A 129,815-nucleotide genomic window follows, 5' to 3' on the forward strand; every position below is an offset into this window, starting at 1 on the left:
TTAAAAAAAAGAAACAACAAATGTTCTGTATAGACTTAGTTCCCCGGCTGGTAATGATTATTGGATGGGGCGGGGAGGGAGAAGAGTGGCTGCATAGTAGTGTGGTTGTGGCAGGACACAGGGCGAGGGAGGAATGGTGTTCGTATGAGTCAGCTGTGGGTATATTCAAGCCGATTAAATCAGTGTCCCTGGCATGCTATAGGAAGTGATGCGCTATGCCAAAGACAAAGATGGGGGCGGGGAGGAAGAATGAGGAAAGGGAGGAACAGCAAAAAAAACCAACCCCCCCAAAACCCCACCGCATTCTGCAATGCTGACCAATGACATTTCCCCCCCTAACATTTGATAATGCCACTGGTAGGTTTGGGATAGTCCCCCTCTCTGAATTCCTGCAATCTAAGACGTCCATTTTCTCAAATTGTCCCCCCGCCCCCTCCATCCGCCGTCGAAAAGCAGAGTTTACTTGAAGCTTTCTCCCTCTCTCCTCCCGCCCACCCCGCATATCACTTATGAAACGTGTTGTCTGTATCCCCGCGGTATTCCTAAAAGCAGGGGGAATGTTCTCCATGTTGTAGGCACCCAGATGCCAGGGAAACCTAACTGCACAAATAGGGCAGAGTTCATTAGATCAGGTCTAAGACTCCACGAACCGTATAACAGCTACTCGAGTCCAGTTTTTCTATAGCTGGCTACAGTTACTTGCAATCATAGTAAGAAATCCTGTTTTGAACTTTGGATTTTAGAAACATGTCATGACCTTTTAAAGTACACCACCCTGATTATCCATATCAGGTGATAGATAAAACTTTTCAAAGCCCATTCAAACCTAATTAGAAGGTATAATAACTTTTTTAGACTATTGCAACAATGTAAGAAATGTATATCAAATTGTACTTTAAACCTAATACCTAATATAAATCTTAATGTTTAAAATTATCTGGGTGTTTATTTTTTTCTACTAAAATACAGCAGCAAATTATGTTGGATGACTTTAAAATACCTGGTTCTTTATTCTGAAAGAAAACTTGTGCCAGTCAAGTGCCCCCCCCTCAAATTTACAATTTTAAGATAAAGGAACATACAAGGGTTATTGGCATATGCTGTTCAAAACCACCACACTCACAAGTACTTTTAACCATCATAAAGATAAACCGTTGCCTTTTAAGCAAAAGTTACTAGTTTGCTTATAAAATACTCAGGTGGAAAAGCAATAATTCCTAACTAGCAAAACATATTACTCAGTGAGCATATTATTCAATGAACACTTCATCTTTAAATTTAATATCTGGTAATCCAAAAATACACTAATTTCCTTACAGAGAGAATGATAAGTTTCCTCTGAAACGGAAAATACTTTTTATATTCCTTATTAGAGATTAGCTACTTTAGTTAGTTTAAACAAAAGCCTGATGTTTCCATATGTAAATGAATTCATTGTTTTCTTAAAACAATTGTTTCTATTTTAACAAAAGAGATTGACAGTATTGTATATAACTTTTTGGTAACAAATGTTAATTATAATTAATTCAACAGGACTATAAATAAGTATATTTAGGACTCCAACCCTAGGTTTTTTTGTACCATTACCTGAATATTTTTAAAACCTGAATTTCAGTTTTGTCGTTTTTTTTAAAGTAAAGTGACCATCAAAAATTTAAGTTAACATACAAAATTGCTATTGTAACAAAACATTTAAAGGGATACATTAAGCTTTGCTCATGCCCCACATTCAGAAACACACATGCAAATTATTTTGTAAACTAACTGCAGACCAAAAGTACAAACTTAATTATTGGTAAAACCACTAAGAGAAGAACCCACATTTTAACTATTAACTTAAAGGCCTGCCTACTTTCTTATTCACAATAATTTGTAGAGGACTACAAAAATGCAAAAGACTGTAAATTAGTGAAATATTTTTCCTTTCAAATTAGAGTTTAGCTTTGTTCCATAACATAAAAATCAAGGGTTTTGACTCATCTAATTTGCCAAAGAAAGTTCATGAAATACTTTTTGTAAAATTACACATTACTAATCTGCTAACAATCTACCGAACGATCTTGTGCAGTTATACCTTTCTAAATCCATTGACTTCAATGGATTTGGAAGGGTGTGACTCTTTTAGGACTGCACTGCTGGACACAGAGGATTTTGTTTTGCTCTTAAATAACTTTTTGTATCCTATCATTCTCTTACAAGTACTGTCCTGTTTTCTTTTTTGTAAAGCATGCATTACATACTGCAGTACTTGATAATTTCCTTTGACAAAAATACAGCTAACAAAGACATTCACTGAAATTCATTCAGAATACTTTTGTAGAGCAAAATTGCATAGTTTACTTGATCATTATAAAACTGAAGGTAGTAAGTGATGAAACAAAACCCTACTTCGTATATTTTCAGAAAAAAATATAGTATATGTGGAAATGCAGCTATTAAGTGCTTGACCGTCTCTCTATCTCTTTTATAATAGATCCCTCCCCTCCCCACCTACAGCAGAATAAATGAAGCCTTTCACTAAAGTGAATGCTTAAATAAAACCTACTGGATTCCTATATATTAAATACAGCGCAGGCTTTCATTTCTGTATCCTTTCTTCATCTTCAGGCAACATTTTGTTTGCACTGGAACCAGACTCCACACACTCTGACCCCTCCCCCCACAAACCCACCATTGTGCTCTTTACAAATGTTGAAAATTATGAATGGTTCCTTGAACCGAATGGGGGCGGGGAGGCGAATGGGGGTCGGTAGGTGGGTGGACTCATTCTCTCTGCCTGCTATGGAAATCCGAGGGCTGTGCTGTCTCACCGTTCCTATTTTTCCTGTGCTAGAAACCAACATTAAGTAGATTTTAAAGAAAAGGGGGAATAATTCTCTTTGACGGGAGGGGTGGGGAGAGCAGATGTCTGGAGGAGCACGTTCTTCCCTGCCCGTGAGCACTCCCACTTTTTAATCACCCTCCAACCGGCCTCCACCCCCTTTGTCCTTCGATTCATAACGTTGCGCGGCAGAGTCGCTGCAACCAACGCTCATCAAACCGCCAGAAATATTACTATGCAGGAAGGAAGGGGGTGGGCAGGAGCCGTTTCAAGGAGACCCTCGTTTCTCTCCTCCTCCCCCTCCCCGAGACCCCTCGGCCTTTCTCTGGGTGCAGCCAATTGTGAACAAGAAAGCAAACAGGAGCCACCGAACACGAAACCCCAGACAAAAGTGTTGGCGGCGCACATGGGTGTCTTGCGGAGGGGTTGTGGCTGGTGTGGATTGGGGGGGGGGCAGGAGAGCATCGCCCCCGCCAACCCACCCACTTCCCCGAAAGAGCTATAATTGCCACCCACCCACCCGGGAGCGCCGAAGACACTTTGCCAAAAAAAAAAAAAAACCCCGGTTGTGGAGCGAGGTTGCACAAGCGACCCTTATGAGTCACCCCAACCCTCGCCTTCGGTGGCCATTATATTGCACTCGGCCGCCTCTCCCCCGCCCCGCTGCCTTTTGGCGGTGCAAATATCGCCTCTGCTCGCGTTTATTTGGGAGGGTTTGGGGCAGCCCCCCATCCATCCGGGAGAGGCACGCAGCGAGCTCTCCGGGCGTGTGGAGCAACCGAACCCGCCGCAGAAAGTAGTAAACAGGGGGAGGGGAGAGAGACCACGCGGTCCGGGCTCCGCGCCCATCCTGCGTCCCCTTTCTTAAAAACTTGTCCGGGAACAACCCCGGGGCAGCTTCTCCTCTCCTCCTCCTTTGTGAGCGGAATCTGCAGCTATCTCATTGAGGCGTTGGGATTCCTCACGTGAGAACTTGATTTGTAGTTGGAACACGTGGCTCATTCAAAAAGCCGGAATATTCAAGCGATTTCCCCCCCTCTCTCTTTCCCCTCCCTTCCTCCCACGCTAAGGGTTTTTTTTTTTTTTTTTTAAGAGGCGGTGCCTACATTCACGTATTGTAACATTTTTATACTCCGCCTGCTGCTGCCAAAGAGGCTTGGGGACAAGACCAAAAAAAAAAAAGTAGTTTCTTCCCCTCCCCGGTTTTTTTGTTTTTGTTTTGTAACCCGCCATCGTAGTTCCAAAAGCGACGTGATTTCCCCTATCGCTTAGGATAACGTCGCAAACGCTCAGTATTGAGATTTGGTCGCTGGCTCTTTTTTTTTTTAAACTCCGGAGAGAGGAGGAGGAGGAGGAGGGGGTAGCTGGGTGGGGGAGGGACCGACGGATACAAGCTGCAGTTGTGATTTTTGTGTGTGCGTTTTTTTTTCTCTCTCTCTCCCGGTGGCTTTGCATTTTATTTTTATTCCCTGGATCCTTGGAAGGTGTTGTGTTTTTTTTTGCTTGTTTCGTTGCAAGACGTGCGTGTGTATATATATATATATATCTATTTTAAAAAGAAGCTCTATTTTTTAATTAAGAAGATGAATAAGCTGTACATCGGGAACCTGGGCGAAAACGTGAGCCCCCAGGACCTGGAAAGTCTCTTTAAAGAGTCCAAGATCCCCTTCACCGGCCAGTTTCTGGTGAAGACGGGATACGCGTTCGTAGATTGCCCCGATGAGAACTGGGCGATGAAGGCTATCGAGGCACTTTCAGGTGGGTGGTGTTTTTTTATTTCCCCCCTCCGGCGTCTCAGCCCCTCACCCCGATCTTTGTGGGCGCCATCCTCTCTCCTTTCTGCCCAAACCACCATCCCCGCCCCCCACCTCCCCACCCACCCCCCGTTGGTGTCTTTTGCATCTGAAGGGCCCGCATGCCTGGAGACCTTCCTCGGGGGCAGTTTCCCCCTCCCGGGCCGGACATACTTATTTCGGATGGCTTCACCTGCGAGATGTGGGGCCTTGGGGGGGGGGTTTGCCCCGGCGATGGCTTGAGCGACCTGGGTGGCTTGCTTTCCCCCCATCTCTTCCCCCCCCCACACACACACTTGCAGCTTGCAGACACGTTGTCAGGTCACACGCAAAGTGTCGGCGCAGAGCCTTTCCCCCGTTTCGAAACAAGGGAGCGGAGGCGCCACGAGGCCGACACGCTCGGAGGAGCCCGTGCTCTCGCCCCCCCCCCTCTTTTAAAAAACAACCACCACCGGGGTGGGGTGAGAAGAAGCCGGCTTTTGCGGCATGGAGGAAGGGAAACAGCCCTCGGCCCCAGCCCGGGAAGGGGGGAGCCCGCTCGCCGCCGCCCCCCCGCCCGGGGCCCAGCTCGCCCGCGACGGCATTGCGCAGGGGAGCAGCTCGCAGCCCCCTCCGCGCGGGAAATCGCGGCCTTCGAAGCCGGGGTGGGGGTGCGCAGCCAAACAGGGGCGAGCGGCGGTTCGAAGCGGGAGGTGGTGGCCGAGGGGGCCACCGTAGGGGCGAGCCTGGGCCTGGGCCACCAGCGCGCCGCGCCTGAGGCAAAGCCGCGAAAGCTCGTGAGGGAGGAGGAGGGGAGGGGGCGGGGAGGCTCTCCCGCTTTCGCCTCAGACTTGCGCGCCCTCCTCGCTTCTAGCCTGGCGTGCCGTCTCCGAGGCTTAAGCCTACAATAAGGAGCCCAACGTCGGACGCTTGTTTTGTTTCTTTTTGTGTGTGTGTGTGTGGGGGGGGGGGGAAGCAAACGAAAACAAAACCCCGCCGCCCTTTGCCCTTTCAGGAGAGAGAGGTCGAGGCCCGAAGGCCCCTGGTTTCCCCGGGCGTCGTTTATTGCGCTTTGCCTCCCTCGCGCAGCCAAGCCAGCATGTCGTCGTCCTCCTCCTCCGTTTCTACATCCTGTTGTTGTGCGGAATGAAAATTGGCGGGCTGCGGGTGGTGGTGGGGAGGCTCGTTAGGTCGGGTGATTTCGTTGTGGGTCCTTGCCTCGTTCTCCGGTCTGACGTTGGGGCAGGATGGGGTGTGTGTGTGGGGGGGTCTCTTTGGCCCAGTGCAGGAATGGCTGCGTGAGGGGAAGGCTTCAAGGGGGGAAACCCTCGCCCTTCGCTGCAAGCAGCAGTTCCTGTTTCCTCCCGACGAGAGATTAGAGGCCTGTTAATCTCCTCGGGGAGGCATGTGTGTGTGTACCTATTTCTAGGTGCAGCCACCGTTTTTACATGTCACTTTGGAAAGGAATAAAAGGTTGAAGCAGCCAGACTTTCTCCTTAAGAGCGTTTCCTGCTTCCCGTTTCCAGCTTTGCTCTTGGAACTGGCCTAAATGAAAACCAGCCACTTGACTTGTGGTTGCCATTCCTACCATGTTTCTTTCTGTCACTGCGGTGTAACTTTTGTTGAATGGTCTAACATGTCACATTTCTGTTTCCTGTGTGGGTTCACTCCGTCATCAGTTTTAGTTTGGGAGGGGCCATAGTAAGGCAAGGGGGGAGCAAAACAAATGTCGTTCTAAAAGCGTTGTGTTCTTTTTTACAGGTAAAGTTGAACTGCATGGTAAACTCATAGAAGTTGAGCATTCAGTTCCCAAAAGACAAAGGTAATTTTTTTCAAATTTTTGCATTGAAAAGGGATGGGTGAAGGCGTTTAATGTGAGGTGTAATTGATTGGCATTTTACCATGAGTCACCTTAAAGTCACGTGTTACTTTGTAGTACTCAATAATGTGTTTTATATAATAAATAATAACACGTGGCTATGGAGGAAGGTGACCCTCTTAGAAGATAGGGCCAAATTGAAGTTTAAAATGGTTTAAAGGTTTCATAGTGAGATTAATCCTTGGATAATACTTTAGCAGGGTCAGCCCTGGTTAGTATTTGGATGGGAGACCACCAAGGAATACCAGGGTTGCTGTGCAGAGGAAGGCACTGGCAAACCACCTCTGTTAGTCTCTTGCCATGAAAACCCCAAAAAAAGGGGTTGCCATAAGTCGGCTGCGACTTGACGGCACTTTACACACGCACACAATATTTTTTTGGAAAGGAGTGGGATAGTAAGAATAAGATTTTTGCAGTTTAAAATAGAGAAGTTGTAAGCTTCTAGCATATCTGTTTGGTGTTGAATTTTATGTGAAATTGAAGGATATGGTACTTAGAGAGTTTTATTTAACGAAATATGTGACCCTGTGCATATTTACTTGAGAATTAGCCACAGTGAATGCAGTGGGACTGCTTTTTTGAATATATATGGATAGGATGGTCCAATTTCATATATAGGAGTATCTGCTGATACGGGAGCCTGGTTTTTTTCTCAAGACAAGAGTTTATGGACAGCTATTTTTTGTGTGTGCTTTGTGACGTGACTATAGAATTGAGTAGCATTGTTTTTTATGGGCCTCAGTGTATAGATAGGAACATTTTTTAATGTATGCCCCAAAGCAATTAAAGATATTTTAATGTCATAGATGGTCAGGTTATAAAGCCAACTCCTGTTGTCTGGTACAGTGCAAACAAATTTCATAAATGCTTGATTTTGAACATTTTTTTGTATGTATAGGCATGAATACTATCAATGAAATAGCCTTTTCTTGAGGTCTGCAACATTAGTGTTTGGAAGAGTTTACTGCTGATTATCGGGTATCTGATTTGGACAATTAAACTCTACAAGGCTTATTCCATGTTGTATGGGAGCTGCAGTTTGAAAAGAGTGATTATAGAAGTACCTTCTAGTATCTATTGTATCAATAGCACTTGAGTGACAAACTGAAGTTAATTTCAAGAACATTAAAAAGTGCCTTTACTGGAAATAATGTTAATGTCTAAGTATAAATTATTTAACTGTAATTCAGAAACTTGTTATAGTGTAGCATTATGTTGTTCTGATTTCCTTGTACAGTAATGAAAATGCAAAGATCCTAAAACATTAAAGTTCTCACTGGTGAATTTTCAATTTTCCCCTTACTCTTTATTACTGTGAACTTTTATGAGGTTTATTTGAAGGGATGCTAAATTAGGCATCTAGTTAAGAACCATCACGTTTAAAGCGATTTTATAATATGACTGACATTCAAAGAAACATAATTTTTCTTGTGGAGATCAGATATAGATGTTCAATAGGGTACAAAAATGATATCTCTAAATTTAAAGTTTCCTGATATAGAGGCAAGTTTCAGTGTAAGGTTGCAGTGGCCCCTTTAATTCTTCGAGTTGCTTTCTTCAAAATCCTATATATTATTAGCCTGCAAATAATTGCCAGGAATATGGCTTTTCATACTTATGATTTAAAAAAATTATAGCTCTTCAATTTTTTTCTTTGTATGTGAAGAATTGTCTTTATGTACATAGGACTATCCTGTATTGTTTTGTTTACCAATGGATTACTATCTATAACTGCTGGGTATAATTTTAAAATAAAGCTTTTTATAGAGAGGTGCATAAATTATTAAAAGTTATTTAGAGTTCAGGTAAGTACATCAAGATCATATCTGTACATCAGAAGATATGTGGAGTAAGTAGTTGTGCTGGAATTCTAGGTTAACTTTCCCTTCTCTCTCAAAGGAGAGGGTGTGTGCAGTTGGCATAAGTGGTTCTGGGCTTGGCTTTGTGAGATAAATACTACAGTTAGATTTTAAAAGTAGTTGGACAGCTTGGTTTGACAAAATCAATTAACAGGAAAAGCAGCAAAATTTAATAAGCTGTATTTATTTAAATGTGTGGACTTTACTTTCATCCACTTTTGAACTTTTTAAAGAAAATAACTGTGTAAAGATGAAAGTTTTGATCCATTTTATAAATCTTCCATGGAATATTCTCGATTACTCTCTCGTTTTCTACTTCTGACATTCACTGAGGTTTTATGAGATCAAGCGTTGGGGTAGAGATGGAAGAGTTTACCCATTTCTTAGTCATGTACTGGTATTGAGAACTCTATTAAACCTAAATTTAATTCAAAAGGCCAGTCTTTAAAAACCAGCTTGATTTGTTATACAGAAGGGAAATTTCAACTCCCAGCAGTCACTGATTTCCAGCAGTTTGGACTTTGAAGGGGCTCACACCCACATTTGCAAAAGCAACCTTTATACCTGCTGTGAGAGGCAATTCAGAACTATAGTACTCGAGAATGCTAATTGATATTCTGCGACAGGCAAACTGGGTATATTTTGATTTGGCTTAGATATAATATGTCTAGATGTTCCAGATAAGATACTGAATGAAAGAATACTGAAGAGAGTGGGGAGGGAAGAGGAGCAAATCATTTATAAAATGCCTTTAGCCAGAAGCTGATTCCTGGCTTACTAGAGAGATCTCAAGGGAGCACAAAAGGAATGTACAGTTTTTGCATTCATAACCTCATGGTTCATAAAGAATTACTGAATACTTCACAGAAGCTTAGAGCACTTCATTCAAAACTTAGAAATGGTATTGAAACAATGCTGGCTGCTTGTCATACTTTCCAAAAGAATGTGAAGTATTAGTTGTGATCATCAGTTCCATACATGGGGGTGGGGGAAGTGTGCAAAACAAGATAGTGCATGCATATTGGAAAACTTGTGTCCAATCCTTTTAGATACTTCCCAGCTTCTTACAAGAGCAGCTATTATGCATACTGCACACTGATTATTCAAATAGCACTGATGTCATTTGTTGTGTAATAGTTTAGCTTGGTAAGGGGAGCAGACACTGGCCAGCCTGCATGTTGAATCAGCCCTTGAGGATGTCATTGAGTATTCTTTAATCCTTGCACAGTTCATGCTTCTGACAAACTTTGAGGATAGGTACTAATATATCTTTGTTTCTTACATTGGGTTTCAAAATGAAATGTCATCTTTCCTGAACCGCATGGGAGTATTAGTTTCTTTAGACACTAAATGAAAACAAGCACAACATACTACTTGGGATATATTATACTCAGGGCAATATATATATCCTGTATGTTCACCATACAATAGAGCAGGGTTCCCCAAACCTTTTTAAAGGCATTTACCTTTGAAATTCTGACATAGTGCAGTGGGTGCAGCCACAAAATGGCTGCCTCATGAGGCAGAGCCAGCTACAAAGTGCCTTCAGTCACACAGTGAAGATCTTTGTGCTGTGGTAGCAGCAGCTGCCATTTAAAAAACAACAGTCTGCACAATCAGATCTCCAATGGCCAGTCAGAAGCCTTGCTGGGCAAGGGCCCTGTCCATTTTCTAAAAAGACTTGGCCGGAGCCATAGTGCCTACGGGTGTCACGTTGAGGACCCCCTGCAATAGAGAATCTGACAAACTGTTCCCTCAGAAAATGAACAAAAAATGCAGTTCAGGCCTCATTATGGATAAGGTTCTGAAAAAATGAGAGAAGGGTCTAAGGAAGGAGGATTAACATTCAGTGGCTATCTGGGCATGGAAAGTAGAACTCCGCCAGGTATTCCACTGGGGGGAAGGGTGAGAGGGTTTGTCTGCTGTGTAGCTCTTTGTGTTCACCCTGTAGCATCAGATTCCTTGCTTTTTATCCTTTATGCTACATGCACCTTCCTGTCCCAGACTAATCCAATCCTTGCTAAATTCTGTTGAAGATCTATTGGAGGCAGGTAGACTGCAATGGTGATTTTAAATCAAACCAAAATCCCTGTTGGTTTCCATCTGTGAATATAAGGCATTGGTACTAGAAGTGCTGAGTAGCATAACCTAGAGATGGTACTGTTTTTTCAAGTGTCGATTTCCATGCTTGGATCTTTACGTCAAAGAAAAAGCCTCAACTGTGTGTGCGGGAGGGGGGATCATAATTTTTAGTTTATTTTGGCAGGGTTTCAAGGAACACTTATTTACAAATAATGGCTAACTAGACATCGGCTGCGACTTGACGGCACTTTACACACACACAGACCTTTTTAAAGCAGTGAAATGTCTCTTCCTTTTGTGTTATTTGTGAACAGTGTTAGAAAGGAATACTCTTCCCAAAAGGAATGCCAAGATACAGTATAACTAGAAAATGACTTCTTGTAGAGGATGTAAATGCTAGTGTTGAAGTTTAAGGATGGACCCAGCCAATATTATGAAAAAGAATAGGCTAATCTGTTGGATCATAATGAGATTGACCATAGTACTAATCAACTGTAAGATTGGCTGCACTCTAAGTCAATAGTTTCTTAACATTTAGTCCCCTCTTTTGTAATGGATTGGAGAATAATGGTTCGAAGCTTTGCTGCTTTTATACATATTTGAAGAAGAGTTGATGGGTGGGAATAGTGGCTCAGTGGAAGACACCCTGTGAGGTAGGTGAGGCTGAGAGAGCTCTTAAGAGAGCTGTGACTAGCTCAAGGTCTCCCAGCTGACTTCATGTGTAGGAGTGGGGAAACCAACCCGGTTCTCCAGATTAGAGTCCACCGCTGCAAACCACCACTCTTTACTACTACACCACTCTGGCTCTCTAGTGTTTATCCTTTTATAACACTTTGTTTACATCTTTGCGTCATTCACTTTTGCTAGTTTTCTGAAAACAGGGTGTCCCAAACTGAACCCATTCCTAACATTTGTCCAGATTAGAAGAATGCTCTTGTGAAGTTAATACAAAATGTCATTGTGTTCTGAGTGGAATAGAAACGATACCCATGGTAAAATTGTCAAATGTCTTAACTCAGTCTTGCCAGTTATAATTCAGGAGGTGGTTGTTGTGCCCTGCTTCACTTTGTTCAAAGCCAGGAGACAGGTTGTGCACAAGGACAGGCAGCTGCTTAGATACCAGCTCTTTTAACTATAAAGTCTGATGGTAGGGAGGAAATCGGAGTAAGTTCAGATGTGTGACAAACTTATGTGCTATTTTTGCTAGGGAAACCCTGAGCTTGCCCATGGACTTAACCACACTCTGGGGGAGGGGTCTGAGGAAGACAGCACAGAAATGGCAGCCATTGTATGGAGTTTCTTTTTACCAGCTGGGTTTACCCAGCAGAGCACCATGCATGCTGTTGAAAATAGAGCCAGGCTTAGTTACTTGCAAGTGATTTTTATTCATTCACGGGGAACTAAATGAGCTGTAATTACCCAGGAAAGAGATTCTGGGGTCCTGTTAGAGAGTACCATACAGCGCTAAGTGAAAAACTGCAGATATTCAGTCCCAGGTCTGGAAATAGCAACTACCTGTGGCAAAATTTTACAGAAGGGAGAAGGACACGGTGAAACAGTGGAAATGTTTCCCCTCCTTTTCCCCTCTTCTAATTGTCACTCGACCTTCCCAGCTTCATGCCACTGGTTCCCATGACAGCTGCTGCCTCAGCTGTTACTGTGCCTGAGCAGAGGATCTGCAGTGGGGCTGTTCAGCCCACAAAGCAGTTGTGGGGACATAAGTGTGTGTGTGTGTTCCAGAGTGAGAGAGAGATTGCAATCACTTCCTTCCCCTTTTTAGCCTTGAAGCCATTACAAGAGCTTGTCATGCTCAGAGAGCAAGTAAAGCAAGGCTCATTTATTGCCCTCTGTCACCCAGATCTCAAAGTGTTCAAACCGCCACAGGAGTGAGTTTGTACCCTATCCCTGTTGGCACCTGCAGCCATGCTCTGGGGTGAATTTGGTTGCAACAGCTGTTCTCATGGTGTCTCCTCTGAAGACCAAACACTCGGTTCTCAAAATACTTGAAACTGTGAGGGAAACTTCCACACCTTGAGGAAGCCTGCTGAGGAGGTCACATTGAGGTTCTGTCCCCCAGCCACGATTCATCATCCTCCCTTTCCCCTCTTTAGCATTCTGTGTTAGCACTGCCATTAAAAGTGCAGATATGTTTCTTGCCTCTGCAGGAAATGCAGTAGCATCTTTCCAGGAGAGGGGCCTGGGAAGAGGCCAGTTTTCTTCATACCTTGAAAACCATGTGGTTTAAGAGATTGTATTGGGGGAGGGGTAGAAATCAGCCTTTGGAGACATGTGCCCCGTGATGGTTGATTCTGTCTCCCCTTGAGATCCTGCAAGTGACCCCCCCCCTTTGCACTATGAAGGATTTTGTGGATGGAAAAAATGAGCTCAGGGCCATGTATCTGTAGGTACCCCTCCCCTCAGACCATCTCTCCCTGCCCTGTCGAGCAAATGGCAGATGACCTGCTTCCTTTCACCCTGTCAGTAGCAGCTGACTGATGGCTTTATGCCACAACAGTGGCAGCGTAAGGTCAGCAGCAGTTGTCAAGTCTCCGTGGCTTTGGGGACAAGATTTTTTTTAAGAATCTGAAATTTTCTTGCATATCTGAAGCTCTCTCCAGTCTGCTCCCCTCCTGACTTTTTCATTTGCTGGCTCTGGTGCCCATCCAGTCCCCCCCCCTTTACTAATACTGGGTGTGATACTGTGGAATTTGGAATGTTGTGTGTTGTTTTGCTGTCCCCATCACAAAAAGAATACTGTATATATGGGAAAGACATGAAAAAGGCAACCTCTTCTCTTAAAAGGAAGTTTAAATTGTTGGGACTGCCTAGTGTAGGGGGAAAAGAACTTGGTACAGTAGAGACAACTGAAGAGAGTGAATAATTATTGTCGAAATGTTATAATTTCAGATTGTTCTATAGAATAGGTTGGTGATCAATTAAAGGCATTGCTAAAGAACTCATTTTTACAGATTGGCTACTAGCAGCATCAGAAATATTTAGAAAAACCCTATGCTTGCAAATCTGTTGGCGGTGATTACTTCTATTATAGGAAGAAAAAAGAATCGCCATCTTCAGGGGTTATACCTCAGTTTATCAGATAGTGTGTGTGAACCAACAAAGGGTTATAAGCAAATAACATATTTTAGCCATGCATTTCAGACAAATATTGGATCCTAAAGGCTTACAGCAATTAAATACAAATATGGTTATCAATTAAAGTACCAAGATATTCATGGCGAGAGTTCTCAGTAAAGGTCTGTTTCTAAGAATGATGGAAGCAGGTAAAAACAGTGGTAGGTAGGGGGCAAAACTATCCACTGAAACTAGATCCAGGGATGGTGGAGCAGTACCTGACTGTTGCCTCCATTCGCTTCTCTAGATACTTGTCAGCCCAATTCAGTATAATCCCTTTCAGCCTTCACTTTTAATGTTAAAGTTAGAATTGTTGAACTATGTGATACCTGTGCAAGGATCTATGATGCGTGGTTTTTGCCTGTCTGCCCTGCCAAATCTGCAAGTAGCCATAAATAAAAACAGATAATCACAACACACATCATACCAAGATGGTCAGATGAGAAATTGTTTGTTAATTTCAAGATGTTTATTTGAGTTACTCTGAGACTCAATTACTTACGAATAGGCTGGCTTTGGGGTATGTTTGTGGTCTTCTAAATAAAGACAGAAGCTTCTGCAGTACGGTGTCTGAACTGATTAGCACACCATGTAGAAGTTGAATATTAGTGTTATTTGCAAAGGTCCTGTGTGTGTTTTTTGTAGCTTTTCTCTGTAGACATGCCGAATTGTAGCGGGCATGTTATCCACTAGAAATGTCAAGGGAGATAACATAGGTGAGCATTTCAGACAATTCTGTATTTGCTGGCAGAGCTAACTCATTAGATGGCCTAGTGGGACTGCCAACTTGAGCTTACTACTATGTATGCCTTATTTTACTTTACTTAACACTTACAGGAAATTCGTGAAGAGTTTTATAGCCCAGTAACTGATAAGGTGTTTTTCTCTGTGTTGGTGAGGTACAACTAAGGTGGTATTAGCTCCGTTGAGCCAGTTGTGTACTTCTTGCTATCAAACTTGCCTGCTTAGCTTCTGTTGTATGCAACTCCTACATCTGTGAAAGTAAACTGCTGTTTGGTTCTTGTGGGTTATCTGGGCTGTGTAACCGTGGTCTTGGTATTTTCTTTCCTGACGTTTCGCCAGCAGCTGTGGCAGGCATCTTCAGAGGAGTAACACTGAAGGACAGTGTCTGTCAGTGTCAAGTGTGTATGAAGAGTAATATATAGTCAGAAAGAGGTTGGGTTGAGCTGAATCATTGTCCTGCAAAAAGTATCAAAGGTAATTTGCTAATCGTTGTCCTGTAAGTATCAAGATAATGTGCTAATGAGGGTGTGGTATGTTAATATGGAACCATTGTATCCTGGAGTGATCTGTTAACTTGTGGAATCCAAAGCTAATCTGCATGGCTATTGTTGACTGTAGTCTTTGTTAGTCTGGAGGTTTTCAGGACAGGAAGCCAAGCCTTATTCATTCTTAAACTCTCTTCTGTTAAAGTTGTGCTGATGTTTATGAATTTTAATGGCTTCTCTGTGCAATCTGACAAAATAGTTGGTAGAATTGTCCAGTCTTTCAGTGTCTTGGAATAAGACCCTGTGTCCTGTTTGTGTCAGTCCATGTTCAGCCGCTGCTGATTTCTCAGGTTGGCCAAGTCTGCAGTATCTTTCATGTTCTTTTATCCTTGTTTGTATGCTGCGTTTTGTTGTCCCGATGTAAACTTGTCCACAGCTGCAAGGTATAGGATATACTCCTGCAGAGGTGAGGGGGTCTCTTTTGTCTTTTGCTGATCGTAGCATTTGTTGTATTTTCTTGGTGGGTTTAAACACTGTTTGTAGGTTATGTTATGTCACTGATAGGATGGAGAAACGTTTGAAAAAACATAACCCACAAACAGTGTTTAAACCCACAAACAGTGTTTAAACCCACAAGAACCAATGAACTCTGACCTTCGACAATATTTTTAAACTGCTGTTTTCTGTAAGAAAACAGAACTTGTTTTAGTGAAACCTTTCAAATTGGACTAATGCTAAGAGAACACTATGGTGTTTTATTTTACTATAAAAAAATTGGCAGATATAATGAGTATGTATGTGAAGAGTAATGGGCCGAGCAGCCGTAGCAGTAAGAATCAGCTTTGGGATTTGGCTAGCACTTCACATGCTATAGTATGCGACTTAACGTGCTATAGTATGAGATGGTGTTGTCTCTAGAGAATAAATTATTGCTTTTGGAGTAAAATAAAATTAGAAAGTCAACCTATTGCTGTGCTATTACTCCACACCTGCCACTCCAGCTCTGATTTTAGTGCTTGGGAAAAATGTTTCACAGTTCCATTCAGTTGATTGGACAAGTGTTTTGCCAATAGGAATGGTTTATATGGGAATACTGGATATCAGCTCTATATGTATTTATTTACACACACACACACACACACACACACATATAAGGCAAACTTGTATTTTCAAGAAATGAATGATATTTTGATATGTGGCAGGGGAGATATAAAATGGGTAGGGGGCACAGTTCAACGAAGACCTTCTTGAGTTCCTTACATGTTTTCTGCTTCAATAAGTGAGGCTTAAAAGTATCTAACTTTTGCCATTATCCTGTCAAACTATGTTTATTCATGCTTTTTTGTCTGTTAAAAAATGGAAGAGGAAAACATAAAAAATAGCATAGTATTAAGATTCAAGATAAACAGTCTTTGGATTTATAGATGAAGTTCTGACATTACAATGGCTGAAATACTTATATTCAAACAGAAAATGTGAGTTTATATATGAACTTCCTTCCCTGATCTGGTTGGCCCAGGCTAGCCTGATCTCGTCAAGTTAAGCAGGGTCAGCCCTATTTAGTATTTGGATGAGAGACCACCAAGGAAGTCCAGGGTTGCTATGCAGAGGGAGGCAATGGCAAACCACCTCTGTTTGTCTCTTGACTTGAAAACCTTGTGGGGTCGCCATACGTTGGTTGCGACTTGACGGAACTCTCCACCTGGCAACCCCGTAGGGCAGGGGTGTCAAACATAAGGCCCGAGGGTCAGATCCGGCCCCTTGAGAGCTTTTATCTGGTCCACAAGCCAGCTGAGGCAGCCACGTTCCCACTCTGTTTGGGCTGGCATGGCCTGTCCCAACCATGTGACATTTATGTCATATCTGGCCCTCGTAACAAATGAGTTCGACACCCCTGCCATAGGGTTCCCGTTCTGAGGAGGAGGGCTTCTTGATCATCGGGTGATTCCTACTGGCTGTTCAGGAGGCAGGATTAAACTTCCTCTTCCTGTCTTCTCAGTTGAAATTGCTTGTTGCTCAGTTTTCCTCCTGGCTCAATAGGGAGCAGCAGCAGTAGAGGTAGCTCTCTACAGCAGCTACTGATTAGAGACCAGATAGGGAAACTACTACTTTTTCTTTTACCTTTCTTTTACTTCTACCTGTTTTGATTTGTCTATTCTGAGTGTGCCCATTTTACTTACCTTTCTGTGTCTGTAAAAAAAAAAAAAGTTGCCTCATCCCTCCCCCCTTCTTGCTTCACTGGATCTCGACAATGGTGTCTGGCGATAACCATGGAGAAGATGACTTTTTATCTGAGGAAGACCGTGTAACAGCTCTCCTCACAGCCAAGGATAAACTGAAGAAAAAGACATCTAGCAGCTGCCCTCACAGTCTCTAGGAGACATGGAGCAAAAAGGAGACCCATCACGCATAAGCACAAAAGGCCCAACCCTCCCTCTCAAAAGGGTGCAAAAATTCCACTTATGACGGAGGCAGCCCTTGTAGCTCCGCAAACGCCAGAGGACCTGGGAGCCAATTTGTCCTGGGAGGACCTGGGAGCCAATTTGTCCTGGGAGGACCTGGGAGCCAATTCGTCCTCCTTGCCACCCCAAAAGCAGCCATCTACGAGCAGGAATGTAATGAGCGCCCCCCAGCTCAGGTTTGTGGTGACGGACAGCCCTCAAGCACAGAACTCTCCGAACTTAGACAGATCCTGGCCCTATGGGAGGAGCTGCACACTCTGCAGAACCCCTCCATAGCCTCATCGTACAGGGGCTGTCCACCTCCCTTGCCATATAGGCATGATTACTACAGTCAGGCAATGTTCCCCTGCAGCAAGCACTTGGTCTGTAGTATCCTCCCAGGTGGTGAGAGAATGTTATCTTTTAGAAATCCAGAGAGGAAAAGTATTGGAAAAGTTCTCATGTAATCTGACAGGATGTTGTTAATAATGTGATCATTATGTGACCTGGGTTACCCCCAGGCACACAGTTGTTCATGTAATCATTTGGTAAATTAACTCTTGGTAAATTGTCTTTCTGTATTTACATAATATTTAAATAGTATTAATACACACAAATAGAAGCTTGTCAAGCTAGAAATAGTCTTCAGCTTTGGAGTAAAACCTTGAAATAGAAACCAGGGTTGAACTCTTCTATAAGGGGAGGGGTGCTCTTACCCTCTCAGATCAGCTATATTTTCTGCGCAGGGGTAGGGGTATTTTGGAGTTTCCCTGAGCTCCAGTTTCTGACTTCATAGTCACCTCCCTTTTTCCTCTTGCCTTGCCTTATTTCTTTAAGTAGAGACTGAGGACTCTGAGCCAAAGGGGGTTGGGGAAGGGAAAGAAGAAAAAAAAGTTTTCCCTTCCTTTAGAAAAGCCCTTTAAATTCTCGTGAGGTTGCATAGACACATGAAACTGCCTTATACCAAGTCAAACCACCGGCTTATCAAGGTCGGTATTGTCTACTCTGATTGACAGTGGCTCTCCAGGGTCTTGGCAGTCTTTCTTGTACCCTACCGGGTGACCCTTTTAACTGGAGATGCTGGGGACTGAACCTAGGAGCTTCTGCAAAATAAATGTTCTACTGCTGAGCCATAACCTTTCTCCAGGCCTGTCTTTGCTTTGCCTAAACTGGACCCTCTCACCTTCAACTACTGTCTTCTCCTCATGGATGATGGGAAAGAACTTGATATTGTTTGTCCAGACATAAAAGTAACAGCAAATCTTGTAAATCCAAGGATAAACATGCAACTCAAGTCACCAGCAGCCACAGCAAAGAGGGAGAGCAACACAAGGCAGCACTCATGCCATTTCCCAGCACATCATAGATGCAATTCCTCTTAAATCCTTTGCCATCCCCACTTCCCTAGACATAGAAAGCTGCCATGCCAAACTTGAGTTCTTGGGGTGGGTGGAACAGTTACTAGGGAGATCAATGGCTCATCGCCTTCAGAGTTCGCAAGAGACTCCCTAGATAAATGCAGACATTTGTTCAAACAGTATGACACACCCAGCCAATTCTAGGTTCAGAAGCCACTCATGAGGTGCTTGTGTAAAAGTGCAGAGGGCACATTCCATTGACCACATCCAGTTCATCCATCTGCTACAAAGGAAGAATGAAGCAGTGGTGAGCTTGACATGGTTCTTCAGTGTCTGCTACCGAACATAAAAGGAAATCTCCAGCAATGTAGATGCTGATGTGCTGCGTCCACTTCAGACACATAAGAACTGAAGATAGGCAGGGGGATATGCTATAAAGTGTCAGGCTTCCTGGGAACAGTTTTACCTATGCTGCTTGGTCCAGGGATCTGGACAAGTGCTAGACAATTCAGAAAGCATCTACTAGAAATCTGTACAGTAGAGCTCTTTCCCAGAGAAATTTGGGTGTGTGTTTGATTTTCTTTTACATTATCAATAGTAATGGACATGTGGGGGGATGCTGTAAACCTAAAGAGAGATGTTCCTAAAGAAAACATATATGGTTATTCTGTGGGCCATTATAGCAGTGATTTAGAAGCAGGACTCCTTTGGCCTCTAAAGCATATGTATGCATTCTCATCAGGATGAGATGTAGGAAGTTTCTCTGCTTTACTGGCAACCAAAGAACTTTCAGTACCAAGTTTGTCAGCTTCCAGAACAGCAGGATTTGAGACAGTATGGTCTTGCCATCATCAGGTGCGTTGGATGGGCCTTTCATAGCTGCTGAGAACCTGATTTTATGTCGAAATGTAACCCACTCAAGTGTATGTGATTCAAAAGAGGGGTACACACCATTGCTTCCTCTCTGTAAGGAAACCCCAAGTGTTAGGCAGAGACTCACCTGGTTTACATTGGAGTAGAGAACATGACCTCATTTGCTTTGTGTTAGTAAGTTGGTGTGTTAGGCAGAGACTCACCTAGTTTACATTGGAGTAGAGGACAGGACTGCCGGTGTTGAGGGCCCCCCAGCCATTTGGCCGAGATTAGTCGGGCCTGGAACAGTCATAGAGGTGCCGAGCCAATTTAACGGAGGCTGAATCGGACAGGTAAGTGGGAGAGCGCATTGGGATTGATTTCGCTGACGCGGGTCGTGAGCCTGCGGTAGAAGCCGTGGCCTTTAAAGCTTTCTCCCAGAGGGTGGCTTTGAGGTGAAGGTCCCTGTCTGTCTGGGCTGTGTTAGTAAAGTTCATGCAGATCGGGCAGGCCTGCACGTTATGCTCCTCCCCTAGAGGAGGCAGGATTCATGCTCATCTATGTGTGGAATTTTAGTAGAGCACTTCACACACTCTTTAAAGAGCGGCTTCAAGGCCATAACGCCGGATTTCAAGCGGCTCATTAATTTGCGCTGTGCGCAAGACGATCTAGGTTAGTGTGAGCTACCTCAAGTTGAAATCCAATAAAGAATGAAGTTCGCAAACTCAGGAGATAAAGCAAACACTTCCACACCGAATGGTGGCAGAAAAAGAACTGAGGGGTGAGGGGGTGCCCCCCCTCGGGTCACGTGGTGGTTTGAGCAGGAAGGAACCACCTCTATCTTCCTGAGGGGAGGGGCACCCCCTCTGTATCCAGGAGGCTACAAAAATCTTCCACCGGAGGCTGGCCTGTGCAGTCCCATATGTGTGTCTGCACGAAGACTTCAATGAACAACAGTTACTGGTAAGTGCAACTCTGTTTTGGTGTGTTAGGCAGAAACTCACCTGGTTTACATTGGAGTAGAGGACATGACTGTGGTATATTAAACATGAGTGGATTGGCTCAGCCATTACAGTTCTGCAATCTGTAATAGATAACAGCATTCCCAGATTTTCCAGCAGCTCTTAAAAAGTGACAGAAGAGTGGTGGCCTTTTGCAAATCCAGAAAAATCACCAAATGGAAACATCATGGCACTGGTATCATTTGGCAAGTAGAAGCCAGAGGAACTTCTTTATATCTGTCTTCAGATTCCCCTGCAAGCATATAGTCTATAGACATGAGTCCGTCAAGCTAAAAAAAAATTCTGGCAGCTCCCTCCTGGCCCAGAAGACTTGGATTCTCTTATCCACTCCTTTTGCTAATGAAGTCTATGGCAGAATGTACAAAACTTTCACCGACTGGTACCAAAGAAAACATGTACACTTATAAAGTGCAGGTTAAGGATGGCCTGGAATTTTTCAGGATTCCTGCTTTTGTACATTCCACTTATACAAAAAATGCCCTTTGAATCCCTAGGGAGTGAAAACTTAACTTACTGTAATATTTTATTCTTGCAGTAATTTTATTCTGGCAGTAATATTTTATTCTTACAGTAGACAGCCAGCATGATGTAGTGGTTAAGAGCGGTGGTTTGGAGCAGTGGACTCATCTGGAGAACTGGGTTCAATTCCCCACTCCTCCACATGAGCGGCGGACTCTAATCTGGAGAACCGAGTTGGTTTCCCCACTCCTACACATGAAGCCAGCTGGGTGACCTTGGGCTAGTCACAGTTCTATTAAGAGCTCTCTCAGCCCCACCTGTCTCAGTGTGTTGTGAGAGGGGAAGGGAAGGTGATTGTAAACCAGTTTGATTCTGCCTTAAGTGGTAGATATATATATATGTATATATATATATAATCAATCAACGACAACAGTACAGAATACAATCTATTCATTTAGTACTGAATGTTTGTTTTTGTTTTTTTTGAATGGTGCCCATTCATGGGGAGTGGGGGATGAGTAGAAGACCTCTTTTTTGTTAATTATTGATGCTTTTTCAGTTGTGTTAAGTTTGTAAATATTTCTGGAGGTGGGGTGAGGTTTCCCTGCTCTTCTATTGCTGATGTGGTAGGCGGGAGCCCCTCTTCCCCAGTGACTTTGGGAAAATGGCACATGCAATCACTGGAAAAGACAAAGGAGAGCAAGGTAGATAATTTATTTAGCTCTTCTAGATCCTCACACATTTCACAGTTTGTTTCGTCAGGGGATCTATAGAGATTTCTCACCTCCCACCATGAATAGTTGTAGAGATCTAGAAAAGCTAAATAAACTATCTTGCACCTTGTCCTCCTTTGTTTTTTCCCGTCCACTGGTGCATCCTTATTTTCTCCTATATGTGAACATACACTCATGAAGCTGCCTTATGCTGAATCAGACACTTGGTCCACCAAGGTCAGTATACTCTCCTCAGACTGGTAGCAGCTCTCCAGCATCCAGGCTGAGGTATTCCACATCACCTACTGCCTGATCCCTTGCTGGAGATACCAAGGATTGAACCTGGGAACTTCTGAATGCAAAGCAGAAGCTCTCTTCCACTGAGCCACCCATTTTTTGGCTTCATTTAGTACAATCTATTTCTCTGGGATATTTCTCACGGGTGCTTCTGGGTTGGTCGTAAGGTGTTTTCTAGGGTTTCTACCCTGTCACTTAGTTATTGCTCTAGGACTGTGCAGGAAAGCTACCTTCTCAGTGGGTCAGTCTAGGTGTTCTCAGGAGGTCCTGAGAGGTGGTAGCTGGTTACGAGGGTACTTTCCAGGGAACCCTTGGTCTCAGGGAGTTTTCTAGCAATGAAAGGCACCATTTCCTCCTTCCTACCATAACAGTTTCCTGATAAAGGGAAGCATTCTCCCTGTTGTAAAGATGATTAAAGGTCCCCTGTGCAAGCACCGGGTCATTCCTGACCCATGAGGTGATGTCACATTCCGATGTTTACTAGGCAGACTTTGTTTACGGGCTGGTTTGCCAGTTCCTTCCCCAGTCATCTTCCCTTTACCCCCAGCAAGCTGGGTCCTCATTTTACCGACCTCGGAAGGATGGAAGGCTGAGTCAACCTTGAGCCGGCTACCTGAAACCAACTTCCGTCGGGATCAAACTCAGGTCGTGAGCAGAGCTTGGACTGTAGTACTGCAGCTTACCACTCTGCGCCACGGGGTTCCTGAAAGATGATTATAAGTTCATTATTTTTTTCTGAGTTATCCATCTTTGAAGTGCCACATGAAATGGAGCTTTGGGAATCTTGAAGAACACAATTCACACTTCAGGTTTAAAAACATTTACTTGGGGAGCCCTTCTGGGTTTAATGAGAGTTTGCATAATGTGTTCAGGATCATGGTACATATATCAATTGTCATTAGGATTCCACTGAAAATGGCTCTCGAGGAGGGGGACACTCTGATACACTTGGGTTCCTCTTCCCACAGGCCCTGGAGGCAGAAAATTGGTTGTACTTAATACTTGCGGAAAAGACAAACCAAGGCCTCTCATCCACCTCTCCCCTCCTTCTCTAGCCAAACTCTTGCTCAGGGGCAACCCTTTTCAAGTGACCACTGACCTACAGGTCACAAGGGATGGCAGCCTGATGGGTTGGGGAACCTATTGCACACTGGGCCACATACAGGAGACTTGGTCCCATCAAGAAGCTTCCCTTAGTATCAATCTTTTGGATCTACGTGCAATTTGTCTGCTTCTTTATTTCCAAGACCATCTTCTCAAACATATACATACGGGCAAACTACACCATGCCCAAGGCACACGTGAACCATCAGGGAGGCACCAAAGTTTGGAAGCTATAACAGGAAACAACCATCCTCATGTCCTGAGCAGAGCAGCATCTATCTTTCTCAGAGCAGAACACATCAGAGGCATAGCAAATGTTCAAGCAGGTTGGCTGAGTCACACCAGGCTTGGCCAAGGGGAGTGGTCCCACAGCCAGGAAACATTCTAGTCCCGAGTTCTGCATTTCAGCCTACCTTGTGTAAATCTCTTTGCCTCACCAACCAATGCTGAGACACCCAGATTCTTCTCAAGACACCAGTGTCAACAAGCAGAGCAAGTAGATGCTCTGATTTCCCCATGGCCATCAGGCCTCCTATATGCCTTTCCCCCAAAACCTTTGATTCTAAATGTTCTGTACAAAATGAAACAGGAGAAGGCACAGTTAATTTGCCTGATCCTATGTTGGCCCAGCCCTGACCTGGATGGCCCAGGCTAGCCTGAGCTCATCTGATCTCAGAAGCTAAGCAGGGTCGGCCCTGGTTAGTATTTGGATGGGAGACCACCAAGGAATACCAGGGTTGCTAAGCAGAGGAAGGCACTGGCAAACCACCTCTGTTAGTCTCTTGCCATGAAAACCCCAAAAAGGGGTCGCCGTAAGTCGGCTATGACTTGACAGCACTTTACACACACACACATATTGGCCCAAGAGTCCTTGATTTTCCAACCGGCTGAAATCATCAGTTCAACCTCCATGGGAACTTCGTGTCACCTAGTATTCTAACCCAGGGTGCCATTTGGCATGCAGACCCAGCTTGGTGTCATCTGACAGGATGGAGATTGGGCAGCATGTGCTGATTGCATAAGGGTTTTTCTGATCAGGTCATTCAGACCATGATGGTGGCCCAGAGAAGTTCAACTTCCAGAATTTACAACAGTTCTTGGAAGGCCTTTGTCAGGTGGTGCAAGAGGAAACACCTGCAACCATACACCATATATCTTCTTCAGGTATTTCCTACAGGGTGGAGTTTCCCTGGGTCTAAAAGCAAGTACTCTTTGTTGCCAGGTAGCTGCCCTGAGCACCATACTCTCATCAGTTTGCAATGCACTATTTTCCCCGCACCCAGCAGTGGCAAGATTTCTGAAGGGAGTCCCTTTGTCTCAGCTCCCTATAGTGCACAGGTTTCCATCTTGGAGACTTCATGTCGTTCTTCAGGCTCTGACCAATTTTCCTTTGAGTCATGAGGGAGGTTTCCCTGAAGTTTCTTACCCTGAAGGTACTTTTCCTGGTAGCCATTACATCAGCAAGGCAGGTCTCAGATAGCTGCTCATTCCATCAGAAAGGGTTTATGAATCTTCCACAAGGACATGGTGGCCCTTGGCACAGATCCCACCTTCATACCTAAAGTCAACACACCTTTTCACATCTCACAGGGGATACATTTGCCATCCTTCTGGCCAAAACATTCTCACCCCGGGGAGATGAATTGGCACTTGCTAGATCTTTGTTGAGCACTACTTATTTATATCAGAAGAATCAAGCCATTTAGGAAGTCAGATTCCCTTTTGGTGGCTTTTCAACCAACAGTCAACAGAAAAAAGGTTTCTAAGGCTACACTAAACAGGTGGCTAAAGGACTGGATCTCCTTGGCATATGAATTTCAGGGCCTTCAAGCCCCAGAGGAGATCACAGCTCATTCAATGAGAAGTGCTTCCACGTCAGCAGCGTTTGACACAAATGCATCTGTTGCAGATATATGCAAGGCCTCAGTGTCAACATTTATCAAGCAGTACAAGATGGACTCTATCACCGTGGCTGCGGCAGCATTTGGGCAGAGAGTCCTACAGCAAGTGGTTTAGTCCTACTGTTCTCTGTGTTTGGCAGTCACTCTTCCTTACCTGAATCAAAATGAGTTTTGTAACATCCCAAGCATATCAGAATGTCCTCAAAGCTTCCTCTTCTTAAGGGTGAGGAGAACAATCTGGACCCACTGTAGTTGGAGGGTCCCTTTTCAGTCTATTATGCTTTCTGAAGGATGACTGACTTCCAGTCTCCATGTTCATTGTTTTCTCTGTTTTAACAGTTACCTTTACCTATATGGTTTGTTTCATAGGGTTCTGTAATCCTTGTTCTCTGTTTGTTTGTTTGTTTGATTGATTGATTGGCACACGTTGTGGACTCTACTCAGCTGCAGAAGCCTCCAGACTGAGGGGTGGGCTCTTCCCCCACCGAGACAGAAAGTGCAATCAATTTCCTACCTCCAGGGATTGTGGAAAGGGGAACCCAAGCCTATCAGAGTGTCCTTCTCACCCCTGTGAAGGAACCTTCACATTACGTCCAATGTTCCTTTCTATTCCAATTCCTCCCCTTCTGTGATTTAACCCATAAGATCCCCCAAAATAATTTCCTTTCTGCGTATCTGAATAAGTGAACTCTGACTCACAAAAGCTCATGTTGAAATAAACGTTACTAGTCTTTAAGGTGCCGCTGGGCTTGTGTTTCATAATGTTCTTAGCCAACAGGTTATGATAGCCTTGTGGCTATCATAAGTATGTTGAGACTTGCTACACGATGGCTAAGCCCCACTTTGTATGTATGTCTACATGTTATGAACTAGGCATATATCAGTTGCCACAGGGAAGTCACTGATGGTGTCCCTGTGAGATCACTAACGTATGTTGTAGACCCTTATCACATGTTCAGTGAAATCTTATACCTCTGGGCCTTCCTAGTTGCTTAAGTTTACTAAACATTCATTTACAAAGACTGTGTGAATGCATTCCATGTCCCCGAAACAGTCTCTGTATGTCAACTTTTTTTGTATTGGGTGTGCTAAAGATTGCTTTGTGGAGAAAAACCAACTGTTTACGAATCTGATTTTCAGAGAACCATTCATGGGATTTTCTATGGCTCCAGTGATAACCTCTAGACCAGCTGAAACAATTTTAGTTTCTCAATACATAAAGCAAGAAATCTGTTTATTGGTCATCCATGATCTTTTTGGATAAAGTGATTCTACAGATTTTGTATGGAGCTGAAATTATGGCGGCTTTTGTTTTTTACTATAGTTAGTATATTTCCTTTAAAGTACACTGAGGGGCCATTTCAGCTTATGATTTATTTATTTAGTCTTCTATTCTGCCCTCCCCAGCTGGTAAGATAGTAGTAGGATTTATGTCCCATCAAAATATAGTTGCTACAAAATTTATAATGTATGTATGAATGACTGTTTAGAGAACACCAGTTTCTGATAATCCTAATAATCATTTTTGGAATGTATGAACTTTAAACAAACAGCTGGTGCAGAAAGTTTTGGATTGCAGGGCAAATTGGATCCGAGCCTTTATTTTTACCTTCCCACATTGCTTGTTTCTCCACAAAGTGGTAATTTATGCAGCAGAAACATTTTACACATTTCCTTTTTGGAGATGTACAGAGAACAGGAGTCTTTCAAAAGGATTTGTCACAAGAATGTTTTTATCTTATGCCAACAACAAGAGATTAATTGTCTCATGTTAAACCTCAAACTAACCTGTAAAAAGCTTACACATATTGCACCTGGTATATTTCTATCTCAAGCCAAATTCCCCATGTATGTAGCAGCAAAAAATTATCCTAGGAATTTTCTGTTTATGGTGTTGGAAGTCATTGGGTTCCACAACAGTAAAACATCCAGAGCTTGAAAACACACATTGACCTGAGGCAGAATGTTTCTTCTAACACATGGGGGGGGGGGGGCGGGAATAGGCGATGAAACTGAAAAATCAGAATTAAGAGTGGAGGAAAGATAGCACAGCAAGGATGCATTACAGAATTTATCATAAACACATTAAAGCATTCAATCAATTCTTTAAAGATTTGCTCTCAGCTGCATGTGGTTATGAAAACCAATAGGACAAAGCAAATATGTACTTGTTATAAGATGTGTACAAATTGTGATTTTATTATTAAATCCCATTGCTAACTCACACTTGGGAATTGTCAAGTGAAAGTTACAAATTGCCCCTCAACCATTGTTCCTTCTGGCCGATGACAGCCTGTTAATAAGAGGTTGGTCTGCAGGGTAATCCTGCTTCCCTGAAGGAGTTGATGGTCTGGCTACTTCTAAAAAAACCTCCTCTTTAGATCCTGCAGTCCATTCTTGGTTAGTGGTGCTTGTTGAATTCCTCCACTGAGTTTTGAATGAAATTGATAATATAACATCTCTTCAGAGAAGATTTAGGCCTGGTTTTGAGGAGGAGACATACTTTATCTGTGCCATTCATTGGAGGGGGTGGTGGTAACCCTTTGCTCCAGGACTTCTTAGCTCCTTTTGAGACAATCAACATGGGGTTATTCTGGACTGCTTGGAGTGGGAATTGGAGACGAAAACCAAGGTACCCATTCCCTCTGAAGATCTCTGTAAAGGAGATTATTTAATAAGCAAGACCTTAAACTATTATTTTAGATCTCCTTTTTCCCTTCAAAATGCTTCATAATAACTATGACAATCTTATGTTGTATTCCAATTCCTGCATATTGTAGACATTTGATCATGTCGTATTCAGAATCTTCCATCTTCTGCAGCATGTGAAAGAGGCAAGCTAACATACAAAAGAATTTCATTCCATGCAAGTTTTCAAGTGACCCTCAAGATAAAAAATATAGTTCAGAATCATAAGCTGTTGATCTTTCTGAAACTGATGAGGCAAGAGATTATAGTGTTTTCAAGGATTTGTGTAAATATCCAGACTGAGTCCTGCAAACTTTTAGTCTGAAGGCAGGCACCTCTTTTTTTAAAGAGGTGGAAGAAATTTGAAAAGGGATTGTTGCTTGTGGTATGTGCACTAATCCCATTGTAGTGTCTAGTTCAAGCAGGTTTTGTGTTGTCTTCTGTTCCTGAATAATGTTAGCTATGTGGAAAGGAAACTTTTCTAAATTCAGCCAGTTTATTCCTTTTATTTGCTCCAGTGTTAAAAAATGGAAACCAATAACTCCTTTTCCTTTTTCCCCATCAAAAGCTACATTAGGGTGCAGTTGCTCTCTGCTCTGTCTCTGGGAATGTTTTTACTTACTGCTTGATTTAGACCTTAGTATTTGTACTTGTAACTTTTAATACATATAGTAATTGGTACAATTTGTGTGGTAATTAAATTCTACAATTCATTTTATGTTAAAGTAAGCTTACGTTTGGTAAGAAAATAAGCGTTGCATGTAGCCTTGGGTCCAGACTAGCATTCCTGCAGGTGTGCGGGGGGTGGGTGGCACTTCACGTGCAGTAACAGGGTGCCATTTCTGCCTGCTGCAGGATGTGGGAGGCAGGAGAATTTCATTGGGCAGTTGGAAATGCTTGTGCTCATGAAAATGCTAGTGTGGAACCAAATGATATTTCAGTATAACTTCCAAATTTCTGTTTCCCCTGAGGAAGAGTGGGCTAATGTGGGAACTGTCTTTTCCCCTTGTCTTCAAACATGCATGGACATTTTACATTTCTGATTTGGAGACACTGCACTGCTTTCTTAGAGGGCAAGTTCCAGGAGATTATTCTGGGGGTGGGGCTGCTGTTCCTCTCCATGCAAATTGTCCTAGAGAACATTACAAGTTATAATTTCAGAGGGCAAAAAAGTGAGATACATGTTTTAAGGTAGAATAAGGTACAGCAATTTTCAACTGTCTCAAGTACTAGGGTATTTTCTTATAAAAAGAATTTACACTTTTAAAATCTACAAATATGCCAAATAGTACAATTTATATTGCTATAAATAATGCATTTTATGTGGTTAAATCAGGAAAACAAATTTAGGTTTCATAAAAAATTAAAAATTGCAATATATTTCAATTTTCCCCTCCCCCTCCCCTAAAGAAAACCTCCCAGGGGAAAAAAAACATTTTTTCCTGTGACTTCAGCATTTCCAAAAATGTTATCACGAATTGAGTGTGGTCAGATGAATCATATGCCCTAGATACAGGTCGGTGTGAATGTGGCCCACTCTAAAGTCTTACCTGTATCCACATTAAATAGCCTAAGGAAGAAAACCTCCTTCTACTGCCTTTCACTCCTAAGCTTTTAAAAAAATGTTGGCATACAACTCAGGGACTAGAATGCTCTAGTTAGCCAAGGGGAGGGTTGAGCTGGGGTCTCTCCTGTCAAGCACTGTAGATACTAGGTGTTGTGTATCTTTTCCATTTCCCCCAGTTGGAGGAAGGACAACATAAAAATAGATATCTGATCCCCATCCCCATAACTGTCACTGGCATAAAAAGGGACAGAATGTCTGGTCCCATCCTTCATGCAAAGCCCGCCTTCTCCCAAAGTTGTTGCTAAAGCCAAATTATCACCTCTGTATGCAGTTACTCTGGGGAGGCGAGCGACTAGAGCATGAGTTTAGTCTGCCAGCATCTTAGGCTCTCCTTTCCTCCTATTCCTTTCCCACCTCATGAGTTGCAGTCAGATGCACATGGGCTTGCTTGACTTGCCGCTAGCCAGCTGTAGCATGAGGCAGCTGCTTCGCCACACCAAACTCCCCGTCTCCCAGCTGAGGTGTTGCGCTTACCACAACATCCTTGCCAGATACAGTGGGATGCTTGGGTATCTTGTCAGAGAAGCTGTCCTCCTGGAAGACATTGGAGCTTCTTACTGTAGCTGGCCAGCAAGCAGTGGTGGGAATGGCAATCATAGTGTCTTGGTTTCTCTGAAAGGGAGTGGTTTCTCCCAAGCGGGCTGAAAGCCACAGGACCTGGTGAGATGCACTGAACAGGGCCTCTGGGCCATGAGGCTGCTTGTCCAACATCAATGTCTGCACTCCAGCTCGGGGTGAGGAGTGAGTGACGGCAGAGAGCTGTGTCTTACATACCCTATAGGATCCAAGGCATTGTTTTACAGTTGCTTACTTCTTGAAGTACAAAACCTCATTGAGAACATTGTGTTAAGAATTGGAAGTTCTTTACAGTAGCCTTCCTAGTTATAGCCACCCGGCGGGTCACTGGGCTTGTGCTTCTCAAACAGCAGCCCTGCATGGCACCTAGCAAACTACTTGTGAAAACAAGAGGAGTCCCTTGTGAAAACAAGAGGAGTTTATTGCAGCATTCTAACTGGGAAAGGTGAAAAACCCTACAGGGCACATGTCAAGTGTAACAATGTGACCTTGCGTGGAGTCACTCCAGTCTAAACCCATTTAAATCAGTGCATTTAGACAGGATTGACAGCATTGGATTGCACAGTAAAGCCTGGAATAGCTGTTTGAATCTAACCCATGATGCAGCAAGAAAATGTCCTGCATGTGCTGGGCATGACTTCCATCTTTCCAAATAATTGCCTAAGTACTCAAATGGGATGGAGAAGGCAATGCTTCTATCTAAAGCCAACCTTCTAGCTTCACTATTGAGGACCGCTTAACACAGGATGGAGATTTTGAAAACTGTTGTATGATGTTTGTCCTGGTTGTTTTAATAACAGAACTGCAGGTTTGGGAGGTTTTTCATTGAAGAAAGCTGCTGTAGTGGGTGTGTGGGTGTTTTTGAAAGGACATTTAAGTGCTACTTGTATTGAGATGCTGCCTCTTATTACTGAGCAATATAATTGATCTTGATCTTCAGAGACAATCAGTATAAATGCTAAAGAACTCTCCTGATACCAAATTAAGTTGTTCAACTAATTCTTTGTTCTAAGTAAAATGTACCAGGCAGGGTTGCCAACAGGCCTGATAGAAAAATGTCCTGTCCTTTTTACAGAGGCTTAATGTATGGAAATGGCCTGCTTACGTTTTTCATGGCATTGAGATAAATCCCATCATATGGTAACTAACATCCTTAAGCCTCTGTTAAAGGGACAGTTTGTTTTTTTCTCCAGGCAGGTGGCAACCGTAGTACTAGGCGATCTCTTAGTACATGTAGATGTGTTCACTCAATTCTGTTTTTTTTTCTTTCTGTTGTTGTATACTAACTGTCCTTGACAATGGCCTTAATTTATTGGAATTCTACTGCAGTGATGTAAACTGTTGACTCTTGACTTCTTGCACTGTTGATTAGGTGATAATTAATACAGTTATGATTAAAACTACTGAAGGTTCATTAAACTTGCATATATGTTTGCATAATTTGCCTTTCAGATCTATTTGCCTTCAGTAGAACATTTTTTTAAGTGATATTTGTCAAACAGCATTTTAGTATACCAAACAGTAAAGCTCATCTTCATTTTAGTGGTATGTGGCAGCTATTATATACTAAAAATAATTGACTTTTTAATCATCATATTTTAAAAGTGATGTATTAGTTCCCATGGAGTATTAAATAGTGAAATTAAGAGAATCTTTAAAGATCCAAATGCATTCATTAACTATATCTTTCAGGATGCTTTACTGCACAATCCTAAGGGGAACAGTTAAGAAGCTCTCGGGATGGCGCAGCCATTGTTTCATGGGCTACATCTGCCTTTTTGCAGGCATAACCTGGCATCTGCAAAAAAGGGTTTTCCCATGCCAAAAGGGCTTAGGAAGCTGATTAGCAGCAGCTCAGCCCCTGGTAACGCTTGTGTAAGTGGTCCTGTGCCAGCGTTAGTATCAGTTTAGCTGGTGCAAGTGGCACTAACGCTGGCGCTGGGGTCACGCTGGCTCCTATCCCTTCCTCTGTTATAGTCATAAGGCAAATCAAAAGTAGCCAATATAACAAACAACGTTCCAGAATTGTAAACTTCTGGTCCCTTCTTGAACACAACACATTTTAAATGCCTGACATTGTAATGTTGAAGGAAGACAAAAAAGAATAATTAAAATCACAAAGATACTGTAGTCTGAATCCATTAAAAATCAAACAGTATAGATGGCACTTGGCCTCTCTTATGACAGTGATCAATGTTTAATTGCTTGTAGTAATATTAGAAGTGAGATGTTTAAAGGAAAGTTGACCAGTCATATATGGAAGGGTAGGCGTGCATACTCTCATTCTGGAAGGCAGAATTTTTCAGTACTATGTAAGATATGTGTTGGATACCATAGGTTTGAATGATTCCTAGTGTGAGGTGAACCTGTTGATGGGGTTGCCCCCAAGAGATAGCCTTGTGGAAAATGGCAATAGATATTTCAGGGAGAGTGATCTTGTCTGTATGATCTTGGCAATAAGGTTTAATTTTGCCACACAAGATTTCAAATAGTTGTATTGATTTTGGAGAGAATGTGAAGTGACTTCCAACAATTGGGCTCTGTGACTTTTGCCTGAGAATTTATATAAGGAAAGCCTGCATAGAGATATGTTAAGAGAGAAATGAATAAAAATTTCGGCTGTTCCCCCAATTGTGCTACAATTTAGATGTTTTTGTTAATACCGTCCGTTTATTCCCCTGTCTTTGTAGTGCAGGGTTGTGTTGCTTTCTGAGTTGGAACAGTGTAAGGGAGTAAACCCAGATCAGCTTTATGATAACCACAAATATTGAATCTTCGTATACTTAATTGTAAAATCTTCACTGCAGAGCTCGCTTTTTATCTCTTACTAACTGGAATTCCTTTAAGGTAAATGAATATTCTTGTTCTGGGAAAAATGAATTGATTTCATTGAGCATTAAATACCGATGTGTAGAAAAATCCATATTCATGTAACTGACAGAATTTATCTTCAGAATTATTGATATGTCCGTTTTAAGAGACCTTGAGTTTTTGATCAGCTGTAATTAGACAAGAGATTATAGTAATTCTGATCCTTTTTTAAAAACTATAACTAAAGAATGCTTTCAAAGCTAATGTTTCCCAGAGCATATCTAGAGTTTTTCATTGGAATTCCCCCTTTCAGCAGGGTTCGCCTAAGAGAAATTCCTGGTGTTCTGAGCTTAAATTACAAGGTGTCATTTTATTGTACAGAACAGAAATTCCTGAATCTTAGATATATCTAATCAGATTTCAACACAACTACTTCTTTGAGTGTTGGACTAGCATCAAGGATGCCCAGGTTCACGGAGAAAAGTGGGATATAAATGGAATTAAAAAAAAAAATTTAAACCAGAGTAGTACATGGATGATCCAGCTTCCATCTAATGTGCTCAAGTCCTTCTACTGTCTGTGGATCATAATGACATATAATGTATTTTATATTGGTGCAATTGCATTTCCCAAGAATAGTCTTTACTTTGTTTGCTGAGATCTTTTAAGAATAACCTTCCAGCCCTGAGAAAATGCACACACTACCTGTGTGGTGTGTGGTGATGTAATTAATACATTCTTGAAGATTCCACAGGTTGTGTAACATCTTTGGTGTCTTATTTGTTCTGCTTTAGGTAGAATGGGGGTAGGGTTAAGAGTCGAGGAAGCAAACTACTTATCTGTTAATCAGTTTAGGATGCTGTTAGCCTTTGTTGTAGTATCTGCCAAACAAATCCTTGTTTACCAGCTAAATTATTGAAATGTTAGGAGCTGAAGTATTAATTAAACTGAATACCTTTTACATGAGTTAACATAATCACATATGCAGAAGACATTTTGTGAGGATAAAAAAACATGGTGATAGCTTTTTCAGGTTAAAAAGCAATTAATACAGTGCTTAAGCATTTATGAGGTAAGAACTGGTAATCTTGAAGTAAAAGCTTTTGCATGTTCTTCCACGACTCAAGAAAATATTGTGAAGAGCTTTGAAGTATCTGTTCAGTTAACTTGAAAAAAAATCACAGCTTGAAATAGGACATTCATTATTTGTACTGTTGCTTTTCCTTTATAGGACTGATTTTGTTCAGTTGTTGTTTTCTGTCTTAAAGCTTGTGTACACCATGTAAATTTTTGTGTTTTAAGATTCTCTTTCTCTCTTGTTCTCTCCATCTCTAGAAGTCGAAAACTTCAGATCAGAAATATCCCGCCACACTTGCAGTGGGAGGTAAGTACTCATGTTTAAATTTTAAAGGTACTATTCTGAGAAGATAAATTAGTGGTATTTTTTAACCATTTGCCCTTTACCCCTTGTTCCCTCCCTCTTCCTCCTCCCAAGCAGTTAACACATAGACATCCTTAACAAAGCGGTTGGGGAGATATTTTGCATGTTTGAATAAAAGGTCCTTCCAAATAACTCTTGTAACCAATTAATGCTGGACATTTGGGTATAAATGGAGGGGTGGTGGTGAATGTGTTCCAACAATAAGTTCTTAGACACATTGCAACCTCTTGGTTCTGTCTGACTGAAGGCTCATGTGTGATTTTCTTCCTTGTAAACATTAGCACTGTGGCAACTTTTATAAATAGAAACTCTGTATCCTTTTAATATAATCATTCTTCTCACTACTTATTTCCGCAGCATCATGCCGTACTCTCACATGAACACATGAAGCTGCCTTATACTGAAGCAGACCCTTGGTCCATCCAAGTCAGTATTGTCTACTCAGACTGGCAGCAGCTCTCCAGGGTCTCAGGCAGGGGTCTTTCACCTCACCTACTTGCCTAGTCCCTTTAACTGGAGATGCCGGGGATTGAACCTGGGACCTTCTGCATGCCAAGCAGATGCTCTACCACCGAGCCACGGCCCCTCCCCTCTCAGAAACAAATTTCGGTAGATTCATAATAATGAGGTAGTAATGTACAGACTATCATGAGAATATGACTTTTTTTCTTTTGCCTTTGATACATACTGTAGTTAGAAACAGGAAAGGCCTTCTCGATGTAATTGAGACAAAACAAACATTAATTTTATAAAATTGTTCACAATGGATCACATAGAAGTGGTATAGAAGGAAAGTCCAAGGCTTGGTAATTCTTTTAGTCAAAGCTAATAAGTGCCATTTGAATATTTAGTAAAATGGAAGACGGTAGAACCCTTAATATGAAATGTTTGCATATTTGGTTTGTTTGAAGTCCCAGCCTATTAAATCTCAGATCAGAAATAGTCACAAAGCATGAAAAGGCAGTCTGATTCAATAGTCAGTCGCAGCTGCTTCATTAACCTTGTAGGTTATGGTTGTTAATAACATTTTGTTTTGAAAAAGGACAATTAATAGCTTCTGATATAAGAAGGGTTTCATTTCCAAACTTGGTGGTCCTGTCTGGAAAATAACAGGAATTGGGACAATTTCTCATAAACCAATAAAAATAAACTTGTAATTTAATTTGCTGTTAGGAATTTCTAGAATTGCTTTAGCATTTGGGATATATTTTGGGAATTTGACTCCACACCGTGTTTATCAGCATTTTTAGAGAATGGCCTGCAGAGGCCCAAGTAAAAAATTACAACTAAATATTCCTAGGTTACTACATGAACCTCATATATTACCATTAACAAGTTTCACTGGCCTCTTGGTACTGTAGCATACTTTTTGTTGTTCAAGAATTGCCTTTTGTTTGAAGCTAACCATACGATACAATTATATATTCAGATATAAGGGCTTAATGTAGGCCACCAATATAGCTTTCAGTCTCAGAAGTACTTCACCTAATTATGCACCTTGGCCACATTTTGTTGTAGGAGTCAACACCCAGGCAAAAGGACCTTTAATCTCCAGTCACTGAACAGCAAGAGAGAGGCCTGCCAAAAGTTCGTCTTTTAGATCACGGAGCTTCTTTTGGCTTGCCCACGGGAGTGGATAGCTGTGTTATATGAGGGATCCTTTCATTTGTAGAAATCCTTTCATTTGTATTTCAGCTTATATGGCAGTGAGTCAGTGGGTGGAGCCAGTGTTGCTGTCCTTTGAGTCCTTGCTCTGTTTGAAATATGGCACCTACTAAAAATTAGTTAACAACCAAAGCCTCACCCCCTACTGCTCTCCAGTTTGAAAATCAGCTCCTGATACTTTGACCTCTTTTATATAATTTATTTTAGAACAGAGAATGTCTTGCTCTAGAGACCTTACAATCTAATGTTTATATGAAAAATGTCAATTACTGATAAATTGTGAGTTGTAAAGCGTTTTTATCATAGAATCAGTGGGCAAAATAGGCCGACTATTCTAACCCCCCTGCTCAATACAGGGTCAGCGTAAAGCATTCCTGACAAGTGTACGCATCCAGTGCAGCCTGGTGCCTCTCAACAACCTCTGTCCATGTCAACCAGCAGCCTGGACACCGTGCATTGCCTGCTACCATCTCTAGATGAGCCTGTTCTCTTCTTTAGGGAAAAACCTGAGGCAAAATAGGCATTGATCTTTTCTGCTTTCTTTCTGTCCTCTGTCAGAGTTTCTCCATTTCACCCAATAGTGGGCCTATTGCCTCTATTACTTTGTGTTTGTTTCTCACATATCTGAAGAAGCTTTTCTTGTTGTGGTGAGCCTCCCTGGCCAGCCTCAGGTCACTCTGAGCTTTGGCCTCTCTGCTGGCTAACCTACAGTGCCTAGCAATTTAATTTTTGTTGCAGCTCAGTAGTTGCTGATCCTTTTTTAAAAGGATAACTATAATATGTGCAAGCATTTGATGTGGGTAGCATGACATACTTATTTGCTTATTTGTATCCTGATTTGTTCCCACAGCAGTTTACAACATTCTCCCCTCTTCCATTTTATCCTCCCAGAAACCCAGTGATGTAGGTCAGACGCTGAGAATGACTGACCCAAGGTTAACCAGCAATATTCCATGGCAATGTGAGGATTTGACTGAGGGTCTGTCAGATCCTAGATAAAAACTCTAACCACTGTGCCATGCTGAATTTCAGTTTCAATCATGGGTTGCCTCAGTGAAGGGATGCCCTGAAAGTTGGCATTTGCCAGCACTGTCAGTTCTTGGTGGTATAAAGAGCATGTTATTTAAAGGCCTTAGTCTTCGCAAATAAAAGCAATGATGAAAATAGAGATTTTATTTAGAAAGTGTCACAGGTTTTTGGTCTTAATTTAATCAGCTCTATAAATACCACACTGTACTTTAGTTTCGCCACTGCTTTCTTCCGCCTTGGTTATAGTTCATACTTACGTTTCTTCAGTCCCTTTACTTTATTCATTCCTGTGAGCTATGCCTATCCCCTCTCTCACCCAGTACTATGTCGTTCTGACATTTTGCTATGGGTGTTCTTGTTTTCCTTCTGCCTCTGAACTCCTGCTGCCTCCTACACAAGGCCACAGAAGGAAATTTATATATGCCTCTTTCTCCCTAATAACAGCAAGGGGCAGTTATTGGAGTCGACTCTGTAATAATAATAGCAAATCACAATGAAAATAACAGATGCAGAAGTCAAGCTTGGTAAGCTTTTAAGATTTTGTTTTTAGTCCATTTTATATCCAGAAAAGACAGCAGAGATCCAGAACAGAGGAAGTGCCATCTGGAAGTTACGTACAGGAATAGGAGTACATAGGTCTGCAAAAATCAGAATTGGAAAAAAGATTTTTCAGGAAGGCATCAAAGAAAACAATGATAGCACTAGTGACCTGCACTGTTTTGAATATCTCTTGAATACTGCAACAGAATGGGTTTTGGCTTGAACTTCAGGATAGGGAAAAATATGAGATGGAGCCTCAATTTTCTTACCCAAGTCAATTCAGAAATTGTATGTGTTGGATGCATTGCATATACACAGTACTCAAAACATGACAGGAGTTCCTTTTGGTAATGTAAGTTTGCATGGTACTAGGGAAACAGGGCTGCTCTGACAATATCAAGGCTGATGGTGCAACAGTCCACTCGTATCTCATAGGGATTTCTGGAGCACTAACAGTTGCATCCATCCAGGCTTGGGTAGTACAATATAGTAGTCTCTCATCACTGGCACTGGATGGATTGTCTCTGTGCAACCATACTTAGGATTGTGTGTGTGTAAAGTGCCGTCAAGTCACAGCCGACTTATGGCGACCCCTTTTGGGGTTTTCCTGGCAAGAGACTAACAGAGGTGGTTTGGCAGTGCCTTCCTCTGCACAGCAACCCTGGTATTCCTTGGTGGTCTCCCATCCAAATACTAACCAGGGCTGATCCTGCTTAGCTTCTGAGATCTGACGAGATCAGGTTAGCCTGGGCCATCCAGATTAGAGGTGTAAAATTTCCAGAAGCTTTGAAGCCAGGGGGAGATGGTCCCCTTTTCCGAGGAACAAAATGTAGATTTGGTGTGGGGGGGAGAGGGAATCTGTGTAATACTTAATGTATTGCATATTCTCAAAGCAGTAGCTTCTGTATAACTGTTAACATGTAAAATAGTACTGCTTGATGTATTTATGAAATGTATAAGTATCTTAGTTTTGTTCAAACAATTACAAATACATCCAGTGCTACAGCAAGGGAGCAGCAAAGTCCCCAACATGCCTAAACATATCTTAGTTTTTGATCATAGAGAATTTTTCCTTTAGTAGTTTCTACTTTTAACTTTTTAATATTGTAAACAAACATTTTTATTATTTGGTCTTAGAAAAATGTTCCACTTCACACATTTAGTGTTGTACAGAAACTGAAGACACACATAAAATGTGCTAGATTTGTTTAGAGGTAAAAGTGGGATTGTTGCAAACAACAATCTCTCTTTCACACTGCTTCCAGCTCCTTGAAAGAAGTGGTATCTTTCTCTAATAGTTCACAGTACTAACTCTCAATCAGTTTGGTTATTTATACACTGCCGAATATGTCAGTGTTAGAATCATCACATAGTCTCGTCGTAACTGTAGATAGAGCCATCCTTCTTCCTGAAAGTAATGTCTGCTTTTCACAGGTCAAAAAGAGTTAATTCTAAATTTTTGACCCAAACCATCTAATCCTAAAGAACATAAATGCCGCCAAGCTGTATGCTAGGAAACCACTTGAAAATGTTAGTCAAGCAGCATCCATACAGCAGTTGGAATTCTTTTGTCTCTTATAAGCTAGGAGCCCTGAATTTAAAGGCAGCTAGGTTTACCATCCCCAAACAGCTCAGAAAATGCATTGTTATGGCCTACAGATCATTGGGCCATCCTCTCCCTGTGGAAATGATCTGCTGATCATTCTTTAGCGCCTCTGCTGGTCTTTTCACTGGTACTCCCATGGAGAACATTTGTAGAGCAGCAACTTGGGCATCACTATCTGCATCTATTAGGCATTACAAACTTGTGATGGCTTTGTTTTACAACCTTGGGCAGGTAAGTTTAGTAATAGGTCATTCAAAGCTCTGTGATGTGGTGGGAGGCCTCTCACTTCCCCTCTGAGGTGCCGAAGAGTTATGGAACGTTCATTTTCTGGGGCTAACCAAGAAAGGGAAGTTGGACATGCCATGAAACCACCTTCTATTTAATAATATGGCAGATGCACATGTATACAAACTCCAACTAAGGGTGGAGAACAAAGCTTGTTTTTGCAATAGACCTATAGCATAGAGCAGGGATTTCTGGGGTGTACTCTGTATGTTGTCTTTTTCACAGCAGTCCTCAGGCCTTACAGACCTCTTCAGCACAGCACTATAGTTGGAAGTCTGTCAGTTGTATGTTTTTTAGATTTGAAGTTCAGGGTATCATGTTTATTGTGATGGGCTTCTGAAAGTTTGAATGAAGTAAGCTTCTCTACTTTTTCATGTGCTGTGATATGCTGAGTACAGTCAGCACTTTTTGTGGAAATGTCTTTTTGATAGTCAGAATTCCTGTATTTGCCTAGTGAACCATTTCACCAACTGTAGAGGCTCATTGTTGCTGCAGTCACCTCTTCCTGTGAACACTAACTTTCCTCCAGTTTGCCAGCACGCGCTAAAAACTAGGCTCTACTTTTTAAAGTTGTTAAACAGACCCCTTTGATCTAATACTGAATTGTAAGAGTTCCAGTGTAAAAATATGAAATGAACCAACTAGAAAGGACTGTTAGAAAATTACCACTATTATCTTATGGTCACTGACCAGTACAGTCTATCTTATGGCTTTCATATATTAAAAGAAAGTTGATATTACTGTGTGCACGGTGCTTAAGGCAGAACTCATACAAGGGAGACTTTCTGGATGTGGTTTTTGAATTGGACTTCTTAAGAGTATAAATGTGTGGCTGTCTTAAGAGTTCCTCTTGTTGGAGGGAGATGTGATGTAGTTCTTGACTGGTGTTAGTTGGTGTAGGGTAACACTATTTATAACACAGTCATAGTTGGCTTTTAGAGTCTGATGAATGAAAGTCCACTGTGTAAGACTGCAGCTTTTTGTGTGCAAGAAAGAGGCATCTGTGTTATAACAAGAGGGAGAAGACCAATTTAGACACATGCTGGAGATACTACACTGAAAAGGAATGACTTATTTTCTAGTTTGAGTAAATATTTATACAAATAAACTTTTCTTTTCAGTAGCTCATCAGGATTGCTATCACACTACCAACTTGGCTGGGAATTCTGTTTCCTTGCCCAGCGAGGCTGCACGTGGAGACAGGGAAGCAGTTGAGCAGTTCATACAAAACCTGTTTGTCTTAAAAGCAGAGCTAGAGGATTAAGAATAAAAAATAAAAGACGTAGCAGAGGGGAATCATTGCAAAGCCAAGCAGAAATTCAAGTAAGGAGCTGTTAGTATGAAAACCATAAAGGAAATCAAATATAAAAGTAATTAGAAGCAAGCAACAGCTTTTATTACTGCTATTTTTCTTTAATCAGCTTGAATATTAATTCATTGAGATGTGGCTTGTTCTGTGCTAACCTTTTGCTTGAGGCTGGCATGGTGAAAAAGAAAGAAAGGTCTAATCTTAGTTAATCTTTTTTACCCTCCTCCCCTGTGCTTCATGTAATAGGGGTGAAATTCAGCTTTCCCCTTCCCTACTTGTCCAGGATGAGTAGACTTATAATTATCCTTTGTGTAATGTACAAATGCACACAGGCAAACTATACTAAATATTTAGTGGCATTTCTGTCACTTCTTTTTGGAAGCATTTACATCTCAGTGTAATTTTATGCCATCATCTTTCATTTTGCTATTTTAAATGAATCAGAATTTTATTGCAAATTTCTTCAGTTTAAAACATGAAGAACAGCACAGATTAAACTTTTTCTAATTTTAAAATAAATTATTACCAGCACCATCATTTAGAAAACGTGGCTGATCTTGAAAAAGTACAACTAAACAGATCATATGTGCCTTTTTGTTGTTATTGCCAAAATATATATACCGGTATAAAATATTTACTTAGCTGTCCCCGTTAACACTGATGTTAAAGGGTAATTATTTTGTATTGTATACAGGAATAAAATGGTTTAACGTTTTTTAAAAAACAAGATCTACCAGTATGCCTAAGAAATAAATTAAAGCCAGTTGATTTTCAGGTAGCTATATGTTTATCCTCATGTATCCAAAAAGGTATTTTAGCTAGCAGTTCTAATGGTGGTGGTGGTATATAAAAATAGTAGGTATGTGTACAGAAGTTGCAAATTAATTGCAGAGCTACAACCCTTATTATGGTAGATACATCTCACAATCTGTTCATTAATAAGGCTGTAATGTTCATCTGCACAAATTATTACTGCTGTTCTGATTTGTTTTAGTATGAATGAGGCATTGTGCTTGTGACAGGTAGTTGTTGTAAGCAAGGCCTTTCCTCTTCAAGGGGGCCCACAGTTCACATCAGAATGCCACTTCTGCCCTTCATTTGTTTTTTCCCCCTCTGTATTTTTATATATTGGAGGCATTTATAAAAATTAGAATGGAGGGGAAACTCATTGCAAAGTGATCCTACCTCTGGGTTCCAAAAGACAGTTTTGCCCAACCAGTAGAGTAGGACCCAAAAGTGGGTCGGAGGCCCTCCCTCCTTAATGGCTGCTCCTGCCCTTTGCATGCTCCTGCCCCTCATCATCCTTGCCAACTTCTCACATTCTCATCGCCTGACTCCGTTTGTGAGAAAGAGGAAAAAAACATTATCCGGTGACTAGTAATTTTATGGTGGTAGCTTGGGGTGGGGAGGCTGAAGAGTTGGCAAGAGCTGTTCAGTGTTTGGAAAAGTGCGAGGAGGAAAGAAGCATGTGTGCACGTGGGCTCAATCTTGGTACTTCTCCTTCAGGAGCTTAACCTTTTGCCCAGCCCCACTCACTGCCCTCTACATACTATGGGAGATGTGCCGCACCAAGACTCACCGCCAGCCCCTTTGCCACTATCTGCACACATCTCCTCAACCTGGTGCCGCCTGAGCATGCCTCCTCAAACTCCAGCTTTGGCCTGGGTGGCAGAGGAAAAAACAGAGGCCACCTCTCTCAGGTACTTGACCTTATGGGGGAGTCTTGTGAAGCCTCAACTCTGTTATAATTCGTTCTCCTCCACATGTGTCATGTTTCATGGATGGACTTGATTGCTGTATTGGGAGATCTCATCATTTCCACACTCAGAAAATTAGTGATGTGTAGGTTAAATTTTTGCTCTTATTGCAGCACAGACACTGATGAAAAGTGTATAATTCAACCACTCCGAAGATGATGTAATGCTCTGCATTTAGCACCTTTGAGCAAACAGCTGTTAAGGAGCATCTGCCTTCCCATGAATGGTGGTGGTTACCCAGTTGTAAAAGAACCACATCTGTCTTCTAAACTTTATGGAGTCTAAGGGTGCTTTCATAGCTTTTACTGCACTAACCACCTTGCACTGTACTGAGGTTGAAAACTAGGCCATTTCTTATGTGATTTACCTCCACTGATATTTGTGTTTTGTAGAGAAACAGGTAGGAGCCCCGTGGCGCAGAGTGGTAAACTGCAATACTGCAGTCCAAGCTCTGCTCACAACCTGAGTTCGATCCCAACGGAAGTTGGTTTCAGGTAGCCGGCTCAAGGTTGACTCAGCCTTCCATCTTTCCGAGGTCGGTAAAATGAGTACCCAGCTTGCTGGGGGTAAAGGGAAGATGACTGACATCACCCCATGGGTCAGGAATGACCCAGTGCTTGCACAGGGGACCTTTACCTTTTTAGAGAAACGAACATATACTATTATGTGTGATGAATGCACCCTGTTGAGCTATCTCATTAAGCATAACGTGACTACATTTGACTACAAACAATAGGTATACCACATTTTCCTATGTAGAATAATATTCATGTAGAAAAATTGTCAAGTGTTAAAGTGGCTCCTAGAAGAACTAATTTCAGTACTTAATTTAAGGCCTTGACCTTTATTTTGGAAACCAAGAGCCAGTCCTGGAAGCAGTATTTGCCATGTCATATATTAGTATTTTTTCTTCACTGCATAGGTATATTGATTAATAAAGAATTGAGTAAAGCATGTCCTGATAGTTACTAGAGCAAGTTTCTTAAAATCTTAGAGGGGATTGAAGGGAGTAATGGAGGAGGAGTGTGTGGGCAACGGCTGGAATGTAACACCCATATGCAAAGGCTATGTACTTAGGAATACCACTTTCTAGGGGACATCTGCACCCTCCCTGCAGTGTTTGTTGGTTTCTTGAAAACTTCTTGTTGGCCACTGTAGAAAATGAAATGCTGGACTGAATGGGCATCAAGGTCATGGTTTACCTCAGACATCAAAAAAGCTAGGGCTGGCCCTGGATGAAGTAAATTTGGACTTGGGGTTCACTATACCCAAAGGGCTGGGAACCACTGCTTATCACCAACCCCTAATTTCCTGTAATAGTTAGCCTCAGAGCTGTCTACCACTTGTGGAACGGAACACTATTGCCACACACAAGCCATATCTTATGCTATGAAAGCAACCTTATAGGAGTTCAGAGGGATGAAGTATTACAACAGGAAGATGAAAAAACAAATGTTCAGTTTAAAGCATGCCATAATCTAGGCAGGCAAACTAGCAAGTTTCAGCAGGAAGTTTCCAAAGCAGGCCATGCAGCCCTTAGTTCCCCCCCCCCCCATCTCTTCAAGGTTTAATATGTTTTAACAGAGGTGTGATTTATTTTTTCATTCATTTAAAATATTTTAATACCACCTTGCAGCATAAGATTCTCCAGGCAGTATACAACAGGTTCTCTACCAGTGACAGTGGATCCTTCACTCCACCATTATTAGAATGGAACATTTGGATTCAGTCCTACACAATTAAAGTCATTGCACAACCATAAAACATCAAATAAAGAAAAATACAGCCCCAGTGATTAAAAACAAAATAATAAAAATACCTGCATCGGTGATAAAATAGTTATATGGAGCCATAAAAACATTTTGGCAAAAGAATAATACAGACTAAGACAAAATTTAAAATCAGCCAAATATAATGCCTGAAAGAATAAGAACATTTTTATCTGCTGCCTAAAATATATAGAACTGCATAAGAATTTGTCACATTTGCACCAAACTTTTCAACCAAGGAATTAAGGACTGTATATGGGCGTTGGTACTTTTTATCCTCTCAACTATTCTATGAAGTGGATTATAATGAGAAATAGTTTCTAGAAAGCCACCTTGTGATCTTCAAGGTGGACTAAGAATTTAAAATCTGGTCTCTATTTTGGTGTTTTCTCTACTGTATTTCACTGGCTCACATGTTTTTGTTAACCATGAATCCTAAAACTGTATGTTAAGAACTATGAATCCTAAGACCATTCAGGAAGGGAGCCTGGTGTTCTCAATAAAATAAAGGTTTAACTAGCAGTTAAGGTGGAAATCTTAGTCCAGGTGGCAAAAAAATGGTTCACTGATCTCTGCTGTTCCACCTCTAGTTGTTGCAGATACCTTTCCCATAGTTACAGCTTAGAGGTATGTAAAACGTAGGACAAGAAGATACTGCCTACACTCACTTCAGTGTGGTAGCTATGGGTTAAGACTCTGAATGGAAGCACAGACAGTGTTTGGGACCATGTCTTTTATGAATGACTTACATTTTCCTTTCACAGTATTTTCTAGTGATTCCCTTTGTGCAAACTATTTTGCTTCTAGCCTGCTTATTCAAGTTATGTTTAATGTATGTGGGGGTTGCTTATAGAAGAGAACGGATCATGGAAAATACTGTTGTTTTAACTTGACTTCATGAATAAGCACATGTTACTAAAAGTTTATCTGGAACCATTTTGGACGCATCCTATTCAATAATAGAAAATAGTTCTATTATGTCATTGTAACCTACATAGGAGCCCCGTGGTGCAGAGTGTTAAGCTGCAGTACTGCAGTCAAAAGCTCTGCTCATGACCAGAGTTCGATCCCGACGGAAGTCGGTTTCAGGTAGCCAGCTCAAGGTTGACTCAGCCTTCCATCCTTCCGAGGTCGGTAAAATGAGCACCCGGCTTGCTGGGGGTAAAGGGAAGATGACTGGGGAAGGCACTGGCAAACCACCCCGCAAACAAAGTCTGCCTTGGAAACGTCGGAATGTGACGTCACCCCATGGGTCAGGAATGACCTGGTGCTTGCACAGGGGACCTTTACCTTTTACTAACCTGCATAGGTTAGTTGCTATAACACAAGTAACCTTTGTGGTGCTAAAAATGGAAGATGTGTTTGGAAATGCTTCCATGTTCTTTGTACCTACGAAGGCTTAATATAAATTTCTTACAACTCATTCTGAGTGTGTCTGATGATTGTGCTGTCTATGACTTGAAAAGCTGCATTCCAGAGACTTCCAAGTCTGTAGGGTACAATTCTGAGGATACTTACTGGAAAGCAAGTTCTGTTGAACTTAGTGAAGCTCACTTTGAAGTAAACGTGTTTAAAATGGGATTGTTGGTTAGCAAGTGTTGTTGTGATTGAGTTCAATTTTAAATTTATCGTGTGGGTGGGGGTGTCAGTAAAGTATCAGAACCGAAACTTTGCTCCAAAGTGTGCATTCATCAACCTCAAATAATTATGTTTTTTAATTTATTAACATTGTCACCAGCATATTTAGCTTTAAATACATATCAAGAAATTGTCATATGCGATCCATCAGTTTGTGTGTTTGCAAGTTTTTATCCAACTCTGGTTGTTTCAATCCCCTCCCTCCCCTCCGTTCTCTTCTTTTCACATATGTATGCTGTATGAGTTCATTTAGTTACAACCATTAAGCTGAACATAGAGATTCAAATTCAGAACACAAGGTGGAAAAGTTTAAGAGTGTTTTTGAAGAAAGCCACACCGGTCATTTTATAGGACATGTACATAATTAGGATTCGTACATGCTACTGAAGTGTACATGCTCTCATATATAACTTACTAAAGAAATCTTAAATGTTAACCTGTGTTCCTTTTCCATAGGTGCTGGACAGTTTGCTAGCACAGTACGGTACAGTGGAGAATTGTGAGCAAGGTAACACTCAACATTAAAATGGGTTTAGTTTTTAAGTGAACAGAGAGCAAAGAGTAATTTTCTTTTTCTCTTTCAGTGAATACTGACACAGAGACTGCAGTAGTAAATGTAACATATGCCAATAAGGACCAGGCCAGGCAGTAAGTACTTATCAAGCGTAATTTTAGCATTTGCTTCAAAATACTATGTTCTTCATAATGGTTTTGTTAAAACTAGATTTACTTGCCACAGGAAGTAATCTCCTGCTGTTCAGCTCAATCTGCTGTGCCATTTGTGTATTGCCGTCTTTTTCTGCTGGTAAAACAATACTTGAAACACTAGAAAGTATAAATTCAAAATTGTGAGCCAAGGAGTCTTGTCTAGATGGAATTACTCAGCTACATGCACTATCTAGCTACAGATTGGCCAGGGATCCTGAAGGATTTGCGGGTGGGGGTGCTACTCTGGGCATGGAGTAGGAGTCTCGGGGGGGTGGGAGCGAGGTAGTTGTGAATTTCCTGCATTGTGCAGGGGGTTGGACTAGACGACCCTGGTGGTCCCTTCCAAATCTATGATTCTTCGGCTGGCTGTGTACCAAGCAAGCATCAGGTGAAGAAAAAAGATGGAGAGAGGTAATTGTCGTTAGGTTATGATTCAATCAAACCGAGGGAAGAAGTCCTCCAACCAAGTAAAAAAGAAACAAATAAAGACTTCTAAACAGAAGGCAGGCAACCACAGTATGGGCAATTATGTAGATAAATTATATATTCATCAAAGGTTTGTACCATAAATGTCACAATAATGAATGTGTGCAAAACAAAGCCATACAAATGTAGTTACAAAATAAATAATAAAACAAACAACAAATAAAACATAAATATCAACACTGCGAAAAAGTACACACATTTAAAAACAGTAATTGCTTGTGCAGGCCTGGAAGTAGCCATATTTGCCAGGCATAGATTAATGGGTGCATAAAGTATGGCACGTGGTATTAATGGACAAAATTACAGTATATAAGAAGATCTGCAAAGGTAAAATCGATTCTCAGGAGTATTTAGTTGAGACATGGCTTCCATTTATCAGATATTATAATGGACAGAAACCAAAGGAGCAGAAGAGATTTTAAGATATATTTGAATATCTGATCATAACACATGTACATGTAAACTAAGATGTATCATAACTAGCAGCTTAGATAGGAGGTTCTGGTTCTTTATTTCATCTCTTTTTCAGTGGTTGAAGTGCATTAGATGAATGATAAACCATGGATTGAGTTTGTGCATATTCTATTTTATGTATGGTTTATGTTGAAGCCTTACTAGGTGGTATTTCTTCTTTTGTATAATTGTTATTGAGGATGTTAATACAATGTTAAAAAAACACCAAAAAATTGTTCAAAGAAGATGTTTCAAATACCTCTCTTCCTCCCAATTTTAACATATATATAGAAGATGTAACTTTTCAGGACCTGAAAGGGAGTGTCTTGGGAAAGGAATGTGTTAAAGCTATCTCCATCTTTGAGACCTTCACACTGGCTGCAAACAAGACTGCTCAAGAATTACTTGCAGGGTCCCTAAGTCATTTTGCTGACACCTTATGATCAGCTGTTATCAAAATCCATAGATAGGTAGGGTGCAGTTTGAGCCTACTGATCTCATGTCCGTGTACAAACTGAAAGCCAGACTGACAAGGGACTGAATGTAGACGTGCCTGAAGTTGAAGGACAGGTATTTATCCCTCAGCCTTTTTCTCAAAAGAGAAGGTTGGAAGTAGGACAGTAGTTGGCTTGGTTTGATCACGTAACTTGGGTGTTGGGTAGTAGGTTTGGAAAATGTCTTTGCCTAGATCCTTGTGGAGGTAGTGGCACTGGTCAGCATTAAACTAAGCCAACCACTGATTTGACTTGTCATAAATAGGCAACTACCGTATTTTTCGCTCCATAAGACGCACTTTTTTCCTCCTCAAAAGTGAGGGGAATGTCTGTGCGTCTTATGGAGCAAATGTGTGTGAATCCGGCCCCTGGGGAGAAGGGCAAAGCTGCCGAGAGGCCCTGGGAGCCACGGCTGGCCCCCGGGAGCCCTCCCAGCAGCCGGCCAGCTCAGCGGGAGCCCGGCGCAGAGCCCAGGCACCCCGGGAGCCGGCTTTAAAGCCGCCAGCCAGCTGGGGGGCGGGAGGCCCCTCCCAGCCACCCAGCGGCAGCAGGGCGCGGAGCCGGGCCGCTCCGGGAGCCGGCTGAGATGCCGCCAGCCAGCTGGGGGGTGGGAGGCCCCTCCCAGCTGTGTAGTGGCAGCGGGGTGCGGATCCCATGCGCCCCAGGAGCCGGCTTTAAAGCCGCCAGCCAGCTGGGGGGCGGGAGGCCCCTCCCAGCAGCCGCCGAGCACAGCGGGAGCCGGGAGGGGAGCCCACGTGCCCCGGGAGCCAGCTAGGAAGCTGCCAGCCAGCTGGGGGGCGGGAGGCCCCTCCCAGCGGCAGCGGAGCACGGAGCGCCGTCCGCGTGCTCGGGGATTCAGGGCGCTTCCCCAGGCGTAACGTCCCCCCCCTCGTGCAGACGGGGCATTCAGGCAGCAGCTGCCGCACAAGTCCCCAGGGCTGGTCTCCGCCGGTGACCCTCTTGGGGGGCAGGGAGTCCGGCCAACCCCTTTCAGACCCCTGGGTCCCAAGCTGCTTCCCAGGGCAGAGATGCAGGGGCAGTACACCATTTGATTCAGAATATATTTTTTCTTGTTTTCATTCTCTAAAAACTAGGTGCGTCTTATGGTCAGTTGCATCTTATGGAGCCAAAAATACAGTACTTTGGTCATTCTGTGTTTGTTTTTAATGCACACAAAAGTTCTGGAAATTGCTGGTAGTTCTTCAGTTACCCTATCGCTTGTTATCCACTAACTTATTAGGTATTATAAACTTTTCACCCAGTCACAAAGCCTTGGTCCTTAACATTTAATCCCTTGCATTAAAACTTGGATTTGGGAATCCGTGCTTAATAGTGTTTACTCCACTCAGGTTGTAATATTTGAGACACCTTGTTCACCAATTTCACTAACATTGGTAAAATATTCAAGGGCTGCCATAAGAATTAGTTTGTTTTTCTAACTTGGAAGTTTCTGCCACCTTGTGGCTAACGGACATTATCAAAAATTTTGGGTTTTTTTGCTTTAAATAACTATTCATTCCTGAATTTTAAATAAGGCTGCATCTATAGTACATGAGTAACTAATATTTGAGGCATCAGATGTTGCTGAAGAATCTCTGGCAATCCCTTAATGCTGTTCTTAAGATTTTCTGCTGCTGTGGTAGGCCAGTATAAACTTGACATGCAAGCAAGTCCATTTCCATGTAAAACAATTCAACCTGCAACACTGAAAAAGGGTTAAAAACGGTGGATTTGATTTAAATAAAATCGATTTAAATCATTAGTAAGACCCGATTTAAATAATGGTTTTCTACATAGACTCATTCTTGCTGGTACAGGTAGAGTATCCCTTATCCAGACAGATCCAAAAACCAGACCCTTCCAGCCAGCATGCAGGAAGATCCATGCTGCCTGCTTTCAATGTTTCCTCTCACCTAAAAAAATAAAATACAATGTACACTGCATCGTAGGTAGATACTGAAAGCATGTTAGTTTGTTGTTGTTCTTGTTTTACAGCTGTTACAGGTATTCTGGTGAGATAGTTTGCCTTCTGATAGTTCAGTGTACACAAAAATATTTTAAATATAGTTCAAAGTTACATTCGGGCTATGCACCGTATATACTTGCGTATAAGCCAAGTTTTTCAGCCCCAAAAAAGGGCTGAAAAAACCCAACCCGGCTTATACGCAGGTCAATACGGTAGGGGGGGAGGGGGAACTTACCACCACCGGCGGCGGCTTGCGCGCCTTCTCTGTGGCCTGGGAGCGGCCAGCAGGGCCTTCCTGCGCGCAGGCAGGGCCCCGCCGCCGCCCCTGCCGCCGGCCCACGCACCTTCCCTGCGGCCTGGGAGCGGCCAGCGGGGCCTTCCTGCATGCAGGCAGGGCCCCGCCGCCAGCTGATCAGCGGACCTCGTCCTCCTGCCTCTCCCGGTGAGTAGGGGGTTCAGGGGCTCTTCCCCCTCCCCCCCTAGGGTGGCGCTGGTGTCGGGGTGGGTCTGGAGGGCCCGAGCAGGAGGGCGACCCGGGGCAGGGGTGTTGTATAAGCCGACCCTCGGCTTATACACGGGTGCCTAATTTTTCCCCATTTTGGGGGTGAAATTAGGCACCTCGGCTTATACGCGGGTCGGCTTATACACGAGTATATACGGTATATAAAGTGTATATAAAACATAAATGAATGTGGGTCCCATCCCCAAGATATCTCATTATGCAAAAATTTCAAAATATTCCAATATACAGAAAGCTCCAAAATACAGACCATTTCTGTTGTTTTAAAATAAGCTGCTCTAAATACTTAAATATTCACCAATTGCTAAATCTATAAGTCCATGTGTATCCATAGAACGGAAGCTTCAATAAGATGGAGGCAGAAAATGAGTAGAACACAAAAACTGATAAAAATAAGAACCCAGAAGCCCCTGAAAGAATAAAATATACATATAGGAACTGTTTGTTAGCATATCAGGTGAAGTTACAGTTGGGCCTAGTTATGTGTGGAAAATCATTCCATCCACCATGAGCTATAATCTGCATCATATGCCATGCTTATGAGCTTTTTCAGTGCCACCTATCTTACTATTAATGCAGTAACTGACAGCTTAATTTGCCTTTATGCAGTATTGTAATTAGGTACTTGCCAGGTTGCTTATGGGGAGCAACAGTTGCCTCCAGGCAACCAGGTGCAATCCCCACTGCAGCTGCTGTATGAGTACCAGAAAAGGAAGAAGCATGCTTGCCAGAACTATCTGGCTGCTTACCCTGCCTGGAGAAACAGAGTAAGGGCACTGTTGCTGCTACATCTGCACTCTTGCTCTGTTTTGGGCTGGGCTGGGCTGAGCTGAAAGGGGGGTGGGGGGGTGGGGATCCAGGATGGGAAAATACCTCATATCATGAAAAAGTGGTATTGTGAATAAGGTACTTTTTATCTCTGTTAATTTGAAACTCTGATAATTGAGAAACCACACTCTGATGCATTTGAAAGTGCAAATAATTGGGGCCTGCCTTTTCATTTAAGTGGATGCTTTTCAGAGGAGCACCAAATTTCATAGAGAAACCAGAGTGTGAAGCATGTTGGATTGGACTTCTGAACATTTGTTAAATTTCCTAAGCTGTGTGCAGTAGATAAGAATACAACTTAATGTATCCACTTTTAAGTACTGTTGATTTCAGTGGGAGTAATTTTAAGTATGTGCTTAACTCTCTCACTGAAATTAAAGGTTTAAATTTGTCATGGATAAGCAAGAAGTCTATCTGTATTAAAAAGGTAAAGGTAGTCCCCTCTGCAAGCACAGGGTCATTATTGGCCCATGGGGTGATGTCACATACCAACGTTTACTAGGCAGACTATGTTTACGGGGTGGTTTGCCATTGCCTTCCCCAGTCATCTACACTTTACCCCCAGCAAGCTGGGTACTCATTTTACCAGCCTCGGAAGGATGGAAGGCTGAGTCAACCTTCAGCTGGTTACCTGAAACTGACTTCTGTCGGGATTGAACTCAGGTTGTGAGCAGAGCATTTGAACTGCAGTACTGCAGCTTACCACTCTGCGCCAGAGGACTTTCAGTATTTCTGTATTAGCATTCCAGTGTCTGGGTGTTTCAACCTGTTTAGTACTAGCAAGTTATATGTAAGGCAACAGCATCAAAAAGAAGAAAATGTAATGAATTCTGGTCAATGCTCAGCATGTTCCTCATGCCCCTCCCTGCAGGGGCTGGGCGTGGAGGTGGACTCTGCCGCCAGCCCATGGAGGTCAGAAACGGTGGGTGGCCTTTTTCTGAGTGGGCTGATGGGGGGCAGCTTACAAGGGGGCTGTAGTGGAGTGGGATGAAGCCAGTTGGCTTTTGGGGTCAAGGAGGGGTGGTGGTTGTTTTTTTAACTTTTTGAATCAGACTGGTTTCTATTCTCCCTGTCCACTCTCTCCAAACCATGCATAATTTTATAAAACTCTATCATGTCTCCCCTCAGCCGCCTTCTTTCTAAGCTAAACAGCCCCAAGCGTTTTAACAACTCCTCAAAGGGCAGTTGCTCTAATTTCTGTTAGGAACATCTGAATCTAAAAATGGTGTTATTACTTTAAAGGCACAAAGGACAATTATTTGGTGGCCTGAGATTGGTAGTTCTTTCATTTAATTAGAGGTTAATTTTTAATAGATTTAACTTCTGTATTGCTTGATTATAAAATGTCCCTATGTGCCTGAATTTCTTTAAAAACAACAGACAGAAGTCTAAACAAAGTCTACTGTTCATGAATTCTTGGCTTTAGGATGAAGTAAAATATATATATATATTTCATCTCACTTAGATTTTAACATGAACAACTATAAACAGAAGCAGCTCAGTTTCCATGGAAACTTAAAATTCATCTTCCGTCTTCTGTGCAGTCCCATATTGGGGACTGCGCATGTGCAGGCTGACCGACCTTGGACAGAAGTTTCTAGCTCTAAAAAACCCGAGGGGGCGCCCCTTCCCCTTCAGAACGAATGCAACAGCTTTTTCTTGCCTAAAATGTCACTTGTTCTGCAGGAGTGGTGCCCCTTCCCTCAGTTCCTTCTTTGCTGCCGCTTGGATAGAAGCCTCCTAGCCTTTCTCTCTCTTTAACCAAGTGTGTTTGTCTTTCATGGGCAGGTTTTTTTTGTGCTTGGGTGGAGCTTGATCTTCTCTTTAGTACTGTTGTTAGCCTGTGATCTGTTCTTTTTTAAAACAGAAGGAAAAGACAAATCAGAAGTGGACGGTGGTGAGGTAAAACAATCAACTTTATTTTCAGGCCTTGCTTGCTTCTGCGTTCCCTGATGGATGTTCCTGCCTATTTTGATCCCCTGCTGGGTCTCTCCCTCATGTGGTGAGGGACAATATTTGTAAAAGCCCTGTTCCAAAAGTGTGGCACAAAAATGGCACACACAGACAAGCATGAGCTGTATCTACTGTGTCTCAGAGAAGGCCCTAATGTGACTGCTTGCCGAATGTGCCAGCAATTCACCCCAAAAGCAAGAAGCGACAGGGCATCTAGACTAAAAGCTGCCCTTTGGAAAAAGGCGCTTTCATCCATTGAGTTGTTGAAGCTGTCGGGCAGTTTTGAGCACCATTCGAGACCAGCATCAGTTATCTCAGTTTCATCGGTTCTGGCATTGGACTCCCAAGATGATGCTCCCAGTCACCTACTCCAGCAAAAAAAGTCTAAGACAAAGACTGAACACAAGGAGTGAGGGGATAAGTATATACACTTCCCACATGTATGATATCTCCTTGCCAAGAGACCCCTTCTGCACTACAATATATCCCTTGCTACACTGGATGGCATAGAGAATCCAGCCGCACTCTTAGCCTTTTCTGCATAGGTACAGGAGGTACTGACCCAGTCTAGAAGATCTATATGCTCCTCATATTCCAATAAATGGAAGTGTTTTCCCTCATGATCCATTTCTAGGGGACTATCTCCCATCTCCTGCCCCCTTCCAAAGGTTCTGGACCATCTTCTGTCCCTGAGTTCATCTGGATTAGCCTTCTCGGTTAAGGTCCATCTAGCAGCTATATCTGTCCATCATGTTCCAGTAGAGGGCTCTACTGTTCTCTCCCACAGGGCTTCCTGTCTGTTTTTTAAAGGATTACTTAATATGTGTCCACCAAGGCCTACAAGGGTTCTCCAGTGGTCACTGTCTGTAGTACTCCCTCAACTAATGTGAAACTTTTCTAGCCAATGGTTACCTGCCTGTTATCATTGCTTTCCTTTAAAGTTGCATTTCTGGGTTGCTGTTACCTTCACAAGGAGGGTCAGTGAGTTGACTGCTTTGAGGATAGCTCCTTCCTTCCTTAAATTTTATAATGAAAAGCCTGTGCAATACCCTAGTTTACAGTTTGTACTAAAAGTTTCTCTTAGCCCAAGAGATAGTTCTCCTAGTGTTTTTCCTTAACCCTGCATTCCAGGCTGAACAGACTCTACACTCGCTTGACTTGAGGAGAGCTTTATTGTTCTACCTGAAGTGGACCGAACAATTCAGAAAGGACCCTAGTCTCTTTGTTTGTTATTCTGGCCCTAGGAAGGGCAAATCTGCAACTTCTCAATCTTTATCCAGATGGATTGTGTCTGTAATAAATTTATGTTACGGAAATGCTGGTTTGCCTTGCTCTGTCGAGGTACGTGCTCATTCCACCACAGCACAGAGTTCCTCTCTAGCTTTTCATTGCAAAGTGCCTTTGCTGGATATTTGCAGGTTGTCAACAGGTCATCAGGAGACATTTTCGTGAGACACTGTGCCCTGGACCTGCAGGTAAGAAAAGATGAAGAGGTTGGTAGAACTGTTCTCCAGAAATTGTTGCAGTGAGAGCTTCACCCCACCTCCTTTTGCTAAGTAGCTTGCTAGAATTCCAATCAGTGTGGGACTGCACAGAAGTTGGAAGATAAATCAGGGTTGCACTTAACTGTAACTGTTGCTCATTGACATATCTTCCGTGTAGGCACACAATTTCTCCCTTCTGCCCCACATTGAGTTCTCTTTAGTTTTTTGCACTGTTAGTGGAGGGTTTGTGGTGGACAAGCAGGAACTGAGGGAAGGAGGCGCTGCTCCTTCAGAGCACATGACTTTTTAGGTGGGAAAAAGCCATTGTGTTCACCCTGAAGGGGGAGGGGTGCCCCCTTGGGTTCTTTAGAGCTAGAAACTTCTGTCTGCGCTCGGCTTGCATATACACAGTCCCCAATGTGTGCCTTCACAGAAGATATGTCAATGAACACCAGTTATAGGTAAGAGCAACCCTGCTTTTTTTAGTTTCCTGAAACTGACACTCTCAGTTATTTGTATGCCTGAAAATAGTTTATTCGTTTTTACTTTCTGGTACTCAGTTGTACTTTAAAATAACTAAATACAGTTGACCAGAAACAAAATAACCAAATCCTTCCTTTGTATGCATGTACAACTGTTATAAAAAAATCTTTAGTAGGTTGTAGAGGGAGAAAAAAATATCACTTGCGCAGTGTACCCAGCAAAACAAACATTTGAGCTATGCTTTGAGCTGTACCTTTTTCTTATATGGAAATTACCTTGATATAGAAAATGCGTAGTATGTGAAGCAGCCCTGAACTGTCATGATGTAGAAAGTGTAAGCTGTAGCAGTTGCTCTACAACTCTGAATGACAGAGTTTCAGTGACAGAAGAGCTTAACGTTGTTCATTGGTCTCCAGACCTGAGCAGTACATTGTGAGAGAAGTTTATTAATCAGTGCAGCCACAAAAATAATTTCTAAATTCTTCACATTTTTTGGTAATTTTATTGACACCATGACAAAATGTTGTAGTATATGAATAAACATAGTAGTAACATTGGTTGTCACCACTTTAACAAAAGAAAATTAACCACTAATCTTAACCTAAACTCTCCAATTTCTCATAATTTCATTATTGATTTACAAAGCTCCATTTAATCAATTATTGGAGCCAATATAGAAAGTAACTGTTGAAGATATGAATTCATTTACCACCATTTTGTGGTGCAAAGTAAACATAAACAAGCAATGATAAGAATTTAATTCAAATGCATTTTTATATCATACAACAAAACATATTTTGCTGTAAAAGGATAAGCTTTGGACATCTGCTAAGGATTGATGAAAATACTAGACTCCACAATGAAATTTCTTGGTGACCCGGCAGTTGAGATTCGTCAAGTTTTGCTGTATGGGAGGTTTTAGGGGAGGTGCTTAGCTCTCGCACGCTCCAGAATACTAGAAACTTGTTAAGGGTTCAAGCAGGTCAGTTTCCTTAATTTTAAGGAATCACCAATGTTTTGAGCCTCTAGAAGGCAATATGGGCTCTTCATCATCCTCAATCCGTGTTGTTGTTGTTTTTTGGAAGTACGCATTTTTACAGATATCCAATGCATCCTCCAAGTACTCAGAAACCACCTGCTCTCTCTCTCTGTGTGTGTGTGTGTGTGTTAAGTGCTATCAAGTCACTTCCAACTCATGGCGACCCTATGAATTAATTACCTCCAAAGCATCCTGTTGTTAACAGCCTTGCTCAGGTCTTGCAAACTGAGGGCCATGGTTTTCTTTATAGAGTTGATCCATCTCATGTTGGGTCTTCCTTTTTTCCTGCTGCCTTCAACTTTTCCTAAAGTTGTCTTTTCCAGTGACCCTTATCTTTTCATAATGTGACCAAAGTATGATAGCCTCAGTTTAGTCATTCTAGCTTCTAGGGAGAGTCTTGATTTGATCTAGAACCTATTTGTCTTTTTGGTGGTCCACGGTATCTGTAAAACTGCTCCATCACCACCTTTCAAAGGAATCTACTTTCTTCCTGTCAGCTTTCTTGTCCAACCTTCATATCCATACACAGTAATAGGGGATATTATGGCATGAATTAACATGAACTGCTTTCTGAGTGGCCCTGTTTTGTTATCATGCTGATGAGCACTTTACCATTAACCTCAAAATTGGAGGGATTGATAATGCTGGGGAGAGATTTTCAAGACTGGTAACTTTCTTTATGAGCTTAAAAAATGTTTCCTTTATTATAATTAAAAACTAACAGATCTTAATATACTATTATTTCTGTGGCATATAGCTGTGTATGTGAATATTACAAAATAAAACCCCAAAAGTGTGTATGTGTGCATAGTAAATATGTAGTTCTTGCTTTTGAAACAGCCTTGATCTGATGTTGGGCTTCTTAGGTTACTGTTTAATAGGATTTAGGGGGGGATTAAACACTTCTTGTATGCGTGAAAAGAAGCATCTCCAACTTGTCACAGGTACAAATGCGAGGGAGTTTAGCAGAGGTGGGAAGCCTGTAAATCAGATTACAAGCCTAATGTAACTTAAGGAAAAATTCTTCATTAGTACACCAGTCAATTCCCAAAGGAATCGTTCTTCAGCACTTAAAAGGTTTGTATGCACAATTTGGTATGCAAAAGTTAGCAAACTCAACGTAACCCTTGGTCCAAAAGAGGATGAATCGTGTCATGTCATTTGACTTACCTTTTAAAATATCTTTTCCTAGCAAAAAATGTACGTATCTAGTTGGAGTCTTCAAGTCACTGTGTCAGAGGTTACAGGACTGTTAAATATTGAATCCATTTAATCGCTCAAATCCAGTGAGCTGAAATTCTTTTCTTTTTCTTTATATAATAAATACTGTCCTTTTTATTACCAAAATTAATTGTATTATTATCTACAAAGACGGAAGTGAAGACTGCATAAATGAAGACACAAGAAAGAGGAAGAAATGCATCAAATTGAGAGAATTGCTGAGAGCTTCATGTTCTGTGTGTGTGTGTAAGTGTATGTTCACAACCATAATGCTCTGTTAGTTTTTGCTTACCATTCTTTCTCTTTTCTCCCCCTCCCTTTCAAATCTTGCAAACCTGTACAGAGCAATAGAAAAACTAAATGGATACCAGCTTGAAAATTACTCATTAAAAGTGGCATATATTCCGGATGAGATGGCGGTGCAGCCACCTCCTCAGCAGCACCCGCAGGGGAGACGTGGCTTTGGGCAGAGAGGTCCGCCTCGGCAAGGCTCCCCTGGCGCAGCCACACGGCAGAAACCACAGTCTGATGTTCCGTTACGGATGCTGGTTCCCACCCAGTTTGTAGGAGCCATTATTGGAAAAGAAGGCGCCACCATCAGAAACATCACCAAACAGACACAATCGAAGTAGGTTTTCATAGTGGATTATTTTCTTTTTTTTTATGATGGGGGGTACAGAAGGGGGGGGAAGGGAGGGTAAAAAAGAAAAAAAACTAAGGGGTTATCCGTCTGACAATAGGTTTTCATACTGGATTTTGTCATTGGTATCAAGTGTGTTTGTGTTCCCATTAGTCTCATCTATACTCATTTCTTCTGTTTAGTAGTGATGATATGAGGGTGATGTCCCTGAGAATATTCAGGTTGGTTGTCAGTGCAGCCCCTAGATATTGTAACTCACTTGTTAAGGAACACAATACTACTGAGAAGCGTATCCCCCATCCAGTATGCACCTTTTCATTTTTGTTACCTAGATGTAGAACTCTGCACTTACCCTTGTTGAATTGCATCTTGTTCACATCCGCCCACTTTTCTAGTGTACTCAGATCTTGTTGAATTCTATATCTACTAGGGTGTTTGCTATTCCTCCCAATTTGGTGTAATCTGCAAATTTAATTAGTCCCTCTACCCCTACTCTTTGGGTGCTGTTTTCCAACCAGTTCCCTATCCACCTTACTATTCTAGAGTCTAGTCTGCAGTGCTCCAGCATACCTATCAGAACATCATGGGAGACTCTGTCAAAAGCTGTACTGAAATCAAGGTAAACAACGTTGACAGAATTCCCATGATCCAGTAAGCTTGTCACTCGATCAAAGAAGAAAACAAAGTTGGTCTGGCAGAACCTGTTGAGGACAAATCCGGGCTGGCTTCCCCAAGTTGTCATTGACGCTTGCAGATTGACCCCTCTAAAATCTCCGCAATCTTCCCTGGGACAGAGCAGACTGACTGGCCTGTAATTTCATTGGTCATTGCTCCTTCCTTTTTTGAAGACTGGGATAACATTCTCCTTCCTCCAGTCTTGTGGCGCATCTGCCATCCCTCAAGAGGTCTTGGAAGATGATGGACAAGGGCTCTGCTAGCTCTTTAGAAAGTTCTTTGAGCACTCTCAGGTGCATACCATCCGGCCTGGGGGATTTGTACACATCCAGTGCAGCCAGGTGCCTCTCAACAAACTGTAATAGAAGATTTCCAAGTGGTGTCTCCAGCACAGCCTCCAGCACAGATCTTAAAAACTGTTTCTACAGTTAAACAGTCAGTTTCCACAGAACAACAACTAGAACCAATACAGAACCAACCCAAACACTCAGATGTGCGACAGTGCCACCCACTGGCAGGGGTAGTTATATAACCATTGCCATTTAAAAGGCTCCAATACCCAATGTGGTTAATAAGAAAGATATATTCTAATCAAGCAGGGAGTTTTAGCAACTGAAAACACTGAGGTTTCTGAGCTAATTTGTTTAAAATTGTTTAGCAATGTTCTTTCTTGCCTTGGGGCATAAGTCTTTTGTGTGTCTCTGAGTTTAGTTGCTTTTTGTTTGCCATTTGCTCAGGTGAGCTTTTTGTAGACTTAAAGAAAAAGCAGCAAGATGTAGACACTGCCTAAATAAACTGAATGCTAAAGTTGAGCAAATTACCTATGAAGTTAACCCTATAGCTTTATCAATGGGTGCTCTTATCTACTCTTACAGTAGAGAAGTATTATAATTTGTGTGACTTTCTACAGAATCTTGTTGAATGGCTTCCTTTAGACACTGTCACTGACTTAATCCAGCAAGGATTAATCCATGCAAAGATGTAGTTTTCTGCGCTCAAAGCTGATGTGCACTTGCGCACATCTCCATCCACATTGCAGTACTCATCTGACCCCACTGAACTTGCTGGAAGCATTATTTGATGCAAATGGGCAAAACACATCCATCACTGGGATCACCATTTGTTGCATTCAGTGTTTTAGGACCCATCTGAGTACAGATATTTTGCCTACTGGTACAAAATTGAAACTGGTCTTTGGAGAGTGTTTGTACTGCCACTGCTACTTTTTCTTTTTAGAATTGATATTCATCGGAAAGAAAATGCAGGTGCTGCTGAAAAACCAATTACTATTCACTCTACTCCAGAAGGGTGTTCAACAGCTTGTAAAATTATCATGGAGATAATGCAGAAGGAAGCGCAAGATACTAAATTGTGAGTAAATTATTTAGGGTGCATTGTTACAAAGCCAAATGAACACTCAATAAAATGGCCATTATACAAAAAAAAAAAAACCCAAAAAAACCACTCCTGGGTATATCATGTCTTGATCCTTGAACTTGCTTGTGTGTGATACAAAATGGGAGGAGGTAGCAAGAGATGGGTTATCTCTGAAATATAGTTCAATGTACTTTGGAAAGTTAGGTAATCACTTTTATTTTCAAATTAATTTCTAACATTTGGAAATAGGGAATAAAGCTTATAAAAATAATATCCATCCACTTTCTTCCCATACTCTCTCACAAGACGTTTATGTAGCTTCTCTGTCTTTTTTCTAGAAGCAGGTTAAGACTTGGCTGTTTTGCTTTCAGAAAAGTTTACATTGCTGTTTGTTTTGTTGACTGTTTATGCTTTTATTTTGTTACAGGTTTTAACTCTCTCTCTCTCTCTCTCTCTCTCTCCACACACACGTGCAATTTTATGTGGTCCTCTACTGTGGAAACTTAAAATTGAGTTGATATGTAAATATCTGATAAATAAAGATAAATGGGTATAATAATTAATTCTCAATCCCCCTAGCAAAGATACTGACCATTACTTTCTGCAAGGCAGGGCTGCTGTTGGCTGTTCAGGCTGTGGAAGAAACACATAGGCAATGGATTTAATGGTTTATTAAAATTATACTGACACAGAGTAGAAGAAAGGAAGAGGTAATCCTGCTGGGCAAATTCTTATATTAAAATGGTCGGTGCTCCTGATTGGTGGTATTCCACAACACTCAGATAAATGTAGGAATGCAGAAAGCATGTGGTATGTGAGGGGGAGGGGAATCTTATGCCATCGTCACAGGGAATGGTGCTGGATCATGCTCTTATGATGGTTTTTACATTGCTATGTTACTGGAGCAACATGGTATAAAGCCATTGGGGACACAGCAAGACATGCCATACTTGTAACATAAGTATCTGCCATCTGTGAGTGAAATAAACATATTTTGGAGGAAGGGAGGATAGAAGGTATAAAATACGTATATCCCCATCTTCAAGACAGTTAATCTTCTGCTTATAGATATAGAGAATATGTTAGTTCTGCCTCTGCTTGCCCAAATTCTCATAATCCAGACTACCCTGATAGCTCACAGCAACAAGTAGAAAATAATGCTGAAACAACTTGTGTTACTGTACAGGAAAAGGCCTACAAATTACCTTTGTTCCCCTCCAGGTGAACAGATTGTCCATACAGTCTTTGGCCCCAGGTAGAATAGAAGACAGAAGCTTTCCTTGATTATAGGAAATACATGAAGCCCAACAACCACAGGCTGCCACTATTCCAGTCTAGAGATGGGAAATATCTGTGGTTATTAATGGCTCTCTTGCTCCTGTGACAGCAAAAAGACAAACTTTACCTTTGCACCGCAGTCTTGCCTGTGGATTGAGGAAAACTATTGATTACACTTAAGGAAACTCTGTCATTTTTTTTCTTGACTTGAGATATGTAACTTAAGAGTTTGAGAGCCTCCTGATACATTGTCAACTGCACATCTGACCCTGACTCAACTTCTTAATTTGTGGTTGAATTATGTGATTTTTGCATTCATACAATTCTTTGTGCTGCTTACAGTACAGAAGAAATTCCCTTGAAGATACTAGCACATAACAATTTTGTTGGCCGGCTCATTGGCAAAGAAGGACGGAATTTGAAGAAAATCGAACAGGACACAGACACTAAAATCACAATATCTCCGTAAGTGTTCCATGATCACACTGTTAAGTGGTATGTGTTTGTAGGAATTTTGGCTTATTACTAAAGTATTGGGAGTTGTTTTTCTAGGTAGGATTGTTATAACTACAAAGACCAAATCCATTCATCAAAAATGAAATCCACCTCTTCCAAAGAGGTATGATAAAAACCAGCTGTTAGGAAGTCCTGTGATCTAGAAACTAGATATGATGTACTTACTGGAACTAGTTCAGTGATCAGCAGGGTTTCCTAGAACATAGTGTGACTTCATTCATATAATTTGGTTCCAGTAAGTTACTCAAATATAACTGTGAAATATACATTTAGCTGTACATAGAAATGTGATAGACATAATACTACATCTTGCATTTCATGGCCCTTTGGCCTTAGTGTTTACAGATTTGTTTTTCTCTATGTGTGTTCATCTCACACAGTGGGTCGAATATATGACATGATGAGTACAGTGTTGGGCATGGAACATGTTGAGATGCCATTCAAGGTAATTTCACTAGTTGTATCACAATCAAGATGACATTGCCTCTAAGCAATATTACTTTTCTATTGACCTCATGTGGAAATCTCAAGGTCTGTCATCTTGCTGCAGAGTACTTTTCCAGCCTCTAGAGCAGATTTAGGCAACCAAGGGTCCAAGTCTCTCTTCCTCTGGCTGGGGAGAGCCTTTCCAGGAGGTTCACAAAATCAGCTGGCTTGCATTATGAGTCATTGGCTTCTGTGGATAAAAATGAACAAAGTGGTGAGGGGACTGACAGGATGTCTACCAAGGTCCACGTCAACAGACAAGGGGACTTGCGCTCAAGCCCTATACAAATAGAATGACCCAAGACTTAACCTTTTCCCCTTGTTGGTGGGACCCTTCAGGGAACTCTCTGCACTTAGGGAGACTGGATTTGGGAAGAGCAAGATTTGATTCCAGTAGCCCCTTAAAGACCAGCAAGATTTCCAGGGTATAAATGTTCAAGAGCCAGAGCTCCTTTCATTTTGGGAAAATTCTTGACTCAGCAGGCTGGTATTACTTCCTCTGGTTTATCAAGAAGAGTGGTCTTCAGGACATTGCAGGAAGGTTTGGAATTCTCATTTGTGGATTTGTCTGCCTTTCGTATCAGTCACAGAATCTGGAGATTTTTCTGTAGGTTTGGGGAAACAGATGTCTTGATGTCCTCATGACCTCAAGTTCTGTTCTATACCTTTCTCCTCACCCACCCCACCCCCCAGAAGGCTGCTGGCAGTTGTTTTGGGGCCCAGTATACCGCCCAGATCACTCTGGTGCCATTTCCTGAACTCTGGGTACTTGAGAGGAATTTGTCAACATCTTACTGAGTTCAAGGTAGAAGGGCTTCACTGGTTGGTGCAGGCACATTAGTTGGTCCAGAATGTCTTGGCCTTCTTTTGTGCAGACTAAGAACAAGTATTGTCAGTCAGTGGCAGGAAGCTGCCCTAACCAGTATTCTAAGGACTCTGTAAAAATCTCTCTGTTTTGCCATTGTAGTCCAGCCAATGGACTACAGGTTTCTCTAGTAGAAGTTTCACATGGTTCTCTCTGCATTCACAAAAATTCTGTTGGCTCCCATCTGCGCTGTATACTGAACCTTTGGCTCTCCAAAGTTCTTTTCTTTGTTGCATCAATTTTGGGTCAGAGAATCTTAGAGGGTGGAGCCCTGTGTCCTAGATTTATAATTTGTGTGCCTTCCACAAATGTGATGGGCTATTCTTCATATTGAAATTTTATTGTACTTCTCAGAGCTTGGATTGGGGACTGCATTGTGTTTGTGTAAAAAAGTAAAAAACCTCCTCATGCCAAAAGGAGTCACACATTCTGGAGAGAAACAACCATACCTGCAGCATTCAGCATTCAAAACATTCCTGTCTAAATGATATATGTAGGGCTGCTGTGTTAGGCCCATTCCTTGCTACAGGTGGCCTACAACAAATTCTGTAACCCGAAAATTTGGGGTGGGAGGCACTGCTTTCCAACATCTGCCCTTCAGGTAGTCATCATCCTCAGAAGGAAAATCTGTCTAGTGCTTTTTTGTGTGTGTGTAAGATTTGCCTGTTCCTTCTGTTCCTTCAGAAGCCTGAAGAGTCCTTACTGAAAACTAAGTACTGTGCCTGTAACCATTTAAGATCTGAACTGTTCCTAACCAACTAAGCTTTGTACCTTTCTTGATGTAAGGCAATCAATCTATCTACCTCTCTGTAAATAATAAACTTCAATTTATCTTCGTTATTATAAAATCAGCTACAGCCTCTAAGCCTCTCAATTTCATCTGTGGGGGAGGAAAGGGAAGCTTTCTTCTCGCACAAACAAAGGTGACAAGGTGTGTGGTTTAAGAAATATTAAAAACCCTCTCATCTATTGATGGCAGCAAATTTGTGGGGTTCAAGAGAAGAAGAACCCTCACATCTTGGTACACTTTTTGTTTGAGATTGGGTTACTACCTATTGTGTATATAGCAGTTTATTAATTTTTGCTTTGTAGATTGCAGGATTTGACACTCTATAACCCAGAGAGGACCATTACAGTTAAAGGCAGTATTGAAACTTGTGCCAAGGCTGAGGAAGAAATAATGAAGAAAATCAGGGAGTCCTATGAAAATGATATTGCTGCTATGAATGTAAGTATATTTCTTGCCTCTTATGAAGCAGTTGTGTTCAATTATGTTTCTTTAATGTGTAAATAAACCCCAAACCTCAATCTGTCCATTTTCAGTAGAAGGGACCAATTCCATAAGGCCCCTTTTCACTGTCCCATAGTGTCTCAGGCATAGGCATGGTTATCCATGCCCTTTTGATTGTAAGCAAAGAATTTGGTATTTAGTGCAGAGTATAATGCTTCAAATCTCTTTTTTCTTCTTCATTTTTTAAACACCCATCTGGCTTTGTAAAAGAGGCTATAAACATTTCAGGAGCCTTCTTTTTTCCTGATGAAGAGCCTTTCTTTTAGCACCCAGCTATAGCAGTTCTTGGGAGAGAGAAGGGGGCATGGTATAGCCTGATCTCGGAAACTAAGCAGCATCAGTACTTAGAAGGGAGACCACCAAGGAAGGCTCTGCAGAGGAAGGCAATGACGAGCCACCTCTGCTTCTCACTTGCCTTGAAAGCCCCTACCTGGGGTCTCTATAAGTCGGCTGCAAATTGAAGGCACTTTACTTACAGAGAGAGAGCAGTTCTTGCCAAAAATGACCTTTGTTTCACAGATTTCCTTGTCACAATAACATCGTTGACTGTTACTCACCATGGTCAGCTGACTCATTCTCCCAGAAGCACGATGACTTGTCTTTGAGTCATCATGGAATCTAATATTTGTTTGCGTTTGCTAATTCTCACACTTCCTAAAGAAGTCAAATTCAGCTTTCTGTCCACCTCTGCTTTCAGCTTAGGTAGAACATGTACAGTGGTTTCAAACTATAAATGAGGTTCTTTATACCGTCCCTTCAGAAGATTCTCAAATTTGGTAATAATTCTGAAGGGGTAGCCATGTTAATCGGTTGTAGCAAAACTAGTAAACAGAAGTGTAGTGGCACCTTAAAGGCTAACAGATTTTTATTCCAGGGTAAGTTTTTGTGGACTAGGACCCCCTTGGCATTGTATCTGAAGTCGGAAGTGGGCTCTAGTCCACAAAACCCTTAAATGGGAATAAAATATTTAGTCTCTAAGGTGCCATTAGACTCTTGTTGAATATTTGGTAATAAACTTGTCTCTACAGCTGTACCACTCTTTCAAGTTGTAGGTAGATCTTGAAAACTTTTTGTATGGTGTCTCTGCTTAGCATTCTAATGCCTGTTATTGTCAGAAACCAAACTAATTTAGCAACATGCTAATTATACTTTCAGCAAATTTAGTGAAAAGCTTCACAGTGGAATCCTTACAGTGGAATCCTTACAACTGCACACCCATCCTTGTTTGCTTATAGTGATACAATAGCCTGCCATCTTGTGAGACACCCCTTGATGGTTGCCATTTTGATTGTAAGGAGTTGGTATGCTTTATTATTGTCAGTGTTATTCTATTTTAGGGTGTCCTGTGATCATTAAAAATTATCTTAAGATGGTTCAGGAGTGAACTGTCATCAGTCCTTTCCCTTCCCTCCCACCCGTGTTTCCCAGTTTTGGTCATCTGCTCAGCTGAGGTTGTAGGCCCTTATTTAAAGCACTCCTTACTAACACAGTGGCTAATAGGATCAGACTATAATTACTTCTAGCATAATTTTGAGCTCTGCTCTACAATTAACTCTGAGCATAAATCTCAGAAGACATGGTTTTAGTAATGTATTGCTAGCCAAACTAAGTGTCCAGGTTGAACTTTTTGAAGTTTGGCTCTTGAAGAAGATGTGGAATGAGGATGATAATGGGAGGGGTGTCCTAAGGAAGTCCTTATATTATGAGCTAACAGTCTTTTATGTCGTTGCAGCTTCAAGCACATTTAATTCCAGGATTAAATCTGAATGCTTTGGGTCTGTTCCCACCTTCCTCTTCAGGGATACCTCCTCCTACAGTGGGGGTTGCTTCAGCTGCTGCCGCCTCTTCATACCCTCCATTTGGGGTAAGTATATCACTTTGACGGTAGATGTACCTGCTGTTGTTCAGATGTTGGACCCCTGATGATCTGAGCATGCAATGAGGAATATTATTAGGAACAAAAAGGCATTTATTCCAATATAAATAGGCTTTTTTGTAGTATAGTGGGAGAGAAGTCACAAAAAGGCATTACAAGGAAAGGGCCAGCCTGTGTCTGTGTGTAACACCAATGTGAGGAGCCCTGGGGTAAATGTTTGAGATTCACTTGAAGATTACTCAAATGTTGAAGGAATGTATTCAGAGATTCTATCGCCAATGTTAACCCCTTGTTGCCGAAACATTTATTAGTGAGTATAATGTTTATTCTTGATGGTTGGCATTCTGTTAAGGAGATTTTAAATTTTTTTGATGCCTTTAAGGTTTTATATGTGGTTGGGGCTTGAATAGTACAGTGTGTGACTTCCAGATTAGAAGTAATCTCGAGGGCTGGGTGATCATGTGTGTAAATAGATTCATTCCTGTGCTGCCATTGTGAATATTATGTGTAGATTAAAAAAAAATCTCCCTGTTCTAATTACAAGTGAGATCAGAGTTACTATGTCTTCATGTTGGCAATACACTCAGGATTGTAGATCCCACTCAGTTTCCTGGGGATCTAAAACATGAGTGATGTTGGTCTATGCATATCTTTTTAGCAATTCTGTAATTGTACCCTTCAAGGGTCACCATTTCCAAATTTGAACATAGTAGATATAATAGTATCAATGCTGTTGAAATGAATAGAATATCTTAAGATTTTAAAATTTTTGATTTTACTTTATAGCTAGACAATTCTTGTAACTACATTTTTTTTTAATTCCAAGATTATCAGTATAATGCTATGCAAAGTTATTCCAGTGTGAGTCCATTCGTTTCAGTTGACTTAGACTGGGGTATTCCTGCAGAGGATTGCACTGTAAGTCTGGCTGAAGATTTCTGTGGGGTTAGGCAAGAGCTTCTGAACATCTAAAGCAAAATAAGTGTTGAACAAAAGTAAGATTTATTTAGTAAAACAGAACATACACTCAAGCATATAAAGTAGCATTTTGCATCTTGTTTTTCCTAGTATGCAGTTCACTATCTTGAATGTCATAAACCAGATCTTAAATTAATCAATAGAATTAACCAAATCCATGGCAATACGTTTTTGTCTCTGTGATTCAGCAAGCAATTGTTCAGCTGGACAATCTTGGTTCCTTATCAAAGAGAGGGATCCTGACATCCATAGTGAGCACTGATTTTACTTTTTGCATAGATCATAATCTGTCACCAATACTCCTTGGATTTTCCCCATGAACAGAGGAATAATTTTATACATAGTATAATGTAAGCATAGAATAATGTAAGTAATGTTCCCAATTTTTACACACATATTAAATGGCCATAGGCCAGGAGAGACTGGTCTAAACCTTGAAGTACACTGGTGCATTTTCAGTTCCACAAGGCTTACACTGGGTAACTTTCCAGTGGGTATCCCCATGTTAGTTTGCAGACAAAGGTGCTAGTTTGATTTTGTTTTTTTGGGTGGGTGGTGGGGAAACCTGGGCTGACCATAGGCCCAGAGTATTGTGTCAGTGGAGGTCACTGAGACACTGTTTTGAAGGTACATGTGGTTTCAGATGTATTTATTTGGAAAATACTTGTTTCCTGGAAGGATGTTGTAAAATTAGCAGTAGGACAGGGGAGTTGTGTTTGATCTCTTTAATTTAATATCTGTGTTAATTATTGTAAAAGGAGTTTGCATCATAGAATAAATCTTGCTTTAGAGGCTTTGGCTTGAAAAGCAATGAATATACAGAGTGAATGGACAATGGTAGAGAAGGTGAGACTTGTGACCTTTAGTTCCTTCCTTGGTCTACAGTGCTGTAGGAGGTCTTCTCTGTTGGCCGATCTTTTCCCCAGCTCTAGCCTATGTCCCTAAGGACCTGAGAGCAAGGAGGAGAACAAACTCAGTGAGATTTTTTTCAGCTGCTGCTAGCACACCAGCTAGCAGTATGTTCCCAATTTGCAAGGGAAACAAATTAATAAAGTGATTAAAAAGATGGCTTCAGTTTACATCAAACATAGCTGAGTGCGAGTTAGCGGTTTCACAAGAAATGCCAGGAAAAACAACACCTGTTAAGGTCTGTATAGCTTTCATTAGGGGTGATACTGACAGTGGGTATTGAAATTAAGTTCTCAACCCAATATGCAGACCAGTGTAAATGACTGAATCATTTCTATATCATGTAACTGAACAGTTGCATCAACTCAATTTCAGTGCAATTTTATAATAATTTAGGCTCCAACCTATTCTATTCCCTCCAAACTGACTGATTCAGAGCTATATATAGCTGAAAGGCATTGGGTTTCCAGATATTATCTTTTGTAGTAAATGCTCAATTATTGACTGCATCTTGTACTTCACTTTGAGTGCTACTCCCTTGATGGAACTTTTCAATTTGTGTGACAATCTTGAAAGACAGTGTAACTACATTGAAATGTTTCTACTCTATATGAAGATGTCATGCCAAATGATGAGAGAAAACAACTTCTGGCATTGTCTGAAAACTATATCTCTTTTTGGAATAGTCGTGCTGGCAATGGGTGTGCATTGCATTGCAATTTGCAGGTACCAACTTATATGTAGAGAATCATAGATTTCAGATAGAGATGCAGTGGCCAAATGTCCTCTAAATCAAGTCTCTAGCCAGGAGACAGGATCATCCTTGAGCTTCATTTATCTCACTCACAGACCTATATGTTAATAAAATAACTTCAGCAGTGTAGTATTAAAATGGCTACTATATTTTTCAACTAGTCCCAAGATTTTAAAAGGCGTAATAAAGGAGCTGACTGAATTTGAAAGGGGGATAACACGGCAAAAAGAACATTTATTAGGATGAATTTATAAGCTATTACTTCAATTTGACACAGGAACAGAACAAGTTAAAACATATATGGTTAGATGGATGCAAAACATTGAGGAAGAAATATCTGTTCAACAATGGGAAACTTTATGGATGAAAGATATAAAACTTGCAGTCTGTATACCATATATACTATAAAATATTAAGAGTAAATTGGTATAAGATGTTTTATTGGTGATGTATTACTCCAAAGGATATTAAGAAGATGGATAAAGGGAAGTGTTGAAAATGTAAAGAGGTGGATGGCACTTTTTAATCATATGTGGTGGACGTACAAAAGGCAAAGAAATATTGAAAAGAAATACATGCCGAAATCCAGATATAGAAGCTAAGAGTATGCTATTGGGCATTTTACCCAAAAATATTGCAAAAATTTGGAAGGCTTGTTCAGATAATAAATTTGCAACAGAATGTCCCAGAGTTACATTTGCAGCAAAATGGAAAACAGAAGAGTGTCCATGCTGAGAGGACTGGGAAAGTAAACTAGCTGAATATGCAGTAATGGTAAAATTAACGAACTGTATGATTAAAAGACCAATGAAAGAATTTCAAGATGAATGGAAAACATATTACTTATATTTTTTCTTTAAAAATGGGGAGCAGAGGAGATAGTTGAAGTAATACATATGAATTATTAATAATTAATTATTAAAATTCAGCATAATTCAGGATTTGCTTTTTCAGCTCCCTTTAATTGCGGCCATGTTTTAAACTGGTAAACCCCCACCCCACCCCCGAAAAATACCAAAAATATATATATATTTTTTTTTCAGTTTGGCTTTAGCCGAATGTACACCCCTAGTTATGGCTTTGATTTATCTCTTTTCTGTTCTGTTTATATAAAAATATTTTTTAAAAAAATAATATAAAATAACTTCACAAAGTTCTATATTCATAGGCCTGCCATGGGCTAGATGCAATAGAGTTTTCCTATTAATGTGAATGTATAAGTGTCTGTCCTCTTAAAATATCATTCTTAAAAATTAAAGTGGTGCAATGTCTGAAGGTAAACTGAGACAATGTAGTGGATACAACTACACATGAAGGTGTCTTACACTGAGTTAGACTATATCAGACTTTTTGTTTTCTGTTTGGCTCACCAAAGCCTCAAGCCAGAAGTCTTTCCATCCCTGTCATCCACCACCATATTCTTTTAGAAGAAACTTCTATGTACACTGAAACTTTCGATTATGTACTCTTTAATTGTACTGAAAATTCTTAAACTGATTAGACCTGGATTTCAGAAGTTAGGTAAGAATTAAATAACAAGGCTAGATAGAATCCTATTTCCTCTTCTAACTTATGACACTACAGGCAATATTACACTATTCAGAATGACACAAGCAAAGACTTCTTTTGAAACTCTCTGGATATTTCAAATTAATATCACTTGTGAGGTCTTCCGCTTATTAGGTGGTTGGCTGAGACAGGATATTTAAACCACAGACAGCACCTAATATTTTGTAGGTGTGGTATAATATGGTACTCAGGCTTTAGAAACAATCTTGTATTTAATTTGAGATTGCTGCCAAGAATCCAAGGCAGTTCATCATGTAATGCTAGAGCTTTGTTAAGCAATATTTTTGTTCCAAATGCAATGTAAATTGTCTGCAACTGGAAATCCTTTAGATTGAATGTTTGTCATATTTCACTGTTCTTACAAAGGTTTGCAACATCATATTCATGCTGCTTGGAAATCAGAAGTACGTGTGTGTTTGTTTGTTTCAGCCTTGCTTTTACAGCTGATTTCTGTTCGAACAGACAATGAAAAACCCTCTCTCTGTTTCTCCCCCCCCCCCCCACTCTGCCTCAGCAACAGCCCGAGTCTGAGACTGTTCATCTCTTCATCCCAGCCTTGGCAGTGGGGGCTATTATTGGCAAGCAGGGGCAGCACATCAAACAACTTTCTCGTTTTGCAGGTGCATCTATAAAGGTAATGTTACACTGATCAATTTCATATATCCCCAGTCTTCACGAGTGTTCCAGCAAGTTTCTACAGGCTCTGTTCTGTGTCTGTGTTAGATGCGTTGCTTTGAATTTGAGGTTGTAAATGGTACCTGCTGTTTAAGGAATGCATCTTACTAGCTTCTTCGGAGACAAGACAATTAGAACCATGTTTCTGATCATTCTTTGAGGAATGGAAATTAAACTTGAAACCCCCCCACACACACACCCTTAGTAGTCTTGACTTGCAGATACATTTGTTTCTACAACATTTGTTTCTACAAACACTTGACACAAGGGTTAAGTCAAGTGATTAAAAGTTATTTTGCCATCCTTATATGTTATTCTGAACAGGGCCCCAAAGGTCATGAACATATTGGGGGGGGGGGCTGTATCTACAAACCCAGGGAAAGGCCAGTTTTTCCAAGAAATTAAAAAGTGGGGAGGAAAAACTGGTTTAAAAATATACACGCCCAAACCAAAGAAGCAGTGTTTGTGTGCCATGTCTACCTATCACAGCTTCAACAGCAACAACAAAAAAGTTGACTAAGATTTCATGAGATTACAATATGGCATTGTAGTGTTGCCTAGCAATGCCGTACAATCTGGCACTTAAAAGGGGGGGAACTGCCCGGGGTAAGAGGAAGAAAACCAGAGGGGGAGCACGGCTGTGGTGGCAGTAAAGAAAAGCAGTAAAAGGAAGGGGGAAGGATGAGGAGACCACAGTGACGGGAGGCATAGGTGGTTAGCAGCAGAAGGAGGCAACAGGAAGAGGCAGTAGTGAAAGAGGAGGGGGGAAAGGAGGATGCCCTAGAGAGGAAGGGGGGAGTAGCAAGCTGCTGATCAGCTAGCCTGTGAGGGAAATCAGAGCAGAGCCCACTTTCCACTATTAGTCTCCCTCATCATTGATTGGGAGTCTGAGCTAGAAGTGCGAGGCACCTGGTTCTACTTCCCCTCCAAGACCAGTCACCCCCCACCAGTGACCAGTGGTTGGGGGGACGAATCTTACAGTGGAAAACTGAACCTGCATTCTTTCTTCTTCAAGTCTTCCTTCCCTGCTGCCACCCAGCCAGATGATCTGGGAGCCTTGGAGCTGAGAGCTGGTCCTTCAGGCTTTCAAGCTTGTTCCCCCCCCCCCCCAATCCACATCAGCAAGGTGCCAGGGAGAGTTGACTGTCCTGCTCAGCTTTCACACAGGAGGACTGGTAAAGAGAGAAATGAGAGGAGTGCGGGAGGGGTTCCTCATCTGCAACACCTTTCCATCCATCAGGCTGCTGGGACAATCTTTTCACTCTCTTAACTGTACCTCATCCAAGGATGGCTATAAAAGTGGAACCAGACTCTACTTGTGTTGCCATTCTTGGTTAAGCTGAAATGGTGCACAACATTTTGTTGTGGGTCTCCACTTGTATTATAATGAAAAAACATGAAGGAAGCATAACTGTTGTGTTTATGTTGATCCGAGTGTTTTAAGTCAAAATAAGAGTGAGGAATTTTACTTGTTTGGAAAGCTCAATTTCTAGGGGGCCTACTCACTTAATACATTCAAGAATCACTATTCTCAAATCTGTCTTGGTTGTTGAATTAAGAGATTCTAATGGCACTGCAGAAATCATACAAGTGCTGTCCTGGTTTTCAGTTTTCTCTGGCTCCATTTCCCAAAATCATCTGTAATCCTAAATGTAATTTGGACTGAAATCATGGACAAATTAAAATAATCTGGCCTTGCATGCTAATAGAGCCAGTTTTTCCTTTAATTGGTGATAAAGTAAGAGCCCTTAAAGTGCAAATAGGTCTATTAAATACTCTGAAATAAATTTGCAGCTCGTACGTAAACATTAACATTCGTGATTAATGTTGCTAGTATGCTTCTATTGGGAAAATAATTTTCAGCCCTGCACATTAGAATGTATTCCATAATTCCAATCACTCATTTTAACCAACATATTCTAGATTGCACCCGCTGAAGGACCAGATGCTAAACTAAGAATGGTGATAATCACGGGACCACCAGAGGCACAGTTCAAGGTACTGTATTCTAAGAGTCTTACTTTGTTTTTACACTCATAGGTGCCTTTCTGAAGGCCACAGCTGGCTCTTCTAAACTTCCTAGAAGTGCTGTGTTTGCTTTGGCTTCATTGAAGTTTGAGTCAGAAGATGAATGGTCAGAAGATATGTCAGTCTCCCCCCCCCCCTTTATTAGTAAGGAAGCACCCTCCCCATGCCCCCCTTCCCCGGCCTTATACCTGAAAAGTGGCTGGCTTAGGTGAACTTTTTTTTTTTTTTTTTTTTTTTGGGCTGAGGCAGCACAGTAATTTTGGATTATTCATTCAGAGTGTTACATAACTCAAGTTTGGATATTAGAAATGTTGTGTATAGGATTCAGTAAAATGTACTCATATTTCTTCCTTATCTTCCCAGTTTTCTTTTTTCAAAGAAGACTTTTCTAAAAACAAAACAAAAAAAGTACTGTGATGGACATTCCATCATTAAAGCTTCAGTTGATCACCCATGACTGGTTTTTCATTAAATTCAGTTCTAACTGCTTGATGGTGGTTTCAGAAGCCTTCATCAGTATCTTGTGATCATCCTAGTAGTAAACAAAAAATGCTTTTTGTTTTATAATCATTTCAATATATTTAATTCTCAGTGTGGCCAAGTATGTGGATATTTAAATCCACAGGATAGAGCCATGAACAGACAAGATAGATCTTTCTTCAGGCCTGAAAATCACCCTGTTTGCCCGAAATCTATAAAGCAAAAAATTTATTTTGGGGGGAAGGGGTAAAAAGCCCCCAAATGATAGTAGCAGCACCTGTAACTTTAAGAAACAAATGACCTAATTAATAACTGTTGACAGCCACCATAGCATTACGAGGCATCCAGCCTTGGTTTCTGTTAGTAACAGGCAGATGGAGGGAGCAAGGCCCTTTCCATACAACTTGCATGACTCACCCAGGCCCAACTGCTTGCTACTATTCATTTGTAGCCACCACATAAAAACTTATGGTGTGGTGGTTAAAATTTCAACCCAGAATCAGGCAGACTAAGGTTTGAATCACCACTCTGCTGTGGAAGCTTGCTGGGTGACCTTGGGCCAGTCATGCACACTCAGCCTAACTACCCCTCAGGGTCATTGTGAGGAAAAAATGGAGGAGACGAGAATGATGTAAGCTGCTTTGAGCCCCCATTGTGAAGAAAGGTGGGATGTTAATGAAGTAATTCTAGCTGAAAATAGGGGGCAGATAAAAGATAGGATGGTTGTTGAGTGGGAAAGAGAAAAAGAAGCAGGGAGAGATGAGGATGTGGTGATTGCCAGGAGGAGGGAAAGTGGAAATAGTGTGGGAAAGGGGGTACACGGGAAAACGAGGTGCCCATGGAAGTCTTTGCAGGTTCATCTTCGGTCCCGGTGCAGCCCCACATTGGGACTGTGCCTATGCGCAGGCCTACCACGGGAAAGATTTTTAGCTTATAGCCTATAGGGGGCGCACCTCCCAGAACGCACGGGACGGCTTCCCGCCCAGACCGTCACGTGATATCTGGAGGCGCGCTCCCCCCTCTCCAGTTACTTTTTGCCGCCGCCGCGATAAGACGCACCTAGTTTAATTCCAAGTCTTACCGTAGATTCTACGTGAGTACGGACTGAGGCAGGATTGTCTGGCCTAGTCCCGCCTTGTTTTTCTCTGTCAGTGAGATTATGTCGCCTAAAACCCCATTCAAGAACTGTACCTCGTGCGGTACTAAAATGACCCAATCCGATGACCATGACTTATGTTTATTATGTCTGGGAGAAGGGCATAAGGTCTCTTCATGCAAGATCTGCATGAAGTTCACTTCCAAGGCAAGATCTGACAGGCGAGGTTAACTGCCGTGCTCTGGAAAAGGGCTCTGAGCCCCCAGACGGGGAAGGGAGCGGCAACGGAGCCGCAGCGAAAGGCTTTCCCCGCGCTTCCAGCTGCCCCCGCTTCAAACAAGGAACGCTCTCCCGGGACTGAACAGGGCAGAGACACCCCAGGCCCATCCGATGCTATGATGGATGGTGCGAGGGCTCCTCTCCATGAGCCAAGCATCACGAATTGGAGTCAGCCAATGCAACCAGCAACCTCCCCTTTCCCACCGGACCTGATCCAAGATTGGGTGGATTTCTGCCGGTTTAGGCAGATGAGCTTACCAAATAAGCCATTGCCTTATACCTCTCTCCAAGCTACAGGATTGTGACCACCCTACACTCAGGTCCCAATCCAAGGTGACTCATACTCTGAGGCCCCTCTGTCTCTCTCTTTGGAGGACTCTGAGATCCGGTCTGAAATTTCCCCGGATGATGGGATGGAAAGTGCCTGTCTTGCTACACAGGGTGATGACTTCCGCCTCCATGCAGAACAAATGATCCGCATGATGCAAGCTCTAGATATAGATATATCTACTGGTAATGACAAGCCTAGAGATAAGATCTTGGGCAAACTGTACAACGATTCCTCTGCCTTTGTTGCCTTCCCTGTCCTGGAGGGTCTGTCTGACATAGCAGCATCTGTCTGGAAGAAACCAGCCTCCACTCCAGCCTCTACAAAGAGACTAGAGAACCTATATAGAGTAAGAATTCAAGAAACTGATTATCTCCACTCTCATCCCCCCCCCCATCATCAATTGTTGCGGGGGAGATGCAAGCGAAACAGCGACAAGGGCAGCACTCCACTCCCGCCGATAAGGAAAGCAGACACATCGACTTCTTGGGCAGGAAAGTATACTCCTCAACCTCATTGGGATTCCGCATGGCAAACTACCAGACAATCATGGGTGGATACCACTTATTCCTCTGGGAAAAGGTCTCACCCCACATCCACCTTCTGCCAGATGAAGCGAGATCAGCCATAAACCTGATACAATCAGAAGGCGTCCAAGGGGTTTAACGCACGGCCAATTTGTCTCGCTTTTGTGCCTTAATAGTAGCGAATCTCCGTAATCCACACGCACGACCGTCCAAGTGCTGCACATCGGACCCACCTTAGTAGCGAATTAAGGCAAAAAAACCCGGGTTAAGCAATCCCTGTTTTCTAGCGATCTTTTCAGTGTTAAACCACTACTTTTTTTTAATTTCGCTACATTACTGGAACGCCGGCGTGCGTGTAATCACATGACTAGCCCGCTACTAACCTCCTTTCGTTCAAGGACACGCCCCTTACTGGTCTCCCTCACATAGGCGTAAACTTTGGAGGGGCTCAAGCCCTCGAGCCCCCCCCCAACTTGCGAGGGGGGACTGAGCCCCCACCCCAAGGCAAATGGCAGCTGAAGCACAGTCCTGTCCTACCTTCCTTTTGTATAGGCTGACCAGTTTTTTGTCACATTTCCTGGCCGTCCCGTCTTTTTAATTAAAATGCCCATTTTGTCCTGTTTTGAATAAGCCCAGCCAGTTTTGATGCCTCGCCCTCACAACACAGCTTTATTTACACTCGGAAGGAAAAGGCACAACTTTCCAGCTTTGGGTGGAAGCAAAACGTGGTCCGTCAATCTGATCAATGTGTTCCCATCCGCTGTGCTGTTGCAAGCCTCTGAAGCGGCATGCTGAAAAATGTACAAGGCTTTTCTTCCCCTCTCCTCTGGGCTGGCCACCTCGGGATCATCGCAGCTAGTTTCCGGGTGTGGGTGGAAGCAAAGAGGTGAAGTCGGGATGCACTAAAATGAATGACAGGCTAGCCGATTAGAAACAATGGGAGAGGATGCATAGCCTATTGAAGGAGCCTGGATTGCCAATTGCCTTGCATGAGCTCCATTGAAATACATTACAGCACAAACAGAGTTGCAAAGAAAATGTGGAATGGATTTTCCAGTAAGATCTCTAAACCCAGAGCTCTGGGACTGGAATGACAGCCCATGGGACTAGCACAATCCATCCTGTCATCCACACCAGCTTCTACTAGTGAGTTCGTTTGCAATTCCTGTAAACTTCTGAGGTATGCTAGCTTCACCAGATTGCCGGTTTTCTAACATCTCAGCAAAAAAATACCCACATCTTTTTTTCAGTAGCACCAACGCACCTCCCTCACTCTAGTATGCATTCCACTGCCCCACTCCAAAAAGGCATTTTATGCCTGAGAAGATCAATGCTTAACAGGTTGAGACGATGGTATACCGGAACACTGGTGTTCCAAGAAAAAAAGGGGGAGAATCGCCCTTTGATTGGATAACCCCTCAGCCAATCCTTGGGCGATGTCACTCCCCTGCTATCCCGCACTGCGAACTATCCCACATTATATGGTTGGTTCAAACGCACGGGGAGCCTCCAGCAGCTACTTGTTTCAGACTTAATGTGGGATAGGCTGGCGTCATGCGTTTGATTATCCAGACTTAAATATTGTGGGATTAAAATATTGTGAGATAACAGAGGAGCGAACCAGGAACATTCTGCCCATGCGTTAATCCCCAAACTCTCCAAGCAGAAGATCTCAGCTGGCAAGAACGCTGCTGAAACAGCTGCCAGAACCATGGCATCGGCCATCGTGATTAGGAGACATGTGTGGCTACGCTCCATGGCCCTGCTAGAAGCTAGAGCGCAGGTGGAAGACCGTCCCTTCGAGGGCCCGACACTGTTCGCTGAAGGTACTACAGAGTTTTTAACCAATGTAAAGAAAGACCGCCGGACGGCCAAATCTCTGGGGGTCACCCCAGCAACTCAAGCGCCCAGGGAGAGATTCCAGCAACGCTACCAGCCCTACTCTACTTTCTTCAGGGGCCCCCGATACAACAGGCAGTACCAGCCACAGTATCCTCAGAACAGATATCAACCTCAGTTCCAACACCAGCAGGGCAGACTCAGAGGTACGAATAGGCCCAGACCAGGCCCCTCTCAACAAAAGGACCACCAACCACAACAGAAATTCTGACTGTTCCAGCTCCCTTCCATTGAACCTCTCCCGTTTGGAGAGCGATTGAGCCAGTTTGCCCCTCAGTGGAGGGAGATATGCTCTGACTCATGGGTTATGAAGATTATCCAGCAAGGATACTTCCTAGAGTTTAAATGTTTGCCGGTTTGTTCCCACCCCTCCACGGCAAGGGATAACCCCTTACCACAGTTCTCTGACCCCCTCCACAAGCTTCTTGCCAAGGGGGCAGTTCAGTTAGTTACACGAGATTTTCCTTGTTATGGTTTTTATTCTAGAATGTTTATTGTTGAGAAAAAGGATGGGGGCTGTCGCCCCATCATTGACCTGAGAGATCTGAATAAACATCTGTTTGTCTCAAAATTTAGAATGATCTCTCTTCCCATGGTGATGGAACTACTCTCACCTCACACCTGTTTCTGTGTGGTAGACCTCAAAGATGCGTGTTTCCATATCACAATACACCCCGATCACCGCAAGTACCTGAGGTTTCGTTTTGGAAGCGAGACATATCAATACACTGTACTCCCCTTCGGGTTAGCCACAGCCCCCAGAGTTTTTACTAAGTGTATGGCAGTGGTCATAGCCCACCTGAGAACCAGGGGATGTTCCATTTTTCCCTATCTCGATAATTGGCTCATTACAGCACCTTCGAGACAGTTGCTACTTCCACAAGTACAACTCGTCGTCAATACCTGCTCCTCCCTGGGCTTGCTCATAAATTGGAAGAAATCCTAATTGACACCTTCCCAGTGCGTTCAATTTATAGGAGCCATCATTGACTCCTTAAAGGGTAAGGCATTCCTTCCCCCCGATAGAGTATGCTGCATCAGGTCCTTAGTTACCTCTTTCCAGTCTTCCCGCCGTCAACCAGCTGTCCTGATCCAGAAGCTGCTGGGTCATGTGGCCTCAACAACAGCAGTCACACCCTTAGCCAGGCTACACATGAGGAACCTCCAGAATTGGTTCATTCGTAGTTTTAACCCTCTAGTGGACTATTCACATAGCTGGTGTGACAAACCTATTGGCAGACCACCTCAGCAGGGTGGTTCAGTCAAACCACGAGTGGTCTTTGCACTACCGTTATCTAATCCGATCTTCCACAGGTGGGTACCCCACGTGGACCTGTTTGCAACAAGAAGCAACAGGAGGGCAAGGGAATTCTTATCCAGAGCAGGGGTAGACTGACTGTCGAAGGGCGATGCGTTCCAAATCCTATGGCAGGGTTGCCTTTTTTATGCCTTTCCCCCCTTCCCACTACTACCACGGGTTCTAGCCAAGATGAGTGCAGAGGGCACAACTTCCATTCTAGTGGCACCTTTCTGGCCTCGCCAGATCTGGTTCGCAGAACTTATGAGGATGTCCCACAATCAGTACATCAAATTTCCAGTGGCTGCAGACCTCCTTCGGTGGGGAGACACCCTCCACCATGAGGTGGACAAGCTGCACCTCACGGCCTGGTACATAACCCCATAAGCTCTGTTTTCTCTGAGAGGGTGCTACAGGTTTTAGTGCACTCTAGAAAGCGTTCGACCAGATACTCCTACTCTAGGAAGTGGGACCGTTTTGATCACTGGGCCAAGGACAGTCTTTGCGGGGGGGGGGGGGCATTTTTTACATTCTAAACATAGATACCAAAAGAGCTTTATTGTTTGGGTACCTACTGTTTAGAAGAATGTAGGCTTACAAAAGTTGTAAACATTCAAATTGATAAATTTAAAGGACATTCTTATAGTTAAGATTTATTTCTATCACAGTGTTCTTCTAAGTAGAATGTTGGTGGGGGTAATAAAGCATTAAATCCAAGGAAATAAAATATGTGCCACTTTCAACTCCTCTGGCTTGCATAGCTGACAAATATTACTGTTCTACAGTAAATGTTTACAGGAATGCATGTATAATAGGACGGGATTTAGCATGAGACTGATGTGATAATTGGTGATATGGTTCACTTTGCAGGCTCAAGGAAGAATCTATGGGAAACTTAAAGAAGAAAATTTCTTCGGGCCTAAAGAAGAAGTGAAACTAGAAGCTCATATAAAAGTACCATCTTACGCTGCTGGTAGAGTTATTGGTAAAGGAGGCAAAACGGCAAGTAGCTTAGGAAAAGTTGAATAATATAAAAACCTGCTTCTTGACCAGTGTTATACAACATTGTAGGCTGGTGCAGTGATTTTACTGTTTGGGTTGGGGTTTTGTTTACAGGTAAATGAGCTTCAGAATTTGACAAGTGCAGAAGTCGTTGTTCCTCGTGACCAGACACCTGATGAAAATGATCAGGTGGTTGTGAAAATTACTGGCCATTTCTATGCATGCCAGGTAGGTGGATGTTTTTAGACTTGAGGAGAGATTACGTGAACAGAATCTTTCGTGTTTTCTAATGCTTGATAATTCTGTCCAGCTAACTGAACCAGTACCCCTAAGAGAGGAATAAAACCATGGTTAATGACTTAAATCTTCCATTGTACTTAGAAATGATTTAACAGAATATGGATATCTATTATAATCTTGATGAGGGGAGAAAGGGGAAAGAATTGTTCCTAGTTTAGCTACTAGTAAATACAGTTACTTACTCTAATGGAAAACATGTTGGTCCTATGCCTATAACAGGGTAGTGAAAGGGTCACTCACAGATAAGGTAGGGCTTTCTACATGCTTGGAGGGGCTTCCAGGGTATGCAGAACAATATTGGTTTGTAAAAATGTTAAAAGAACTTAAAAAAAAAAACAGTCTGAGGTAAAGGTAAAGGTCCCCTGTGCAAGCACCATGTCATTCCTGACCCATGGGGTGACGTCACATCCCGACGTTTACTAGGCAGACTATGTTTACAGGGTGGTTTGCCATTGCCTTCCCCAGTCACCTACATTTTACCCCCATCGAACTCAGGTTGTGAGCAGAGCTTTTGACTGCAGTACTGCAGCTTACCACTCTGCGCCACAGGGCTCCTCCAGCCTGAGGACTGAGCATCAATTGGGAGAGGGAGTAAAGGAAAACGGGGCAAGGAATAGAATTGACCTAGACTGTTTATAATATTGGGATGGGGGAAGATATAAGGTGTTCATCACCCATCCAAAGCCCCCACAAGCACACAAACTCCAGGACTCTATGCATTTAAGAGATTTTACCTCTTTGAATTTTAAGAGCTTCAAGACTGGATAAAATTTATTATAATTAATTAATCTCTTTCCCTCACTTCAGACAAAGTTGTAAAGAAGACTCAAAACATCCTGGGTTGGGGGGAGTGAAAGGGATTAGAGTTGAGGAAGTACTGCTCAGGTTCAGGCTAGTTAAGCAGGTCCTGGTTGCCGGTCTCAAATCCCTGCATTTGGGGCAGTTGAACTATGCTAGACTGGGTGAGCAGGAAGCTGCTTCCGTAGCTCCAGAGCTCCACCATTTCCTGCCATTGCTTTATGTGTTCAAATCACTTAATTCCCTCCTTTGTAATTCCTTGCAGACACCTATCCTGTTTCTTTGTATTTAGGGTTTCAGCAACAGTTTACAGGGCATGATACCATGTTTACTCAAAAGGAAGATGATCCTGAATATAAGATGATTCCCCCCAAAAAAGGAGAAAGCTATACATAATAGAGGACCTTGAATTTATGCCCCCCCCCCAGCCAGCCAGCAGTGTCCTCCTTCAACCAACCTCAGTCTTCCTGGGCTACGCTGCCAACCTCCAGGTGGTACCCGGAGATCTCTCTGTATTTCAACTTATCTCCAGGAGACCTAGACCAGTTCGCCTGGAGAAAATGGCCATTTTGGAAGGTGGACTCTATGGCATTACACCCCATTGAAGTCCTTCCCTTCCCCCAAATCCCACCCTCCTCATGCTTCACCCCCCAGAACCACCAGGTATTTCCTAACCTGACGCTGGAAACCCTCTCCTGGGCCCCCATCCCAAGCTGCAGCCTTTGCTGGGCTCTGTTGTCACAACAGCTGTGGCCTCTGGGGTTGCCTCTGTGCTATCTCAGTTGATCCAGGGCCAGAAAACACAAAGGAAAAGTGTTTCTCGGTTGCACAGGCTGCTTCCAGCCCCCTCCGGGCTAATGGATGCTGCCCGTTCTCTCTCTCCATGCTTTCTGGCCAAACCCAGAAAGTATTAAGAAAAAGAGTGTACAGACAGCATTTCCAGCCTGTGTAACCAAGCTGCACACCCTCTTCTCTCTGCAGGGGCACAAGAGTGTTGGCATTTGTATAAATTTGTGTCTGAACGTAAGACAACCTCACTCTTTAAAAAGTTGCTGGAAAGTTTTGTATGTGGCTTGTATTTCAGTAAATGTGGTAATGCGGTCTCCCTTCTGTAAAATTTCATAGTCCCAAGTGCGACTGAGGTCCAGGGGATGAGAAAGTGAAAAGGTATGAAAAGCTTATCTAACGTAAAAGGTGGTGGGTGGAACTGACCATCAGTTTCATTGCACTGCAGCTTGCCCAGAGGAAAATTCAGGAAATACTGGCTCAGGTAAGGAGGCAGCAACAGCAGCAAAAGACAGCGCAAAGTGGATCAGCTCAGCAAAGACGAAAATAAAGGCTTAGGAAAAGACCCTTCGGAGACAGATGCCAGACCAAAGAGAGACTGTTATGGACAGGTTCTGGGCACCTGTTTGGAGTTGTATGCAGAAGTTTCACCAAGCCAGTCACTTGTCTGAGGACCAGGCCACACTTGGCATGCTGTCTCTGAGAATGTATCCTTTAGGCTCTCTTACTTTTGAAACCCAGCTTTAAACTACGGACCCCTTCACTTCCCTTTTTGTTCTATTCTCACAGTTCAACATAAACTTGATAGTCTTCTTTTTATTGTTCTTACTATTCCCCAGTAATTTTAGAACTTGGTTTAATGAAGCTTTCTCTTTTGAGTTCACTGAATTTAAAAAAAAAAAGGAAAGAAAAGGCATTGCTCATCTAGGTCTGCTTGTAAAGAAGAAAAAGACAATTTGAAGGGTGGGATTCTGGGAGGGTTTGGGTTTAGAACAAGGGCATTGACAAAGAGGTTAAGTGTTACTCCCACTGTTAACCAAGTGGCATTTCTTTTAAAACATTTGGTTGCATTTTTACATAACACTGCCATGTATAAACTAAGGGAAGTGTTGAATGGTGTTGGCCAGGGCATGAAAAGATAAATATGCATTTTACTAAACTACCTCAGGCATTTAATACCTCAAATAAGAAATTGTTCCTTTTTTTTGCTTTTTTTTCTTTTGGGTATTTTGTATACTTTATAAAGCTAATAGTTCTTGAGCATTTTATTTTTTTAAAAAAAGTAAAATTTGATCAGCCAGCAGCTAGAGGTACTACAGAACTTATGGGGAGGGGGGGGAAATATAGTAGATTGCTTCTAGCTGCTGGTTGACGGGAGTGAGATGGAAAAAATATAGTCTCAGATTGTATCTGAGGGTTTCAACACAATCATTTGTTTGGGGGAGGGGGGAGTTAGTGAATGTTCAAATGATACCTAAACAAATGCCAACATTCTAAAAGCAGCAATGCCATGGTTTTTCTTTTAGGACGGGATGAAAAAGTTTGTGATGGTACTTTGTTGGGAACAGAACAAGGAAGTGATGGCAAGAGGCTGGGACTTGGGGGTAAATTTTAGAAAGTCTTCTGCAGACTGGAAAAAAATTCCCCCCCCTTGTACTACTTGATTGAATGCATGAACCCTTTGTGCCTTTGACCATCACTACCTACCTACTAATGCTACATTAAAACATTTGCTGCCCATTTGTACTTTGCTGTTCTGTTTCAAAGAGCAAGCTTCATCTTCAGTTTTGTAGGACGTTTGATCTTCTAGAGCAGTTGAGAGACCTGGTTTCTCTGCTCTCTAGCAAATTGCTTCATACTGTTTTCGATTACCACAATAGAGGGGAGGGGAAAAGAGATCAAACAATGTTTGGTCACATTTAAAAGTAATGAAAGGCTAAGTTTACATATCCAGCCTCTACTAAGGGCCACAAGCCACTTCGAAGGTTTCTCTCTCTCTTTTTTTTAAAAAAATGAATTAATACAACCTGAAGCTTGGCTTTCAAAATAGATACAGCAGGATTTATGCACATTCTGCAACTAACCCCATGACAGGAGGAAGAGAACTTATCAAAAGGCAGGGATCACAGGAAATTTACCAAATTTATTTTTTTTAATTTCAGAATGTAATTTGAATCATGATTGTGGTAATATGCATTCAAGTTTCTACAATAAACTTCAGTCTACCTCAGTTTTAACAATGTGGCAACACATGGTGCATAAAGACTGCTGTGCGTGTGCACGCCTGCCCGTGTGCACGAGCCATGCTATTACCTCGGACCCTTTTGTTTGTGATGTTTCTGTGCATGAGAAGATTGGAATTGCTACGCTGCACTGATTTGAGGGGCACAATTAGCAAAAACAAAATTTTGTTTCACCATTTTGTTGATCTACCTCTTAGATTGATATTAAAATAGAGGCATTTCTACATAGAATAGATCATTTTCCCAAAGATCATTGTTTGTACAGGTTAGATAACTTTTGAAAAATGGTCTGGTGTTTTTTATTTCATCTTTTCTTTACTAATTGGTTTATAAACCACAAATTTATGTTGTAGTTTAGCAGAAGGAAAAAATGGAAGGGGTTTTTTTTGTTCTTGGACAGTACTTTTACCTAATCTTTAGGAGACTTTTTTTCTTACAATGAATTTACAATTACTGAAGTATAAGAAGGTTTTGTTGTCTGAATCCAATATTTTCTTAATATTGTGGAAAGATTGATTTGATTGTTTTCCATAACAGAATTATTTTGCATAATAAGTGCTGCATTTACATCTGCTGATTTAAATATTGTCATTAAATTTCTAGACCTTAGTGTGGTAAATCATGTCTTTTACTTTCAACTGAGATTTGGTAACTTGGAGTATTTGGAAATAGCTAGGAATTTATTCTGTAAATGACTTCAGTATTCACAAAAGTATTGATCATTTCTCTTCTGTAATGTGCCCCCAATGCAGCTTCACTTGCCAGGTGCCTCTGAATGGAATAAAGAGTTTAACTCCTATCATCAGATATAGTTGTGTTTGTTTTTCTCTCTCTGAATTTGATAAACACGGCAGTGAACAATTGCGACCCAGTCTGAAAAAAACACTGAGATTCCCGTGAAATAGGCGCTGCTCTTCTGTGAAGCTTCATTCTTGCCTACCTCCTTGCACAACTGCAAATTTCTTATGCTTGGGATAGTAGTTGTTGGAAAGCCTGATGAGACTTCCACGGCCTACACACTCAGTACACATAGGAGCCTTTGGTTTTTGCTGGCTTTGGTTGAATTGTCCCGAAGACTTACCTTCTTTAAAGGGTGATTCAGAAATTTGGCAGTCCTGGAATAATGGGGATAAGTCCTCTTGCAGTATAATAAGCTATAAAACACTGGTGTGTTCCTCCAAAATGACAAAAAAAAAATTCAGTATTTCTTTAAAAACAGAGTTTGACAAAAACAATCCTCCACTGTAGCTTTGTGAGGTAAATTGGGCTGAGAGGATTAGTCAGCCAGTCACTATTACAAAAGGTGTAATTTAATCACTACAGCTATTAAAAAGCCCCCCAAAGCTCACAACAAGCATAGAGTTACATAATGCTTTCATTGACCAAGAGTAGAAGAGACTATATTGCATCAAGCAAGATGGTGAAGCCTCATAGAACAAGATAACCAAAACCAGTTTTTCAGAAATTATCCAACTGGGATGTTGAAGCTGTAGATTCCCCCTCCCCAGACATCTAAATATCTTGAGCTTCTTATATAAGAGGGTATAAGGTAAAGGTCCCCTGTGCAAGCACTAGGTCCTGACCCATGGGGTGACGTCACATCCTGACGTTTACTAGGCAGACTTTTGTTTTATGGACTGGTTTGCCAGTGCCTTCCCCAGTCATCTTCCCTTTACCCCCAGCAAGCTGGGTACTCATTTTACCGACCTCGGAAGGATGGAAGGCTGAGTCAGCCTTGAGCCGGCTACCTGAAACCGACTTCCATTGGGATTGAACTCAGGTCGTGAGCAGAGCTTGGACTACAGTACTGCAGCTTACCCCTCTGCGCTCCTCATAAGAGGGTAGGGACACTCAAATGGGTCACAAAGGCCCACCTTAAAGGGCTGCCTTTTGCAGAGTCTACTAATACACAGCAAAAAGGTCACCACCCTTACTCTTTGTGCACATGCTAAGAGCAGCAGTGGGAGAGTGAGATGAGACTACTCAGCATTAGTATAGCCAGATTCAGACAGACCTCTTTCCTCCCTTTCCTACTCATGATGCCACCTGGGTGACCTTGGGCTAGTCACAGCTCTCTTAGAGCTCTCAGCCCCACCTACCTCCCAGGGTATCTGTTGTGGGGAGGGGAGGGGAAGGTTGAAGGCCGGTTTGATTCTTCCCTAAGTGGTAGAGAAAGTCGGCATATAAAAAACATCTCTGCTCCTTCTCTCACTCTGGTCAGTCACTTCTCAAATGCTTAATGTGCTTTTGGAGCCTCCCAGACCTGTAGGTCATAGGTTTGGCCTCTTCCTGTCACATGACTGCCTCTCAGTGGATCCCAAGTTGCTATCAGGTGATTAAAGGTTGGTCCCAGGTCGGTAAAAGTTGAAGAACATAATACAGGTAATCTGTATTTTAGTAAACATTTAACACTTAAAATAGCACTCAGTCTAACTATTCATCAGCAGTAACATTTCTGAATGGCAAATTTAGTAGTAGTAATACTTTTGCCATAATCCTATTTATCTGAAGAAGTCCAATATTGATATTTCCAGTAATCTTTAAGATCTAGCAAAAATTATAATACCATGGTCACAGCCAACCTATGGCAACCATGCAGGGGTTTTTTAAGGCAAGAGATGAACAGAAGTGGTTTGCCACTGCTGCTTCTGCATAGCGATCCTGGACTTCTTTGGTGGTGTCCCATCCACGTACTAACCAGGGCCAACCCTGCTTAGCTTCCAAGATGTGATGAGATTGGGCTAGCCTGGACCATCCAGATCAGGGGGACTATAATAGGTGAAGGAACGTTCTAAATTTTTAATGACAATAATGCAAACCTGTACAACTGAAATTTGGAACATTCCTCTTATATGCATGGACATCATGATTCAGATGGAGAATTAATGGGGGTAGCTCTACTCCTCAACATCTATGGTAGTATAGATCTATCGATCTCTGCTCACACTTCTATAGCAAGACTGACAGTATGGGACACATTCAAAAAGCTTTCAAGCTTTGACATGGGCCTTTTATGCATGGGAAGTTTCCTCTGGCTATGCAGCTCTCTAGATGCACACTATTTGAACTCAAATTCTCAAATCACTATGCACGGGTTTTTCCCCCTCAAAGAAATTCCCAGAATACTTGGGGGTTAAATTTAGGCATCAACAGGGAAAATGCAGAGCTTCAGAACTAATGGCGTACACATTATTCCCCTTCCCCTTCAAATACTGCTTTGTAATCGGCTGTAGTCTATTTTTTTAAATACGTCACCAGCCCCACGGGATTTTTTCATTTTAACTGACCTGAGTAGTTGAAATTCACCACAAACACTCCCCCACCCCGACTTTTTCCTATGTTTTGACCAAGTGCTTCCCTTCTTGCGTGCGCCTGTGTGTGTGTTGGTTCCCTGTTTGTGTGTCTCCATGTCATCTGGAATTGAGATAGACAAACTCAGGATAAAACGGCATCCACAAAACGCAGGGGAACGTGAGAGAGAGTGAGGCGACTTCTAAAGGTCAGAAAATACATGCATAATGAAAACAAAGCCCTGAACTACTCGGGGTTCGATGGAGACGGGAACATCTTGTGCATAAAAGACCATTCATTTCCTTTTTACTCTTATCTGTCAGGAAGCACCTTTAAACTGGATAGGTGCAGGGCTTAAGATTTATTCAGATGAGACACAGAAGTTGCTTAGGTATACATGGTTTCCAATAGACAATGGTAAAATTCCAATGTTTCATTACTTTCAATGAAGACATTTTCTCAACTAGCATAATATTGAGCATTCCAAAACCATCCAGCCTAAACTATTGAGCAACAAGACAACAGGGAGATTGTCAAAAATGTATCCCATTTTAATAAAACCAGAAAACAAGACTGGAAATGCAGGTGTTGATATTTCAAAGTCTGTTGGGATCAGACCAGAAGCAAGTCACTGACTCAATTTCAAAGAAAACTGTTCAATAGTATGTATTACTAGCATATTGCTTAACACAGATTAAAGAATCTACAAAATTCGCTATGTACTGTTGCATGTATGTGGGCTTATCCAAAAGTGATATCGGGGGGTGGGGGGGTTGTATATGCAGTTAAGCTGATGAGTATGCAATTCCTTTTGATGAAATGTTATGGGAACAAAGTTTATGCTTTAAAATACAATTAACGAATCTCCTTATTGCAGCAAAAATCTTAATTGCCTCAGTGGCAATGTTCAATCATTACTACTCTTAAGGAATGCTGGAACAAAAATCTGGAAAACTGTTGAAGGGACTGGGTGTGCAGGTTGTAACCTTAAGGAAAAACACGCGGCAAATAAAACCATTTCAGCTAAATTGGTGCTACTTTTGTAAGCAATTACGCAGTCTTGATTTAAATAAGTGCACTGTAGTTACCTCATTCTTTAGATTTGTACGACTTAGGTTACACACTGCCTCTCACCCATGTGATAATTTCCTTTTTAATATATAAATCTGACAGTGTACAATGTTTAGGGCTAAATACACATAAAAAACCCAATCCTTTAAATTCTGCACTGTTGTCATTTAGAAGCTGTTTCCAGGGAACCAATCTCATGTACATTTGTTTCCTGCTGGGGTAGGTTACATGGTAAGCACACAAGCCAGAATTTATAGTGATCAGTGGGGACATGAATGTAGTTAATTTTAAAACCATTTCAAAAAATGGCTATATTTCTCCCACTTCTCGCCATAATACCGATATCTTACAGCAACAAACCTTTCTGTCACTAACACCCACTGCCTGTATGTGTTAAAAAAAGCAAGATCTCAGGAAAGAAGGAAAATATGGTAAGAACTTAATGGCAATCTCTGCAAAGTTTTGCAAGCCCCTCTTGTTTCTATAAGTGTACTTCACTGGTTCTTTTCACTTTTGTCAAGTGTCCATTTATAAGCTGCATTTCCTATATGTCCATTTGATACATGGCTGCTGGCAAGCTGTCACTGAAGGTTACCGGAGTCTTCTTCCCCTTCACTCCTCCCAAGAATCATGATCAGGCCATTGCAATCAAACAGCTTAGTTGATGCAGAGTTGCTCTGCTCCAGAGGTTATTCATTACTGTTCACACGGCAGTCCAAATATGAAGTCGTCGGGTAAGGCTTCTGGAACCATCTGTGCTAATTGATCATCATAAGATCGAAGCGTCCACAACTTTTCCAACTCGTAAATTTCACGTGTCTCTGGTAACATAAAATGAACCACAATATTGCCTAAGAGAGGGAAGAGAGTCAAAATAAGCAAAGGATGAATTGAGTCTGTCGTGTTCTGTGGCTGGATAAAAACTTGCACCTAACTAATGGTCTCTATGGGCATATCACACAGTCTTGGTTTGAAAAACTTTAATTCTGTGCTCCAGCATATTGCATCCAACCAGCTGCCAGTGGAGCTGGTTGGCAAATATTTCCCCCCTCCTTCACCCAGTTGTCCCTTTTGACCCTCAAAAAGATGATGCCTGGAGTTGCAGAACCTGCTTGGACAAGAACTCCAGGCTGGAGGGGTTGCGGTGAGAAGAGGAAAGCACGTAATATCACCTTTCTTGCTTCTGCCAGCATCGGGATCAAAGGGGACTGCTGGGGGAAAAGAATGCAGGGAATACCTGCAGGTGTTGTGCTATGGATTGGATTCAGTTTCTGTTGTAATGCTTAACTTACCAGAAGTGTTACTTAATGTGACAGCGCTGATGGTATATTAGAAAATGTGTTGCTTACATTTACCTTTTTGAATCAGAAGGTTTTGATCAACAGGTATTGGCTGTTTGTATGAAAATGCATGTAACACATGCCCATTATCAGCACCTGAAAGGGGAGTAATTGTCTATCTAATCTGCTTCCACCGTCTGATTCTTACACTCGGCTAACTAATACGCATGATCCATTTAAGTCCTAGCCAAAGCACGCATTGAGTGGCCGTGGCTCAGGGGCAGAGCATCTGCTTGGCATGCAAAAGGTCCCAGATTCACTCTCCAACTAAAAGGATCAGGTGGTAGGTGATGTAAAAGACAATACCATTACTTGAGATTACCCCAGACATTGGAGACCTGCTGCCAGTCTGAGTAGACAATACTGACCTTGATGGACCAATGGTCTGATTCGGTATTTTTAATTTATATTCCGCTCTATCCTAGCCAAGACCGGGCTCAGAGCATCTCACATCATTTAAAATAAAACAGTCAATGCTACATTAACATACAAACGTTTACATTAAAACCATAATTCCTAAGTCTAAAATCCAGCCAGCGCCTAATTCATGGCACAGAGGTATAAGGCAGCTTCAGATGTTGTGTTCACCAGCAGTTAGGAATAAAGTCATTTTGTATGTTGTGTAAACCCATGTCCACAGTAGCACAGATGTTCAGGTGCCTGAAGGCACTTTTTCAATTGACATGTATTCTTGCAAAACTCACGCAGCAAGGCTATGTCTAACGCAGTTATATTCTGTTAAGTTCTGCTTTTACTCTCTACCCCTAGTAATAAACTGCTTAACATCCACAACTTAGGAGCTGAATTTAGTGTTTACCAAAATCTATGCACAACCAGTTATCAGTCTCTCTTCCTTCAATTAGGACATGAGGTTCAGAATCAGTCTTCAGATGTTTATACTGAAAAAAAAGGAAGGAAGAAACCAGGCTGAGGAACCATGCTTTGAATGTTAAAAATCAAACCCAGGAAATTAACAAATGACTAGAATTAAGCTTTTCAATGTAAAGTTAAGCTTTTTATTGAACTTCGCATTGACTACTCTAGTGTGTTGCCACTCTTAAGTTAACAAATATCACACTTTCAAAAGTACTTGTATGTAAGTGTAAGTATGGTTCTAGAGCGTTTTTATCGCTCCACCCACAGTTACTGATGATCCTGCTACTGTACAAAATACCGCCTGCTTCTACTGTTCAGCACTACAACAAATATCCAGACAGGAAACAGACTGGCAAATCCAACAAAAGGAGAATATCTCTGAAGAGGAACTGTAGGGCCTTTTATTTCTGTCAGTCTATCTCAAAGGTATCAGTTCTTTTGCTCTTCCTTCCCGCCCCCTTTTCCTTATGTCTTGTATTATTCTGCAGGCAGTAGTTTTGAACTGAAAACTGCCTTGAGTACACCAGTAAAATGGTAGGTATATCAACACATCAAACTAAACTGACGTCCTCAATACTCTTAACATAGTTAACCCCAAGAAATTTCCCCACAGCCTTTTCATGAGGGGTGCAAGCATTTGCTGGCTACCTACCTGGGACATGCATGGTATACAAAGGGCCTTCTGGAGGGCATCTAACCACACAAGTGCAAGTATTGCTGGGTCCCCCTCCAATTTTGCCTATGACCCTGACAGTGTGGGTGGGACACCATACCAATAAGGAAAGCAGCCCCCTAAATTTGGGAAGGGGCTATCACTCACAGCAATAGTGCTTTATGCCACAGAACAGTCGGGGGACTACTCCCTCATCTTTGTACACTTATCCCCACACATCCTTTAGTTCAAGGACTATATTTTTGTTAAATTATTTTTTACCTTCAATTTTCCAAACACTCATTTTCTGCAGTGGCACATTTCTTCTGGGATTCCATTTCTCCCATCCATCCCCCTATGGAAACTGCTTTGTTTTACTGACCCCTTCAAGAACACCTTGTAAAATTCATCTTCTCTCATGCTTTTCAAAATGGATTTTCTTCCTCTCAGTTCAGGGCTTTTCCTGTTTTCAATTTCCCCCCTTTTACTCCCCAAGTATCACATCTACTTCTGACTGTTAAACTATCTGGCAGCCAATACGTCTACCTTCTCTGTATACAATGTAGTTGTTATTGACTCTCCCCAGTTTACAATAGTTTTTCCTCTCCTAGGAGTGATTCCTACTTCCCACGGGGAGCGATAATTTACAATTACACAGGCCACAGTCTGTGTAATGATTTTCTATGAGCTCTTCCAAAGTCAATACTGTACCAAATATTTATATGATCATAAATGCAGCCAGAGATATACATAAGCCAATTCAAGCTACAGCTTTAATCTGATGCACAGTGAGAAGTCAATTTATTCCAATTTAACTCATTTGTGAGTCAGAAATCATGCCAGCTATGGTACACTCAGGTTCTGCTATTTGGAAGATATTATATTTTTAACGTATGTATTCTGCAAGGTTGCCTGTCTCCTTATTAAGAATACAAAATGGGCATTAATAAACTTCAGAATGTTTTCTATTTAAACTTCTCTCAAATCTAAACAAATGAAAATATTTGCCATACCACTTTTATGAAGTACTGAGCCATGGCATGCAGATGCCGTGCAGAAGATCCACTGGCAATTATAAAGTAATCGCTGTATTTCATTTCTGGAGGCAGCTGAACAACACAGATGTCTTTGGCATTTTCTTGTCTTAGCAGTGAAACCATATGGTCAATGCTGAATGTTGAAATTGCATGATCTGAAATGATAAAATAATAACAAAACTAATTGTAATAAACAAAAACAGACACACATCGGTAAGGAAGTTAATTTTCTCTCATAGTCTTGGAGTAAGCATTACTCTACGGGGTGCCCATGGGTGCCTGCAGACACCTTTCCTGGTGTCTTTAGGCTTCCAAGCGCCTATAGAAAGTGAGCCACAGCTCACTTCTTCAGAAAGCTCATCCCCTGCCAGAAAATATGTTTGTGAGTCTTGAAGGTGCTCCTGGACTCTTGCCCTTTTCTACTCCTGCAGACAGACTAACACGGCGACCCACTGTGGACTGGATTATTTTGTTAGGGCACTTCCGCACATGCCGAATAATGCCCTTTCACGACCGTTTGCAAGTGGATTTTAACATTCCACACCGTAAAACCCCGCTGCGAAGTGCACCGGAAGCGTACTCTGTTGGACGCGCTTCCCAAAGGCCCAAACGAGGCGGCACTCTCGCCGGCTGGGGGGGGGGGGGCTTCTTACCGGAAGGGTCCCTGCCGGTATCTGGGCCCGCGTGCGGTTCCTGCCCCACCGCCTCCTCTTCTTGCCCGGGCTCGGCTCCCACCGCCGCCTCGGCGCCTCGCGGCTCGGAGCGACCCAGGCCGCTGGCTCTCCGCTGCGCCACCGAGGCCAGCCTGCAGACGAGAGGGGGCGGCGGCGGCGGCGCCGGATTCACAGCGCACAGCCCCGCTCGCCCCCCCAGCAGCGCCCGCAGGCAGCGAGCCCCTCGCCACATGGCCCCTATGGAACCTTCGCTCTCCCGACGTTCCAAAGGGAATCCCCCGTGGAGACTTCCTCCTCACTGATTGGCTTGCTGTAAACACAGTCGCCGCCCCGTGGAGACTTCCTCCTCACTAATTGGCTTGCTGTAAACACAGTCGCCGTTTCTGGTTGGCCGTGCGCGGCGCGTGGAAACGACGCGGGCGCTCTCTGGAAAAAAACGCAGGCGTTTTTTTTTGCCCAGCGCTAATTTTAGCACTGAGACAGCAAGGTAGACTTTCCCTGACTGTGGAAGATCCACTGATTTAGCAATTTGTAATAATCTCTTTTCCTTTCTGTAAATGTATTAGGACAGCAAGGGGATAGCTTGTTGCTGGGCAGGGTATCTCTGTGTGTCTGTGTGCTAAGGAAGTGGGGCAAGAGTCACGGAGGGTTACAGTAAACCATAACAAGAACTGGGTGAAACTGTTACTTTACTGCCGCCTCCATGTCTGTCGTGCTATCAGCTTTACCCTGAATGTTGATGGGTTGTTATATCTTGAATTTGGATAAATATTTCTCCCTCAGTACAATCGGGATTCAGAGATTTTTGCCCATTAGGGCCTCTGGGTCGCAGCTGCTCCAAATAAAAAACTGTTTCTTGAAACAATGGTCTTTGGGTCTCTCTCTCCCCCCCCCCCCGAACCCCCGGTTTGTCACAACAGCACAATCGCGTTTGACTCTGGGCGAAAACGCACGGGAGGTTTTGCCTTGGATTTGCGGCTCTCTCAATGCACATTTCCCCCCAGGCAAATTCTCAAAACTCAAAAATAGGGCGAAAACGCACGGTCGCTTTATCCTCCCTTATTCCCTGTTTCAGTCAGGATCGAACGCACGTTCGGCGAAACGCATATGCATTCGATGCTGGCTGAATTCCTGGATGAAACAGGGAATAAAGGAGGCTCAAGCGACCATGCGTTTTTGCCCATAAGCTTCCCCCCCCCCCCCATGCAGAGTTTTGAGAATTCGAATGGGGAAAATGTGCATCTGGAGAGCGGCAAATCCAAGGCAAAACCTCCTATGCTTTATTGTGGCCATTGATGCACGGGAGGTTTTGCCTTGGATTCGCCGCTCTAGATGCACATTTTCCCCATCTGAATTCTCAGAACTGCAGGGGGCTTATTTTTGAGTTCTGAGAATTCAGATGGGGAAAATGTGCATCTAGAGAGCAGCGAATCCAGGGCAAAACCTCCCATGCATAAATGTAGTTGGAAACTTCATTTTTTAACGAGTTCTGTAATCGTGCGCCTGCATCCTCCACAGACCACACTCCACTGCAGTCCTTCAACATTTCGGCTCAGGTGGCCAGGAGCATGAAGGGAGCATACAGGACTGGTGCAGAGATGGCTCTCCGAAGCTCCTACATGTGGAGTGTCATCTTGGATCTCTGGCAGGTGGAAGAGGGGAAGGGAAAGCAGGAAGATGAACAGCGGGGTTATCCTTGGTGTTTGTTGGACTTAAAAGCCACTCGGCCTTATGCAGTGTGGCATAGTGGTTAGACTGTTGGACTACGATCTGGGAGGAAATTCCATGCAATACCTTTTTATTTTATATTTGATTTTATCTGGGAGGCCCCGGTTTGAATCCCCACTCTGCCGTGGAAGCTTTCTGGGTGACCTTAGGTCAGTCACACACTCTGCCTAGTCTGCCTTGCAGGGCTGTTGTGAGAAGACAGTGGATGAGAGGAGAACTACCGTACGTAAGCTGCTTTGAGTCTCCATTGGGGAGAAAATAAATAAACCTTAAGCATGTTTAAAGTCTTGTTGTTTTCAATGAGACAGAGATGCAGCAAGTGGGGGGTTGGGGGTTGGAAAGGAGAGGTTCTTTTTAACCTGGTGTGGGGGGAGGCCTGGCTCATGCTGCAAGCCCATTACCATGATATCCTGTTTCATGGTCATGATAATGTCTTGGTTTATTTATATCATTTCAGAAATAAAAGGGGTGGATGGGTGTGTTAGGCTTGCATCAGGCCCAGATAAATGTTGCTTGGGTCCTATTGGGAGCCCAGGCTGAAATAATTGCTCAGCCTTAAGTAAATAAATAAATAAATCATTCTAACGTTATTGTACTAAGCACAATAACTATTAATGGTTTATTTAAAAGTACTAAAAAAAAACCCTGCTGGTGGTATGGTAGAAGAAAAATGCAGGGGAAATGGTGGCTGACAGAGGACAGGTCACACAAAATTCCTCTGTGAAATTCCAGTGAAGACAAGGCAACAGAATCTTCACTGTGTGGATGCAGCCTCTCTTAGCCTAATCTTGGATTAAAAAAATATTTAACTCTGGATGAAACAATTGTGCTGCCGAGATACAACCTAGGTTATCTCCTTGAATTCTGATATACTTTTGACTCAACTGTCTCCATCATATCTTTGTGGTGAGGGTCATGTTTTTGCAGGCGTTTTGAGAAACATGGATCTCCACAAACCAAATGTTCAGGAGCGGATTGGCCATGACAGCCACCAAGAAGAGTCCCAATGGGCCGACGACCTGAGAAGTCATTCCCCCCACTGTGGCCACCCAGTCCTAGGCCTTACCTTGCAGCAACAAGGGACGGGACAGGGCTGCTCCGCCCAGACTCACCCTGTCCAGCCGCCTCCTTGGCCAGGCACCCCCTGCTCTGGTCTGGCCGGGGGGGGGGGGCAGGGACAGTGCCAGGATGAAGCCCTTTTCCAGGTCCATTTATCTCCCCCCCCCTCAATCCATTCCTATAACTGTCAGCTACACCAGTTCCACTACTGATGATCCAAACTGAGCAGCAGGTTCCGTACAGAGAAAACAATAGTTGTGCAAAATTAGCTGCCTGTACTGATTTCCTCTCATAAAGGTTTGATACTATCATAGCTCAGCAAATGCATGTGTGTGCACATATATACATGTTTAAATTTGCAGTTCCTAATATGATACATAAGTTTTTATTTTCTCAGACCCATAGCTGAGATTCACTTGTCAGCCATCCTCCTAGACTTGTGCTTTCTGCATTTCCATCATGCTGAAATGGCAGCAGTTTCATGATATTCAAGAACAGCCAGAGAAAAGAAAAAACCCCAGTGAACAAAGAAAATGAAGGGTCTATCACCTGTTCCACAATTCCTGCATTCACATGCATCTAGATTGCTCTGTACATGTAGATGTTTAACAGTGTGCCCCACATGCTATGAAGTAGTGGTTGGCAGTGTCATCCCTAAGCAGAGCTTCACCCTTCTGTGTCCATTGAAGTCAATGGCCTTAGAAGGGTACTGCTCTGTTCAGGGTGGCATTCTGAGTCTCCTGGTAGATAAACACATGCAGCTACCTTATATTGAATCAGACCATCAAGGTCCATCAAAGTCAGTATTGTCTACTTAGACCGGCAGCGGCTCTCCAGGGTCTCAGGCAGAGGTCTTTCACATCACCTATTTGCCTAGTCCCTTTAACTGGAGATGCTGGGGATTGCACCTGGAACCTTCTGCATGCCAAGCAGATGCTCTACAAACTGAGCCACAGCAATGAAATTAATTAATTTAATTAAATTAAATCAAAAGAGTTTCCGTCTAGACATTAGGAAGAATTTTCTAACAGAGCGGTTCCTCAGTGGAGCAGGGTTCCTCAGGAGGTGATAAGCTTCCCTGGAGGTTTTTAAGAAGAGGTTAGATGGCCATCTGTCAGCAATGCTCATTCTGTGACCTTAGGCAGATGATGAGAGGGAGGGCATCTTGGCCATCTTCTGGTCACTAGGTGTGGGGGGGAGGTAGTTGTGAATTTCCTGCATTGTGCAGGGGGTTGGACTTGATGACCCTGGTGGTCCCTTCCAACTCTATGATTCTATTATTCTAAACCCAAAACACCATGCGCAATTGTCCATGACAAAATACATAGATTATTGCTCTGCCTAGTAAAGATGTCCATGTAGGTAATATAGAGTACATGAAGAGGCCCTATGTGAAGAATGTTTATGCTGTAAGGAATGAAACAGGCAATGGAGAAAAGGCAAGAGAAAGCACAAGACCCCTCTGGTTCTCCCTAAATTTGACAAACCTGATGGTTGACACAGAAATTAATTTGGTTTGTTGGTATTGGAAAAGATATAGTAAGTCTGAACAGAGGCAATTTTAATGAGTTAAAATAAGATATTTATTGTAAATGGCATGAGAAAAGATGCCCATTAGAAGATTTAGCAAGGACGTTCACAGATTAAAATATCATACATATTACATTTTTACAGCATACCTCAAAATTACAGTTTCAAAAACTCCTGGATATATATGGTAGTGCGTGTGTAGCATGTTACATTCAATTACCCATTGAATGTAATTCAATTAACAGAAACATTTCTTCACTAATGCTTGTAGAAAACTGACATTTTATTGAAGATTATTTTCTAACCTTCTGGAACACCTTTCATCTAGCATCCTGATTCTGTGCCAGTAAACTAAATTGTTGGTTCCAACACCTGCAGCATTGTGAACTCGGAGTATACCAAGTTACAAGAGCGTTAGAAAATCAGCTGGTTCCACGTACCAGCATGAGGTTTCTAACATGATAGCTAGGACAACAGCTTTTGCAGTAAGCAGATTGGAATGCTTAGCAATAGGGGGAGGGAATATAGGGGAGGCTTTGTTTTGGCCTCTGATTCTAAATTTAAATAATGCAAGCATGTCATCTTTGTGGTTGAGTACATCCATGTAAAAAAATTTCACACTTCCAAATATGCCCCTTTCAGGAAAGATCTTTCTGGAAATGCAATGCAATATGGCGCAAGACAACTCCATACCACTTTGTACTCTTCCAAAACAGAGGGAGGGGGAAACTAGTGCGGGTTGAAGACCCAGGAGCAGGTAGAATCCAGGTATGATTGTGCTGCCTGTGGATATTCCCAAGTACATCCCAAGGGAGCTGCACCTCAGCTAATTCAGTGCCCACTACCTACTGTGCTCTTCTTGATACAGATGGGAAAACTTTTCTCCAGTAATGCAGAGGACCCAGGAAACAGACAGTAGCTCACTAGAGCTTGTTCCAAGAGCAATTTAGTCTTATCTATCTATTCGAGGTCATCTGCCTAGATGATATACAAAGTGGCTGAATGCTGGTCTTCTTTATGGGTGTCAATTACAATAGTCAAACTTGCCAAACTGAATGATGTGAGCTTTGCACCATGGAACTGGGAAAACTCAGATGTAATTCTTCCCAGGCTCAGAAGGACTTAGTTTAAGTTCTTCAGAGGGAAAAAAACTTCTCCCCAAAACACATTTTATGATATTTCTGAATAATTCATCTAAGAAAATGATATATAAATACCCAGTTTAAATGTTTTTTTACCTAATATACTGTAGCGTAACTAAGAACATAAGCAAATTAAAACGTTCCATTTCTCAAAGAGATGCCATTTTATACTTGTAAATGAACTGAACAGTAGTTACTGCTATTGCTTCTGCACATGTAGGCAACATGTCATAGAACTCTTCATTTGAACAAAGTATTCTTCCATTGAATTACAATTCAATGTAAAGCCCCGAATGAATGGAAATAGCAGAATTTATGCTAGAGAATTAGATAATCCCAAGCTTGTTTTTCAAGAGTGGATCCTTCTCATTGTTTGTCGGGAAGAGAACAGCCTTAAAATGGTTGAAGTAAACATTCAGGCCCTGACTACTGACTGCTTGTCCTGTGTTCCGGTCAATAGGCTTGTATTCTTTGTATCTCCTGGAAGAAATATTTTTCAAATTAATTACTGAAAGGTCTTCCTGTGATGATGCATCGCCATGACATAAACAAAACTGGAGTAAGAAAAAAAGTTCCCAAATCCCTTCATTTCCCCCAAACAAAATATCTTTGCCCAGAACATCAACTTTTTAATGAATTCCATGAGAATTCTAGGATTTATTTATTTATATCCTGCCCTCCCCCTGTCTAGAAGGGCTCAGGGCGGCTCGCAACAGCACAATATAACACAATAAATTAAAACTATTAAAACCAAAACAATAAATTCAATAAATTACAACTAAACTTAAAAGATGGTGATTAAAACCAACACCCCAGAGTAATTCAAATGATGGGAGGGATGGAACAAAAGCCTCTCAAAAATAAAGACCAATGGCTTTGTCTACAAATGAGAGGTACTCAATCCCCCCCCCCACAAAAACAGATAAGCAATTAAACTTAAAAGGGAAAAAAGGACAACTGCAGGGAGAAGCAAAATCTGTGATGAATGATTCTTCCCTGTAAACGTGTAGTATGATCGTGCCTCTGTGGATGGGCATTACTAGAAATTTTAAGGAGAATATGTAGAACCCCAGACCAGTTTCATTTCCAAGGGGATTGCTTTAATCCTTTAGCACAGGGGTGGGGAATGTCAGGCTCAAGGGGCGTTTAAGGCCCATTAAATCATTTGGTCTGGCCCTTCATGGGTCCTGGCAGATCTCTAGCTCAGAAGGATCTAAGGCTGGTGATCCGCCCCCTCCCTCGGACAGGTATAGCCTCTATTCAAGGCGGATGTGAGTTTGTTTTGCCAAGAAAAGGAACCTTCTTTCCCCCTTGCAGAAGAGTCATTAGCTATGGAGCTGCTAGGGCCACCCAAGAAACTGTGTTAACCCTTTCCCACCTGGGCCATGGAGAAACATATTCCCTCTGTACTACAAGAGGGCTGGGAGCTGAAGTGGTGACAATGGAGGGGTTAAAGGGGGCAGAGCCAGAATGCACTGGGGGAGGGCAAGTTCTTAGCCAGTATGTCCTCATTTCACCCCTGCAGGCGGCGGTAGCAGGAGCCAGCTGTAGAATTCGGCCTTAACTGTAGAATCCTGTGCCACCAGGTGGGCGAGTGCACCACTAGTTGGATGCTTGCCTGCTTGCCCGCACGGGGCGGGGGGGGGTTCATTTGGGGCAGCTGCCTGCTTGGGCTTGGTCGGCTAGTTTTTATGTTGATAATTTTGTATGGCCCATGAATGATGTTATAAATATCCAAATGGCCCTTGGCGGAAAAAAGGTTCCCCATCCCTGCTTTAGCAGAAAAAAGCAACCCTTGCATAGATAGCAAAAATCTCCTTCTGAGATAATTAGGAATCTAGATCCAGGAACTTACTTGTACAGGAAGAAAGTCAAGGCAGCAGCAAACACTACCAAGAAACCACAGGCAATGAGAACTCCTTCTGCTGTTCTTGAAAATGATCCTGCAGCTTAAATAACAAGTTGAAGACAGTAGCTTTAGGGCATGCGTGAGCTGTGCTTACTTTGGGGGTCAGGTATGTTACAGCCTACATGTCTTTGAGGCTCCCACAGACTCTTGGACATCAAGACAGCTGATAGGGACAGCTGTAGAATCTAGCTTGTTGGCGTAGTACCACCTGGGAAAAATGATTCCTGGCTTTTGAGTGCCAACTGTCTAACACTTCATTGTGAAAAAATAATAGCTCCAGAACCAATTGGAAACTAGTGCAGTGATTCTGTTAGGACTCACCTCCACTGATGGATATCAGAGTACTTGTAAGAGCCAGGCTTGTTGCATCTCCCAGGGTGATGTTTACACAGTAGGTTCCAGATTCATTGAAGGCCCTTCTTATGGTCAGCAGACACTGGTCAGTGATGTCAACAGGATCACATGCCTCATTCTGTAAGACCTGGCATGTGGGATCAGCCACTATAGTGCAGGCATCTGTAGGAAGACTGAGGGGAGAAAATCCAAAGGAGAACAGATCATATCCATTACTTAGTAGCCAGCTAGTTTACAAAATATCTATACCACTATGCCCAAGGTAGTTAAAACAATTATTTGAACATGAAAGATAGATCTAAAACCTCTGGCCTTTAAAGCCTCACCAGTCTGGGGCCAGCATACCTTAAGGACTGCCTAGACCCATATGAACCTCTCCAACCACTACAATAATCTTCTGAGGCACTGCTTTGGGTGCTTCCATCTTCTGAGGTTAGATGGATGGCAACCTGAGACAGGGCCTTCTCAGTTGTGGCACCAAGCTTGAGGAACTTCCTTCCCAGGTATATTCATCTGTCTCCTACCACTGTTTCGCTTGGCATTCCTTCAATGATCTCTCTGTCTTGCCCTATGTTTTAATTGATGTTTCTGTGTATATATATATATATATATATATAAATTAGTTTTAAGTTTTACTCATTTTATGATGTGCTCTGTTTTTAAGTTATTAGCTGCCTTGGTGACCCTGACTGGGCAGAAAAGTGAAGTGTATACCTTGTAAGTAAAAAAATGATAAATATAAAACCACCAGTATGCTATAATAAAAAACAACAAAATACAAAAATTAGCTACCGAATTCCAAGCATCACCCCCCTTCCATCCCAGGCATTAAAATATAGTAATAAAGAAGTTCATGTCTTTCCATTTACCAAAGGCCTAGCAAAAAAAGAGACATCTTACGAATCAACTAAAAGTGTACAAGGCCTGGCATACCTCTCTTTTTGTAGTTCCTGGTGCACTTTTTCAGCAGATAACGGGGGCTACCGCACTTTGTATTCCCAGCGATGTATTAAGAGTTTGAAAACGTTATAAAAACATCACTTTAAAAGGGTTTTTGGATACCACAGCTTATAAATGGTTGGAAGACGTCTTCACAGCTAAAGGGGCCAAACAAAGTGCGAACAGTATTTTTTATAACGTTTTCAAACTCTTAATACATCGCTGGGAATACAAAGTGCGGTAACCCTAACTATGTTACAGAACTATTACACTGAAACCAGTGAAATTAATCCAGACTGAGAAAGTGGAATAAGGACTGAGGAGGACTGAATGCTGCATTTGTCTTTTGATTTCCTATCCTTTTCTGATGGCTTGCTAAGCAGGGTCAGCCCTGGTTAGTATTTGGATGGGAGACCACTAAGGAATACCAGGGTTGCTGTGCAGAGGAAGGCACTGGCAAACCACCTCTGTTAGTCTCTAGCCTTGAAAACCCCATAAGGGGTCGCCATAAGTCGGCTGCGACTTGACAGCACTTTACACACACACACACACACACACACACACACACAGCTTCACTAGACAAAAAATTAGCAGAGCTTCATATGAAAGCATGCTCAACTTATGCACATCTGTGCCCTGTTGCAGGAGTGGGATGTGAAAACCATAAGGAGGGTTCAATTTAGAACAAACCAATTAGAATATCCCTATTATAACAGTAAGGGTATTCTAATTGGTTTGTTCTAATTCCACAAACAGCAGCCAATTAGAATATCCTCTAACTAGCTTCTGTTTATGAATTGATAAATGGAGGGGAAGAGGATCAGGTATATGCTTCTTATTTCTCTGTGAACAGTTATCTGCATGTGTACATGAGTCCGCAACACCAATAGTATACTGCCAGTGTGGTCAGCTTCTCTTGCTTTATATAAGTATACCAGTAGTGATAACTATAATCAAAGCATTGTCATCATCATGTGTTGTCAAGTCATAACCAACTCATTGTGACCCCAGGACCTGGGGTTTTCATGGCGAGAGACAAGCAGAGGTGGTTTGCCATTGTCTGCCCCTGCAAAACAACTCTGGAATTCCTTAGTGGTCTCCCATCCAAGTACTAGCCATGGCAGACCCTGCTAAGCTTCCAAGCTTTGACAAGATTAGCCTATGCTGGACTATTCAGGCTATTCAAAGTGTACATACCCAAATAGTGCAAGCAGCGTTCAGTTACACTGGTCTTCTGTGTATGGCCCTTGCTTTACTATCAGTGAGCTGAGACGAGTGCTGTAGTTACTGCTCAGCTAAGTATATATGGGCACTTCAGGATCTGAAACTTTGATGATGGGCAAAGTTGTCACATTAATGGAAACACTTACCTCCCCCCTTGACAGGTTACCACAAAATCAACCACGGAGGTCTCCATTTGAGCAGCTGCCCCCTGGATATTCGTCATTTGGATAATATTTACCCCGAGGATCCCCTCTGGCGGAAGAAGCCAATCAGCGAAAGGTCAGCATTTCTTTGACAGCAACATGTACTATTTGGAAACTTACAGTACAACCCTAAGAACACTTTACTTAGAGTAAGCCCCACTGACTACACCTAAGTAGCATTCTGAGCAGACACGTTTAGGATTGCTCTCAGTGGGGGTTACCGCACTTGTATTCCCAGCGATGTATTAAGAGTTTGAAAATGTTATAAAAAATACTGTTCACACTTTCTATGTATTCCCACCGATGTATTAAGAGTTTGAAAACGTTATAAAAAATACTGTTCGCACTTTGGCCATTTAGCTGTGATGACATTTTCCAACCATTTATAAGCCGTGGCATCCAAAAACCCTTTTAAAGAGATGTTTTTTACAACATTTTCAAACTCTTAATACATCGCTGGGAATACAAAGTGCGGTAACCCCCTCAGTTAATGTATGAGCTAATTTCAATCTGAAGACTGCCAACAAAAGAATACCCATTAAAGTCAATATGCTTAGAATGGTTCGACTCTGTTTAGGACTCCACTGCAAGTAAAGTATAGCGGTCACACGCTGCAAATGCCATGTAATGTATTAAATATTAGTCACCATATAAGATTTCTGCTTTCTGCTGTGATTTAATAGTAACTACTACTAAGTGCAATTGTTGGACTTGCAGATTTTTAAAGCGGTGAAAGACTTTACAATCAAATCCTATAGTTAGCCATAGAATCAGAATTGGAAGGGACCCCCGGGTCATCTTGTCCACCCCCCTGCACAATGCAGGAAATTCACAACTACCTCCCACCCACCCTGACACACACCCCAGTGACTCCTACTCAATGCCCAGAAGATGGACAAGATGCCCTCCCTCTCATGATCTGCCTAAGGTCGTAGAATCAGCATTGCTGCCAGATGGCCTCTGCTTAAAAACCTCCAGGGAAGGGGACATTACCACCTCCCAAGGAAGCCTGTTCCACTGAGTAACTGCTTTAACTGTTAGAAAATTCTATGTCTAGACGGAAACTCTTTTGATTTAATTTCAACCCGTTGGTTCTTGTTTATTCAGAAGTAAATCCCACTATATTCAGAGAGGTTTATTGCCAAGTAAGTGTGCACAGGACTGCAGCCTTAGATGCTTATTTAAATGTATTATCTACCCTGCAGGACTAATGCAAGTGTCAGTCTGTTACAAATGAAGGTTGTGAATGTAAGCGCATTTAAATTAGAGACAAGGTCCACTGAAATCAGTGGGGTGCAAATCTCATTTTCAGAAGGACTTTCTAGCCAGAGTTTGCTGTGTGAACAAAGAAATGCAGAGGAAGAGTTGTGTGTCTCAACTGCTCTACTTGTGCAATTTGTAAGTATCAGAAAAAGTGTGCAAATGCAGGTGAGGTAGCAGGGCAAAGATCTCCCAAATAAGCACAAATGTTTGCTGGCAACTCTGCTTTGTAAAATGCTCAGTAACATGGATTTAATCTTTTACTCATGTGACCTGGCTGGTGACAAAGAGTGATTGTGGCCAGAACTGTCCTTTTACGGAGGCTGCAGAACAGATGCTCTTCTGAAAAGCATCCCATTACATGAAATAACAGGTATACATTGTGAGGATAAGGCCTCGTTGTGCAATTAAGATGATATGAGGCGTTTCTATTATGCCCCGCCAAACACTGCTTTTTCCTTACTGATAGAGATCATACCTGCAATGGAGAGATATGATTGATACTGTCCATATCGGGTAATATGGCATCCTTCAGCAGGACCCTCTCCTGTTGGAAGCTCCATTAAGCTCTCAAGGCGAGGAGTTGTCACATTAGGAGGCACTGTGGTTGTTACTAGCATGGAATCAAGTGGAAAGGAGGAAATGTAAATACACTTATATCAACACATTTTGTGCAGAATTGACCAATGACGACTTTGGGTCTCTTGCTCAACACCTATTCATTGCAATGGGGCAGGAAAATTACCTGCTGGGATTGTGCCTGTTCTGCATTTTAACTGAGATTGGAAATCATACTATTAAGCAAAGGCAAATCAAACTGCGGAGGGGCTGTGGCTTTGCATGCAGAAGGTCCCAGGTTCAATCCCCGGCATCTCCAGTTACAAGGACCAGGTTGGAGGCGATGTCAAAGACCTCTGCCTGAGACTCGGGAGAGTCAAATGACAATACCTGTTTTTCTGTTCATCACTGGTTGGGTGCAACTGTGGGACTCTTGTACAGTTTACAGTTTCTCTAAAGATTGTGAGTATAGCAAAAGATCTGTGCTCACTATTTAAGCAAAGCCTTGCAGGAATGGCGGTTTAGTTTAACGGCAGGTAGATCTCAAAACTCCTTGGGGTAAGACAGGAACAATCTTCAGAGCCAATATTTGACACAATAAAAATGTGCACTGCGACTAACCCATCAGCATAGGAAGAGGTTTTTAAACATATGATGGTCTCTGCCTCCTTGGTTAGCTGTGTTTCTGATGCTGGGCATCTTACTCATAGGTTTGCTCATAGGAAGGCTTGTGTGAGCAAGGGGTGGGGAAGGCAATTTGTGCTTAGGCAAGGGCCAAACGTATTCCCTTCCTGGCTCTTCCAGCCAGGGTGTTAAATGCAGAAGAAATGGCAAATGTTTCCAAATCATAATCTGTTGGAGCTGCTGAACTGCTTGCTAATTACTGCTGCAGATCTGACTTGTTAATTGAATCGACCCATTCACTTACTTCACACTGATCCACAGACTCTTACCTGGGAAGGTAGGGGGTGGAGGAGGAGGTGTCACAGGTCCACAAGGGGCAGGTATAATAGCTTCGACAGTCAAGTTAAGGCTGAAATTTCCCACAAGTGTATACGTGTGCATTGAAACGGGATCGCTGGAAACAAAAGAGCCACTGCCGTCCCCAAAATTCCAGTGGTAGGAAACAACTGAGTGGTTCAGGTAGTGGCTGGGGTCGTGAATGAGGACTTCAAATGTAATAGGGATGTCCTTGATGAAGATATGGTCTGAAGCATTGCGATCATTCTTCTGAGTCATGTTCACATATAGGGGGATGGTATCTGCATATAAAATAAAGTCCAAAGAAAGATTAAGACCATGGCTGAACCTAAGAAAGATATTTTCATGGACTTTGTAAAAAAAATCAAAAATAAAAGTGTGAATGTAGCACATTCAATTTCATAAAAAGCTTTCATAGATTGACATTATCAGGGAAAGCAGGTTCTGAAACCTTTGTTTAGCCGTTTACCTGCAAACCATTTCTTCAGCCTGGAAAACTGAGCTTATTTGTTTTCTCAGAGCCTTAATGGAGAAGGAACTGGTGGGAAACAGTCTGTGAGAAGAATCAGTTGGTCAGGAAAGTTAAACAGCCCTTTCCCACCATTAAGTCTCCCCATGTAGTTTTTATTCTCTGAAAAAGTTTCATGTAGTCAGCCCCAATCCACATGGTTGACTGAAACATTCTCGGGGACACATGGGAACTGCTGTTGGTAAATGGCCGATGTAGGGCTGGGAGAACAAGGATACCCCAGTAACTATCACATTCATGTTAAACCTCCAGGGTAAACAGTCCAGATTTGCCAAGTTACGATTTAATGTACCCACTCACCTGTTACCTCATAAACAGCCCTTGCAGTTGTTACTGGTACATATGATCGAAAACCTCTTCTGTAAATTGACACTTCCATAATGTGACTGCCAAGAGTGATATTTGTTGTGTTAATGGAAACAATAGTTGAAGAGCCTCCTGTCTTTTGATAGTACTGCCCTGTGAAAAGATGAAAAGGAGGGGAAGGCCATTGTGCTGGGTACTATTGCCCTTTCTCTTCAAAAAAAGCCATATGAACACCCATTTTACTAAACTGCATATGCGTTCGTGCTTTCTTGAAAGTACCCCCCCCCCAAAGAAAAACTACACCCCACTTTGTGAAGTAGGTTAGTCAAAGAGAAAATGGGTCTCTCCACATAAGGACTTGTACTTCTTCAATGACCAGGAATTTAAACTGGCTCATTTTAAGTGGAGATGATCCTAGGGCATTCTGCAGGCAGACCATCCACTCCACTACCTAGCAGCTGTTGTATGTCCTTGTCCTTTGCTGATTTCCTAGAGTTTTTCTAGGGTTTCAGAAGGCTAAAAGCAAACCCCCTGAGAAGCCCAATCACACTAATAGAAAAGTAGATGGGGTGTTCTGGTGGACCTTAGAACAGCACTTAAAAAAACACTTAGACTTAGAAAAAACACAGTGGGTATCCTTCACTACTACTGCAGGACAAAACACTTCCATGTCTCAAAAAATGTGTCATACCAGTTTTTCTTTTAAATTCGAACTCTTGTCTTATAACCATAATACCCGCTTGGGAGAGAGCTGTACCTGTATGTTTCTGATGAAGTGAGCTCTGACACATGAACGCTCAATAAAGCAGAAATAAATGTTATTAGTCTTTAAGGTGCCATTGGATTCCAGTTTTATTTGAGAGAGTTGTGCATTTAAAAAAAAAACTGCATTCCAAAATTTAGAGAAGTCACTGGGTTACCGCATTATGTATTCCCAGCGATGTATTAAGAGTTTGAAAATGTTATAAAAAATACTGTTCGCACTTTCTATGTATTCCCACCCATATATTAAGAGTCTGAAACTGTTATAAAAAATACTGTTCGCACTTTGTTTGGCCCCTTTAGCTGTGAAGACGTTTTCCAACCATTTTTTAGCCGTGGCATCCAAAAACCCTTTTAAAGCGATGTTTTAATAACATTTTCAAACTCTTAATACATCGCTGGGAATACATAATGCGGTAACCCCCAATAAAACAACTTCTCTATTCTCAAAGCAGTTCTGAACTGACTGTTCTGTCATGAACGTTGATAAATTCCACTCAGAGAATCTTTAATAGTGAACATTAAGGAAATTCATAAAGGACTTTGCACTTTTAAAAGTGCTAAATAAAATGAATAATAGTAAAAATACAAGTTCATTTGTTAGACTGACCAAGGGTATGAAACATGTACACGAAGTTTCTTCTCCTCCAGCCGTGTTGGTGTGGGAAAGGTCTTCCATCAGGGAACACATTGTGGCTGTTGTTGTGTGTGCAGTTTTGCCCATCACAATCATCAATCCATTGAGTCCAGTTGTATACATATAGGTCAGAAAGATTTGAATAATCTAAAGAACCTAAAAGAACAACAATAACAACAAACCCTATTTCAGGCCTTTCAAGATCGAGCAGGACACTTAACATGTCTGTACATCACAACATTTACCTGGCAGTCAGAGGATCTTTGATATAGGACAAAGATCCTAACAGGAATTAAGAAGTCCCAATAATTAATCCAACAACAAGTTGGCGGGACTTTTTAAGCTAAGGGGATGATGGCGCAAAGTCAGGGTGAAAAGCCTTTCTTGCCCCCATTCCTATGACAACCTTCAAATAATTCACAGTGGGTAGCCTTCAAATAGAAATAGAAGTATCCCATCCTGTCATTCATGCTTTATGATCACAAATCAATCAGTTCAGCATTTAGTTATAAACTTTACTGGAGAAAATGTGGTTCCACTTGATATGGTTAACCTGTTGTGGAAACAGTACTGTGTGGAAGGAATTCACACCAGGTTGCTTACCAGTGATATCTCCACACAGCTATGGTGACTGTGGAAAGAAGGTTGTAGCCATCCAACTATTCATTTCTGCTTAAATATGACAATGTTTTCCCTACATGTATAACTCAAATTTAAAAGGAAGGGGGGAAACTGTAGATGAATATTCAGTGAAAACTGAGTCTCTTTTTGGTCAAAATAGGGAATATGAATGTGGAGTGCAGCAGTTACTTACCATTTTTGCAGTTTCTATCGTATACTATGTTGCTGTCATTGTCTTCTTTTTGGCATCTGGGAAACCTCAGATTCACACTGAAAGTCACATTGGATCCCACCAGAGCTGGGCTGTCACTGGTCAAACTTGCCAGTACCCTTCCCCCTGAGGAGGTTAAAATTGAATTTAAGTTAGATGAATGGCCCATTAAATATTTTACACTACTTTCCCAAAATGATGAAAATACTTCTCATTAATTATCTCAATAAAGAACCCTGTAACGTGGACCAGTATTATCATCCCCATATGACAGAAAAGGGATGGACTATGAGATGAGGGGGCCTATGCACCTGAGGGCTTTTTAGGGTTGCCATCCTGCAGGTCTGGAGATCTAGAATTACAACTGATGTCCTGACTACAGAGATCAGTTTCTATGGAGAAAAGGGCCACTTTGGAAGGTGGACTCTAGTCTATGGCATTATACCCCAGCTGAGGTTCCTCCCTTCCCAGGCTCCATTCAAAAATCTCCAGGAATTTCCCATCCTGGAACTGGCAACCCTAAGAGCTGTTCAGGAGGCTCTCTTCCAGGTACTACCGGTATATGCCAGTGGAAGTCAGTAAGTATATAGACCTTCTTCACTATAACCCCAAGTTGTAAAACTCACTGTCCAAGGATGCTCACCAGTGCAGTGCTCAAAGTCTTGCAGAAGCTAAGTTAAAATGTTTATTTTTAAAGCAGGCATTTGTTTTGCATACTTTTTTAAAACAGCAGGCATTAGATTAGATTTGATCCAGATTCATTTTAATGTTACTTTTCTTTGTGTCGATATTGTTTTTTAATTGTTAATTGTAATTTTACTATTATTTTGATATTGTCACCTTAAATTTCCATTAGGGAAATAAAGATGGGGGTAAAAATTGAGCTAAAATCAATAAAAAGTAGTCATTACAGAAGTCTGAAAGGGAATGCCAGTACATAATGCTCACTGCAGTCAGGCCGTATATGACCAGCTTGCTATGTGTGCGATTAATCCATATCAACAGGAATAGATTCACAAGCTGAAAATAGGGTTGCCAGGTCCCTCTTCACCACCATCGGGAGATTTTTGGGGTGGAGCCTGAGGAGGGTGGGGTTTGGGGGGAGGGACTTCAATGCCATAGAGCCCAATGGTCAAAGCGACCATTTTCTTCAGGGGAACTGATCTCTATTGGCTGGAGATTCATTGTAATAGCAGAAGATCTCCAGCTGCTACCTGGAGGTTGAGCTGAGATAAATATGCACAAGTAACAACAAAGTATGGCTGAGTAAACAATAGTACAAGGCTCAAACACTCAAATAACAAAGACGTATATTTGAAAATTACAATAGTGAAAGTGCAGGAAGTGACAAAAAGGAAACTTAACACGAAATCTATTCACTAAGATCTAAAGGTCGATAAATATGATAAAGTCAATAAATATGTCTCGATAGAATCTTTAAAAGTTCATAATAAATATATTCAAATCCTTGCGTTGTGGAAACGGAAGTCAGGAGAAAACGGAACGCGTTCCGGATGCCTTGCGTTTTCGCCGCCCCTCAGGGCGGCTTCTTCAGCTCTCCGTTATAAACAGAAACTGTTATCCTGTTTAGTAATAGTTCTCCAAACAGTTCCTGACCTACTTTCTGTACTGTTTGCTTGATATAGCAGAAGGCATTGTAAGTATAGCAGAGGCCAGGCGGTGTTCCTTGCAAGGGAAACCTTGAAACATGGCTGGAAACAGTAGGGTATACCAGCAGCTCTGAGAAGCTTGCCTCAGAAAAGGCAAGACCTTTTCTGCAGCTGTTGTGGTACAAACAGGCTAGTGCTTGCCATCCAAGAGCCCCTTAAGAATTATTTTATTGAACTTGGTTATTTAACTCCCCTCCCCATTTTTAACAGCAGCTGCGTTATAAATAAAAGCCATTTTAATTTCACCAAAGGGAAGCATATTTTTCTAGCCTGGCTCCTGCAGGCAGTATATTATTAATATTGTTATACAGTCACATGCCATTGTTTTCACATAAACACGGTAATAAAAAAAAGTAATACATTGTCAAGCTATTGATCTCTGTGGTTCAACACTGCCCATATAATGCTTACCTTTCCAGCAGTTCTCCCATCTGGCATCTCCATCTTCCCAGTAAGGGTAAAGCTTTTCATTCCAATTATTGTGATCAGAAGACCAGCCACTGAGTTTCCTATGGAATGTGGTATGGGAAGAAGCTCTTCCTCGAGTCATTACATCCCAAAATTCTAGAAAGAAAAGCAAACAGTGTATCATTGTGGTCCTATGATACTTTTGCCTTATTTCCATTCACTTAAGGGCCAAACAGGGAGGGAAGGCAGCCTGATCTCATCAGATCTCAGAAGCTAAGCGGGGTCAGCCCCAGTTAGTATTTGGATGGGAGACCACCAAGGAATACCAGGGTTGCTGTGCAGAGGAAGGCACAGGCAAAACCACCTCTGTTAGTCTCTTGCCTTGAAAACCCCATAAGGGGTCGCCAGAAGTCAGAGGCGACTTGATGGCTCTTTACACACGCACACATGTGGTTCCATGAGCATCACAGGGACCACATGATGTATATTGTTTGTCACATTATTATTATGGGCAAACAACACAATTCCCCTGCCTCAATTCCTTCAGTCCCTTTCTTATATAACTACGGTATATTGCATTAAGCCTTTTTTAGTTGTTTGGAGGTTTTGCACTTCTGTGTTGTAAAACTCCCATGCTGGAGTATATGACTGACCCGATTGTTTTTTTAATGTGATGAACCACAGCAAGTCTAGTCCCTTGTTCCTCTCTACAAAGCCGTGTAATCCACCTACTGTGCTTCCATTTGTCACATGATATACTACCCTTACTGAAGCATCACATAAAAGGGTGTCATGCAGTGACATAAGTGTACTCTTGCGGTATCTTGGTACTGTCACTTTAAGGCTCTCTAGAAAAAGGCAGGCTCTAGTCTTGTGACCCTTACTGAAGGAGTTACTGAGGCCAACTTGAGACTAGGGTTGCCAGCTCTGGGTTGGGAAATACTTGAAAATTTTGGGGGTGGAGCCTGAGGAGGGCAGGGTTTGGGGAGGGACTTCAATGCCATAGTGTCCAATTGCCAAAGCAGCCGTTTTCTCCAGGTGAACTGATCACTATTGGCTGGAGATCAGTTATAACAGAAAGAGATCTCCAGCTAGTACCTGGAGGTTGGCAACCCTACTGGCAACCAGCAGGGGGACTTGTAAGTGGTGGAGGACATCACCAGCAATGTGCTGACTTGAACACGTGAACACATGCACATGAAGCTGCCTTATAATGATTCATACTCTTGGTCCATCAAAGTCAGCATTTTCTACTCAGATCGGCAGCAGTTCTCCAGGGTCTCAGGTTGAGGTCTTTCACATCACCTGCTTGCCTAGTCCCTTTAACTGGAGATGCCGGGGATTGAACCTGGGATCATCTGCATGCCAAGCAGATGCTCTACCACTGAGCCACAGCCCCTCCTCATACTTCACTCCCTGTGCACCTGGAAGTAACATCAATGTGTTGCCGGGCAACACAAGGACACTCTGGCATTTTGGCAAAACTCTATGGTTTTAGTATAGAGTTTTGCCCAAATGCTAGAACATCCCCAGAGTCCCCCAGCGATGCGGTGGGGAAGCGCCCACTGGGGCGCCAGGCCCCTCTTTGCCATCGGTGTGATATTTTGGGGGGTGGAGTTTGGGGAGGGGAGGGACTTCAAAGCCATAGAGTCCAATTGCCAAAGCGACCATTTTCTCCAAGGGAACTGATCTCTATCAGCTGGAGATCAGTTGTATTAGCAGGAGATCTCCAGCTATTACCTGAAGGTTGGCAATTCTACTGACAAGCCTAGTTGAGGTCTGTTCAGTTAGTCAGTTGTTGTGTTCCAGTAAATACAGTTCTGTGGTCACTACTGCCTCCACTACTGATTCTTTCCTGGCTTAGAGAAACAACAGGCATATTTTGAAGCATATTGACCAAAGGCCTTCTACCGATGCCCAGAATGCTTCTAACTGGCATTCATGGCTACATGGCTCTCAATTAAAAGAAATCTGTAGCCATGATTTCTCAACTAGGACCCCCTCACTGAATATGTCAAAGTTTCTAAACTGTACAAACAACCTTGGTACACATATATATTAATATTCAGCAACAATAATTTCTTAGAAATAATTTACAAATAGTGACAGCAATTAATTATCAGCTATCTCCAAAACATCCCTAAGTCTCTCACACTGACCAAATCCCCAAAGGCAGCCAAAAGAGGAGCACAACATACCTGCCAGCTCTCAGGCTACTTGTCTTTTATAAGGTATCAAAAAAAAAAAAAAAAACAGGAATGTCTCCTCACAAGTTCAGTTAGAGAAACAGAGAGGAAGAGAGAAAGAGTTCTCCATCCATCAATGTGCCATGCTTTGAGTAACTACTACCTCCAGGGAACAGTTGCAAGATTCGACGTGAGCAATAAATGCTAGTGTGCCTTTCCAAACAAGCCCTAAATCATCAAATTAGTCATGTGTGCCTTGGGGCAGGCGTACAAAAGACTGCCGCTCCTCAGGGACTCACATTTCAAGCAAAGATTACAGTCATAATTTGTTTCTTGGTATGAATCTGAGCTGCCTTGGTACATCCTATTATTTCACCCATCCAAACTATGCAACATTTGTTGTGATGCAGGCCTAGGCATGCCAAACACGCATTCTTGAAGCCTCCTAGCACCATTTCATAAAGCCTCCTAGCACCATTTCGTAATGTCCCTGCAAGTATCCAGCTGTTACCGATCTACATGCAACTGTTACTCATTTATAATCCAAAGAAAGCATTCAGAGATGTTTCTGAGAATGAAAAGGATGAGTAGGCAAAGGACGAGAGAGAGTGTTCATTCATGTGCCTTTACATTTACAAAAGTCCTTCTGTAACTTTTGAACATGCCATAGGCTACAGAAAAATATCAAAGGGTCATAGTTTAGTCATGTGCATTCTTTGTGGTTATGAAGTCCCATACATTGACAGAGACGTTTTGGCCGATGTGAGGTTACATGTGACCCTGGAGTTCCATGGCTAGAACTCCAGATGTGTTCAGCTTTACACAGCTGCTGTGGGGAGGGGGCTGGTATGGATTGGTCTCATGGTGTTGGGGGAGGGGTAAATTCTTCCTTCCTGGCAGCATCTGCCCAGTTGAAAATGGCTGGGTTGGGTTGCTTTATGCCCCTAATGGGGTGGGGGGAAGGGGACAAACAAGCACAGTACAAATACCTGTCTTTCCTCCTACAGTGCTAAAAGCCATCCAGAGGGGGTTGCAAATCAGGGAAATGGTGCCCAGGGAAGAGTTAACTTCCCTCTATCCAGTGCTGTGGTGCTGATCCATGATTTGAAGGCCAAACTGCACATCTGGAATTCCAATCCGAAAACCTAGCATCACATGTTGTTTGGCCCTTGTGTGTGTGTGTAAAGTGCCATCAAGTTGCAGTTATGGGGTTTTTCAAGGCAAGAGACTAACTTCCCTCCCTTATGGAACCACTTACAAAACTGCAATTACATCAGCAATTAATGCAATGCTTGGCTGTGGCAGCAGGGGAAGGGGCGGGAACAAGGACGAGTGTCATGTTTCCTGGGCATAATCTATAACAGAAAAAAAAAACTTGATATATAGGAATGCCTTGATGGAAACTTGCAGGACTTTGCACTACAAATCAAAGCTGAATACACTCCCAGTGTATTCAAAACCAATAGTGCAGGGTCCAGAAAGGTTGGCAGTATGAGCCTATTCTCCCATCTGAATAAATATTTCTGTTATCTTCTTTGCAGGTTTCTTTTAAGACTTAGAAGATTAGTAAACCCTTTTTCATGCTGAAGTCTTTCCCCCAAACGTTTCCTCAAGGTTACTAATCTCCAGATAAGGCCCGGAGTTCTCCTAGATTAAATGAATCTAAATCTCCAGGTTACAGAGGCTAGATCTGTACCTCTGAGCTCCCTTCCCTCCCCAAAGTCCACTCTCCCTGGGCACTGCCCCCAAATCTCCCAGAATTTCCCAGTCTGCACTTGGCAGCCCTACACCCCAATCCCCTTTTGTATGAATGGGCTGTGTGTGAGAGAGAATGGGACAAGTGTTATGGGGGGGAGTGTCCGCAGATTATTGGGGCATGCAAAAAAAAAAAAGAACACCAAGAAAACGTTCACAAACCAAAACAGGCTTCAAGTGGAATAAGATTTTCTACCTCCGCCAACTGGCTGCTGGTTTTGTTTTGTCCTTTCTCCCAGTACTCACACTGGGATTAATGGTAGCAACACACATGGCTGATTCCCTTAGGGCCTATGCCAAGTCCCCGCTGGCTGCAGTGCAAACAAGTCAGAAGAACATCTTTTGTGGAAATGCATGGGATCGAATTAACGTTTTCCCACTGCTTCCAATTTCCTGCTTGTGCTCTCCACTACACCATCCTTCAGGGTGTGCAAGAGAAACTTCCTTGTTTGTTGGTTTGTTTAAACACGCTTACATATTTGCAGACTATAAAGTTTACTTTCAAACAATATGATTTCTATCTTTTAAAAATATATTTACCGCATAGCTTCTTAAGACAAAACTGCTAACCATATCATCTGACCCTCTGGATGAAAGCCCAAGAAAAATTCCTTTTCAATTCCTTGCTTATTTTAATTAAAGCGTAAGGCGCTTCATGAAGGGGCCTTGCTTGCACCAGCCTCAATACCCAACCCTCTATTTGAAAAGATCTCCTTGAGAGAGATTTTTTCCTGTTATGAAACAGCAGCATTAAAATAAAAACATGCACCAGATTAAGCAAAAATTGTTATCAGATGAAAAGAAACTTCCTTTGTCAAAACATCCACTTTAACAGGAAGTATTTTCGAAGGAGTTCACATTTTCCTCACTGCTAACCCTGTGCAATATACAGAAGGTCATACGCTTTTCTTCCTGGAGTAATTGCCTACCCCGGTTCTGTACAAACAATAGTCCTATTCAGATCTTCTACAGGGATAGAACGAATGCACAGGGTGGGGTGGAAGGAGTGAAGCAAAATCATGACGGCATACTCTGCCACCCGCCCAGTAGGGCTGTATGTATGCAGAGTCTCTGTGCATACAGATATATGCACATATTATTCTCTCCAAGAAATTCAGAAATTATACGCATAGGTCAAGGGAGTAGCTTGCCTGGAAAAAAAAACTAATAAATAATGTGGATTAGGAGAAAACATTTAAAATTTGTGTTTTTATTTCTCTTTAACCAACTTGGCTTTGGGTACAAAGCATGGGTGTAGATGAAAACTTGCACTGAACTTGAGTTAGCACTCCTAGTTGCTTTTCCATCGCCACATCTATTTTATGGGCAATCTCCAGGGGGAAGCAGCACAAAAAAGAATTCACTGTGTTTCCTCCTCACAGTCTTGGCTCAGGAACAATAGGAGCCCCCAGAAGCTCTTGGTGTTGCCATGTGGAGACTTGGGCTGTTTTAAGGGTGATTCTAGGAATCAGACTAGCCATGCGTAGTGCAGCCAACATTGCAGATGCAAAGTATGTTGGACTCTAGGTAGGTGGCACAGCCCAGAAGAAATTTGGCACTTGTTTGGACAGAAGTCACAATACAAAGTTACACCTTTTCCTATGGTTACTCTGCATTCTTCTTGTCTGATTCTACTTCCAAGAACACTGAAAAAGGAGCGCAAGGTAGACTAACTCCCAGCCCTGCCCTGATGAGGAAGGAAATAATCTTGAACCATGAGTTTAGAAATTATTAGGTGTCATCACACCTAATTTCACCCAGATATTCCGTATATCCCTATGGGCGAAAACGCATGGTCGGTTTAGCCTCCTTTATTCCCTGTTTCAGCCAGGATTCAGCCAGGATCGAACACAAGTTCGGCGAAACGCATGTGTTCGATCCTGGCTGAATCCTGGCTGAAACAGGGAATAAAGGAGACTAAAGTGACCATGCTTTTTCGCCCTATGTCAAAACATAACCATGTCAAAACACAATGTCCCTAAAGCCAAGGGTTGTGTTTGTGGGTGGGTCAGCTGTAACAAAACTACAAAGCCCTGGTGCAAACCCTTACACCTTAGCGGTAGTAGCTGCCACCAGCCCCTTTCTCTAACCCCAAAAGCCAGAAGCCAAGGGGCAAGCTTCCAACCTTCCTGAGATTAAAGTCAGAAAGCCAGTCCTGCAAGGTAGTACACTTGCAGCATGAGTTTCACAAATAGTTAACCTGGTAGGTGTAGCTATTACACCAGGGTACTAGAATTAGATTGAAGCCAACCTGAAGTCAAAGACCACACAAAATGTAATTAAAGTGTTTTATTAAAATTGTGCAAAAAATCTCTAAAAGGACAAAAAGGAAGTGAGACATTAAAAATAACAAAGCTAAGCAAGGAACCGACTACACAGTAAAATATATCAGGTCAAGACAAGATATTAGTTAAAAGCAGCAAGATGTCACCCATCCAGAATTCCACTCTGCCCAGAGTCAGGGGGCCGATAGCATGTCCAGGCCCCATAACAAGCAAGAATCACGAAGTCCAAAGGTGGATAATGGAACCATGGTATAAGATCCAAGAACTGTATGCATTATTAGCATCAGGGAATTATTTCTCTCTCTTGTGTGTGTGTGTGTAAAGTGCCTTCAAGTCGCAGCCGACTTATGGCGACCCCTTTTTGGGGTTTTTTCATGCCAAGTAACAGAGGTGGTTTGCCAGTGCCTTCCTCTGCACTGCACCCCTGGTATTCCTTGGTGGTCTCCCATCCAAATACTAATCAGGGCTGACCTTGCTGAGCTTCTGAGATCTGACAAGATCAGGCTAGCCTGGGCCATCCAGGTCAGGGCCTCTCTCTCTTACCAAATCCCATATGGGCTAATAAATTGTTTCATTTGTAACTGTGCCTCAATATCTTTTTTTTCAAAGCATAACAACTAGGTGTGGAATTTAGAGCAGAGAAGAGGCAAAAGGGGAGGCTAATTCCACTCTCCCAGTTCTGTTTGCCTGCTCCAAATTTCCTTCCCTGAGAGACCCCCACCCCAAATTTCAATTGGTACACTTCTCCTGGCTTGTCAACATGTTTTGAACCCCATGGGGGGTGCTTGAGAACTAATTTGCAGCAGAAAATGGCGCATTGGGGAAGGAGTTGGCACCCTTTCTGCTCCCTCTTTGCTCTCATTTCCCCCTTTTGCCACGATTTTGCTTTTTTAAAGTGTTACTGGTGCACAGTTACACAGATTAGCAAGTAATGTGTAGTTAATACCTTTGTCTGTAATAGAGACCCCTGCTTCTAACTGGTCTGTTCCACCCAAAGATGAGTGTAAGCATGAATTAGGGTTGCCACCTGAGCAGCTGAACTGGCCTGCCCTGCTGTTTTGGTTGTTTGCAAAGGTGAAGCTTTTCATATTCTGGAAATAAGCATTGTCACTTTTTAATGTCTGAAAATCAAAGGTAAAGACACAGGCAGGAAAAGGTTGGCAATTTCCTTGCTTTAGTCTGGGGCTTTAACAGCTGTACAAAAGGCAGAAATGCAACAGGTAAAGCATAGTCGGGGAAAAGCCATTCCTTTTTTTAATTTTTTTGTTAGCTTGGAGCTGTTAAAGTCACAGCAGATCTCCCAGCAATGAAAAGATGGCAACAGGACTTCATAACCATCTGCAGCAGCAGTTGTTCATAGGATTACCACAGAAGGATGGTTCCCATCATTCCAAACAACCTTAGGTATGTCCAACTGCATCTCCCCATGTTTAGTCCTTTTGAACCCTCCTTCCATTGTTTTCTCATGATCGCCTTTAAATTGCAAGCTCCTTGGGGCAAGAACCTGTTGCATATGTAACTCTAACACACCATGCACACTGTCTACTATACAAATCAGTCCCTATCAGTGGAATATGGGATGTGGAAGGAAGCACATGGATCCTGATCTCTCTCTGTTATTCCCTTGTTCTGTATGCACAGGTGCAGTCACATGTCTAGTATTACGAAGTTTGAAAGGTCTTAGAGAGGGCAGCTTCAGAAACAAAACCATTTAAGCCATACAATATGCATGGTAGTGTTCCTTGTCCAACTAATTCAGAAGAACTCATCCACCAAGTTTCATATCCAGGATCACAAATATGATTCCATTACAGTTGTTAAGTTTGCCAACTTTCGTACAGGCCCTTGCTCCTGTGCCTTTAGCAGCAGCTTGCCCTGCATATGTTAGCAGGCTGTGATGTTTACTTATATGCCCTGAAAAACTTCACTTGTCAATTCCTGCAGATCAAGCTATTGCTAAAGGTAGAAGAGCAAGCCAAGCCAGCGTCTTCGGGTCAGTTGGCACCAAATGGACATCCTGAAGCCAAAAAAAGGAGAGGGAAACAAGGCACTCACGTTTGGTGGCAGCAACAGGTACAACTTCTTCAACGACAAGCAAGCATCCAAGAAGGCAGAGGAAACAAGCCCGCTTCATGATAGTATAAACACAACCGGACTCACGGACCACAAATCTTGCTTGGGTCAGCTTGCTGTTCTCCCCGACCTCTTCTGAGTTGAGCTGGGGATAATATTTCCCTGCTGCCCTCCTCCCCTCTGATTAAATTTAGGCCCTCGGGCCCATCATGTGATGGTATTAAGGAGGGATTCATGATTCTGTGTCTTCAGCCCTCCTTTTCCCAGCTCATGTGCTTATGACTCATTCCTCTCACTTCCAACATCCACTAGGATCTTTTTCTTCAAACGGCTAGGCTTAGGCACTCAGGCTTTTCGCCTTTCAGATATTTCTGGGTGATTTTGCACAGATGTTGGTTTTCCACCAAGATGTGAATTCATACAGGAATGAAAGGATGGCCCACTTCTGTTTTCTAGGTAGGGGACTGTCCCTCATTTCTGGACAGCAGCCCAAGGGCCAGAAGAAGAGTACTTGGAAGAGCTCTATAATGGCGTTGGCGCCACCTAGCAGGAAGGGCTTCACTGTTATAGAGAAAATTAATTGAAACATGGCTGGCATAATATATACAAGATCCAAAGAAAACTGTAACAAAACAATGCCTTCCCTGCTCAACTGACAGTTTTCTTTTTACTGAAATTGAAATGGCAAGCAAGACATTTATACCACCTTGTGTAAAATTCGCAGCCTATGGGCCACCAGTTACTCTCCCACATGCCTGGAGGATAGGGTTGCCAACCACCAGGTGGTGGCTAGAGATCTCTTTCTATTACAACTGAGCTCCAGCTGATAGAGATCAGTTCACCTGGAGAAAATGGCTGCTTTGGCAATTGGATTCTACGACATTGAAGTCCCTCCCCAAACCCTGCCCTCCTCAGGCTCTGCCCCCAAAATCTCCAGGTATTTCCCAACCCGAAGCTGGCAACCCTACCAGAAGAGGTTCGACAGGTACAGTTAATGGCTTAGTTAAAGATAACAAAATTAAGCTCCTATTGTTAACTCTGAGTGATATTAGACAATGCGCTTGAGCCGAGGGAAAGATGGAGTATAAGTGTTTTAACAGCTTTCTGAGGTAAATTGGGTTGTGAAAGAACAACTTGCCTAAGGCTACTAGATGAACATCATGGTTGAGCAGAACATTTTGAACCCAGATGTTCTAAAGCCAGCATGGGACGAAAATGCACGGTCGCTTTATCCTCCTTTAATCCCTGTTTCAGCCAGGATTCATCCAGGGTTGAACCCATGCATTTCGCCTAATGTGCGTTCGATCCTGGCTAAAACAGGGATTAAAGGAGGATAAAGCGACCATACGTTTTTGCCCATGGTGTAACAGTTACTGTGTCAGGCTAGGACTGGGATAACCAGGTTTGAATTCCTGCTCTATCATGGAAGCTCATTGGGTAGCCCTGGGCTCTTCACACACTCAGACTAATCTGCTTTGCAAAGTTGCTGTTGTGGAGATGAGGAGGGGAGAATGATATGATAAGCTGCTTTGGGTCCCAATTAGGGAGAAAACCGGAATATAAATAAAAAATAAGCATAATAAGCATTCAAGTTTCACATGTTAGTCACACTGGCTCTATGCATCCCTGGGAACAACTTAAAGGCAGTAAAAAGATCCTAATTTCCACTCAAATAAATGGGAGATACGGCCCATTTTCTCCATATTTACCAAGTCCCATTGATTTTCAATGGCTCTCAGTTCCTTACATGCATAACTCTGTGATTAACTTAAGTCCCTTTGATTTCAACAAGATATAAATCAGATTTCACTGTCACACTGGGGATACAAGAAAAATGCTGGTAGCATTGCATACACCTGCTATTTTGTTTCAATCAAGTTTACTCACCTGCAACAACAGCATTGGGATGCCAGACATCTTTAGCTAACTGTCTGGTTCTGAATGAGACTCTAGATTAATGTAACACTACACTTATACATTCTTCTTGGCTGTGTACTGTCACACCTGAATTTGAGCATCTGTTGTACCTACCTATCACTGAATTTAACCCACTGTGTTCAACTTATTAATTTTAGAAAGTTTAAAAGATATGTTTTTTCCACCTTCTCATCCTGCTTGCATATCAGCACTGCTGCATCACAAGATACACCGTTTGCTTTTGCCATGTCCTTGATTCGTCGTTGCCCTTGAACTGTGATTATTAAAGATTATTAAAGTGTGGAATAAAATTTATCTATCAGTCATAGATAACTACTAGTCATGTGATAATGCCATGAAATAAAGATTTGGCTGATCTGCTTAGCATCTCAAACACATTTTGAAAAAGTTATAGACTGTTAGAGGGATATTACCTCCACACACACACACACACACATAGAGTACAGGTAGACTGTTCCCTTACTGTGGGAGTCACCACAGAGAATACATGTGTGGGCTTTACCTGTTTGCAGGGTAGCACCTTCAGAAAGCTATATGGTTAATTCAAATTTACAGACCTTTCACCAAATATAAAATGTTTGCAGGTACATTGCCTTACCCAAACAGACAGTATAAAACACTACCTTTTGGTTAAAACACTATACAAAATATTACTCTCTTTAAAAACTGGTCAGCAATATAAAATTAAACAATCAGTCCACTCTACAACTTTCCATTTCTATTTAGATTTCCTATTATTAAATACTACTCTACAAAACATGGCCACTAACTTTGTTACCTATATGCGTTCTCATTTAATTGCAACATGAATTGTTGATACCTGAAGCATACAAGGTGAATAAGAACATTTATTTTTAAATTCAGAAATGTTTGCCCGGTTTATAAGCAACACCTTCCTTAAGCAAACAATAAATACACTTCTAAAATTATAATTTAAGCACTCTGCTATGCTCAGAGTTATAGCAGCTAAAGTCTCTGTGTGTGCGCGTGTGCTGGGTGTGTTTCACGTGGGGCCTGGAGTTCTCCCAGGATACAACCGATCTCCAGACTACAGAGATCAGTTCCTCTGGAGAAAACAGGTGGTTTGAAGAGTAGACTCTGTGGCACTTTATCTTGCTGACATCCCTCCCTTCCCCAAACCTCGCCCTCCCCAGGCAGCATCCCCAATCCAAGGTTGGCAGCTGTGCTGTTTTTGACAACTCTGTCCCCTTAATCAGGCCAGTGTTTTAGACTGCCCTAAGTACACTCTACAGCATCGGTTCCCAACCGGGGGTCCATGGACCCCCAGGGGTCCGCGAGAACTAAATTAAGGTCCGCGAAACAAAGTTATAAACCCATAATAAATTAATATTTTCAATTAAAAGTTCTCTATTATAAAAACATATATTCAAATATTATTCTAAGTTTAATGTTTAACTAACAGTTACGATTAAAGTTTATTTTCAAATTCTCAGAATTTTTATTTTGAACCTTGGAGTCCCTGCACCGAACAAAAAAGTCCTAGTGGTCCCTGGTCAAAAAAAGGTTGGGAACCACTGCTCTACAGTGATGGCGAACCTTTTAGAGACCGAGTGCCCAAACTGCAACCCAAAACCCACTTATTTATCGCAAAGTGCCAACACGGCAATTTAACCTGAATACTGAGGTTTTAGTTTAGAAAAAACAACACATACATTATTAACATCTTTTGCCTTAAAAGAAAAACACAATAGCAGAGCTTTCAATGATACAAACAACTTTTGATTGAAAGGTAAAAGTTTGCATTTGGCCTGCTTTTGAACAATTAATGTTTGTTCAAAGCCCCTAAGCTGGGCGGCGGGGAGTCCGGGGAAGGCAGACGCGACGGCTGCTCAACTTACCTGCGCGTGCCCACAGAGAGGGCTCGGCGTGCCAAGTCCGGCACGCATGCCATAGGTTCGCCTTCGCGGCTCTAGGACTTGGTGTGGGCAGGAACAGGGATAAAGGAAGTTGTTGCTGCAGCTCCGCATAGAGAAAGAACCTGACTTATTAAACTGGGCTACTGTTTGAAACAATGCTGCCTCCTTCTTTTGAACTCTACCCTCTCCACACACACACTTTTTTCCTGACTTGAAATAGCCCAAGGATGCTAGTATTCCTCCCACTGAGGAAATTGACCCATCAAGGGAAATTGTGTCGTTCCCTCCCCCAGCGTTGTAGAAGGCTTTTCCCTGACTGGTCTATGCTACATTCCTTTACTCTGCAGTGGAGCATCCCACACTGGCTTATTAGTTATTGCATGATGATAAATTAATCAGACAGTTCCTTTTGCAAAAACTAGGGTTTAATTTTGCAAGGATTTGGTTGTTATTGATAAAGAATGTAGGCAACAAACACATACAGCCACATTTATTAGGCCATTATGGGTGGGGGATCACTGGGTAAACAATACTCTGTCATTTTGTGTGCACACAGAGGTTTAATTTCTAGAAAGCCTGGATGCTGAAGCCTGAAGACCTCTAGTACATATTTGTTGACATTTTAAATGCACGACAGGGATATAATAGTGACAGTTGTTTGCTAGGGCCAAATACTAGAAAACAGGGACTGTCTCATATTTTCTCATATTTTTCTAGTATTTTTTTTATTTACATTTCAGTTTCTTTTCTATTTTTCTTTTTGCAGCAACTGTAAAACAGGTAAGAAATCTCGCCATTTTAAAAAGCCAACCATCTTAGTGCTATTTTCTCAGATCTCTGTTGCATTTAAGCACTTACTTATCCATAGCAACCAAAATTGTCTTTCACTTTCTCAGACTGCTGTTATGGTAGAAGTGTGCTTCTTCTTTTAGCAGCAATTTTCTATCGTGTATTAAATGCACATACTTTGTAACTGTGCATCCCAAGCCAAGCAAGAATACAAAACAACAACATTTGTCTGGGCCGTTGAGACCAGTCTCCATAATCAGAAGCAATTGAATTACCTCGAACACATGACAGAGCATATGCTAGAACCACTTTTCATGTGATCTGCAAGAATAAAGTACAAACAGTTTCCCAGGAATGTGGCTAGCATGCTGACAGGAAAGTATTGAGTCTACTAAAAGCACATGCACTATGTATTATGTCCTCTCACTAACTAGTCTTTTAAAGAAATCCTTAGAGATCCAAACTGACTGGTCAACCCTGTATGGCATTAAATCACACCATATAGCTTCTGCTGCCATTCCAATCTCTGTGAGGGTTCCCCCCGCTAACCAGTCAGCTTGTAAAACCAGGATATGGTATGTTTGTGTACTCTATGGGGACAACTTGTGAGGGAGAGTGTTTGGGGTTGGCAAGGATTGTATATTTGGGATAGATTTTTTTAAGGGGAGCTAGGAAATTTTGTGCTAGGCCTACAAATCTGTCAGAACAGTGAACAGCTTTTTTCTAAAATATTTACACCCAAAGCCCATAGTGTTGGATGTAAATATACACTCTCCTCTGTGACCAGATTTATTATCACAAAGTAGAGACGACGCCAGGTTTAAGAAGCAAAGGGAGAAAAAAGCTTTTTTTATTTTGCCAGGCAAAAGAGGAAGACATTTCAGCCCTTTTCGGGTTCAAAAGTGAAAGTCTCCTAACAGACTCCGCCTAGTCCTCATATTTATACTTCTCCAGAGTTCTTTGTTCTAAGAGGATTTGAATATCTCCTCCTCTCAAATCCACCCTAACTCTGATCTCATTTTTGTGGTCACATGCATATGATCTCATCTGTTATTTGGTGATATCCTGTACCAGATACGAAAAATCACCTGCTTTGTTCAGTTTAAGTTAGACAGGACGATTTTCTACTGACTTATATAAATAACCACAGCTTACAAATATAATAGAAAAATAACATTTTTCTAATATGCTAGAATTAAATTAATTAAAATCTTACACATCCCACAATAGTACAATTAGAAGATTTCTATTAGAAAGTTATGGCTACCCTGTGTTACTGGTATATTTTGTTGACTGAAAAAGCATGCCTTTTCATTTCACTTCTTTCAAAGTATAGGCACTTAAAAAAAAAAGGTAAATGGCTTTGCAGAATAAGAATATCGCCAGTGGTTCAGTTGGAGAACTAATTTCACATGCAGGGTGTTTCCAGGTGGAGGGTTCTTTCGGCATTTATCCACTGATTTAATGCGCCAAACACTTAAAACACTGTGCTGAACATCAAAGTCAACTGGCATGCTAATCCCACTAGACCAGATGGCGAACCTTTTAGAGACCGAGTGCCCAAACTGCAACCCAAAACCCACTTATTTATCGCAAAGTGCCAACCCGGCAATTTAACCTGAATACTGAGGTTTTAGTTTAGAAAAAAACAACACATATATTATTAACATCTTTTGCCTTAAAAGAAAAACACAATAACAGAGCTTTCAATGATACAAACAACTTTTTATTGAAAGGTAAAAGTTTGCATTTGGCATGCTTTTGAACAATTAATGTTTGTTCAAAGCCCCTAAGCTGGGCGGCAGGGAGTCCAGGGAAGGCAGACGCAATGGCTGCTCAACTTACCCGCGCGTGCCCACAGAGAGGGCTCGACGTGCCTAGTCCGGCACGCGTGCCATAGGTTCGCCAACACGAACTAGTGACTAGACCAAACAGCAAAGCAGGTAAACAAGGCCAGCCCGGTAGTCTAGTCCTAAAGGATTGCTGTAATGTTGTTAAGCTAACCTCCACCACATCTTTGTACTTATTTTGAAAGGAAGGAGTATCATTTCATTCACACCACCTCTCTCTTTTCAGAGCCCCCGCTCAAACCCACCTTTTAAAAATCAACCTTTTAATTCTCATTCCTAACTAGAATGAAATGTAAGTCTGTTTCAGCGCATTTATTCACATTCAACTCTTCTTACCTTTGTCTCTCACCGTCCCTCTTCTCCATTATAAGCCATAAGCTCCTTGGGGGACAGAGATCTGCCTAGTTTGTTCGCTAATGTAACCCATGGAGCTGAATTATTAAATAATACAATAATAGTAATCGCCTATTTAGTGCAAGATCATAGAAACAGCAGTGTGAGGTTGCTGGACACACCTTAAAGTGTGATCAGTATAAAATACAACTAATTAATTCAGGTATCTGAAGAAGTGTGCTGTGGCTCACAAAAGCTCATACCCTGCCAGAAATTGTATTAGTCTTTAAGGTGCTACTTGACTCTTGCTCTTTTCTACTACTATACAATCAAGACAATACTTAATTTACCAAATGGACAAACATGACAGCGATCTTCTACACATAAAGGACATAGTCATAGGAAAGAGAAAAAAACACCTGATAGCCATATCATCTTATGTTCTGTCTCTCAATGTTGTCTCTCTCTCTAGCTCTTAATTGGAAATCCAGCTGATTCTCATGAGAAACTATTTAACAACAGGATATAGCTAATTCAGGCGTTTTCTTAATTTGTCCTTGCCATTGGTTGTTTTCTCATAATAAACCTTATTCTGTATGCATGATTATTTCTAACATATGTCAAGTGCTTGTGAATGGGTAATTTTTTAAATACCAGAAATATGGTGGTTCCTCATCATACATGGTTACTTTGCAGCACTTGTAATTTTACGTAGCTCTGTTGCACATCTCAAGTATTCTGCATTTCCTCTGTCATTAACCTCACAATGACCTGTTGAGATAGGAATATTTGCATTTGGATGAACATCTGACTTTCATCCAGCATCTAGGGTTGCAAGGTCCCTCTTTGCCACTAGCAGGAGGTTTTTGGGGTGGAGCTTGGGGAGGGGAGGGACTTCAATGCCATAGAGTCCAATTGCCAAAGCAGCCATTTTCTCCAGGTGAACTGATCTCTATCGGCTGGAGATCAGTTATAATAGCAGGAGATCTTCTGCTATTAACTGGAGGTTGGCAACCCTGAACATCTAATATCCATCCATGTGGAGATCACAATAGGATCGAAGCAAATGTCAAGCCAGAAAGTGGTTGTGATTAGATCCTCAAAGCCTTTTATTTCATGGGTAAATATGCTTTGCAAAATGCTTCAAATTACTGCAAGAAAGAGTTAATATTTTGGCAACCCTTTCAGCCAATTGCAAAGTAATGCTTTTCCTTCTTCTGTGGGTATTCTGCCATGGGGAAAGCACTTCATCAGATTAAGGGCTAATTTCTTCATAAGCAAATTGTATTTCTGCATAAATGCTGTCCTTCATGATTTCCCCCATTTGCTTTCAATAAGTTTGGATTGTGTCAGCATTGCTAACTCATTACACGTTTGCACATCATTAGATATGGCAACACTCATCAGAGAGCCTCTATACTAGCTTCCTACAGTTAAATAATGAGCCCTTCCTTGCCATCACAAACATAGCTTTAAACACTTTTTTGTCTGGATGCCTGTTTACTCAAAAGCTACGGAAATCCCCAAAGACTGACACCGCAGTTAATTAACCTGCTCTTTATACTTCGCAGTTGTATTTTGTTGGTCTGCTTGTACTAAAAGCACAGGGCGATTTATAAACTATGGCCATTAATTTAGATATCAATACCCCTCTCAATGTTGATATCCACAATGTTGCAAGAAGAGTCGTCTAATTACTCCATTCCCTTCAGTCATAAAGCAACTGTCAATAAAAGCAATTAGGTTTACTATGCAGGGTGCATCCTCCCTTGTACTCTCGTTCTCTCTCTGTGTGTAAGTAATGTCCCTCTAGTGCTCTATAACTTTTTCAAAATGTGTTTGGAATGCTAAGCGGATCAGCCAAATCTTTACTGTCCAAAAGCCTACCCTATTATGATGATGAACGGCCAATGTAACACATACCACTGAATGCTACGTCCTGTGCCAGCGTACAACTGATGGCTCCGGACCAACAATTGGATTAAATAGTGATGCAGCTCTGTTCACTGGCAGAACCACGCTGGCAAAAAACACCCAGGAGCGTGTGAGAGAAACTCTAGTTCATATAACCTGTGAAGAGAGGCACCTCGGTCCATCATGTGGTCTTCAGACACCAAGAAGCACTGGAGCTGGCACACCACGACACCAGCTTCACACAATATATGTTGCCTGGTAGGGTTGCCAACTTCCAGGTGGTGGCTGAAGATATCCCGCTATTACAACTGATCTCCAGCCGACAGAGATCAGTTCACCTGGAGAAAATGGTTGCTTTGGCAACTGGACTCTATGGCACTGAAGTCCCTCCCCTCTCCAATCCCTGCCCTTCTTAGGCTCTGCCCCCAAAATCTCCAGGTATTTCCCAAACTGGAGCTGGCAAACCTATTGCATGGTGAAATTTTTTTTTGGGTAGGGACAGTTCAGCCCTGTCTGACAAGAATAGGATGTTCCACAAGGAGTGGCAATGACTCCACTCAGTTCTTAGTACCCTAAACTTTAACTAAACATTAGCAATACAAGATAATGCACTTCAATACAAGTCCACTGACCTGCATTTAGTTTGGTGGGTCACAAGTTGTACATTGTTGACATGGAAAATCTTTCCCATCTTTCAATTGTTTCCCCCCCCCCCATTAATAAAGCATTTAACATTTTTAAACCCTTATCATTGTGCAGTAAACAGTTATTGGCTAGGTTCAGTACTTTCATCAGTGGTTATATGCGAAGAGAATTTCCTTCATTTTAAAATAAATGTACCATGAGAAAATGGTGGCTATAGTAGGTGAATACTATGCTTCCCTGAATGTATGGTCAGCCCTTAAATATTCACTTAACAGCGATGTCTCTGCTAAAACTTCAGAGCACTATCGAATTTGACCTACATGGTAGGAATGTCAGTGACTCACACATCCTGTTGTTTCAAAGAAGTGAAAAGCAATCACATGAAATCAGATTAGAGGCTGAGAACATACAGCTTTGTTTCAGTCCTTGTTCTTTTTCCAGAAGTTGAAAGCAGTGTAAAAGGTTGTGTCTTTTTTAGCTACCTGGTTTTACTTGGGGGTGGGGTGAAGAGACCATGCTATCTTTCAGATTAAAAGTGAAGATATAGCCTCTTAGGTAGCTGGGCAATTATTTGTTCAATTTTTTCCCCTATCCTTAGAATAAAATTTAATGTACAACAGTATGGAAAAAGGCATGCTTTTTCTCAGCATAAAGGGCATGTTAGCACAGTGCATTTTCTTGTACATGAATATTACTGATTATCTCCAAATTCATATAATTTGCATACATTTACATATGCACATGACACAGCTGGTAATCATTTTCATGATCATAGAATCAGAGTTGGAAGGGACCACCAGGGTCATCTAGTCAAACCCTCCGCACATTGCAAGAAATTCACAACTACCTTCTCCCCACACACCCCCCAGTGACCCCTACTCCATACCCAGAAGATGGCCAAGGTGCCCTCCCTCTCATGATCTAAGGTTTTAGAATCAGCATTGCTGAT

The 129,815-nt window shown here is 42.1% G+C and overlaps 3 protein-coding genes across 4 annotated transcripts; 1 reads left to right on the forward strand and 2 right to left on the reverse strand.

The window, feature by feature from the left end:
- Positions 1-4,395: 4,395 nt before the first annotated feature.
- On the forward strand, positions 4,396-84,708 carry IGF2BP3 (insulin like growth factor 2 mRNA binding protein 3). The gene is made up of 15 exons (XM_056857792.1): positions 4,396-4,579; positions 6,355-6,415; positions 33,959-34,007; positions 46,119-46,170; positions 46,247-46,310; positions 57,641-57,925; positions 59,849-59,983; positions 61,610-61,732; positions 64,227-64,362; positions 66,158-66,289; positions 71,026-71,145; positions 73,110-73,184; positions 79,991-80,122; positions 80,237-80,350; positions 82,455-84,708. Exons 1-15 carry the CDS (start codon positions 4,405-4,407, stop codon positions 82,554-82,556), a joined length of 1,755 nt encoding a protein of 584 aa, XP_056713770.1. The 5' UTR covers positions 4,396-4,404; the 3' UTR covers positions 82,557-84,708.
- Positions 84,709-89,307: 4,599 nt separating this feature from the next.
- On the reverse strand, positions 89,308-93,422 carry MALSU1 (mitochondrial assembly of ribosomal large subunit 1). Its single transcript, XM_056857081.1, has 4 exons — positions 93,170-93,422; positions 92,493-92,671; positions 90,769-90,850; positions 89,308-89,462 (listed from the first exon to the last, which is right to left on the reverse strand). The coding sequence occupies exons 1-4, from the start codon at positions 93,420-93,422 to the stop codon at positions 89,308-89,310; spliced, it is 669 nt and encodes a 222-aa protein (XP_056713059.1).
- Positions 93,423-98,909: 5,487 nt separating this feature from the next.
- GPNMB (glycoprotein nmb) lies at positions 98,910-119,672 on the reverse strand. 2 transcript variants are annotated; one of them, XM_056857574.1, is made up of 11 exons: positions 119,503-119,672; positions 111,225-111,377; positions 109,126-109,269; positions 108,285-108,467; positions 106,907-107,065; positions 106,050-106,358; positions 105,017-105,151; positions 103,222-103,327; positions 100,880-101,085; positions 100,505-100,598; positions 98,910-99,129 (listed from the first exon to the last, which is right to left on the reverse strand). In XM_056857574.1, the coding sequence occupies exons 1-11, from the start codon at positions 119,579-119,581 to the stop codon at positions 98,976-98,978; spliced, it is 1,722 nt and encodes a 573-aa protein (XP_056713552.1). In that variant the 5' UTR covers positions 119,582-119,672; the 3' UTR covers positions 98,910-98,975. The 2 variants fall into 2 exon arrangements, with proteins under 2 accessions (XP_056713552.1, XP_056713553.1); XM_056857575.1 differs by having other exon boundaries at positions 105,017-105,139; positions 119,503-119,669.
- Between the last annotated feature and the right edge of the window lie 10,143 nt (positions 119,673-129,815).

The sequence above is a fragment of the Euleptes europaea genome, chromosome 11 (genome assembly GCF_029931775.1).
Source record: "Euleptes europaea isolate rEulEur1 chromosome 11, rEulEur1.hap1, whole genome shotgun sequence".
Lineage (NCBI taxonomy): Eukaryota > Metazoa > Chordata > Lepidosauria > Squamata > Sphaerodactylidae > Euleptes > Euleptes europaea.

What these genes read in the sequence shown, in the direction of transcription:
- GPNMB (XM_056857574.1), bottom strand. Translation starts at nt 119,581, where the DNA reads ATGAAGCGGGCTTGTTTCCTCTGCCTTCTTGGATGCTTGCTTGTCGTT. An exon ending in GGCTGTTTATGAGGTAACAG is followed by an intron (nt 106,359 to 106,906) that starts GTGAGTGGGTAC and finishes TTTTATATGCAG; the next exon opens with ATACCATCCCCCTATATGTG. An exon ending in TTGACTTTCTTCCTGTACAA is followed by an intron (nt 99,130 to 100,504) that starts GTAAGTTCCTGG and finishes TATTTCTTCCAG; the next exon opens with GAGATACAAAGAATACAAGC.
- MALSU1 (XM_056857081.1), bottom strand. Translation starts at nt 93,422, where the DNA reads ATGTGGCGAGGGGCTCGCTGCCTGCGGGCGCTGCTGGGGGGGCGAGCG. An exon ending in CTCAGTACTTCATAAAAGTG is followed by an intron (nt 90,851 to 92,492) that starts GTATGGCAAATA and finishes CTTTTTTTTCAG; the next exon opens with TATAAACATCTGAAGACTGA. An exon ending in CTGGTTGTGCATAGATTTTG is followed by an intron (nt 89,463 to 90,768) that starts GTAAACACTAAA and finishes TCCCTCTCTTAG; the next exon opens with GCAATATTGTGGTTCATTTT.
- IGF2BP3 (XM_056857792.1), top strand. Translation starts at nt 4,405, where the DNA reads ATGAATAAGCTGTACATCGGGAACCTGGGCGAAAACGTGAGCCCCCAG. An exon ending in GAAGCGCAAGATACTAAATT is followed by an intron (nt 59,984 to 61,609) that starts GTGAGTAAATTA and finishes TGCTGCTTACAG; the next exon opens with TACAGAAGAAATTCCCTTGA. An exon ending in CTTCATACCCTCCATTTGGG is followed by an intron (nt 66,290 to 71,025) that starts GTAAGTATATCA and finishes ACTCTGCCTCAG; the next exon opens with CAACAGCCCGAGTCTGAGAC.